We start from the raw sequence: 144,179 nt of genomic DNA, 5'->3' as shown, positions 1-144,179 counted from the left end.
AATCTAAAGATAATTTGCCGAATGAAGCTCATGGTAGTTGCTGAATCCACGCTTTTGATGGGCTTCGCTTTGACCCACTTGGTGAACTTATCCACCGCTACTAGCAGGTGGGTGAATATACTCGACCTAGTCCGTAAAGGGCCGACTATGTTGAGACTCCACAAGGCGAATGACCAGGTGAGCGGAATGGTCTTTAACATGGATGCAGGCTTGTGTGACTGATTTTTTGTAGAACTGGCATCCGACGCACAGCTCAACCAGGTCTCTTGCTGCTTCATTGGCTCGGGGCCAATAAAACCCCGCCCGGAAGGCGTTGGCCACCAGTGTCCGAGAGGACGTGTGATGACTGCAGGTTCTCGAGTGAATCTCGTGCAATATTTGTAGTCCTTCCTATGGGGAAATGCACTTCTGACTGACTCATGTAAGTATTTTCTTGTATAATTTGTCTCTGAAAACTTTGAAAGCATTGGACCGTCGAACGATTCGGCCGGATTCCTCTTCGTCTTCAGGGAGTTCTTGCCAGAGAAAGTAAGCCAGATAAGGCTTAGTCTATTCATGCGTGATGACAAGCATCTCGTGTATGCAGTCTTTTTCAAAATTCCTCTCTAGCTTGCTGACTGCATTGTACTAAACTGTCATGGCCGCGCTCTGAATGTCCCACTCCTTCATCACCTGATTAGCGACGAGATCTGAGTCGCCATAGACCATCAAAGTTTGAATATTGAGTGAGATGGCTATACAGAGCCCGTATAGGTGGGCCTCGTACTCGGCCTCATTGTTAGATGAGTCGAAGTGAATTTGGAGCACAAAGCTGAAACGGTCTCCCTGGGGGAAACGAGATCTACTCCACCCCCCGAGCCATGAAGCATCTTGGATCCATCAAAGAACATAGTCCAATTCTCAGGGACACTAGGAGCCGGCTGCTCTTGTTCTCTCCACTCAGCCAGGAAGTCCACGAGGGCCTCAGACTTGATTACTTTTTTGGCTTCAAACTTGATCTCTAGCGGAAGGAGCTCAGTCGCCCATTTAGCCACTTGGCTAGTTGCATCTGTGTTGTGCAGGATTTCTGACAAGGGGACATCACTGATAACTTTGACCGAGTGATCTTGGAAGTAATGGACCACCTTCTTCACGGTCAAATAGATACCATAAACCAGTTTTTGGTAACGCGGGTACCTTTGCTTGGAGGGTGTCAAAACTTCTGAGATGTAATAGATGGGCCTTTGTACCTTGCATGCTGTAGGGTCGAAAGTATGTCTAGAGGGGGGTGATTAGACTACTTGACAAGATATTTTTTTGCCTTATCCCAATTTAACTTGAGAGGCAGCTACAACAGTTATAACAAGTCAAGTACACCCAGCACATGCAGTTCTAATAGTATTGCAGCGGAAAGTACAACATGCAAGTGTAAAGTAGAGGAGTAAGGTTGGGAGATCAGAAGCATGAGGTTGACACGTCGATTTTTGGCATGGTTCTAATAGGTGGCGCTATCGTACGTCCATGTTAGTGGAGACATCAACCCACAAAGGGTAATGGCTGCGGGAGTCTACAGAGGGCTCCACCCATGGAGGGTGCACAAAGAAGCAGCCTTCTCTATCCCACCACGGCTTCCGTCCATGAAGGACTAGCGTTAGTGACGGTAGATCTTCGCGAAGTAGGTGATCTCCTTGCCCTTACAAACATCTTGGTTCAACTCCACAACACGAAGTAGGAGGCTCCCAAGCGACACCTAACCAATCTAGGAGGCACCACCCTCCAAAAGGTAATAGATGAGGTAGATCAATGAACTCGTTGCTCTTGTGATTCTAAAGATAATCTCCTCAACACAAATCTCTCTCTCTCACAGGATATGAATGGGTAGGAGAGGTTGATTTGGTGGAAAGCAGTTTGGGGAGGCTAGAGATAAAGTTTCAAATGATTGGATTGGAATTTTTTGGTCTCAACACATGATCAGGTGGTTCTCTCTCAGAAAATGGATCTGGAAATGAAGTGTGTGTTCTGAGTGCTTCTCTCACGAATGAGAGGTGGGTGTAGGGGTATATATAGGCACCAACCAAAATCCAACCGTTACACACAAAAGTGGAAACTCGGTGACACCGAAGTGGACAACTCGGTGGTACCGATTAGCTCAAATGTGTGAACTTTTGAATCTTGGTGAGACCGATATATAGAACTCGGTGGCACTGAAAAGGTGACTAACGGTCAGATGGCTGATAACCCACAAGTATAGGGGATCGCAATAGTTTTCGAGGGTGGAGTATTCAACCCAAATTTGTTGGTTCGCCAAAGGGGAAGCGAAAGAATATTCTCAAGTATTAGCAGCTGAGTTTGTCAGATTCAACCACACCTGAAATATTAGTGTGTGCAAGCAAAGTATCAGTAGCAAAGTAACAACAGTAGCAAGAGTAGCAGCAAAGTGGCCCAATCCCTTTTGTAGCAAGGGACAAGCCTAGGCAAAGTAACTTAGCAAGGACCAGTAGTAAAAGACTCGTAGGAAGTGCATCGGTGATGGATGAGTATGACGGATGTGATTCATCATGTAACAGCTATAACACAGAGAGATAAGTAACTAGCTCTCGTTCGTCAATCTAATGTAGGCATGTATTCCGTATGTAGTCATACGTGCTTAGGGAAAAGAACTTGCATGACATCTATTGTGCATCCCTCCCGTGGCAGAGGGGTCCTAATGGAAACTACGGGATATTAAGGTTCTCCTTTTAATAAAGAACCGGACCAAAACATTAACATGTGGTGAATACATGAACTCCTTATACTATGGACATCTCCGGGAGTGGTTCCGGCTATTGTCACTCCGGGGTTGCCGGGTCATAACACATAGTAGGTGACTACAACTTGCAAGATAGGATCTAAAACACACATATATTGGCGACAACATAATAGGTTCAGATCTGAAATCATGGCACTCGGGCCCTAGTGACAAGCATTAAGCATAGCCAAGTAGTAGCAACATCAATCTAGAACATAGTGGATACTAGGGATCAATCCCCGTCAAAACTAACTCGATTACATGATAGATCTCATCCAACTCATCACCGTCCAGCAAGCCTACGATGAGATTACTCACGAACGATGAAGAGCATCATGGAATTGGCGATGGAGGAAGGTTGATGATGAAGATGGCGACGATTTCCCCTCTCCGTAGCCCAGAACGGACTCTAGATCTTCCCTCCAGATGAAGAAAAGGAGGTGGCGGCGCCTCCGTATCATAAAACACGATGAAACCTTCTATCTGGGTTTTTTCGGGGCGAGACGGAATAAATAGAGCTGAGTTTGGGGGCGGTGGAGCCACGTGGGCCCCACAAGCCCTCACGGCGTGGCCTTGGGGGGTGGCCGCGGCCTTGTGGGCTTGTGGCCCACTGGTCCACCTCCTCCGATGGATCTTTGCGCAGGTATTTTTCTTTTATTCCAGAAAAAATCTCCGTAAATTTTCAGGACATTCCGAGAACTTTTATTTCTGCACAAAAAAACACCATGGCAATTCTGCTGAAAACAACGTCAGTTCGGGTTAGTTCCATTCAAATCATGCAAATTAGAGTCCAAAACAAGGGAAAAATAGTTCGGAAAAGTAGATACGACAAAGACGTATCAATGGCCAAACTTGGTGGCACCAATACTCAAACTCGGAAATTCTGATTTTGTGTATCTTGGCAACAGAATGTTGGTCACACTAAACTCGGTAGCACTCATGCGGTTTTGGTGGCACCGATTTGGTGGGAATGGCTAGGGTTATGTCTGAGGTTCAATCTCGGTGGGTCCAATGTGGCAATGTTGGTGACACCGAATTTGTGTATGTGGAACTTGCCAAAGTGGATATGTGCGAAAAATGACTAAGTGTTTTGGTGGCTAACTTTGAGTATTTGAGCAATCAGTTGACTTTACTACCTCACCCCCTTTTAATAGTATTGGCTTTCCTATGGACTCAAAAGTGATTTCTCACAAATATAAAATGAAGAGTCTTCTACCGATACTCAAACTCGGAAATTCTGATTTTGTGTATCTTGGCAACAGAATGTTGGTCACACTAAACTCGGCAGCACTCATGCGGTTTTGGTTGCACCGATTTGGAGGGAATGGCTAGGGTTATGTCTGAGGTTCAATCTCGATGGGTCCAATGTGGCAATGTTGGTGACACCGAATTTGTGTATGTGGAACTTGACAAAGTGGATATGTGCGAAAAATGACTAAGTGTTTTGGTGGCTAACTTTGAGTATTTGAGCAATCAGTTGACTTTACTACCTCACCCCCTTTTAATAGTATTGGCTTTCCTATGGACTCAAAAGTGATTTCTCACAAATATAAAATGAAGAGTCTTCTAGCTTGAAGCTTGAGCCAATATTATTTCTTTCTTGCATCCAGGGGCATCTCCACAAAAACCTTAAGCCATAGCATATTTTGAACTTTTAAGAAATATACTTGGAAAACACATTAGTCCAATGATGGGTATGTTGTGATCAATTATCAAAACAACCCTAGGGAGCAATTGTGCTTTCAATCTCCCCCTTTTTGGTAATTGATGACAACATATAGATCAAAGCTTCGACAAAAGATATAATCAATGATTAGCATTGATGCTTTGAGAAGTATGTGAAAAGCAAGAGCTCCCCCTAAATTTGTGCATTATAAAAAATTGCGTTTGAATGCAAATGCACAATCGATTAGAATCGTGGGTTACTCTTCCATGTCACATACATCTTGGTGGTGCGTAAAAAGAATAGCAATGCACACGACACCAAGAAGATAAGTGAATGATCATCACATGGATAGCTAAAAGATGATATCGTAGCATCACAAAGGATAAAGTGTATGATCACACACAGAGATAGGATAAAGTCATCTAACAAACAAAGTTTTTAAAACCAAACGAGAGCAAATAAGGTCAAGAGCTCTCTCTCTCACACAAAGTCTATGATCTATACATTTCTCCCCATTTGGAAACAAGTTACCAAAAATTTCGAAAGTATAGAACTACTCGTATCTGTGGGCAGCTGATGATGGAGTCAAGAAAACAACGTCGGTGAAGTCTTCTGCTGACGTCCTTGGAGTTGGAGGAGTTGATACTGAAGGAGCTTGAGCTGGAGCTGGTGCTGAAGGTGCTGAAGCTTGTGCTGAAGATGTGTGTCTTGTCTTCGGAGCAGGAACGTTAACTGACCGGGGCCTGGTGCTATACTGTGTAGTAGTGGGAGGAGGACACTCATCCTCGTCATCATCATCTTCATCTTCATGTTCTGAGCGTGGAATCTCCATAGAGTCAACTTCATGTTGAAGCTGTCTGACAATGGTGGTCAACTCAGTTACCTTCACATCTATGTTGTGGAATTTTCTCTCCACAACTCTCTCCAGGCTCTTCTGATTTTGTATAATCTCCTGAATGTTCTTCTCCATGCCTTGGACAATGCTCACTGGAAATGCCATTTGCTAAGCTTGAGTTCTGAGCTGTGGAACTGGAGGTGGCCAGTTTCTACCAGCTTCAGCCTCTGCTGCCTCTGCTTCCATTCTTCCTGCAGCTGACATGGGATCATTGTAATCCATCACAACCTCATTATTTTCAAATTCTAGCTGAAGAGGTAGGTGGGGACGATCAACTAGATATGCATGCTTGCCTATATTGGCATTGATGAGCATATGAATAAAGGAAGCATATCCACAGGATCTCTTCTAATCCGCAGCAGTCCTTCAGATAGTCTCAACTATCAAGGCCATCACTCTAAATCTGGTATGGGTATCAACTAGGTGCAGCAGATTGATTGGATATCCTCTAATCATCTTCTCATCTCCTGACTTAGGCATGAGAGTGTATTGCAGTATTGTGTTTGTCATGGGAATACCAGCTTGTAGAAAATATACTGAGCCAAGCTTGTGACTGGCCAAGTATTGATGTGGAATGGTCTTGTACATGTTGGCCATAGAGTTGTGATTCTGCTTTGCATCTGCATACACATCTACATCTTCTTCTTCCTGCTTGGGAACACTAATGGTAGCATCCCATTCAGCAATTGTAGTGTCATACCTGTGACCATCTGTCATCCAGACCAGGGAGTCTTCATAGAAGTGCACAGTTGCATAGAATTGCATGATCATCTCGTCATTCCATGGGGTCATCTCCTTCTCAACAAAATCTTCTATGTCAACTGCTCTGAAATTCTCTTGAACACGTGGAAAGAAATTCTCATTGTCCTTGATGTATGCCCAGTCGACATACCTCATATCACTGACAGCAGGACTCTTGTCATACAAGACAGTCTCATAAAAACTTGTTGTTCCTTGGTGTGAAACCTTAGATCAACAACAGTTCTTCTTCTGACAACATATGGATCAGTAGCTCTCTAATTTCTTAATCCGACATCCTTCCTCTTCTTCATGTCTTCTGCTACAGGGTGAGCATCATTGTGGAGTGGTACGTACGGTCTGAGCTTCCTAAGAACTGGAATGTTCTCATCTTCTTATTCCTCTGCAGCAGGGGCACTGGATGCAGGACCTTTGCTCTTAGCAGCTGAAAGTACATCTCTGGTGATCTTCCTGGAAGCTACAACCTTTTTGCTTTAGCAGCAGGCTTTGGAGAAGACTTCCTTGCATATCCCATCATCTTCTTCTCCTTGGGAGGAACTGGGATCTCCTTAGGAGCTTCTTCCTCACCTTCTTCTGGGTCTTCAAACATAGAAGTCTTTCTGCCAACAAGATGGATAGTTCTCTTCCTAGGCCTCTTTAGACCAGCCTTCTTTGCAGGTGCATCCTTGACAGTAGCTTTGCCCTTCCTGACATGCTCAGGTGCTCTCTAGTCAACAACACTAGCATATATCTTCCCGACAACTTTCCTTGGAGGAGCCTTAGGAGGGGCTGAAATTTCTTCTGGCATACAATCTGAATCTTCCTCATCAGAAATTATCTTCCTCCTTTGCCTGGTGGCTACCTTGGGCAAGCCATGGGAACTGGGACAACTAGGGTCTGAAGCAGTCCTTTCTTGAGTAGTGCTAGCTTCCAAGTCAACACTCTGTTCTCTGAAATCATTCTGACTGTCATCTGAACCTGACATACTGACACACAAGCACATCAACAAACAGTAGAGCATGTGAAGTGGATGTAGGAGAGACAGAATGGATGAACATCACAAAATTCAGATAGTTTTTGAAAATTTGAAGTCTGAAAATCAGGGTATGATCTTCTGTAGGATGTAAATCGGTGGCACCGAGTTGGCATTTTCGGAGTCACCCAGAAAACAGACCCACTTAATAGAAACTTGGAAGTAATTTTTGGTGGCACCGAAAATAGCTGCTCGGTCTCGCCGAGTTGCTTCTCAGGAACCCTATAATAGGAATCGGTGGAACCAATTTTACAAACTCGGTCTCACCGTGTTGCATTCTGCGGCAGATCAGATTTGAAATTTCCTACTTCTCCTAATCTACTGATTTTATCTGGTGGACAGGAGGTTTGCAAAAACTGGAAAGAAGAATAATATGTCCCAATGTTGAAGAATCAAACGGGGAACACAGAGGGGATCTAACCGTACCCTAGCTCGGTGGCGGTTCGGCTACTGCGACGACGACATGGCAGATTCCGTCGACGGCGGTGAATCCCAGTGGCGGCGGCGCTCGGGGATTCAAGGCGATGACATGGGGTCTATAGGGAAGTGATGGTTTGAAGAACGAACCGTTTTGAAGAAGTGAAATCAAAAGGTCTGGTCCGCATGTATATATACCCGTGCACTGTCGGTGTCACCGAGATGGCAAAATTGATGTCACCAAGTTCCTCAACTGTTAGTAGACAAGGAAACTCAGTGGAACCGAGTTGTCTATTCCGATGGTACCGATATGGGAAAAGCTGATCCACTTTGGAAAATCGGTGGCTCCGAGTTTGTGGAGTTGGTCACACCATGTTTTTCAAGGACGTTTTGGAAGGCAACCTTTGACGATACTGAACTCCGAGTGCACCTTCAAACAGAGGGATCGACAAGTGCTTGTTCAAGTTTTGTGATGAAGCATGAATAGAACTTGAGATGAGATAGCATAGATAGCTAGAGAAGGGTCCTATGCATTCTTGTCCATTCAATTAGCAAAAGACAAAAGAAAAGGCAAATAACAACAATTGGATGTTCTCGAATGATTAAATTCATGCATACCAACATGCTCACACACCAAGAATGATGATACAAACATGGTGAACATGCACAAATATCCTAGCAGCTATCAAGCACTTGGGCGATTACAAAGTCATCTCTATATGTGTATATTGACATAGGAGGCAAGCAAGAATACTTGATCATAGGTCATACTCATTGTTAAGAACAAGTGGGGTTACCACTTTTACATAGGCATTAATGTGTTCATATCCTTATAAGATGCTTATACTCAACTATAAGAGTAAAGCTCCCCCTTGATATGATATCCCCACGAAGAGGGATAAACTAACCTTGGGTTTTTTCGTAGAAGACTTCAAGTAGATGAAGTAGTGGTGGATGCTCAAAGTTGATGAAGATCATCTTGAGTTGGGAGCAATCCTTGTTGTTCTCATACTCTTCTGACCTACATGGATTAGTCCCAAAGAAAAAAAGGAACACATGCAAGTATATCTATGGACATGGAGTGAAGCACAAATGGGACGATCTCCAAAGATGAATTGATTACCTAGTTCCTTGCCAAAATGAATAAGGTTAAGGTTGAACTAATGCATGAGGTTGAGGTTGATTGCATATAGTTCTTACCAAAATGAATAAGAGTGAATTTCATTGACAGAGTCACCCCTCAAGAACCTCTAGTTCTTCCTCTTGGGAATCCACATCAAATTTATGGGAATCCTTGGAGTTGTTGTAGCACTTGTTGAGGTAGAGCTAGTAGTATCCTTGGGAACACACTTGACCTTGGCTTGGGGTTCTTTTTCAAATAGGTTAATGTCATCTTGAATCTTTCCCTTGCCTTTGTGGTCTTGTGGTAGAAGGCCATCTTGTGAGCTTGTTCCTCCGGAAGGAGTGGACTTCTCCTCTTGGGGAACAAAGTTGGGAGTTGGATATGAACCTTCTTCCCAAACATCTCCGTTGACGTTGAAATAGCCAACACCTTGTTTCTTCCGATGTTCTCCTTGCTTGCGCACAATTTCCTCGAATTGCTTACTTTCGGCAAGACTCTTGAAGACACCTCTCTCCATAATCCCTTTCAATAAATCATTTTCGTGCTCAAGTGTAACTTGGATAAGAGAATCGTTAGTGGAATCAATAGAGTTACTAGCAACAACATTATTCGACTTAGCTTTAGCATTGTTGTTACTAGATGAAGAAACCTTTTTGCCTTTGTTACTAGTGTTCTTAGGCTTAACTTGTGGAACAAAGATAGACGAGAGTAATCGTTTCGCTAGATAAGAAGAACTCTTCTTTCCAAGGTCATCATTGATTGCTTTTAAGAACTGATGCTCTTGCTCCAAGTTGAGCTTCTCGAAGCGTAGCTTCTCATGGGTTCTTGCAAGCTCTTTATGATCTTCTAGAGTTGTCTCATGAGCTAAGTTAAGCGTTTTTAATTCTTGAGTTAGTCACAATCTCTTACTTATCGTCATCATTCGATTTCTCTTCACTAGCATGATAAATAGAAATTTCATTTTCAGTGCAATCACTAGTTTTATCTAGAAGCAAGTCATCTTCTCCTAACAATTCATCCTCATCACTATTGAAATCAAGATACTCGGGGTGTGATACCTTGGGGCCTTTAGCCATGAAGTAGTTTCCGACTACCTCATTTGGTGAATCAAATAAGTCGTAGGAGTTGGAGGAAACAAGTGCAATGTCGGCAACACCTTCACCTTGACTATAGTCTGAGTGTGAGTGATAGCTTCTCTTGGAGTGGTGATCAGATTCAGAGCCAGAAACCCATTCACCAACATGAGATTCAAGTATTCTTATTGAACTAGTCTTGGTGTATTTGTCCTTCTTCTTCGATTCCTTGCCTCTCCGTGGGTGTCTTCATTCATAGTAATCTTCTCTACTCCTTCTCTCTCTATGAGATGACTCATCTCTTGAGATTCATCTTCGAGGTGACTCTTCTCTTCGTTTGTAGGGATCCAAGCACTCATTTGAGTAGTGTCCGGGAGTCCCACAATTGTAGCAGTTTCGGTCACGACAGGACGAACGCTTCTCATCATGTCTTGAACTTGAGCTTCTATCTTTTCCTCTACTCTTGTAGAACTGGTTGAATTTTCTGACCATGAGGCTTATCTCTTCATTAGTGACAAGATTGTCTTTTGAAGTAGCGGGAGCATCGCATGAAGCTTTATAAGCACCACTTGACTTGTTGTGCAACTCATCTTTGTCTTTGAGTGACATCTCATGAGCAACAATCCTACCAATGACTTTAGTTGGCTTGAGATCTTTGTAATTTGGCATCATTTGGATCAATGTGCACAATGTGTCATACTTGCCATCAAGGGCTCTAAGTATCTTCTTGATGATGAATTTGTCGGTCATCTCTTTGCTTCCTAAGCTGTCAATCTCATTGGTGATGAAAGCTAGCCTAGAGTACATTTCAGCTACTCCTTCACCATCCTTCATCTTAAACTTGTCAAGCTAACTTTGAAGAACATTCAACTTAGATTCTCTGACAGAATCAGTACCTTTGTGCATATGAACCAAAGTATCCCAAATCTCTTTTGGATTCTCAAGACGACTGATTTTTTTGAATTCTTCGGGGCAAAGGAAGTTGAAGATGATATCACAGGCTCGAGCATTAAGTTGCAAGATCTTTAGTTCATTATTTGTCGCATCACGATCTGGTTCATGCCCTTCTCCAAAGAAGTTACCTTGCACACCAACACGAATGATAGCCCAAACATGAGGATTAAATCCAAGTATATGCATTGTCATTTTATGCTTCCAACTAGAAAATTTAGTGCCATCAAAGTAAGCACCTCTACGATGATAATTTCCCTCACTAGATGTCATACTCTCCTAGGTTTCTAAACCAATGAAATGGAGACCAAAGCTCTGATACCACTTGTAGGATCGAAAGTATGTCTAGAGTGCCGGGGGGCTGATTAGACTACTTGACAAGATAATTTTTTTGCCTTTTCCCAATTTTACTTGAGAGCCAGCTACGACAGTTATAACAGGTCAAGTACACCCTACACATGCAATTCTAATAGTATTGCAGCGGAAAGTAAAACATGCAAGTGTAAAGTAGAGGAGTAAGGTTGGGAGATCAAACGCATGAGGTTGACACGACAATTTTTGGCATGGTTCTGATAGGTGGCATTATCGTACGTCCATGTTAGTGGAGACTTCAACCCACGGTGGGTAATGGCTGCGAGAGTCCAGGGTGGTCTGCAACCACGGAGGGTCGACAAAGAAGCGGCCTTGTCTATCCCACCACGGCTTCCGTCCACGGAGGACTAGCCTTACTCACGGTAGATCTTCATGAAGTAGGCGATATCCTTGCCCTTACAAACATGTTGGTTCAACTCCACAACACGAAGTAGGAGGCTCCCAACCGACACCTAACCAATCTAGGAGGCACCACCCTCCAAAAGGTAATAGATGATATAGATCAATGAACTCCTTGCTCTTGTGCTTCTAAAGATAGTCTCCTCAACACAAATCTCTCTCTCATGGGATATGAATGGGTAGGAGAGGTTGATTTGTGGAAAGCAGTTTGGGGAGGCTAGAGATCAAGTTTCAAATGATTGGATTGGATTATCTTGGTCTCAACACATGAGCAGGTGGTTCTCTCTCAAAAAATGGATCTGGAAATGAAGTGTGTGTTCTGAGTGCTTCTCTCACGAATGAGAGGTGGGTGAAGGGGTATAGATAGGGAGCAAAGAAAATCCAACCGTTACACAAAAAATTGCAAACTCGGTGGTACCGATTTGTTCAAAGGTGTGAACTTTTGAATCTCGGTGAGACAGATATATAGAACTCGGTGGCACCGAAAAGATGACTAACGGCCAGATGACCAAACTCGGTGGCACCGATACTCAAACTAGGAAATTCCGATTTTGTGTATCTTGCCAATAGAATGTTGGTCACACTAAACTCGGTAGCACCGATGAGGTTTCGGTTGCACCGATTTGGTGGGAATGGCTAGGGATATGTCTAAGGTTCAAACTTGGTGTGTCCGATGTGGCAATGTTGGTGACATTGAATTTGTGTATGTGAAACTTGACAGAGTCGATATTTCAGAAAAATGACTGAGTGTTTTGGTGGCCAACTTTGAGAATTTGAACAGTCAATTCACTTTACTACCTCACCGCCTTTTAATAGTATTGGCTTTCCTATGGACTGAAAAGTGATTTCTCACAAATATAAAATGAAGAATCTTCTAGCTTGAAGCTTGAGCCAATATTATTCCTTTATTTCATCCAGGGGCATCTCCACATAAACCTTTGAGCCATAGCATCTTTTGAACTTTTCTGAAATATACTTGGAAAACACATTAATCCAATGATGCATATGTTGTGATCAATTATCTAAACTTCCCGAGGGAGAAATTGTGCTTTCACATGCTTTGCCTGCTTCCTCACTCTCCACGGTGAGAATAGTGCTAACCACTTGGCTAGTGGCGATGGTGTACAGGAGCAAGGGCTCGTGGCTTCCCCGAGCAGCTAAGATCGGCTGGGTTGAAAGCAAAGCCTTGAGTTGGTCGAATGTCATTTGCAGTCCGCTCGTCCACTCGAATATGTCAGATTTTTCATCAATCAGCAAAGAGGCAATGCCTTTTCATCGAGTCTAAGATGAAGCGACTCAGACTCGCAAGGCAACCTGTAAGCCTCTTGACATCATGGATGCGCTCTAGTCGTCTCATTTGGACTATGGCGCCGATTTTATCGGGGTTGGCATCGATGCCTCGTTAGGAAACGAGTAAACCGAGTAGTTTGTCGGCTGGCACACTGAAGGTGCACTTGGCCGGGTTGAGTTTGATACTGTTGCGTCATAGGTTCACGAGGGTTTCGGCGAGGTTAGAACCTTTCCTGGACTTGACCATGATGTTATCCATGTAAGCCTCGACATTCTGACTGATTTGTTCCTCCAAACACTTCTGGATCCTACACTGGAAAGTAGCCCCATCATTTTTTAGAACGAATGGCATGGTGATGTAGGAAAAGCACTCAAACAGGGTGATGAAGGGCGTTTTTATTTCAACGGGTGAATACATTCGGATCTGGTGGTACCCAACGCATCCAGGAACAACATGCGTTCACATCTAGTAGTAGAGTCTACAATCTATTCTATGCGAGGTAAAGGGAAATGGTCATTCGAGCAGGCCCGATTGAGGTGCTTGAAGTCAATACACCTTCGGAGTGTGTTGTTCTTCTTGGGCACCACGACAATATTCGTGAGCCACTCGGATTGGTAAACCTCGCGGTTGAACTCGACAGCTAGGAGCCGAGCGATCTCCTCACCAATCGCCTTGCGTTTTTCCACAGAGGAGCGGCGCAAGTGTTCTTTGACGGGCTTGACCTTGGAGTCCACTCGGAGGTGGTGCTAAGCCAGCTCCCTGGGAACACCCAACATGTCAGATGGCTTCCATGCGAAGATGTCCGAGTTCTCACGGAAGAACTGGATGAGCTACGCTTCCTTTTTTTCGTCGAGTGAAGTAGAGATATTCCTCGCAGAGGCACTCAGATTGGTAGGGTGGATGTGAAACTTCTTGGTCTCACTGGCCGACTGAAAGGCAGATTCAGTAGCCGGCTGCTTCGATGTGAGCAAGTAGGTAGTGTCCACAGTCTTCCTGTATCCCTAGAGTTCGAGCGCAAGGACTTGTTCATTGGATATCGTGGAGCCCGGGTGGAGGCACTCCTCGGCGATCTTACGATTGCCGGTCACCGTGATTACGCCTTTCGGCCCTCGCATCTTAAGTTTAAGATACACGTAGCATGGACGAGCCTTGAAACATGCGTAGGCGGGCGTACCCAGGATGGCGTGTTAAGCGCTTCGGAAGTCAACCACCTGGAAGGTCAGTTGCTCCTTCCTGTAATTCTTTTCACCGTCGGATACAACGTTCAGGGTGATATCATCGAGTGACTCAGCCTTTTTCCTGGGGATGACCCCGTGGAAATGCATGTTGCTCTTGTTTAGCTGGGACAATGGAATGGCCATGGCCTTGAGTGTGTCAGTGTAGATGATGTTGAGGCCGCTGCCGCCATCTATGAGGATCCTCTGCAGTCGAACTCTATTGCAGCCGGATCAACAACCAACGCCTGCCTCCCACGGGTGGCAATGTGGGCTGGATGGTCCGACTGATCGAACGTGATGGGCGTCTTTTCCCAATCGAGATACTTCGTGACAGTCAGAACTGTCATGTTTACCTCCCGATTTATGACCTTCAATCGTCTCTTACTCTCAACTTCGGCGAAGATCATGAGGACCTTCTTGATATTCGGATACCCAGGGGTCGCATCCTGATGGTCCTCATCATCCCTATCCCCAGAGAGTTCTCCGCCCATCTCCCGCTGGAGCAGACGACAATCTCGAGCCGTGTGTTTGGTGAAGATGATATCCCCAACATCATACTTCTTGGTGTGGATCGGGCACAGTTGGTCCAAGAGGTTGCTCTTGGACTCGTTTTTCTTCTAACCCGCCCAATCTTTCTTCTTCTGTTGGTTGGACTTGTTCTGGCCTTGTGCTTGAACAACATCAACTTCGACCTTGCCATATGCATCGCCCTTTCGCTTTTGGTTCTTTCCAGTGTTACCTCCCGACTGAGGGGCATCACCAGCTCAGCCTTTTCCACTATGGAGGTGGTCTTATTCTTTGCCATTCACATACCGATTGGCGATTTCCATGGCGCGCCTGAGGGATAGGTACCCCGATCAAGCAAACTTGAGAATGAGCTCCCTGTACCGAGTGCCTGCCTTGAAGGCGCACATGGCTTGATGCTCGGTGACATTTTCCACGGTGTTATGCAACATGTTTCATTGCTGCATGTACTCTCGGAGAGTCTCGTTGCTCATTTTGACGTAGTGTTGCAACTCCGCCAGGCCACCTGGGCGCTTGTAGGTGCCTTTGAATGTTTTGACGAACACTCGGGCGAGGTTCCCCCAGCTGTCGATGCTATTGGAAGGAAGATGGTTACGCCATGCCCTCACCGACCCATCCAACATGAGGGGTAGGTGCTTCATCATGATGAATTCGTCGCTGCCGCCTATCTGGACGTCCACTCAGTTGTGTCGCCCTTGATTTGAGCGTACGCTAATCATACACGCAAATGCGTACGACCAAGCTCAAGGACTCACGGAAAGATATCACAAGACAACTATAGACAAAAATAAAACATACAAGCTTCATATTACAAGCCAGGGTCCTCGAGGGCTAGAATACAGAAGCTCGATAAACACATGAGTCAGCGGAAGCAACAAATATCTGAGTACACACATGAAACATGAGGTGCCTTAGAGAAGGCTAGCACAAAAGATATAACGATCGAACGAGGTGAGGCCTCCTCCCTGGGAACCTCCTAACTACTCCTGGTCTTCAGCGGCCTCCACATCGTAGTAGGTACCGTCAGGGTAGGAGTTGTCGTCGGTGGGATACGCCATCTCCTGGGCTCCATCATCTAGTCGCGGCAATGGATCAAAGGGAAAAAGGGGGATCAAAGCAACGGTAAGTACTCATCCAAAGTACTCGCAAGACTGACATTGGAACTTTACTAAGTATGCATCAGTATCAAAGGAAGGGGGTTATATGTGGACTGACTGCAGCAACGCGAGAAATATAGAGAGAGAAGTCCTAGTCCTATCGAAGACTAGCATCTTCAGGGTGTCTTGCAGCAATAGACTAGAGTGGAAGAGGTAACACAATTAATAGTCATACTGTTGCAGCAATATTAAATTAAGGTCATGCCCAGAGATTCTTCCTCGACTCTCTGCGAGGAAGCAATCCCGGAGCAAACATTCCAGTTAAGTAACTGTTGAAGTTGTACAAGATCAGGGTACAACTCCAAGTCGTCCTGTAACTCTGGACACGACTATTCAAATAGATAAGTTCTTCCCTGCACGGCTGCACCAAGTTTCCAGTCATGCTCGATAAACTCTGTCCGACCACACCTTCCTAGGTCATGCCCGACCTCGGAACATTGATACATCGCAGCCCCACCTAGACTCAACAGAGAGGCTAGCCTTTGGACTCCTGCATGATGCGAGGGTGTCCGATGTCAGTCCTCGCACCTCTTATACAAGAACGGTGATAATCCACACTACTCGGGCGCGCACAGTTCCATTGCTTATGTTTGAAGAGCTTCAGCGGATACCACGACGTCGAGTACCCATAACTTTTGCCACGTAGATGGTTAGTGGTAATAAGGTATCAGACCAACCCAGATCAAATACCCAAATCCATTAAAATTTTAATTAACTCATCGACACATCCACACGGGAATCCACCCGCCAAACATTTATTCATCAATGTTCCCAGTAACACGGTCAAGTTACTGTGTGGTTGTAACATCAGGGGGATCCGAGGTATCACCCTCGTTGGATTCCGAACTATGTATTCATCAAGGTGGCCAGGGAGGAATCACCCTTGATGGGCCACGCTGGATGGGTTGTACGACAGAGTCGTTATCGGAAGTGGTGAACGAGGAATCCCCCTCTAAGAACCACCGCGGGTCAACTACACTACAACGCTAACATTGGTGTAAATAATGAGGTGTCACCCTCGGTACTCGATAGTAGCTCGGCAGCGTCGTACAACTAAGGGGTGTGTGAATCCTATGTCGGGTCTTGGCTCGTCGATCAGGGATCAAGACAGCAGCATCAGTCTAAGGGTCTACAGTAAGAAGAGGGGGGAAGAAACAATAAATAACAACAACAGGTGCAACACGATGCATGTCATGGCAATATGCAGGGCTAGGCATGCACTAACGCAGTATCATCCGTCATAGACGGATCGGGAAAATATCCAATGATATTTCCGAGGTCTCACGCTACTACTAGATAGGCGAAACAGATGGAAAAATTCCAAGGTCGCTATGTTAGAGATGCGTGATAGACGAACATATAGCGTATCCGGGTTGATGTGAGCTATCATATGCAAATTATGATCAACTATCATATGCAAATTATTTTCATGTGAGCTACGGATTATTTTCTATTAAATTTTAAAGTTTTAATCATTTTCCAAAATTTACATAATTAAATTAATTTGATAAAAGCATTGATGACATCAACATGACATCATCACTACATCAACAGTCAATAGCCTGAGCTAACTAGTCAAACTGAGTGGTTGGGCTCTGCTGTCATAGACTCAGGGTTAAGCCAGTTTTAATTTAATCTAACCACATACTAATTAGCAACTGGGGTCCGTCTATCATAGACACATTAGTCTAACTAATTACATTTTAATTTAAATTTTTTGCTAAATAAGTAACTGAAAGGGGTGGCCCACTGTCATACTCACTCGGGGTATAGGACCCACCTGTCATTTCCTGGACTAGGTCCAGTTAGCACTTGACCTGGTCAACAGGTCAACTAGGACCGCGGGACCCAGCTTCTAGTGTCACTTGCAGTGGCCCCGGCCTGGCCACGTCAGCGACGGCGGCGCTAGGTCGCCAGAGATGCTCCGGCGAGCACGAGAGACCACAGCGGGGCTCAGGATTCGCGTGTGGTGATCCAAATCGAGCGCTGCTTGTTCCTACAGGTTCCTGGTGACGAGCCGTGTTGTTTCATGCAAGTAGCAGGACCGGAGGTCGCCGACATCGAGCGCAGCTTCAACAATGGCGGCGGTGGCATTCGGCCAGCACGACATCGAGCGAACCAGTGACTAAACCGAGCCATTTTGCGCGGGATGGACTCTACGCATGCACCGCATGCGAACGGACCTGGCTACGGCTCCAAATGACCACCGAATGGTCGCCGGCGTTGAGCATCCGCGGCGGCAGTATCGGGCTTGCGAGGTGCTACGGCTATAGTGGTGTTCAAGAGCGTAGAGAGGGAGAGAAGGACGCGGGGGGAGCTCACAGACGTTGACGAGAGGGCCTGATGCTGCTAGAGGCGATGGAGAGAAGAGATCGGCGACGCGAGGTCTCGGACCAGAGGAAGAAGACGATCGCAGGCGGCGACGTGAGAGCTTCTGGGCGTCGATCGAATGGTCCAGGTGGTCGAGGACGACGCGGCGGAGCTCCAGGACCCAACGGCGAGGCACGAGGTGGGGTGTGGCCACGAGCTTCAGCTGGGCAGGGCCATGGCTGCACTCGAGAGAGGAAAAAGGGGCGAGGAAGAGAGTGTGGGGACGAACCAACAGGTCCAGAGGGGGGGATGAGCCAGGGCTCGATCTAGGGCTGCGGTGGCAATCTTATCCCCTCCAGGGACACTGTAGCGACGCAGGAGGCGAGCTGGTTCGGCAGGGACGAGGCAATGGCTCGGTTGCCATTGACAGGTGGTGGAAGCAGGTCAGGGATGAGTGGGGGAGTGGGCTGGGCCGCACTGTAGTTGCAAGCCAAGTGCACAGGGAGGTTTCTCTCTTTTCTTTTATGTTTCATTTTCTTTGCTTCTGTTTCATTTCTTTTTGCATTATTTTCCCTTAGCAAAAATGTGTGACCTGGTCCAGTAAAGATCTTGCAATATTTTACATGGCCACACACACTTTGGGCATTTTTAGAATCTTTTTGAAATTTCCAATTGAATTTAAGAGCACTTCAAATACTTTAATGCTTTGTTGTTGATGGTGGGGTCCACTACAATATCGAGGTGATGTTGTTTTTCTTAACAACATTTGTTTTGTGATTTTTAGCAAGTGTGCAACAATTTTCTCTTGATGTTTGAGACTTCTTTTATCATCATAAAATTCAATGCTCTTTTTAATGGAATTTGAAATGAGATATGAGTTTTGAACTTGATCATGTCTTGTTTAGCAAAATGATTAGGCACTGATCATGGTCATCATTGTGCTTAATTAAAATGATCACTGTAGCCAAAATCCAATGTGTCACAATTCTCCCCTACTAAAAAGAATTTTTGTCCCGAGAATTAAGAAGTAGAAGGAAAGAGCCCGGGGTATTCTGCACAAAGATGATCTTCATGTTCCCAAGTGGCCTCATCTTCAGAATGATTTGCCCATGATACTTTGAAGAACTTAGTAACCTTCTAACGAATCCGACATTCAGTTTCATCAAGAATGCGGGCTGGTTGCTCTGTGTAATAAAGGTCTTGTTGTAGTTCAAGCATATCATGAACCACTACTCGGATAGGATCCTTGAAGCAACCACGAAGCTGTAACACATGGAACACATCGTGAACCTGAGAAAGGTTTGGCGGTACTTCCAGTTGATATGCCACTTTACCACGCCTTTCGAGAATAGTGAAAGTACCAATATAACGTGGAGGCAACTTGCCCTTGATCCTGAAACGGTGTGTACCTCTCATTGGCATGACTCGAAGATAAGCCTTTTTGCTAGGTTGATAGACCATATCTTGATGATGACGATCATACTGACTTCTCTGACGAGACTGAGCAGCCTTCAGATTCTAATTAGTAATGCAGACTTGATCTTCAACATGTTGGATAATATCTGTACGGAACAGTGATTGTTACATTGGACGGTGTCCCTGGAATCTCATACGAAGCCAAGTGTCGAGGATACTTTGGAGTCAAGGATGTCTAGGAGAGTCAAGTTTCGATCGTGTGGAACTTTGGGTTATGGGTCCACCATGTGGGCCAAGAGTGTGGAATTTTGGGTTATGGGTCCACCATGCGGGCCAAGAGTAGGCAGAGCGGTGACATCTTATACGGTCTTGGTAGCAAGACATGTCACAGGATAGCCTGTCAGTTATGTTGGCAACAATGTCGGTACGAAGGGCGGGGAACGGATAGAACCATTTTCCTGCTCATTGGAACGAGGCGGTCCAATAGGCAAGTTTCTCGCCCACCGGAGGCTACCGGAATGTTATCCACAATAGTAACAGGGTCTTATTGATAGAGTTGTATACCGAGGTGTTTACCTAATGAGGGGGTTACAACTGCTCAGATAGGTTATGCCACAAGAAAGGTCAAACAGACCAATGTAATGGAAAATTTGTTCACACACACAAGTATTTAGAGTATACCTTTCCCGAGGAAAAATAGAGTATGGTATACAGGATAGGTCGTCAAGTAAATAACCATTTTGATAAAAGGGCAAGGAGAATCATGATGCTTAGCCATCCCATACGGTTTGGATAATTGATCAAGAACAATTTAGCATTGCGCTTCCAATGTACCTGTTGAAATTTGAAGTACCACATCTGTGCTTCGAGGTAGCATCGACATGGTCATCGGATAAAGGTCGGACTTTCGTTACACAAGGGATTCATGAGTAACGACTTATCAAACTAAGCCATACAATTTCCTCAGGGGAGAATGGCGAAATCTTGTTGAACAAGATCTTATAAAAATAGGTCCTTCGGCTAGGTTTTCTAGACAAGACACCACCATACCGGGTTACATAAGACAAAAGTTATAATTATTGGGAAATTTTCCAACCATCATATCTGCCCGAGATTCAGATCTGATTGTTGTCAGAATAACTCAGACTTAGGAGGTCTGAGAAGAAAAAGGGGCAACAACAATTTACGAGATGATGATGCAAGATCCTTAGGATATGAATTACAGAAGCAAGTCTTGAATCATGAGCTGGATTGTAAGACATATGAACGCAATGTCAAGAAATTCGTGCCCACATGGGATTCTTACTACAAAATGCAACTGAGTTTTGAATTGGGAACCATCATTGAGGATAACAAAATCCTTGTGTAAGCCTGGATTAGCTCTTATGAAGGAACTTAATTTCCTTGATCAAAGCAGTCAGTGGCTTGGGGTGCTAAGAGAAGTTATATGAAGAGATGATAGCAAATCTTCAAAACATATAACAATTCACACATGCGTGAATGATTTGGGATGATCCTAGAGGAAGCAAGACATATCTTTCTCATATTCACGGCGACAAGAATGCACGTGGACTTTGAAAAAACCTTCTTATCAAGCATATCCTTCATGAGCTAGGCACAAAGACAATGCTTTCAAGAGCTTCATCGTGGAACATGGATAAGTTGTGGGTGTGGCCGATGGGCTCGGCAACAATCCCTCAAGATTTTGATAGGAATTAATTTCCAATATGAAAAAGAACAAGGGGATAGCATTTGTCAGATCAAATGATATAATGACGTATGCTCAAGGAAACATCAATAATTAAGCATTGATTGAAGGGTGCACTCGAAAATACAGAATGAGTAGCACGACCAATGCTAGAATGGTGAGTAAACAACCAACACACCAAGAATGAAAACAATCAGTTGTTAACCTCAAGGCAATAGGGTTGCATAAGTATTGGAATCACACATCAAAGTTCAATTGTACGTATTCCGGTTAGAAACAACACGGGGAAAAGGGAATGAATGGTGATGGCGACAAGTATCACTATATCAAGAATTCTTAAGAGGTGCAACAATTCTCACAACATTTTTGACATAAAAGATGGCAATACTCCAAGGTGGAACATAACATAAGCTGAATTAGAAGGGAACTCAAAGGACAACACAAAACATGATCACTTTGTGTTGGAGGGAAGGCGACAAGGATGTCGATCATAATACAATTCATCAAAGGGAAGGGATGGTATTTCTCAACATGCATTCGATTAATACTCTACAAGAGCTCGGAATGCTGATGATGATCATAACATATTTATCAAGAAGTTTCATGAAGATGTTTTAGTTCAAGGGCGACATCAAGCAAAGGAATGGTGAAGCGAAAGGTTGTCGGAATTATAGATAAGACCGCTAGTTGAGAATCGAAAATCATCTTTCAAAACAACCAACATGATGTGGAAAGATCGATCTGAGCTTAACGCACAATTGGAAATGTGTTCCAGAGATGGAGGACATAGATAGCATGGTCAAGCTTTAGCATGACGACGATGATGTAGCTTTACGGCTTGGAATGACATGATCGAGTACAAACTCATAGGAAAAGAAGATTATTAAGAGTTGTGGAATCACAAAGCATACTCGATTCAGTTATCGGTGACTTTGAGTGTCCAACAACTCAAGACACGGGGAAAACCGGAATCAATGAAACGTCATAGTTGAGGAGGAGCTCATAACAAGTTATATAGCTCCGTGATATTTTCGAGATACCAGGGACAATATTCGGAGGTAGATCAACATTAAGGCTTGGACCGATGTATTGAACTGAAAAAGATAAGTGCTTTAACTTGTCTACATATGGGATCAAAGAAGAACATCCCTGGTCGGAACCACGATTTCAAAGGACAAGTTCACACATACCAAATCAAATTATACCAAGGGAATTTTATTGTTACGAGAAGATTCTGTGATAGGATGAACACCGTCTCCATGGCCATGAACACAAAGTTCAAGGTCAACTCCCACTTCATCAATGCATCACCTGCCATTTACTTCTCACCTTTGATCAGGTTGTAGCTTGGAAAGATTATATGACAAAACACCAGAAGAGTAAGACTCGTGAAAACTCTTCGGGTCATATTGATTTAGGAAGGCATAGGTTCAACCCATCGGGGCATCTTAGGAACATATACCACAAACTTCAAGAGTAATTAACACATGCTTGAAGAGCATGGCTGACAAAGGCATATGATACAACTTATCACAGGGAGAAGACACGATTTACAAATGGCATCATGTATTAGGGGAGGAATATCACAAGAAGTTTTTGAATGTAAAGGATGCCGTCGGATAATAACCCAACAATGGGTCTGACGGTCCACAAAGGACCTCATGTGAGTATCGGTACTCAATCACTGGGAGATAGAATGCAAGGCATCAGATTATAGAACATATAAAAATATTGATACTTAAATACCAAAGGAATTTATGACTTCCAGGTTGTTGTATCAAATTTAGATGATGTGATCAAATACAAGTAAGATGAATGGACTTAGATGGACAATCAATCAAGGTTGATTTGTCGAGAACCAACTCCTGCGTGGAAGGATGTCTGACCCGGAGAGTTAATTTATGAGTATGAACACATGATTGCATGCATTCACACACACGTTGAAGCAATAAGATCAACGGAAAATCACAAAGGATTTTAACGAATGTTGCTAGACATATGGATTTAACCATAATGCAAGCAGGTGAGAAAGGTCAAGAACAATAGGCTACAGAGGATTTCGGAAGATCAAATAGTAATTCGAAGGACTTTGTGAAAGACATGAACAACTGAGGACGAACGAATCCCCGATAAGATAATTCGTCACATCTCGTGAAAACAAGAGCAATTAGAAAAGAGAGTATGAACGACATTTGTATGTAGTCATCCATAGGGGTTGACGGAGGAAGATAAACCGCAAAAGCGATGAACACAAGTTCTCGAGATAACATCGGAGGTATCTCCAGAGTCTTCTAGCGAATCAAGCTATCGTGTGGAATGCCGGGATCTCCGGGAGGAAATGTTTACGAGAACCAAAAGTTAGAGTTAGCAAAAACTTTTAACCCGTATTAGAAGAGAGATCAGAACCTAGAGTATAGAAGAGGAGTAAAAGATACTAATACCACTCGATTAGGATGTGGGCCCGTAAGCCAGAACATCAAAGTTGGTAAGTTTTTCAAGTACTAGACTCAACTTCGGCCAAAGAGTTTGAAAGGGGGATACCTACAGTCATTCGGCTCTGATACCAACTTGTGACGCCCTCGATTTGCTCGTATGCTAATCATACATGCAAATGCATACGACCAAGCTCAAGGACTCACTGGAAGATATCACAACACAACTCTAGACATAAATAAAACATACAAGCTTCATATGACAAGCCAGGGGCCTCGAGGGCTAGAATACAGAAGCTCGATAAACACACGAGTCAGCGGAAGCAACAAATATTTGAGTACAGACATGAAACACGAGGTGCCTTATAAGGCTAGCACAAAAGATAGAACGATCGTACGATGCGAGGCCTCCTAACTGGGAACCTCCTAACTACTCTTGGTCTTCGGCGGCCTCCACGTAGTAGTAGGCACTGTCGGGGTAGCAGTCGTCGTCGGCGGGATACGCCATCTCCTGGGGCTCCATCATCTGGTTGCGGCGACGAATCAAATGGAAAAAGGGGGAGCAAAGCAACAATGAGTACGCATCCAAAGTGTTCGCAAGACTGACATTCAAACTATATTAAGTATGCATAAGTATCAAAGGAAGGGGGTTATATGTGTATTGACTACGGCAATGCGAGAAAGAGAGAGAGAAGGCCTAGTCCTATCGAAGACTAGCATCTTCAGGGGGTCTTGCAACAATAGACGAGAGTAGAACAAGTAACACAATTAATAGTCATATTGTTGCAGCAATATTAAATTAAGGTCACGCCCAGAGATTCTTACTCCATTCCCTGCGAGGAAGCAATCCCGGAGCCAACATTCCAGCTAAGTAACAGTTGAAGTTGTATAAGATCGGGGCACAACTCCAAGTCATCCTGTAACCGTGGACACGACTATTCAAATAGATAAGTTCTTCCCTGCAGGGATGTACCAAGTTTCCCGTCACTCTCGAAAAACTCTGGTCGGACACACTTTCCTAGGTCATGCACGGCTTTGGAACATCGACACGTCGCAGCCCCACCTAGACTCAATAGAGAGGCCATCCCGCTGGTCTAAATCCTAAGCACGTAGGGGTCATGGGCCCATCACCCTTTGCACTCCTGCACGATGCAAGGGCGACCAATGTCAGTCCTCGCACCTCTTACACAAGAAAGGTGATAATCTAGACCACTCGGGCGCGCATCGCTCCATTGTTGACGTCTGAAGAGCTTCGACTGATACCACGACGTCGAGTACCCATAAGCTCTCCCACGTAGACAGTTAGTGCGAATAAGGTCTCTGACCAACCAAGATCAAATACCCAAATCCATTAACATTTTAATTAACTCATCGACACATCCACACGGGAATCCACCCGCCAAACATTTATTCATCAATGTTCCTAGTAACACAGTCAAGTAACTGTGTGGTTGTAACATCAGGGGGATCTAAGGTATCACCCTCGTTGGATACGGAACGATGTATCCATCAAGGTGGCCAGGGAGGAATCACCCTTGATGGGCCACCCTTGATGGGTTTTATGACAGAGTCGTTATTGGAAGTTGTGAACGAGGAATCACCCTTCGAGAACCACCGTTGGTCGACTACACTACAACGCAAACATCAGAGTACGTAACGAGGTGTCACCCTCGGTACTCGAAAGTAGCTCTACAACATCGTACCACTAAGGGGGTTGTGAGTGTTGTGTCGGGTCTTGGCTCGTCGATCAGGGATCGAGATTTGACGATAAAGTAGGGGCAATGTAGCGACCCGACTCAAGACGAGTCAAGCCTCTGTGTTTCTGTGCCATCCCTGGATGAGTATGCTGGCACACACAGTACATCATTCTATATATCAAAGTGCAATCACATGTAAAATAGCGTAAAAACTGATATATACCTTAAATATCTCAGCGGAAGCGGTCAAGGGAGTGGAGTCCCAATAAACACCAACGGCAAGTTGAGTGTAGACCGTAACCCAGAATCGTACTCTTACCCGTCGAAGAAAAATATCTGCAACATAAGACGTTGCAGCCGTGTAGGTCAGCATATTGAATATGCCGGCAAGTCATCAAAGAGAGGGGTAAAAATAATAATCAACTATCTCTACATGCATATTTGGCAGGTGGGGCTATAAGTTTTGCATAAAGCCAATTTTCTCCTATAACAAGAGGGCTGGAAGCAAAATATTACTATATTGTTTGTTGTTAACGAGATGGTTCCGCCAACCAATCCTCGTACCCACGTTGTCAATAATACCCTCATCAAATATATTTAATGGTGTTGAGAAATCCAGATAACTTCAGTTCCTTTGGCTCAAGTTGTCCATGACCGTGGACACGGCTAATCGATTAGGTTTGAGTACTCTGCAGAGTTATGCACACGTTCCCCACAAGATTTGATCGCCTCCGAGTATGTCCTCGAACTTCAGGGTGTTTGAAGACCGGATGATCAAAACATGGTCTTTCAACGGGTCCCTCTGAATCCCTGTCGGTGCTCATCCATTCCTACCGTTCTTCTACATATGCTAGCACCGCCTGTCCAGAGTCGCCGCGTTGTCCAACCAAGCCAGAGCCCATAATGACTTGTGGCTGTGCCGGTAAGCCTTGGGTCTTGAAAATATCCGTCCGTCTCTTTGAGCCTGGGTGAAGCTTTCCGCAGGATGTCATGGCCTCTCCAGCATCCCGGGTCATCCACTGGGTTCTCCAGGGAGCCGATCAACCGTCCTTCACCCAGAGTTGCATTGCGTCCGAGGTCTTGAAAATCTTGTCTTAGTCCGGTCTTGATTATTATATCAACCTCGCATCACTCGTGATATACACTCAACCGATAACCCGTCTACTCAAGCATAGCATTAAGAAATTGTCGTCCCGGGGCCAAGTATCGGGGTTGTTGTGTTCCTACCACATGATACTACTACTATACTAAAGTTTCCAAGTACCTAGGCAACATGCAATTGGGCATAGGATGGTAGAACTACAATGCATAAAACATGGGTGATAGTATGATCAAAGTGACTTGCCTGGTGATGTTGACGAAGAAGAATTTCTCGAGAAATAACTTGATAGACTACTCGTCACTCTCCGATGAAATCTATATAACAAACATATCATTCACATAAGCACTCATACTAGCAATCATTCTAGCAATCAAAACAAAAGAGAGAGTGAATAAGAATCCGAAAGAAACTTCAAATAAGACTAGGGAGTCTTCTACTATGTCAAACACAAAATAGTTTTTGTCTAACAGAAAATAATAACAAGGAACTAAGATATAAGTTTAACTAAGATAAAATAAATTATTTTTCACAAAACTTTTTGAAAGTATTCCCAAACGGGATTTGAAACAAAGGTCAAAACAATTGCAAGTTACTACGGGACTAGAATTGTTTTTCATGAAAACAAATAAAAATAAAATAAAAACTTGTTGCAAAACTACTGTTTAACTAACAGAAACAAAACATAATATTTCTGAAATAATAAATAAAATATTTTAAAACAAAAGTAGAAAACGAATTAGCCGAAATCCTAAAAGAGGTGAAACAGAAATTGTTTCACATGAAACAGTGAGCTAACATACTCAAACAAATCTGAAATTTTTACCAGTTATAAATAAGATCACTAGTGATGAGTACCAAAAGGAATGAAATTAAAAGCTATTTTTAAACTGCTGTAATAAGCAAAACAAGGTTTAATCTAAATCTGATCTAACTTATATTTGAAAATTTCAAACATAGACAAATTATATGTTTTTACAAACTACAGGAAATTTTTGAGCTACTGGAAAAAGAATCAATGTCATTGGACTTCAGGATCAAAAGTTGTGGCCAAAACAAGATTGAAACTTGCTGTTTTCGTAATTTTTGACAGAAAAACTGAAAACAACTAGCTAGCTATTAGGGTACACGTGGCAAGTTGCTATTGGCTGCGGAGGGTGTTTGTTGGAACGCTTTGGGCAAACGGCCGAAGCTAAGGAAAAGTGCTGGTTAAAAGGTAAGTGAAAACAAAACCGTTGGTTAACTGAACTAAACCGAAAGGTTATTTCCTAGATCTAATCTAAGCCCTATATCCAAGATCTAATGGCTAAAAAAGAGGAACATGAAATAACAGAGAGGAGGGGGCTGCCTTGCTGGCTGGCAGCAGCTCCGGCGGGAAGGGCGTCGCCGGCGAGGGGAGGGGAGCTCCGGGGCGGTGGGGATGGGGCGGCGACGGCGAGGCAGTCCTCCTCCTCGGGGGGAGGCGCTCGGGGGAGACGGAGAGGGGCTCGGGGGCGCTCCCAGGGCGAGGCCGAAGGTAGCAGCAGCTGCTACCGGCGAGCGGTGGCGGGGCTAGGGCGGCGGTGGCTCGTCGGGGTGGGGTTGGGAACGGGGTCGGCCGGGGGGGGGGGGGGTTCTCTTATATAGGCCAGGGGAGAGGTGGCTAAGGAAGGGAGAGGGAGGATAAGGGGAAGAAATCCCGAGGTCTCGGGCGGCTCGGTTTCGGGCAGAGCTATGGAAGGAAGAAGGAGGGTGGTGACCGACGGGAGCTTGGCTCGGGCTGGGGGGCCCGCAGGTAAGTGGCAGGGGGCGGGGAAAGGCAGGGGCGGGTGGCCGGTTTAAAAGGGATTCGGGATCCATGGACAGGGGGGATTCGGCCCAGGCTATCTAGCGGCCAGGGGCGGCTTTAAAGAAAAAAAAACTTTCCTAATATCTAACCTTTTCCAAAACAGAAAACAAAAGCTAAAAAAAAGGAAATAAATCAAAATATCTACATATGGTATTATATATCAAAAAAATCAGAAAAAGAATCTCTACCCGAATAACATTTTTCCAAAGCAAAAATAAAAACTTAAAAAAAATGTTTTTTCAGAAATTCCCAAATTTGCTTTATTTCTTTTTGCAATTATTTTTGCAAAAGAACTTTGGGTTTTCTTGGCTCAAATATTTCAGAAATTGCCCGCACTTTGGAGGGTCATTTTCCTCCGCTCTCTCTCTTGCGTGCAAGAGAGTTTTCTTCGGGCATTTCTTGCGCGAGAAAAAAAACAAAAGACGAAAGAATTTCCCGGCATTTCTTGCACGAAGAAAACGAATGGAAATGCAAAAGAATTCAAATGCAAATATCTCCGTTCAAATTCTTTGTGGTTGAAGAAGTCATGTCATCTTCTCTGTTGCTTTTAAAAGATTGAATTTGAATTCACCGGAGAAGGGGAAAGTCATTTTATTCCCTCTCATTCAAAAGTTTTGAAAAGTTTCAAATTTCACACAAGTTTCAGTCACTCAGCAAACAAACAAAGAATCAATCTAATAATTATATTAACATTCAAAATTTATAATTTTGGGATGTTACAGGCAACTGGACTAAGGGGGCAAAAAGGATGACTGCTATACCTATACTAAGCAGTTTAGATTGTGGTACAGTAAAGTAGTAGTTCATCGAAAACAGGCTATGCATCACAATACGATCTATCTACAACAGTAGCAAAATTCTAATGCAAGCACGAGGGAGAAAGAAATACGTGATATAGGGATGATCAAGGGGGTTTACTTGCCTTGTTGCTCTACGACAAAGGGTTGATCGTCAGGTGGGTAGTCGTACCCGGCAGCAGTGTCAGTCTTGGTGTCTACCGGTAAGAAGAGGGGGGAAGAAACAATAAATAATAGCAACATGTGCGACACGATGCATTACATGGCAATATGTCGGGCTAGGCATGCACTAACGCAGTATCATCCGTAATAGACGGATCGGGAAAATATCTCATGATATTCCCGGGTCTTTGGTTACTACCGAACAGGCAAAGCGGATGGAAAATTTCCACGTTCGCTATGTTAGAGACGCGTGACAGACGAACGGATAGCGTATCCGGATTCGTCTCGTTTTTCTGATCAACTATCATATACAAATTATTTTCATCTGAGCTACAAATTATTTTCTATTAAATTTTAAAATTTTAATCATTTTCTGAAATTCACAGAATTAAATTAATTCGAAAAAGCATTAATGACATCAGCATGACATCATCACTGCATCAGCAGTCAACAGTTTGAGCTGACTAGTCAAACTGGCTGGTGGGGCTCTGCTGTCGTAGACTCAGGGTTAACCCGGTTTGAATTTAATCTAACAAGAGACTAATTAGCAAGTGGGTGTCCATATGTCATAGACACATTAGTGTAACTTATTACATTTTAACTTAAACAATTTGCTAAATAAGTAAGTGAAAGGGGTGGCCCACTGTCATACTCACTAGGGGTATAGGACCCACCTGTCATTTCTTGGACCAGGTTCAGTAAGGAGCTGACCTGGTCAACAGGTCAACTTGGACCGTGGGACCAAGCTGCCAGTGCACTGGCAGTGGCCCCAGCCTAGCCATGTCGGCGGCGGCGGCGCTGGGTCGCCGGAGAAGCTCCGGGAAGCACAAGAGACCACAGCGGGGCTCGAGATTCGCGTGTGGTGATCCAAATGGAGCGTCGCTTGTTCCTACGGATTCCTGGTGACGACCCGCGTCATTTGGTGCAAGCAGCAGGACCGGAGGTGGCCTGCATCGAGCGCAGCTTCAACAATGGCGGCGGCGCTATTCGGCCAACATGGCATCGAGCGAACCAGCAACTAAACCGATCACATTTTGCGCGGGATGGACTCTACGCACGCACCGCATGCAAACAGACCTGGCTACGACTCCAAATGACCATCAAATGGTCTCCGACATTGAGAATGCACGGCTGCGGGATCGGTCTTGCGTGGTGCTACGGCTATGGTAGCGTTCGAGAGCACAGAGAGGGAGGGAAAGATGCGCGGGAGCTCACCGATGTTGATGAGAGTGCCCGGTGCTGCTAGAGGCGATGGGGAGAAGAGATCGGCGGCGGCGAGGTCTCAGACCCGAGGAAGAAGACGATCGCAGGAGGCGGCGTGAGAGCTTCCGGGCCTCGCTCCAATGCTCCACGTGGTGGAGGACGACGAGGCGGAGCTCCTAGACCCAACGAGGACGCACGAGGTGGGGTGTGGCCATGAGCTTCAGCTGGGCAGGGCCATGGCTGCGCTCGGGAGAGGAAGAAAGGGGTGATGAAGAGAGCGTGGGGAGAAACTAACAGGTCCAGATGGGGGGGGGGATGAGCCAGGGCTCGATCTAGGGCAGCGGTGGCGGTCTTATCCCCTCCAGGGACGTTGTAGCAACGAAGGAGGCGAGCTGGTTCGGCGGGGACGAGGCCATGGCTCGGTCGCCATTGACAGGTGGAGGAGGGAGGTAGGGGATGAGCGGGGGAGTGAGCTGGGCCACACTGTAGGTGCACGCCAAGTGCAGAGGTGGGTTTCTCCCTTTTCTTTCTTTTCTTTTTTGTTTCATTTTCTCTGCTTCTGTTTTATTTCTTTTTGCATTATTTTCCCTTAGCAAAAATGTGTGACTTTGTCCAATAAACATCTTGCAATATTTTGCATGGCCGCACACACTTTGGGAATTTTTAGAATCTTTTTGCAATTTCCAATTGAATTTAAGAGCACTTTAAATACTTTAAATCTTTGTTGTTGATGCTGGGGTCCACTTCAACATCCACGTGATGTTGTTTTCCTTAACAACATTTGTTTTGTGATTTTTAGCAAGTGTGCAACAATTTTCTTTTGATGTTTGAGACTTATTTTATCACCATAAAATTCAGTGTTTTTAATGGAATTCGAAATAAGATATGAATTTTGAACTTGATCATGTTGTGTTTAGCAAAATGATTAGGCACTGATCATAGTCGTCACTGTGCTTAATTACAATGATCACTGTAGCCAAAATCCAGGGATCACATGAGTAATATTTGAGCCAAGTTTCTGGCTTGGACTTACCTATCGCCGTAGCCAATCGGTAGTTGGAGGGAATCTCCGCTTTGGACATGTGTGTGCTGAAGCACTCAAGGCGAGATACCCCCGGCCTGCCCGCGATAGGTCAACCACGTTTTGCATGATTATAGCACTCATGTTGAATTGGGGAGCTCGGCCGCCGTTGTCCCCATAACCCCTCTGCTAATTGGGGTTGGCCTGCGGTCATGAGGTTGGTGTCCAAGTGAACCACTCCTCGGAGGAGGTGTCCTGCTATAAACTCGACAATCGTGCCTCTGATCCCCACACGGGCCTCTTAGAGAAGGAGCAGATCTTTGGCATCTTCCGAGTGCATGAGGGCTGTGTGCCGACTACATCGTGTCCGCTTGGACGGACCTGTTGTGGATGTGATACCGCGATTGTGATACCATGGAGTTCCATTGCAAGGCGGTCTTCAGCAGAGTCTGGATCTGCCGAATGCCTTCCTCGACCGCAGAATCACTCGGCTGAATGGAATCAGTGATTTGAGTGGACACGGTCAGGTTCTGCAAAGGTGTTCGCATCACCCTAATAATATGCTGGCGGTCATTCAGAAACAATTGCCAGTGGTTGCGACTGGAACTCGGCTGATCCCTTGCGTCTTGGGCGTCAAGTGAGCGCTGAAGTCGCTTAAGTCGCTCGCGCTCAACCAGAGTGGTCTGGCGCACGTTCTCCAGTGCTATTTCCTCCGGGGTGTTCCTGATGATGTGAGTATGAAGAGCCTGATCGCTCCTCTGCTGAAGTTCCTCCCTTTGCTGCTCATTGAGCAGATGGGGAACGTGATGGCTACCGTCACCATGACGATGCTCGTAGCCATCATGTACGTGAGAGTTCTCCGCAGAAAAAACCAGGGGCTCCTCCCCTGGCCGTATCGACTGATACGTCTCCAACGTATCTAGTTTTCCAAACTCTTTTGCCCTTGTTTTGGACTATAATTTGCATGATTTGAAAGGAATTAACCCGGACTGACGTTGTTTTCAGTATAATTGCCTTGGTGTTATTTTTGTGTAGAAATAGAAGTTCTCAGATTGACCTGAAAATTTACGGAGAACTTTTTTGGAATTGATAAAAATTATTGGCGGAAGAATCAACCGGAGAGGGGCCACCACCTGGCCCCAAGCGTGCAGGGCGCCCCCCTAGGGCGCGCACCCTGGCTTGTGGGGCCCCTGTGGCTCCGCCGACCTCGTTTCCACTTCTATATATTCCAATCTGGGGAGAAACAAATCAGAGAGAAGAGTTCATCGCGTTTTACGATACGGAGCCGCCGCCACCTCATGTTCTGCCTCGGGAGGGCAGATCTGGAGTCTGATTTGGGCTCCGGGGAGGGGAAATCGATGTCGTCATCATCACCAACCATCCTTCATCACCAATTTCATGATGCTCTCCAACGTTCGTGAGTAATTCCATCATAAGCTTGCTGGACAGTGATGGGTTGGATGATATCTATCATGTAATCGAGTTAGTTTTGTTAGGGTTTGATCCCTAGTATCCACTATGTTCTAAGATTGATGTTGCTATGACTTTGCTATGCTTAATGCTTGTCACTAGGGCCCGAGTGCCATGATTTCAGATCTGAACCTATTATGTTATCAAGAGTATATATGTGTTCTTGATCGTATCTTGCAAGTTATAGACACATAGTATGAGTTATGATCCGCATCCCCATGTGACAATAACTGGGTTTCTTTTCGGTGATTACAGTAGTTTGAGGAGTTCATGTATTCACTAAGTGCTAATGCTTTTGTCCGGTTCTCTATTAAAAGGAGGCCTTAATATCCCTTAGTTTCCATTATGACCCCGCTTCCACGGGAGGGTAGGACAAAAGATGTCATGCAAGTTCTTTTCCATAAGCATGTATGATTATATATGGAATACATGTCTACAATACATTGATGAATTGGAGCTAGTTCAGTATCACCCTATGTTATGACTGTTGCATGATGAATGCCATCTGATATAATTATCCATCACTCATCCATTGCCTACGAGCTTTTCACATATTGATCTTTGCTAAGTTACTTTTCCGTTGCTATTGTTACAATCACTACAAAACTGCTATTGTCACGTTTGCCACCGTTACTGTTACTTCCATACTACTTTGCTACCAAATACTTTGCTGTAGATATGTAACTTCCCAAATTTTGGTATGTTATAATATTTACTAGATTGATTGTTTGTTTGAGTGACTGAAACCTGAGTGAAATTTGAAACTTTTTAAACTCTTGAATGAGAGGGAATAAAATGACTGTCCTATTTTCTTTTAATTCAAATTCATCCACTTAAAATCAGTGAGAGGAGATAACATGACTTCTTCAACTATAAAGAATTTGAAAGGTGGATTTGAAAACTAAATATAAGATTTCCAATTTTGGTTTCATTTTCATATTTGATCCTATCGCTATTTCAAAGTTTAAATGAATTCATATGTAAAAAAACATGAGAGGAGGAACATGACCCTCCAAACCAGGGGCATTTTGAAAATTATTTGAACCCTAAAACTTAGGGGGTCATTTGGAAAATATTTGTAAAAGGAAATGAATCAATTAGGCAATTTTGTGAAAATATTTTTTTCTGAAGTTTTTATTTTGGCTGTGGAAAAATGTTCGTATTAATGGATTTTGTTTTCTCATAATTTTGATATATAATACTTCTATATTTCAAGTTATATTTATTTTATTTTCAAGTTTTACTTTCCTGTTATTATAAAAAGGAAACAAAACGTTTTTTTGGAAAGTTATCCTGGGCCCGATGGGAAACCAAATCAGGCTTGATTTCCCTTCTTCTTCTTCCTCTCGTTCCTTCCTTCTGTGTGTTGCACCTTCCAGAAAGCCATGGCGCTGGTCCCCTTTCCCCGATCTCGCGATTCCCTTCCCTCCCCTCGCCTCCCATCGCCCTATAAATAATCCCCACCCCCTCCTCTCTCCGTTTTCTCCAAGACCCGCCCCTCTCCTCGCCTCTAGCCGCCGCCAACACCTCGCCGGAATAGCGCCGGAGCCGAAGCTCCAGGAACTTCCTGCCGCGCGCCCCATCGCCCAGGAACCACCCCGTTGCCACCAGGAGACGTCGGTGACTCCCCACCGCTGGCCGCACCACCCCGCGCCCCCCTACAACCACCGAAACCACCCCCTTGCAGCCCTCACCTTTGGCCGGCCACCATGCTGGAGTTCTTTCCTCTGCCAGCCACGGTAAGAACTCCCCTTTTCTCCCCACCGTTAGATCTTTAATCTACGCTAGAGATTAGATGCGGATACCCCTTCGGTTTGTTTAAAAAAACCAATCTGTTTTCTGCTAGTTAGTTTTAACCGAATAGGTTTTCTCTAATTTGCGTCCATCCGCCAGTTTAGCTAACACGTGCACACCTCTCAGCCAATAGAAATCTGCCACGTCGCATATACCTTTTATTCTTTTGTTGTTTTTAATTCTGAAAACAAATTTGAACTTGATTTTAGAATCCTTATAACTTTTATTCTATAGCTCCAAATTAGGTGATTCTTTTTGAATTGGATCACAAATTTTATATAGTTTCTGTAGATATAAAATTTGACCATGTTTGAAAATTTAAATTTTGAATTTAAACAGATTTGGATTAAATCTTGTTTTGTTAATATCTGGAGTTTAAAAATAGTTTTTTAGTTGATTCTTTTTCCTACTATTCACTAGTGATGTTATTTATCATTAGGTACAATTTCAGAATTTTTGGAATATTTTAAATCTTTATTTTATGTAAAACAGATTCTATTTTAGTTCTTTCTCGGATAGTTGTTATTTCTTTGGCTATAACAGTTTTTAATTTATTTTATTTTATACTAGTGAAAGGTTATATTTTTGTTTTCTATTAGTTAACAGTAAGTTTTCAACAACAAAAAAAATTTATTTTATTTGATAGCATGAAATCAATTCTAGTTCGGTGATAACTTGCAAATTGATTTCGTTGCTAGTTTGATTTCCTATTTGAAAATACTTTCAAAATAATATTGCTTTATGAAAAATACTTTCTGTTATTATAGTTAATTTTATATTTTATTTTCTGTTATTTTACTATTTTAGTGTTTTATTTTCTGTTAAGTTTAATTAGAACAAAAAAACTATTTAGTGATTGTTGTAGTAGAAGACTCCATAGTTTTTCTTTGAAGTTTCCTTTGGATTCTTATTTGATCTTTCTTATTGATTTTATTGCATCAAGTTTTATTGTTGTTTGTTATATTGATTGCTAGGATATTGCTAGTATGATTGCTTATATGAATACTATGTTTGATTATATAGATTTCATCGGAGAGTGACGAATAGTTCTATCAAGTTATTTTCTGTGAGCGATATCTATGTTCATCAACCCTACCAGGCAAGTTCACATTGATCATATTTTTACCCATGGTTTTATTGCATTAGTTTGAACCTTCTTCACCCATTGCATACAAGTAGGTACTTGGAAACTTTTGTTATTGAGTAGTATGTTATGATAGGCACCCCTAAACCCTTGTTACTTTGGCCGGGACGTTATTTTGCTATGATCCTAGTAGATTGGATTTGGTTGAGTGTTTATCATGAGTGTTGTGAGAACTTAATAGTCAAGACCTGAAGACTCCAAGACTTGCAAGACCTCAGAATGCAATATACCTCTTGGTGAAGGACGGTTCAGATGGGCTCTCTGGGAAACCAGCGGAGGACCCAGATGCATGGGGAAGCGCCATGACATCTTGCGGAAAGCGTCACCCAGGCACAAAGATATGGATGGATAATTCAAGACCCAAGGCTTACCTACACATCCAAAAGTCATTATGGGCTTTGGCTTGGTTGGACAACATGGTGACTCTGGACGGGCGGTGCTACGAGATCACTACAAGAAATATGCTAACTAGAGACCTTCAATATTGGTCACCGAATGGTCGTTGATTTCCATTTACGACCTTTTTACGACCAAAAATAGACGGTCAAAAGTTGATGGTCTCTAATGAACTATAACGACCTTTTTTCTCGAATGGTCAGAGACATTTATGACCAAACGAAAGGTCGTTGGTTCTACGACCAATTATTTTGGTTGTTGGTTGTCAGCCCAAGCCACATCGGATCCAACGTGGCAAGCTGACGTGGCAACATTTTGACCAAATGAATTGGTCGTAGATTAGAATCAGCCCGGTCTAGTTCGGTGTTTTAGATGGGCCGAGCCCATTTAATATATATTTCCTGTCACTTTGCGTCCGCTACGTGGGCCAAGCCCAAGAATTCGACAATTTTATTATTTTCTAGGACGTGGCCTTCTAGAATCCAGTTCTCTTTTGGGCCTCAGCCTTTTTTAAGTCCATTTCTATTTTTGGCCTCAAGAACAAATATTCAGAAACCTATGATTATTCCATCAACAAAGTGAAACAAAGAGGGAATTCAAACAAGCCGCGACACGATAGTAGGTACATTTGATAGACTTAATTAACATAAAAATGAAGCAACATAGGGCAGCCCAAGCACGTGAACTACACCACATGGGACTAGAGCTACCATTTCTACCAGCAACAGCAACCGCCAAAAAGGCTTTCTACCATTTCTACCAACAACAACAACCATCCATCATTAATCAATTACACTAGAAATTCATGGCAGCAGTGAAGTTCCAAAGACTTCAGACCCCCTCCCCTGTTGTTGCTCTTCTAATCCATGTAGGCGTCGTGTACCCGACCTTAAGCTTCTCAACATTGGTAAAGTAGGAAGCCTTCTCCTGCAATTCATAATTCATTCAACCGTTAGTGTGGTGCAAGGATGAAACATTTGTGTGGTGCAAGGCAATGGATCTCAGGATAAGAATTAACAAACGAGGAATAGTTGAACAACTCATGCAAAATGGCAAGGCGGATATGGAAACTAACATTCGAGCAACAGTTTGAATCGATGAACATAGATTGTACAAACCCTAACAAGGCTACACACTAGAACCCTAAATACCACCACAAGCATGTGTGACACGCATGTAGTACCGTTCAGCTCCTGTACGACCCACCTCTATCTCTCCATGGTTCTGCTGCTAGCCTGACGTGCTGCTACTCTGGTACACGGTGGAAAGTGCAGAACCGAAACATTTTTTTTGTGGGTAGATCCAAGACAGTTGCTACACGAGAAGTCTTATCTCATTACAAGTTGATTAATTTAACATGGTGCTTCCGGATAGAGAAGTTCTTTGATTAAAATATTGAGCTATGGGGCTGGATACACACGGATACAATTGTTCAATAAGTGTTTTTAGTAGATTGTAGTCAATAGCTTTGACCACGCAAAGATCTTATGTGCATGTAACTTAGGGGGACTGACACACAGAGCTTATACAAATAAATTGCAAAGTTAACAAGTATTTTTTATTGACAACTCTATAAAAATATACGAAAAAGCTTAATATCTTACACATTTTTATAAGTATATTGTGAGGACATAGCGCCCGCAATAGCGTCCGCAATTTGAAAGCTGCTATACCGACCCAAACCCATAACGAGCCCGCTATCCGCTATTTAAAATTGTGCAATAGTGATGAAACACTCAACCGTCATAGTGGTTCAACACAGAGATAGGATAAACCATTACCTCTTATGTACTTCTCCCTCGATGGATGCTCGCTATGGTTGGTGGCCTTCACAATCACAACGTCCAGTTCCTGTTTGTTCCGAATAAATGGTAAGCCAGCAGTGAGTGAAGCATGATAAAAGTAGAGGTTCAAATATGAAAAGCTTCAAATACAATTCAACATTCAATGGAATCATAAAGTGGCCAGACCAACAGAAAAGTGTGTTATCAAGTTAGCCTACAAGTGACAAGTAACAAACACGCATCACAGAACTGAAAGTGCAATAGGAGCAGCAGTTGGTTTGTCCATTGGTTATGGAACGAACAAACAATAAGTGCATGGGGCTAACCGGGCTAGGGGCTGCCTATTTTCTGGCCTAGAAAACAAACATGAGATTTCTCAAAGTAGAAAGCAAACAATTTTCCGGCCAAGCAAACAAATATGAGATTTCTTAAATAAGAAAGCAAACAAACGTGCTACAGATTACTTAGTTTTTTTTGTGAGAGGAAGTTGTGCGCCATAACAAGTATTTACTTTATCTAGATCAAACATTTATGTATTCTAAAAGAAATGCAAACAAAAGTGAGAGAGGCGGGCACTTAGTTTTTCTTGTGAGAGGAACTTGTGCGCGCATAGACACGGTACCACACCATTCAAGATAATTAAGAGGAGTAAAGGAGTAAAGGACAATTCTTTATAGAATGATAAACAGATTTCAGCTAGTATCGTGCTTTTTTAGCTGAGCTAGTTAAAATGAGATAGTCATACAAGACAATAGAGACAATATGAATATGCAAGGCACAAGTGCGGGTCCTGGTTAAATAACATGTGATGAACGTGCTTTCACAGATAAATAAATTCTGCTACAATCAGACTACTGCTACAAGCTGAAATCATGTCCTGAAATTCACATTGACTGATGCATCTTTCTACAGTTATCGAACGTGTTGAGCACCCTGTATATTTGTTGTTTTGTCAATTTCTTTTGAAATTATTTAGTAATTAGTAACACATTGCTCAACTTCAAACGATAACCATGGTCGGTTGCACTAATTACCCCAAAAAAGATGCTATAATGTACTGAAAAATGCATATATTAGTGAAAATACAGTACAAACCCCCTACTGTTAGCACATACATCAATGGTAAGTACATAATAGTCTGGTTGCCATTGTAAAACTGTGCACTTACTACTCTGCCTTCTCTATTTACCCCACCCATGGTCAGCAAAAACTGTTCCTAGTAGCTCACCATGAAGAGATCGAGCTCCTCGCTGCCGGAGGGAGCACTGACGAGGGCAAAGGTGGCAGGGATCGCGCGGCGATCTGCGCGGTGATGTAGTGGAGCTAGTCGATGGGGGTGACGATGCGCAGGAAGGCGACGTGCAGAGAACATCTTATTCTTCAGGGCGGCCCCATACTGTCACCCTTCATCAAGAATACTCTTCAGTAAAAAAATTCTCACATATGGAAACACCGTGTGTGTGTATTGTACAACAATAGCATAACACATAATGATCTCTCGGTTGCAAGCTGGCAGCTGAACTAGCGGTGCAAAGATCTGATTATGAACATAGTTGTGGTAGATTTCATTGTTTATTTAACAAGACCCAGCCTTCGGCTCTGGAACAGTCAACGAACTAGCTCGGGAACAATTAACGAACTAAGTTTTACATGGTGATGCTCTTTCTGCAGATCGTGCACTCATCTGACTGATGGCTAAAAATCAAGAACTACATATCAACGTGGATATTACACGGTTAGTCTAGGGATTTCACAACTAATGTCCCAAATCGAAGAACCCAGTAACCGCAGCTCTGTAATGTTGGAAATATGCCCTAGAGGCAATAATAAATTAGTTATTATTATATTTCTTAGTTCATGATAATCGTTTATTATCCATGCTATAATTGTATTGATTGGAAACAAAATACTTGTGTGGATACATAGACAAAACACTGTCCCTAGTAAGCCTCTAGTTGACTAGCTCGTTGATCAAAGATGGTCAAGGTTTCCTGGCCATGGGCAAGTGTTTTCACTTGATAACGGGATCACATCATTAGGAGAATCATGTGATGGACTAGACCCAAACTAATAGACGTAGCATGTTGATCGTGTCATTTTGTTGCTACTGTTTTCTACGTGTCAAGTATTTATTCCTATGACCATGAGATCATATAACTCACTAACACTGGAGGAATGCTTTATGTGTATCAAACGTCGCAACATAATTGGGTGACTATAAAGATGCTCTACAGGTATCTCCGAAGGTGTTAGTTGAGTTAGTATGGATCGAGACTAGGATTTGTCACTCCGTGTGACGGAGAGGTATCTCGGGGCCCACTCGGTAATACAATATCACACACAAGCCTTGCAAGCAATGTGACTTAGTGAAAGTTGCGGGATCTTGTATTACGGAACGAGTAAAGAGACTTGCTAGTGAACGAGATTGAAATAGGTATGCGGATACTGACGATCGAATCTCGGGCAAGTAACATACCGAAGGACAAAGGGAATGACATACGGGATTATATGAATCCTTGGCACTGAGGTTCATACGATAAGATCTTCATAGAATATGTAGGATCCAATATGGGCATCCAGGTTCCGCTATTGGATATTGACCGAGGAGTCTCTCGGGTCATGTCTGCATAGTTCTCGAACCCGCAGGGTCTGCACACTTAAGGTTCGACGTTGTTTTATGCGTATTTGAGTTATATGGTTGGTTATCGAATGTTGTTCGGAGTCCCGGATGAGATCACGGACGTCACGAGGGTTTCCAGAATGGTCCGGAAACGAAGATTGATATATAGGATGACCTCATTTGATTATCGGAAGGTTTTCGGAGTTACCGGGAATGTACCGGGAATGACGAATGGGTTCCGGGAGTTCACCGGGGGGGGGGGGGGCAACCCACCCCGGGGAAGCCCATAGGCCTTGAGGGTGGCACACCAGCCCTTAGTGGGCTGGTGGGACAGCCCAAAAGGGCCCTATGCGCCTAGGAAAGAAAATCAAAGAGAAAGAAAAAAAAGAGGAGGTGGGAAGGGAAGGAAGGACTCCCACCCACCAAACCAAGTCCAACTCGGTTTGGGGGGGGGAGCCTTCCCCCTTGGACTCGGCCAACCCCCTTGGGGCTCCTTGAGCCCCAAGGCAAGGTCCCCTCCCTCCCACCTATATATACGGAGGTTTTAGTGCTGATTTGAGACGACTTTTCCACGGCAGCCCGACCACATACCTCCACGGTTTTTCCTCTAGATCGCGTTTCTGCGGAGCTCGGGCGGAGCCCTGCTGAGACAAGGTCATCACCAACCTCCGGAGCACCGTCACGCTGCCGGAGAACTCTTCTAACTCTCCTTCTCTCTTGCTAGATCAAGAAGGCCGAGATCATCGTCGAGCTGTACGTGTGTTGAACGCGGAGGTGCCGTCCGTTCGGTACTAGATCGTGGGACTGATCGCGGGATTGTTCGCGGGGCAGATCGAGGGACGTGAGGACATTCCACTACATCAACCGCGTTCACTAACGCTTCTGCTGTATGATCTACAAGGGTACGTAGATCAGTCATCCCCTCTCGTAGATGGACATCACCATGATAGGTCTTTGTGCGCGTAGGAAATTTTTTGTTTCCCATGCGACGTTCCCTAACAGTGGCATCATGAGCTAGGTTCATGCGTAGATGTCTTCTCGAGTAGAACAAAAAAGTTTTTGTGGGCGGTGATGTGTGTTTTGCTGCCCTCCTTAGTCTTTTCTTGATTCCGCGGTATTGTTGGATTGAAGCGGCTTGGACCGACATTACTCGTACGCTTACGAGAGACTGGTTTCATCGCTACGAGTAACCCCGTTGCTCAAAGATGACTGGCAAGTGTCGGTTTCTCCAACTTTAGTTGAATCGGAATTGACCGAGGAGGTCCTTGGATGAGGTTAAATAGAAATTCATATATCTCCGTTGTGGTGTTTGCGTAAGTAAGATGCGACCCTACTAAATACCCATGGTCACCACGTAAAACATGCAACAACAAAATTAGAGGACGTCTAACTTGTTTTTGCAGGGTATGCTTGTGATGTGATATGGCCAACGATGTGATGTGATATATTGGATGTATGAGATGATCATGTTGTAATAGTTAATATCGACTTGCACGTCGATGGTACGGCAACCGGCAGGAGCCATAGGGTTGTCTTTATAACTAACGTTTGTGCTTGCAGATGCGTTTACTATTTTGCAAGGATGTAGCTTTAGTAGTAATAGCATGAGTAGCACGACAACCCCGATGGCGACGCGTTGATGGAGATCATGATGATGGAGATCATGGTGTGACGCCGGTGACAAGCAGATCGTGCCGGTGCTTTGGTGATGGAGATCAAGAAGCACATGATGATGGCCATATCATGTCACTTATGAATTGCATGTGATGTTAATCATTTTATGCACCTTATTTTGCTTAGAACGATGGTAGCATTATGAGGTGATCTCTCACTAAAATTTCAAGACGAAATTGTGTTCTCCCCGACTGTGCACCGTTGCTACAGTTCGTCGTTTCGAGACACCATGTGATGATCGGGTGTGATAGACTCAACGTTCACATACAACGGGTGCAAAACAGTTGCGCACGCGGAACACTTGGGTTAAGCTTGACGAGCCTAGCATGTGCAGACATGGCCTCGGAACACATGAGACCGAAAGGTCGAGCATGAATCGTATAGTTGATATGATTAGCAAAGAGATGCTTACCACTGAAACTATTCTCGACTCACGTGATGATCGGACTTCAGATAGTGGATTTGGATCATGTACCACTCAAATGACTAGATAGATGTACTTTTTGAGTGGGAGTTCTTAAGTAATATGATTAATTAAACTAATTGTCATGAACATAGTCTAATGGTCTTTACGAATTACGATGTAGCTTGCGCTATAGCTCTACTGTTTTTATATGTTCCTAGAGAAAATTTAGTTGAAAATTGATAGTAGCAAAACTTTGCAGACTGAGTCTGTAAAACCGAGGATTGTCCTCGTTGCTGCGCAGAAGGATTATGTCCTTAATGCACCACTCGGTGTGCTGCACCTCGAGCATCGTCTGTGGATACTATGAACATCCGACATACACGTTTCTGATGACTACACGATAGTTCAGTGCAAAATACTCAATGGCTTAGAAGCAAGGCGCCGAAAACGTTGTAAAACGTCACGGAACATAAGTGATGTTCTAAAGAGATGAAATTGTGATTTCATGCTTGTGCCCTTGTTAAGAGGTACGAGACCTCCGACAAGATTCTTCGTCCACAAAGTAAAGGAGAAAGGCTCAATCGTTGAGCGTGTGCTCAGATTGTCTGAGTACGACAATCGCTTGAATCAAGTGGGAGTTAATCTTCCAAATGAGATAGTGATAGTTCTCCAAAGTCACTACCACCAAGCTGTGAGAGCTTCGTGATGAACTATAACATATCAAGGATACATACAATGATCCTTGAGCGATTCGCAATGTTTGACACTATGAAAGTAGAAATCAAGAAGGAGCATCAATAGTTGATGGTTTGTAAAACCACTAAGTTTCAAGAAAGGCAAGGGCTAGAAGGGATACTTCGTGAAACGGCAAAACAGTTGCTGCACTAATGAAGAGACCCAAGATTAAACCCAAACCCGAGACTAAGTGCTTCTGTAATGAGGGGAACAGTCACTGAGGCGGAGCAACTCTAGATACTTGGTAGATAAGAAGGCTGGCAGAAGTCAAGAGAAGTATATTAGATATACATGATGTTGATGTGTACTTTACTAGTACTCCTAGTAGCATGAGGGTATTGGATACCGGTTCGGTTGCTAAGTGATTAGTAACATGAAATGAAAGCTACGACATAAACGGAGACTAGCTAAAGGCGAGGTGACGATACGTGTTGGAAGTGTTTCCAAGGTTTATATGATCAAACGTCGCACGCTCCCTCTACCATCGGGATTGGTGTCAAACCTAAATAATTGTTATTTGGTGCTTGCGTTAAGCATGAACATGATTTGATCGTGTTTATTGCAATACGATTATTCATTTAAAGAGAATAATGGTTACTCTATTTTCTTGAATAATCACCTTCAATGGTTTATTGAATCTCGATCGTAGTGTTACACATGTTCATAATATTAGTGCCAAAAGATACGAGTTAATGATGATAGTACCACTTGTGGCACTGCCGCTTGAGTCATGTTAGTATAAATTGCATGAAGAGGCTCCATGCTGATGGATCTTTGTACTCACCTGATTTCGAATCACTAGTGACATGCAAATCATACCACATGAGCAAGGCCTTGTTTTCATTAAGATGAAATAAGATAGTAACTTGTTGGAAGTGATACATTTTGATGTATGCAGTCCAATGGGTGCTGAGGCACGCAGTGGATATCATTATGTTCTTACTTTACTAACGATTTGAGTAGATACAGGAGTATTTACATAATGAATCACAAGTCTGAAATGTTGAAAAGTTCAAATCCGTTTCAGAGTGAAGTTCGTCGTAACAAGAGGATAAACTGTCTACGATATGATCATAGAAATGAATATCTAAGTTACGAGTTTTGGTACGCAGTTAAGACGATGTGGAAATTGTTTCGCAGTTCATGCCACCTGGAACATCATAGTGTGATGATGTGTCTGAACGTCATAGCCACGCACTATTTGGTATGGTGCATACTATGATGTCTCTTATCGAATTACCACTATCGTTTATGGGTTATGCATTAGAGACAACCACACTCACTTTAAATAGGGCACCGCGTATTTCCGTTGAGATGACACAGTATAGACTGAGGTTTAGAGAAATCTAAACTGTCGTTTCTTGAAAGTTTGGGGCTTCGACACTTATGTGAAAAAGTTTCAGTCTGATAAGCTCGAACCCAAAGCGGATAAATGCTTCTTCATAGGGTATCCAAAAACAGTTGGGTACATCTCCTATCTCAGATCCGAAAGCAAAGTGTTTGTTTCTAGAAACGGATCCTTTCTCGAGGAAAGGTTTCTCTCGAAAGAATTGAGTGGGAGGGTAGTAGAACTTGATGAGGTTATTGAACCATCACTTCAACCAGTGTGTAGCAAGGCGCATGAAGTTGTTCCTGTGGCGCCTACACCAATTGAAGTGGAAGCTGATGATGGTGATCATTGAGCTTCGAATCAAGTTACTACAAAGCTCGTAGGTCGACAAGGTCGCGTACTGCTGCAGAGTAGTACGGTAACCCTGTCTTGGAGGTCATGTTGTTGAGAAACAGTGAACCTACGAGTTATGGAGAAAGCGATGGTGGGCCCAGATTCCGACAAATGGCTGGAAGCCATGAAATCTGAGAGAGGATCCATGTGTGAAAACAAAGTGTAGACTTTGGTACAACTACTTGATGGTCATAGGACTATTGAGTAAAATGGATCTTTAAAAGAAGACAGACGATGATGGTGATAAGTCACTATTAAGAAAAGCTCGACTTGTCGCAAAGATGTTTTCGAGAAGATCAAACAGTTGACTATGATGAGACTTTCTCACTCGTAGTGATGCTAAAGGTCTGTTAGAATTATGTTAGTTGTTGATGCATTATTTATGAAATATTGCATGTAGGATGTCAAAACATTGTTTCCTCGACGGTTTCCTTGAGCAAACATTGTATGTGATACAACCAGAAGGTTTTGTCGATCCTAAAGATACTAGCAAGTGTGCAAGCTCCAGTGATCCTTCAATGGACTGGTGCAAGCATCTCGGAGTTGGAATATACACTTTGATGAGATGATCAAAGATTTTTGGGTTTGTACAAGGTTTATGAGAAACTTGTATTTCCAAGGAAGTGAGTGGGAGCACTATAGAAATTCTGATAAGTATATGTGGTTGACATATTGTGGATCAGAAGTAATGTAGAATTTCTGTAAATCATACAAGGTTGTTTGAAAGGAGTATTCAAAGGAGTACCTGGATTGAGCTACTTGAACGTTGAGCATCAAAAATCTATCGAGATAGATCGAAAGCGCTTAATGGAAGTTTCAACAAGATGCATGCCTTGACAAGTTTTTGAAGGAGTTCAAAATAGATCAGCAAAGAAGGAGTTCTTGGTTGCGTTGTGAGGTGTGAATTTGAGTAAGACTCAAAACCCCACCCCGGCAGAATAAAGAGAATAGACGAAGGTCGTCTTCTATGCCTTAGCCGTAGAATCTAAAGTATGCCATGCTGTGTACCGCACCTGATGTGTGCCTTGACTCAAAGTCTGTTGAGAGGTACAGAAAGTGATCCATGATTGAATCACTGATTAGCGGTCAAAGTTATCCTTAGTAACTAAAATAGACTAAGGAATTTTTCTCGATTATGGAGGTGGTTAAAGAGTTCGTCGTAAAGGGTTACGTTGATGCAAGCTTTGACACTAATCCGAATAACTATGAGTAGTGAAACGGATTTGTATAGTAGAGTAGATATTTGGAGCATTTCCGAATAGCACGTAGTAGTAGCATCTATAAGATGACATAAAAATTTGTAAAGAACGCACGGATCTGAAAGTTTCAGAACCATTGACTAAAAACCTCTCTCACGAGCAAGACGTGATCAGACCCCATAACTATATGGGTGTTGGATTCGTTGGAATCACATGGTGATGTGAACTAGATTATTGCCTCTAGTGCAAGTGGGAGACTGTTGGAAATATGCCCTAGAGGCAATAATAAATTAGTTATTATTATATTTCTTAGTTCATGATAATCGTTTATTATCCATGCTATAATTGTATTGATTGGAAACACAATACTTGTGTGGATACATAGACAAAACACTGTCCCTAGTAAGCCTCTAGTTGACTAGCTCGTTGATCAAAGATGGTCAAGGTTTCCTCGCCATGGGCAAGTGTTGTCACTTGATAACGGGATCACATCATTAGGATAATCATGTGATGGACTAGACCCAAACTAATAGACGTAGCATGTTGATCGTGTCATTTTGTTCCTACTGTTTTCTGCGTGTCAAGTATTTATTCCTTTGACCATGAGATCATATAACTCACTGACACCGGAGGAATGCTTTGTGTGTATCAAACATCGCAACGTAACTGGGTGACTATAAAGATGCTCTACAGGTATCTCCGAAGGTGTTAGTTGAGTTAGTATGGATCGAGACTGGGATTTGTCACTCCGTGTGACGGAGAGGTATCTCGGGGCCCACTCGGTAATACAACATCACACACAAGCCTTGCAAGCAATGTGACTTAGTGAAAGTTGCGGGATCTTGTATTACGGAACGAGTAAAGAGACTTGCCGGTGAACGAGATTGAAATAGGTATGCGGATACTGATGATCGAATCTCGGGCAAGTAACATACCGAAGGACAAAGGGAATGACATACGGGATTATATGAATCCTTGGCACTGAGGTTCAAACGATAAGATCTTCGTAGAATATGTAGGATCCAATATGGGCATCCAGGTACCACTATTGGATATTGACCGAGTAGTCTCTCGGGCCATGTCTGCATAGTTCTCGAACCCGCACGGTCTGCACACTTAAAGTTCGACGTTGTTTTATGCGTATTTGAGTTATATGGTTGGTTACCGAATGTTGTTCGGAGTCCCGGATGAGATCACGGACGTCACGAGGGTTTCCTGAATGGTACGGAAATGAAGATTGATATATAGGATGACCTCATTTGATTACCGGAAGGTTTTCGGAGTTACCGGGAATGTACCGGGAATGACGAATGGGTTCCGGGAGTTCACCGGGGGGGGGGCAACCCACCCCGGGGAAGCCCATAGGCCTTGAGGGTGGCATACCAGCCCTTAGTGGGCTGGTGGGACAGCCCAAAAGGGCCCTATGCGCCTAGGAAAGAAAATCAAAGAGAAAGAAAAAAAGAGGAGGTGGGAAGGGAAGGAAGGACTCCCACCCACCAAACCAAGTCCAACTCGGTTTGGGGGGGGGAGCCTTCCCCCTTGGACTCGGCCGACCCCCTTGGGGCTCCTTGAGCCCCAAGGCAAGGTCCCCTCCCTCCCACCTATATATACGGAGGTTTTAGTGCTGATTTGAGACGACTTTTCCACGGCAGCCCGACCACATACCTCCACGGTTTTTCCTCTAGATCGCGTTTCTGCGGAGCTCGGGCGGAGCCCTGCTGAGACAAGGTCATCACCAACCTCCGGAGCGCCGTCACGCTGCCGGAGAACTCTTCTAACTCTCCGTCTCTCTTGCTGGATCAAGAAGGCCGAGATCATCGTCGAGCTGTACGTGTGTTGAACGCGGAGGTGCCGTCCGTTCGGTACTAGATCGTGGGACTGATCGCGGGATTGTTCGCAGGGCGGATCAAGGGACGTGAGGACGTTCCACTACATCAACCGCGTTCACTAACGCTTCTGCTGTACGATCTACAAGGGTACGTAGATCACTCATCCCCTCTCGTAGATGGACATCACCTATATAAGTCTTCGTGCGCGTAGGAAAATTTTTGTTTCCCATGCGACGTTCCCTAACATGTAATGACCGAGCCGGACAGCTCTAGGCCAAGAATGGTGGAGACCTTGTCCACAAGGGCTTTAGTTCGTCTGTGATGCATTTCATTCTGGTAGAGACGTCCACCCTAGAAAAATTTCAACTTTGGTACTCTAGGGCCATGCTTACTATCATCACAAACAGATAAATGGGAAGAGCCGAGGGAGCAGCGGAAGGGGAGGGTACTCACAAGGTGTTGGAGTGCTGGATGTCGGCCTCCGGCACTTTGACCGAGTCCCCGAACGACCTCTGGGTGGCCGCCGACATCATATCCTTGCCCTTCCTCTCTCTCCGCTAGGGTTTGGGGTACTGTGATGCTCCATGGGGCCGCTGCATGGTGGAGGAAAAGGGACTCCATATCCATGGTTGCGTCCCGTCCCACGGAGGTGTGCCCCTCCTGCCGTCGTTGTTGGCATGCCCATGACGACCTCCAGAGAAGGAAGAGAAGATGAGGTGAGCCGAGGAGGATATGGTGGGCGAAAGAGGGGAGAGGCTTACTGATACGTCTCAAATGTATCTATAAATTTTTATGGTTTCACGCTGTTATCTTGTCTTCTTTGTATGTTTTATGTACCTTTTTATATCTTTTTGGGACTAACTTATTAATTCAGTGCCAAGTTCCAGTTCCTGTTTTTTCCGTGTTTTTCACTCATTTCAGATCTGATTTTGGAGGGATAACTTTCTTTTGGCCTTGTTGTTTTGAAAGTTCATGATTACTTTGCTAGTTTGCTTGAATTATTATTGTTTCCACGTCAATAGCAAACTATTGTTTTGAATCTAATGGATCTGAACATTCACGTCACATAAGAGGAATTACAAAGGACACCTATGCTAGGTAGCATGAAAGTATCAAAAATTCATTCTTATCACTTCCCTACTCCAGGACGAGCAGGAGTTAAGCTTGGGGATGCTTGATAGTCTCAAACGTATCTATAATTTTTGATGGTTTCACGTTGTTATCTTGTCTTCTTTGTATGTTTTATGTACCTTTTTATATCTTTTTGGGACTAACTTATTAATTCAGTGCCAAGTGCCACTTCCTGTTTTTTCCGTGTTTTTGACTCTTTTCAGATCTGATTTTGGAACGGAGTCCAAACAGAATAAAAACCATAAAATGATTTTTTCCCGAACGAAAGAAGACCAGGGAGCCTTTGGGCCAAGCCAGGTGGGCCCAGGGAGCCCACAAGCTCTCACCACGCCACCAGGGGGAGGCGGCGGTGGGCAAGCTTGTGGCCACCCTAGCCGCCCCCTGACCTAGATCTTGCGCCTATATATTCCCAAATATTCCGCAAAAATCAGGGGAGCCTCGAAAATACTTTTCCGCGACGCAAGCTTCCGTTTCCGCGAGCTCTCATCTGGAGACCCTTCCCGGCACCCTACCGGAGGGGACTTTGGAGGTGGAGGGCTTCTTCATCATCATCATCACCCCTCCAATGACTCGTGAGTAGTTTCTTCAGACCTACGGGTCCGTAGTTAGTAGCTAGATGGCTTCTTCTCTCTCTTGGATCTTCAATACAAAGTTCTCCATGATCTTCATGGAGATCTATCCGATGTAATCTTCTTTGGCGGTGTGTTTGTCGAGATCCGGTGAATTGTGGACTTGTGATCAGATTATCTATGATATATATTCGAGTCTTTGCTGATTTCTTATATGCATGATTTTATATCCTTGTAAGTCTCTCCGAATCTTGGGTTTTGTTTGGCCAACTAGATCTATGATTCTTGCAATGGGAGAAGTGCTTGGTTTTGGGTTCTGCCATGTGGTGACCTTTCCAAGTGACAGTAGGGGCAGCAAGGCACACATCAAGCAGTTGCCATCAAGGGTAAAAAGATGGGGTTTTATCATTGGTTTGAGATTATCCCTCTACATCATGTCATCTTGCTTAAGGCGTTACTCTGTTCTTATGGACTTAATACACTAGATGCATGCTGGATAGCGGTCGACGTGTGGAGTAATAGGAGTAGATGCAGAAAGTATCGGTCTACTTGTTTCGGACGTGATGCCTATAGAAATAATCATTGCATAGATATCGTCACGACTGTGCACAGTTCTATCAATTGGTCGACAGTAATTTGTTCACCCACCGTCTACTTGCTTTCATGAGAGAAGCCACTAGTAAACACTACGGCCCCTGGGTCTATTCACATCCATCGTTTACATCTCCGCTTTTACTTTGCTTTGTTACTTTGTTGCTTTCAGTTCTCACTTGGCAAACAATCTATAAGGGATTGACAACCTCTTCATAGTGTTGGGTGCAAGCTTTTGTGTTTGTGCAGGATCTTGAGGTACTCTTCTGCCGGATTGATACCTTGGTTCTCAAACTGAGGGAAATACTTACCGTCGCTGTGCTACATCACACTTTCCGCTTCGAGGGAACACCACCACAGGGCTCCAAGGCCACGGGGGAAATCCTTTGCATACTTGCCTAGGAAGTCCCTTAAGGCGTAGCCGTAGCTGAAGGATTCCTGGTGCCGTCGACACAACTACTTCCTAGCGCCGTTGCAAGGGATAGACAGCAGAACAATCAGGAGTATTTCCGGCACCGTTGTCGGGGATCTTTTTGAGGTAGCAGAAGTATTTATGGCTCCGTTGCCAGGGAGGAGGATCGTCAAGAATATTCTCCCGACAACGTGCCTATTTCTGGCGCCGTTGCCGGGGAGGAGAAATCAAGATCTATCCAAGTAGGTCTCACCAACTCATCTCTTGCATTTACTTTTGTTGCCAGTTGCCTCTCATTTTCCTCTCCCCCACTTCACATTTTCCGTTTTCATTCGCCTTTCTCCTTCGCCGTTTTCTTTTGCCCTTGCCGTTTTCCTTTGACGGTTTCTTGCTTGCTTGTGTGCTTGTTTGTTTGTTGAAGACATCATCTCTGAAAACACCAAACTTTGCGACTTCTCGAGCACTAATAATAATGATTTTATTAGTACTCCGATTGCTCCCGCCACTAGTGCGGAATCGTATGAAATCAACGCAACTTTGCTGAATCTTGTTATGAAAGAGCAATTCTCTGGCCTTCCTAGTGAAGATGCCGCATCCCATCTCAATACCTTCATTGAGCTTTGTGATATGCAAAAGAAAAGAGATGTGGATAATGACGTGATTAAGTTGAAACTTTTTCCTTTCTCGTTGCGAGATCGCGCAAAAACTTGGTTTTCTTCTTTGCCTAAAAATAGTATCGATTCTTGGGATAGGTGCAAAGATGCTTACATATCCAAGTATTTTCTGCCGGCTAAGATCATCTCCTTACGTAACAATATCATGAATTTCAAGCAACTTGATCATGAACACATTGCACAATCTTGGGAGAGGATGAAGCTTATGATTAGAAATTGTCCCGCTCATGGCTTGAGTTTGTGGATGATTACACAAATATTTTACGCTCGCTTGAATTTCGCTTCTCGCAATATCTTGGACTCCGCCTCAGGTGGAACATTCATGGAAATCATGTTAGGAGACGCTACAAAACTCCTAGACAATATCATGACCAACTACTCTGAGTGCACACTGAACGGTCGCCTGCTAGCAAAAAGGTGCACGCTATAGAAGAGATTAACTCGCTTAGTGCTAAGATGGACGAGTTTATAAATTTGGTTGCTAGTAGAAACACTACCGTAGATCCTAATGACATGCCATTATCTTCTTTGATTGAGAGTAGCAACGCTAGTTTGGACGTGAATTTTGTTGGTAGGAACAATTTTGGCAACAACAATTCTTTTAGAGGAAACTATGTTCCTAGGCCTTTTCCTAGTAACTCCTCTAACAATTATGGAAATTCCTAGGGCAACACTTATGGAAATCACATCAAATTACCCTCTGATTTAGAGAGTAATATCAAAGAGTTCATCAACTCTCAAAAGATTTTCAATGCGTCCATAGAGGAAAAACTACTCAAAATAGACGAATTGGCTAAGAGCGTTGATAGGATGTCTTGTGATATTGATGCTTTGAAAGTTAGATGCGCTCCTCCCAAGATCAAATTGGATGAAACTTTGAAAGCTATGCGTATCTCCATGAATGACAGCAAAGAAAGAACCGCCCAAATTCGCGCTAGACATGAATGGTTTAAAAGGGGGCATTCTAGTGATGCAAATCACGAAGATCTTAAAGTGCTTGGTGTGTCTCCTCTTGAATCTTTGTTTTCACGTGCCAAACCTACTTATGGAGGGGCTGGATATGAATCCACTTTGGTTGAAAAACGCCCCAATGATTCGGAGTCCACCTATCATGATGATAAAGGTGTGGAGAGTGGAGTAGAAGAAGTCAACATTTTGGGTAGTAATGAAACTCCCACTTTGGATTTCAAGGAATTCAATTATGATAATTGCTCCTTGTTTGAATGCATTTCTTTGATGCAATCCATTGCAAATTCTCCACATTCTTATAGCCAAAGCAAAGCCTTTACCGCGCATATCGTAGATGCTATGATGAAATCTCTTGAAGAGAAGCTCGAACTAGAAGTCTCGATACCTAGAAAAATTCATGTTGAGTGGGAACCTACTATCAAAATCAAGATCAAAAACTATGAGTGCAATGCTTTGTGTGATTTGGGTGCTAGTGTTTCCACGATTCCAAAGTCTTTATGTGATATTCTTGGTTTTCATCAGATTGAAGAGTGTTCTCTTAATTTGCATCTTGCGAATTCTACCTTCAAGAAGCCCATGGGGAGGATCGATGATGTTCTTATTGTTGCAAATAAGAACTATGTACCCGTGGATTTCATTGTACTTGACATAGATTGCAATCCTTCATGTCCCATTATTCTTAGTAGACCTTTCCTAAGGACTATTGGTGCTATCATCGATATGAAGGAAGGGAATATTAGATTTAAATTTCCCTTAAAGAAGGGCATGGAGCACTTTCCTAGAAAGAAAATAAGATTTCCTTATGAATCTATGATGAGGGCTACTTATGGTTTGAGCACCAAAGATGACTATACGTGATTCCATCACTTTCGCCTAGCTAAGGGCGTTAAACAAAAGCGCTTGTTGGGAGGCAACCCAACGAATCTATCCTTTTTCTTTCTGTTTTATGTTTTTCACACTTTCATAATTCTGTTATGATTGTGTTTTTTGTGTTTCTTTTTGCGTTTGTGCCAAGCAAAACCGTTATGATTAGTCTTGAGGATGATCGTTTGGTCATGCTGGGAAAGACAGAAACTTTCTGCTCACGAAAAGAATTTTCAATTTTTTTCTGTAAGAGATTTTGAGTTGATTCTTCTTGCTGCTGATTTCTACGCAAATTCTTCAGCCTGTCGTAATTTTTCAGAATGTTTGAAGTACCAGAGGTATATGAAACATACAGATTTCTATATACTGGTCTGCTGTTGACAGATTCTGTTTTTGTTGTGTTGGTTGCTTATTTTGATGAAACTATGGATAGTATCGGGGGGTATTAGCCATGGAAGATTTAAAGTACAGTAACCTAACATCAGCACAAGTAGAATTTGAGTTTGCTACAGTACCTAAGGAAGTGGTGGTTTTCTTTCTTGTACTAATGTTATCACGAGTTTCTGTTTAAGTTTCGTGTTGTGAAGTTTTCAAGTTTTGGGTGAAGTTCTTATGGACAAAAAGATAAAGAGTGGAAAGAGCTCAAGCTTGGGGATGCCCAAGGCACCCCAAGAGATTCAAGGATGCCGTAAAAGCCTAAGCTTGGGGATGACCCGGGAAGGCATCGCCTCTCTCGTCTTCAATCCATCGGTAACGTTACTTGGGGCTATATTTTTATTCACCACATGTTATGTGTTTTTGCTTGGAGCATCTTGTATCGTAGGAGACTTTTATTTTTGTTGTGTCACAATCATCCTTGCTGCACACCTATAGAGAGAGACATGCACACACTGTGATTTTTTCGAGCTTCACTTAAATCTTTTGGTAGACAATTCAGCTCACATGTGCTTCAGTTATATCTTTTGAGCTAGATACTTTTGCTCTATGTGCTTCACTAATATATTTTAGAGCGTAGTGGTGCGTGGCTTGGTAGTTGATCTATGCTTTCAAAGTAGTCTCAAAAGGATTAGTTATCCAAAGGAATACGAAAACTTCCACCTTCATGTGCATTGAATAGTTAGAGAAGTTTGATTCATCTCAATTAGTTTTGAGTTGTGGTTATGGTAATATTGAAGTCATGCTAGTAAGGTGTTGTGGATCTAGAAATACTTGTGTTGAAGTTAGTAATTCCCGTAGCATGCACGTATGGTGAACTGCTATGTGATGAAATCTGAGCATGATTAGTATATTGATTATCATCCTTTGTCTGGCGGTCGGGATTGTGTGATGGTTTATACCTACCAACCCTTCCCCTAGGAGTATGCGTTGAATGCTTTGTTTCGATTACTAATAAAATTTTTGCAACAAGTATATGAGTTCTTCATGACTAATGTTGAGTCCATGGTTTAGATGCACTTTCACCTTCCACCATCACTATCTTCTGAGTGCCGTGCAACTCTCGCCGGTGCACAAAACCCACCATTAGCCTTCCTCAAAACATCCACCATACCTACCTACTATGGCTTTTTCAAAGTCATTCCGAGATATATTGCCATGCAACTACCTCCATGATATGTGCCACCACGTCTACATTGCCTTTACACGATCGTAAGATAGCTAACATGATGTTTCCATTGATGTCTATGCCATGCTAGATCATTGCCACGGTACATTACCGAAGGCATTCCATATAGAGTCATAATTGCTCTAAGTTTTGAGTTGAAAGTGTGATGATCATCATTATTGGAGCATTGTCCCATGTTAGGAAATAAAAGAGGCCAAAGAAGCCCATAAAAAAGAGGCCAAAGAGCCCACCCAAAAAAATAAGAGAAAAAGAGAGAAGGGACAATGCTACCACTTTTTCCACACTTGTCCATATTGAGCACCATGATCTTCATGATTGAGAGTCTCTCGTTTTCTCACCACCATATAGCTAGTGGGAAATTCTCATTATATAACTTGGCTTGTATATTCCAATGATAGGCTTCCTCAAAATTGCCTTAGGCCTTCGTGAGCAAGCAAGTTGGATGCACACCCACTAGTTTTCTTTAAGAGCTTTCACATACTTGTAGCTCAAGTGCATCATTTGTATGGCAATCCCAAGTCATTCACATTGATATCTATTAATGAGCATCTCCACAGCTCATTGATATGCCTAGTTAATGTGACTATCTTCTCCTTTTTGTCTTGCAACCTCCACCACATTCCACACCATCTATAGTGCTATAACCTTGGCTCACGCTCATCTATTGCGTGAGAGTTGAAAATGTTTGAGAAAGTAAAGGTGTGAAACAATTACTTGGCCAATACCGGGGTTGTACATGATTTAAATTCGTTGTGCAATGATGATAGAGCATAGCCAGACTATATGCTTTTGTAGGGATAACTTTCTTCTGGCCTTGTTATTTTGAAAGTTCATGATTACTTTGCTTGTTTGCTTGAATTATTATTGTTTCCACGTCAATAGAAAACTATTGTTTTGAATCTAATGGATCTGAACATTCATGTCACATAAGAGGAATTACGAAGGACACCTATGCTAGGTAGCATGAAAGCATCAAAACTTCATTCTTATCATTTCCCTACTCGAGGACGAGCAGGAGTTAAGCTTGGGGATGCTTGATACGTCTCAAACGTATCTATAATTTGTTTATGGTTTCACGCTGTTATCTAGTCTTCTTTGTATGTTTTATGTACCTTTTTATATCTTTTTGGGACTAACTTATTAATTTAGTGCCAAGTGCCAGTTCCTATTTTTTCCGTGTTTTTGACTCTTTTCAGATCTGATTTTGGAACGGAGTCCAAACGGAATAAAAACCACAAAATGATTTTTTCCCGAATGAAAGAAGACCAGGGAGCCTTTGGGCCAAGCCAGGTGGGCCCCAGGGAGCCCACAAGCTCTCACCACGCCACCAGGGGGGAGGCGGCAGTGGGCAAGCTTGTGGCCACCCTGGCTGCCCCCTGGCCTAGATCTTGCGCCTATATATTCCCAAATATTCCGCAAAAAATCAGGGGAGCCTCAAAAATACTTTTCCGCCGCCGCAAGCTTCCGTTGGAGGGCTTCTTCATCATCATCATCGCCCCTCCAATGACTCGTGAGTAGTTCACTTCAGACGTACGGGTCCGTAGTTAGTATCTAGATGGCTTCTTCTCTCTCTTGGATCTTCAATACAAAGTTCTCCATGATCTTCATGGAGATCTATCCGATGTAATCTTCTTTGGCGGTGTGTTTGTCGAGATCCGATGAATTGTCGACTTGTGATCAGATTACCTATGATATATATTTGAGTCTTTGCTGATTTCTTATATGCATGATTTTATTTCCTTGTAAGTCTCTCTGAATCTTGGGTTTTGTTTGGCCAACTAGATCTATGATTCTTGCAATGGGAGAAGTGCTTGGTTTTGGGTTCTGCCATGTGGTGACCTTTCCCAGTGACAGTAGGGGCAGCAAGGCACACATCAAGCAGTTGCCATCAAGCGTAAAAAGATGGGGTTTTTATCATTGGTTTGAGATTATCCCTCTACAACATGTCATCTTGCTTAAGGCGTTACTCTGTTCTTATGGACTTAATACACTAGATGCATGCTGGATAGCGGTCGACGTGTGGAGTAATAGTAGTAGATGCAGAAAGTATCGGTCTACTTGTTTCGGACGTGATGCCTATAGAAATAATCATTGCATAGATATCGTCACGACTCTGCACAGTTCTATCAATTGCTCGATAGTAATTTGTTCACCCACCGTCTACGTTCTTTCATGAGAGAAGCGACTAGTAAACACTACGACCCTCGGGTCTATTTACATCCATCGTTTCCATCTCTGCGTTTACTTTGCTTTGTTACTTTGTTGCTTTCAGTTCTCACTTGACAAACAATCTATAAGGGATTGATAACCCCTTCATTGCGTTGGGTGCAAGCTTTTGTGTTTGTGCAGGATCTTGAGACACTCTTCCACCGGATTGATACCTTGGTTCTCAAACTGAGGGAAATACTTACCGTCGCTGTGCTACATCACCCTTTCCGCTTTGAGGGAACACCAATGCATGGCTCCAAGGCCACGGGGGAAATCCTTTGCATACTTGCCTAGGAAGTCCCTTAAGGCGTAGCCGTAGCTGAAGGATTCCTGGTGCCGTCGACACAACTACTTCCTGGTGCCGTTGCAAGGGATACACAGCAGAACAATCAGAAGTATTTCCGGCACCGTTGTCGGGGATCTTTTTGAGGTAGCACTTACCGGTGCTGGATCCGGGCAACTCTAGCCTCACCACTGCCTGCCGTGGTGGTTCCCAATGAACAAAAGGGGTAGTCGTGGATCTGCAAGGAGGTAAGGGAGGCGCGGACGAAGGGGATCTCATGGGTGTGCTGCGTGTGGCTGGAGCTCACCGAAACCGGGTGGCGTGGGTGGTGGCGGTCTGGGCGACGGCGAGGGAGAGGAGTTCGTGCAGAGAGACGAGGCAATGAGGGTTGGGTGGGTTCGAGAGTGGTGGCGGCGGTAAGGGAGGAGCGAAGCTCTAGGGTTCCTGCGAGATACACAGAGATTGATGCAGTTCAAGTGAGAGAGAGAGATAGAGGGGTTTGGTGCGGGGTGGTGTGGTGGGTTGGATCGAGAAGTGGATGGACGGATGGATGGACTGATGTTTGCCATGTCACCGATCCAAGCCACAAGTGATCCCACCAATCAGAACTGAGTTGTTTTTTTTAGTTTTTTCTCTTATAAGGCATATAATCAATGTTATGACAAAATTCATGGCAAAGTTTGTACATATGATCTCACATTTTGCATAAGTGTGCATATTGGAATGGAAAACAATGTTGCTAAATGGAGTTTCCATTTTCTTCGTACGGACATTTCATTTTCCATTTTTCCAATGTCGAAAATGAGTGTTTTTGTGAAGGACGTACCATATATTTGATGCAAAATTTGACCGAATTAATTTTCTAAGGTACTAGTCCATATTTAATGTAAAATTGACCAAATGGTTGGGTGTCAAAAGCTTTGAGCCACCTCTCGTGAAAAAGACAAATTTCCGTCGATTCACGAGGAAGCGGGTCAATTTTGAACTGCAACTGTCACATAGTTTGCTCTTTATTTTGCCAAAAATCATTTTTAGTTACACAAGTTGTAAGTGCATCTAGTGCCCCTTAGTGATTTTGGTGGTTTGAAGACTTATAGGTTAAGTATCTAATGTGTTTGTGAGTGTACACAGGATCTATAAGTCATTGAGGAGTTTGAGATATTTGAAGAATATCGACCCCTAAAAATGTATATCTTCAGATGAAGAAATTGGTCTGAAGCTGAAGAAATGAATCGCGAGGAATCTGCGATGAAATTGATATTCCTCATGAAGATACTGATATTGAGAAGACCGGTGGTTCCTAAAGAAAATCATTCTAAAGAAATTGAAGCGTGAAGATTTACTCTTTCTGTTTTACTTTCTTCACATTTGAGTAATAGGAACACCGTACTGTTAAAGGGGGTCGAAGTTCCACTTCGGAATGAATTTCAACATGATGCTCAACCCAAGCCTAATCCTACCAAAAGCCTCAAGTGAGGAATATGAGTGACATGAGGACTCCAACAGTTGAGGGTTCCGACCGTTTCGATAACCACGCCAAGTCATTGGTCTTATCCACTCCAACGGTCATATTATTTAAGGGCATTAGTGTCAAATCATGTCGGGATGCTCCCAGGCTATAAATAGCCACCCCCACAACCACTAGCTGGTTGGCTGCTCCATTAGAAACTGACACTTGTCATAAGAGCAACCCAAATTCCTCAGAGCTTTCGAGAGTAATTCATCAGAGAGGAAATACACCACCCACCGAAACCACAAACCAAACCTAGTGATTGAGCATCACTGAAAAAGTTGTTCCTATGTGGGACTGAAGCCTTTTACCTTTGAGGACTGTGCATCCTCCAGACGGTTAGGCGTCATGGTCTAGAGCAATCCAGTAGTCAATTGTGGATCGCCCGGTGACCAAGTTTGTGAGGGTTTGGAAGTCTGCCCTGAAGACTTACCACGAGTGTTGGGCGAGGACTGTGTGTCCTTAGCTCAAGGAGAATACGGTAGGGACTGTGTGTCCCGGGACTGGGTGTCCTTTGGTTTCAATACCAAGCCGCTCCAAACCAGATGTACAACTGTCACAGCAGTTGGAACTGGGTCATCAACGACTGTCTTCCCTGAGAATCGGGTTCTAATTCCTCAACTCTTTACTTTCTCTGTATTATGTGTTGATGACTTTCACTGTGACTGTTTGAAGAATTTGCTGAAGACTTTCTCTGAATTTCCTCAACCCCAAATTCTTCACAATAGTTAATCATCATCTGTATTCTGCGTGCCTCCTTACTGTGCAATCTGTTTTCACATTCTTCACTCTGTAATACTGCTGTTGTGAACGTTTGCACGTCTGATCCTTTACTGTTTCCGCTGTAAGTTAGTCATCAGTGAGGAATTTCCTCAAAAGGAATTTCCTCAGTGATGAAATTCTAAAAATCTCCTATTCACCCCCCCTCTAGTCGATATAACGCACTTTCAATTGGTATCAGAGCAAGGTACTCCCTTGTTCTGTGTGATTCTGGTTTAACCACCTGGAGTTTTAGTTATGTCGACTGCAGGCATGTTTAAGGTGACTGCAGCATGTCCTACCTATGAGGGAAAGAACTTTCCCTTCTGGAAGAACAAAATGCAAATGCATTTACAAGCTATTGATAATGATCTCTGGTATATTGTGGAAAATGGAGTCCCCACCATCTCTGCCAGTGTCACTCCGGCTGATGTGAAGAAATTCAAGCAACTCGATTCTCAAGCGAAGAACATCATCTGTGGTCATCTGAGCCCTGGCCAGTTTGGAAGAGTAAGTGCCTTGGGCTCTGCAACACTGATCTAGGAGAGACTGTGCAAGGTAAATGAAGGAGTATCAACCCAACGTGACTCTCGTGTTGATATTCTTCGCAATCTCTTCAATCGCTTCAAGAGACATGACAATGAAAGCTGCCAAGACACCTTTGATCGCCTCACTGACATATCAAATGAACTGCAAGCACTAGGAGCTCGAGATATCACTGATCATGAAGTTGTGAAGAAACTGCTGAGATCTTTGGATTCTTCATTTGATACTTTAGTTCTGATGATTCTAGAAAGACCATATTACAAGATGCTTGATCCAGCTGATATACTAGAAAGGCTAAATACTCATGAATTCCAGCTAGAAGAAAAGAGAGATCTATATGGACCAAGCTATTCCAGACCACGTGCACTGAAGGCTAGAGCAATTTCCTCATCTGAAGACGAAGACACAGACGACAGCATTTGTGATCCTGAAGAATTTGGACAGGAGCTTGCAATGCTTGTGAGGAAATTCCAGAGATTTACACGACGAGGCCAATTCGGTAAATCTTCAAGAAGAGACATGAGGAAATCAGAATCTGCATCTCAGGACTACAAGAAACGAACCTGTCACAAGTGCAAGAAATCAGGTCATTACATTGCTGATTGTCCCCGTTGGGGGAAGGAATCAAAGAAGAAGAAATACAAGGGTGACAGTTCTGATGACTCGAAGAAGAAGAAGAAATCTTCAAAATCCTCATCTTCAAAGCCCTCATCGCACAAGAAGACCAGTTTCAGAAAGGCTCGGGCACTTATTGGCAAGGAAATGGACTCCGAGGCAGAATTAGAGGAATGTGATGAAGAAGAGGGTTCTGATGAAGACTCAGAATCAGGACAGGCTAGTCTTGCACTAGCAACCACTTTCGTCAGCAAGTCAATCTTCAATCTTGAAGGAAATGATTGCACCATCCATACTGATGACTGTGCTGATGACATCGCTCCAACCTATTGCTTCATGGCAAAAGGTTCAAAGGTATCAAATAATGCCTCCTCCTTTGATTCAAGTGACTGTGAACCTAATGATTATAAGAAACCCAGTTACAGTAAACTTGCTATCATCGCCACTAAACAACAAACTGCTTTAGAAAAGCTTCAGAAACTGCTAGACAAGAGTGATGATCTGTTGAATGATGAAATGAACCTTAACCAAATCCTCACTAATGACATGAAAAGTCTTCAGTATAGATTTGATAATCTTCAGGATCGTTATGATACACTCCTCACTGATCATGAGAAGCTTTCCTACGAATTTCTTCAAAGGAAGCTTGATCTTGAGAAGCTGAGGATGTCTCATGATGATCTTCGTATGGAAAATGATTCATTACTAGCTCAACAGATCAGCGCTAGTCAAGTTGAATTTATTCCTCCATGTCTTAAATGCATTGAACGCGAAACTGCTGATTCTTCACCAGAATCTTCAAATGCTACTATTGCTACAAATTCTTCAACTGCACCTATTGTGTCTATTTCCTCACTTGAGGAAAACACAAATGTCACTGATGAAAATGCAGGGTTGAAGGAATTGTACGTGACAGGCATGTACAAAAGCCTCAAAGGACATCAAATCCTTTGTGATGTGCTCAAAAAGCAGATCTTGAACAGGAACCCGAGGAAAGAAGGAATTGCCTTTGAGAGGAAATTAAATGCTGATGGATCTTATTGGAAACCTGAGCAGTATCCCAAAACCTCATGGGTTGCTGCTACTGGGCCTCCTTTTGATCCATCTAATCTAACTGGCTTCTCATGTGAATTATCTTATTCCTCGGATGAGTCATTTGATTCCAACTATAAACTGTTCAAAAATCAATCTGGTGAAGTATTTGCTCGATATGCTGGAACTAACTACATGAATGGCCCTCCTCTGAGGAAAATCTGGGTTCCCAAAAGTTGTCATGAAAATCTTTAGGTGAATGTCCTCATGACACCACCACTGAAGAATCTGAACCCCAGATCAAATTCCTCAGGAGAACCAAAGTCTTCAAGAGGATCAAAGTCCTCAATTGGTCAAAACTATGCTCGTACCTGTGCTTATGCGTCTAACATGCAGGGAAACTACAAGGAATATGAATATGAGCGTTACTCCTCAAATCATTATGTTCATAAATCCTCAAACCAGTTCTCTGCATATTCATATGAGTACTATAATCCCACTACTGTTAAGAGAAGTGCATTAGCTTCAATGCCACCTTTCTCATATGGTGCTCGCAGGATGATGAACGCTTTACCACCCCTTCAGATGTGGGTGGTGAAGAAATCGAACTAATCACTTCTGCAGGACAGGTCTCCAGATGAAAATCATCATCTTAAGAATTTGCTGGGGACCTGAGGAAATGCTTCATAGGACGCAAGCTAATGATCTGATGAAATTAGTATCATATTCTTCAAATCTGAAGCATATGAGATGGTAAGCTGTACTAATTCATCTGCAGGATCACACACCCAAAAATACTGAGTGGGTTCTCGATAGTGGGTGCACACATCACATGACTGGTGATAAAAGCTTACTGATGAATATGCCACTAACTCCATCACCTCTGAAGCAAATCGCATATGCTGATAAAGGTAAAAGCAAGATATTGTGACTTGGCAAAGTGGCTATTTCCAAGGATAGGCATATGGACAAAGTGATGCTTCTTGAATCCCTTGGTTCTAACCTGATGTCATTCTCAATGCTCTATGATCTTGATATGATTGTTATCTTTGGTAGATATAGATGTGTAGTCATCATGGCATCTGACAGATCCAAAGTCTTCGAAGGTGTAAGAAGAGGGGATTTGTACATTGTTGATTTCTCTATAGGTCCTCAACAAGCCACTTGCTTACTAGCAAAAACCTCAGAAGGATGGCTGTGGCACCGAAGACTAGGTCATGCAGGCATGAGGAATTTGCACACGCTCGCGAAGAAGAAGCATGTCATCGGCATCGAATCAGTCAAATTCCTCAAGGATCATCTCTGCGGTGCTTGTGAATCTGGGAAAATGACCAGATCCAAGCATCCCTCCAAAACCATCATGACCACTACACGTCCATTCGAATTGCTTCATATGGATTTATTTGGACCTACTCACTATGCCACACTAACCAATGCAGCATCTCTATATGGCTTTGTCATAGTTGATGATTATTCCAGATACACTTGGGTGCATATTATAGTGTATAAAACTGAAGTGCAGGAAATCTTCAAATGATTTTCTTCAAGGGCCTCGACAAACTTTGGTGTCAAGATCAAACATATCAGGAGTGATAATGGAACCGAGTTCAAAAACACTGGTCTTGATGATTATCTTCATGAACTTGGTATTACTCACGAATTGTCTGCTCCTTATACTCCTCAACAGAATGGTGTTGTCGAAAGGAAGAACATGACTCTGGTTGAAATGGTGAGAACCATGCTTGAACAATATCAGACTCCTCGTCGCTTTTGGCCTGAAGCAATCAACACTGCATGCCATATCATCAACAGGGTATATCTTCACAAATTCCTCAAGAAAACCTCATATGAACTCCTCACTGACAAGAAACCCAATGTAAGTTATTTCAAAGTCTTCGGTGCAAAATGTTGGATTAGAGATCCTCACCACAGCTCAAAATTTGCACCTAAGGCACATGAAGGTTTTATGCTCGGTTATGGAAAGGACTCGCACACTTACACAGTCTTCAACAACTATCACAACAAATTTGTTGAGACTGTAGATGTGCGGTTCGATGAAACTAATGGCTCGCAAAGAGAGCAATTGCCTTCTGATCCAGATAAGATGTCTCCTGAGGAAGTAATAAAGCTCAAGCGTACTGAAGACATTGTTCCATCTGAGGAAATTGATGAAGAAACGATCCCCATCGCTGATAAAAACCAAGAAGATGCTCCTAAGGAAATTGCAACAGCACCACTTCCTCAACCCAGACAAAATCCTCAACCAGCTCATCCGAGGATTGCAAACGAAGTAGAACTTGACAAAATCCTCAACGACATCAACGCGCCAGGTCCTCTCACTCGCTCAAAAGCTTCACACTTAGTTAACTTTTGTGGGCATTTTTCCTTTGTATCCATCACAGAACCCTCAAAAGTTGTTGAGGCTTTTCAGGAACCGGAGTGGATCCAAGCTATGCAAGACGGACTTCTTCAATTCAAGCTGAATGACGTATGGGAGCTCGTCAAACGACCAGATCGTCGCAAGCACAACATCATCGGCACCAAGTGGATTTTCCGAAACAAGCAAGATGAGGACGGTCAAGTGGTGAGGAACAAGGCACGACTTGTAGCCCAAGGCTACACCCAGGTTGAAGGAATAGATTTCGATGAAACTTTTGCACCTGTTGCTAGACTGGAAGCTATTTGAATACTACTTGCTTATGCTAATCATCATAACATCACCTTATATCAAATGGATGTGAAAAGTGCATTCCTCAATGGTAAGCTTGAGGAAGAAGTATATGTTGCTCAGCCCCCAGGTTTTGAGGATCCAAAGAATCCAGACAAAGTCTTCAGACTCAAAAAGGCTCTGTATGGTCTCAAGCAAGCCCCTCGGGCATGGTATGATACATTGAAGGAATTCCTCATGAAGAAAGGCTTCAAACCTGGTTCACTCGATCTAACTCTTTTCACAAAATCCTATGATAATGAGCTATTTGTGTGTCAAATATATGTCGATGATATTATATTTGGCTGTACTGACAAAAGTTATAGTGATGAATTTGCCTACATGATGAGTGAAGAATATCAGATGTCCATGATGGGGGAGCTGAAATTCTTCTTAGGTCTTCAAATTCGTCAACAAAGCAATGGAATCTTCATTTCACAGGAGAAATACCTCAAGGATGTTCTGAGGAAATTCGACATGCACGAATGCAAAGGTGCCAATGTCACATCCCTAACCCTGAAGCAAGATAGCATTGTGCTCATGTCTTCTTTGCATTTGCATCTAAGAAGTTTCAACAAAACAACAAAGTGGCAAAGGAAAAACTCAAAACCCTAGCCACCATTTCAATTAAAGGAAATTTCAACTAGTTCAAAATCAATGAACCCAAAATGGCCTCAAGAAATGTTCAAACTTTCTAATAAATCATGAAAGTAAATAAATGCAAAAGCCACTGGTTTCAAATTTAAAATTTGAAATCAGAAACTACAATTTTCCAAAAATGTTGAAAGTCTTGGAAATGAGTGGGGATATTATAACAAATATTTCAGGAGGTCTAAAATAGTTTTTACTTTTTGTTTTGGAGCTGAAATAATTAGCAAAGCAATAAATAGCAAAACAGAAAAACAAAAACAGAGGAAATGGAAAAAGACTTACCTGTCGCCCAAGCCAGGCCCGGCCCATCTCCCCGCTCGTCCCCTCCCTCGCGCCAGTAGGCAGCAGGAGGTGGCCGCCGCCTCCTCCGGCGCGGCCACACACCTGCGTGCCTGCCTGGCCGCCGGTTCGCGCTGGCGACGACGGGGATAAGCTCCCCAGAGCTTCCCCTATCCATTCGCCGCCTCGGTTCTTCCCCTCCTCACGGATCCCCTCCTTCTCCCTGCTGCCGCCATTAGAGCCGAGCTCGAGCTCGAGCTGGCCGTGCCCCTGGCCATAGGATCCCCTCCCAGAGCACGCCATTAGCTCCGCCTCGTCGCCCTGGTCGTCTCTGCAGAAGTCAAAGCCTCCTCGAGCCCTGCAACGCCCGCAACGCCGTCGTCTTCCACCTCCGGCCGCCGGACCTCTCCCGTCGATTCGTCGCCCCCAGGCCTTCCCCGAGCCATCTGAGCTCTGCTCTGCACTCCCTGTGAGCATGCGGTCGTTTCCCCTAAGTTTTCCCCGTCGATCCCCTACTCTAGCCCTAGTTTCATCGGAGCCCGACGAGGACCGCCGTGCCGCTCGTCGCCGGTAGCCCTCCGATGTCCAGCTCGTCCTTCCGAGGGCACCAACAGCTCCAGGACGTCGCGTAGATGCCGTAGCAGCTAATTACCGAGCGTAGATCCCCCTGTTGCAAAGACCCCGACGACGCCCGAGCTTCGGCCGCCGCTCCGGCTCGTCGCCGACGCCTCTTCCGGCGACCCTAGCCTCCCCAGATGGTCCTGCCAGATCGGCCACTTCGCGAGCATGTTGTAGCTGCAAACCGCGTGCGTTTTGGTGCTGTGCAGCGCCGTCTAGGTCGCCTCCGGCGAGCCCGTCGCCGCGGGTCTGGTCGCCGGCGACCACCATTAGGGCGTAATCGCCCTCCCCTCAGTCGCTGCCAGAGGGCCCCACGCCTGGTCAAACCCCAATTAGGGGCTGGTCAGCGCGGGATTAGTCCCAGAGAGGCTGACCAGTGGGGCCCCCTGTCAGGTTTGACCTGAACAGGTCGGCTGACCTGCTGACGTCAGCCTGATGCAATAAATGGAATTTCCAGTTTAAAACTAATTCAGGAAATTGCTAAAAATTGCAAAAGTTATAGAAATTAATCTGTAACTCCAATGAAAATAAATTATAAATGAAAAAGTATCAGAAAAATTCAAGGATTCTGATTATGCTATTTTCAACTATGTTTGAAAAAGTTCCAGGACCCTAAATTGTGAAATAAGGAATAATTCAATTCTTTAATCACTTTATAAATGGAATTTGCAGAAATATCCAAATTTCATTATATATGCAATGATCACACACTGCCCTAATTACAAATCAGTACCATAACATGACATTTCATGCATGTTAACATTAGGTTGATCTGAGCATCAGGTCGAATCAATTAAACCGGTATCCGAGAATACCCGTTTGAATTACTATTCGAATGTGATTCAAATCAACTATAAACCTAAAACATCTTGATTATAATAACTTATCACTTTGCATTCTCATGCCATGCTCATGCATCATTTTGATTGCATATGATTGTTATTGAATGTTGCCATTCATTTCGGTAGGCTCCGCACCCCCGGATTCCACCGAATATCCGTCTGACGGATATCGTTCCTCCTCTGAGCAACAAGGCAAGCAACCCTTTTGATCATCCCGATAACTCCTATGTTCTTGCTCCTGCACCTATTCATTGCATTAGGATCAAATGCTTCAACTGCTTTTGCCACGATAGTTGAACCCACTTCCTTTGCATGACCTAACCTTGTCACAGTAAATAGCCGAGCCTTGCAACCTAGCATACCTGGTAGTTGCTTGAGCTATGATGTGCCTTATCCTGCTATGCATGCTATGCTTAGAGTTGTGTATGGTCTGTCATCTGGGAGATGAACAGAAATGTGGAATGTGTTGGGTGAGCAAAGGTTGTGTGTTGAACCTGATTTGGTAAAGGTACCGGTGAAAGGCTGTGTAGGAGTACATGGCGGGTTGTTTCATTGGAACCGTCCTTAGGGACTGAGTTCCGTGTATGTAATCCAAGACTAGATACTACCACATGTTGGGCGCTGAAATATGACCCTGCTCGGCCTATTAATCGCGTAGTACTAGGTCCAGGAGTTGCAAGTAGTTTCTGGTGTTTATAGTAATGCTGGAGGCCGTGCATGGTGCTGACCTGAGAGGTGGACCGTGATGCGGTAGGTAGTGGCACGGTGTACCAAGTGGCACCCGGATGGTGGGATTGGGAACCCTGCGCACATCGTTTGAGGCCGTGGTGGAAACCTCGGCCAGACTTCCGTACGGGTTACTCTCAGATAGGCGATAAACCTGGACTAGGTACTAGTGTGGTTAACGGTCGTGGACGACTCCCTCGCTGGGCTTCCGCTTGAAGGTTGCCGAGGTGCATGACGTGCACATGGCGATAAGTGACGGGAGCGTGTGTGACAAAGTACACCCCTGCAGGGTTATGATCTATTTGAATAGCCGCGTCCGCGGATATGGACTACTTGGAGACATATGTGGTTCATAGATAACTTCAATGGCTACTCTTAAAATTGTCAAGATAAGCGTGAGTGTCGTGGACGGCATTTCCGTATGGAGACGGATTGATTCCACGATAGTGTATTGTTGTGGTGTTAGTGGACTCGTGTGCGAGAAATCAAGTTGTCAAAATTATTTAAAAATGCAAGTTGTCTAGCCACGAGTCAAATGTTGGCTTTCTGCCTGAAACCCCACCATACCTTTTGATACCTTGCATGAGTAGTTAGTTCTCCTAAAGTCTTGCTGAGTACCTTCGTACTCATGTTTTCTTAATAAATGTTGCAGAGGTTGCTAATGACCCTAATGGAGGGTTCTTCGTAGACATCGACGACGACGAGTAGCTGGTGTCCCAGCTACGATCCGGCCCTACGTCGGCTCTGTAGTATAGTCAGGCCATGTGCCTTCTAGTTGCCCTGTCTGTACCCCGACAGTTTATAACTCTTCCGCTGGCTTGTATTTGTATGACTGCTATTATGGGTCGTGAGACCCTTAATGTGTAATATTATGTGTGTGGCTCTTCCGAGCCTCTTAAATAAAGCTTGTATGGTTATGGTTATGTTGTGGTGCCATCGATGTATCTATACATATCGGTATGCCATGCGTACGTGTGTCTTACTTGATATGTATGGGGTTCGAATACCTAGTCGTGAACTTTAGTAGCACTCCTTACAAGGAAATGCCCCTTTGTGATCCAACGAGCCTTGGTAGTTCGCTACTGCTCCGGACACATGGGTTGACCGGCATGTGTCCTTCTTAGCTGCTGTGTCTGTCCCCTTTGGGGAAATGTCACGCGACGTAATGGAGTTCTTGTAGCTTGCTACGACTCGTCTACGTTCGTTGATGACCGACACCTGCTTTGTTGGGTCATGTATGCCTGTCCTTGTGCGGAACTGCCACTTTGGTTTATGACTAGACATGTCGATCCGGGTTCTTTGACATTGGATTGCTAGCGACACTATCGCATACGTGAGTCAAAAGACGCAAACGGTCCCGGCTAAGGTAAGGCTGCAGCCGTGGAGTTAACCGTGCGTGAGACCACAAAGGGATGCGATGTGTTACAGGCTGGATTCCTATGGCTTAGGATCGGGGTCCCGACAGCCAAGACTCCAATGCCTACCAACGGCCACCTCGGCACTGATGAAAATGGTAAAGATTTCGATAAGAAGGTATACCGTTCTATGATTGGCTCTTTATTGTATCTATGTGCATCTAGGCCAGATATAATGCTTAGTGTTTGCATGTGTGCATGTTTTCAAGCAAAATCGAAGGACTCACACCATAAGGTTGTGAAACATATTCTTCGATACTTAGCTCACACACCAACACTAGGATTATGGTATCCCAAGGGCTCCAATCTTCATCTGGTAGGGTATTCTGATTCTGACTATGCTGGTGACCGTGTAGATCGCAAGTCAACTTATGGCACATGCCATTTCCTCGGAAGATCACTAGTTTGCTGGTCCTCAAAGAAGCAGAACTGCGTATCACTTTCCACTTCTGAAGCTGAGTACATTGATGCTGGTTCTTGCTGTGCTCAATTGATGTGGATGAAGCAAACCCTCAAGGACTACGGCATCAACATGAAGAATGTGACTCTCTACTGTGACAATGAGAGTGCTCTCAAGATTGCATACAACCCAGTACAACACTCGAAGACCAAGCACATCCAGATTCGTCATCATTTTCTTCGGGACCATGTCCTCAAGGGCAATATCCTCATCGACCATGTGAAGACTGATGATCAACTGGCAGATATCTTCACTAAGCCCTTGGATGAGAAAAGGTTTTGCAAGTTGCGGTGTGAGATAAATATCTTAGAGTCTTCAAATGTTTTGTAAAAACATGCACACATCCTAACACTTATGCAAAGTTGATGAATTAGATGTGCAACACATGATGAAATGATTTTCTTCAACTGATGAAGAAAGTCACTCTGAATGTGAAGAAATTAACGAAGAAATTGATTCTCAGGGCCCTACGACAATTGTACGCGGCGTCTGTAATCAACATTCTTATATGGTGGGTAATGCTACCGCCCAATGTGAAATTCCTCAAGTTGATTTTCTTCAAATGATCAATTTCCTCACAATGCATTTTTCTTCAAAACAGTTGTTCTTCATTGTGATGATCTAGTACAAAATCTTCAAAAACACTTGATGACTTTCATTTGCCTAGGTAGACTGTGATTTCTAGTCCTCAACAGCATTCACTTATTGCTATTTCTTCAAGTTGATGTTTCTGCTAAGTGAATGTGATCGGACCCTACTTTCCCTCTATGCTATACTTATCCAGTCTATTCAATTCTTCATATGCGTTCTACTTGAAACTTAGTTCAAAATCCTCACTGCATCCTTGTCAGCTGATGATTTTGTAACGAATTCCTAAAATCTTCAAAAAATATTTTCTTTAAAGGCACAGTAACTGAACCCCCACTTCCCACGATCGGATAACCACGATCTCCACTATCTCCACCGCATCGTACGGGGGCTACACGTGTCCTGCGGAGACGTAGAGGCAGGGGCTATTTGGTCCAAAATTTTCGCGCCAAACAATAACTTTTGGGTTATAAATATGTCCTTATCCCCCTCGGTACCCTCTTCTTCGCCTCATCGCTCTCCTGCCATAGCACACTCCACCGAACCCTAGCGCCACCGCTGGTAGTCTTGTCGCCGGTGAGGAAGAGCTTCACTGCCTCGACCTTTTCGTCGCCAGAATCACGCCGGAGTCGGACCATCTTCGTCCGCCACCGCCGTAGACGTCCTCTGCCGCCAAGTTAGGGTGCATTGGACACTCGAACGAAGAGCCTCTCCAACACTACTTTCTGTGTTCTTCGTATGCACCTTCCAGGGTAAATATATCCCATTTTCATAGCAGATTAGATCTGAAATTTTACATCTTCTATGTGAAATCCGTTTTTCCCCAAGATACGATGCACACATGATTCTTCGAACACTACATATCACCACAATCATTGATGAACTATGCTAAGCATCTAGGACTATCATGAGATTCCTCAATTGTGCGAATTTTCGGATCTGTACAACTGTGGAACCCAAGAACAGTATGCTTAGGCAAATTCCTCAACCACTGGTTATATTCCTCAAACTGTCAAACCTTTTCATTTTCCTCAAATCTGAGAACGCATATGACCTCTCCAAATTCCTCGCAACCATACTCTGTTCACAGGTACACACATGTCAGCTGATGAATCTCTCGGTTCTCATCACATTAACTCATTTGCAACGTTTCTGGAAGAAACTCTTCAAGGCTCATCAGAATCCTCACGAGTTCAAAATCATCAGCAAAATCCTCAACTGAAGAAAATGGAGGAAGACAGAAAACAGAAGGGAGGAAAGAAGCTTGAGCAAAACACAACTATTGATATACCTGAGGACATATACTTGGACTATTGCACGCCTGATGAACATGAGACAATGGCCAAGAGAAAAATACGGGTGCAGAAGATTGAACGCCGATGGGCGAAGGAATGGAAGGAGTACAGGTTTGTGACTCCCAAATATGCAATGAAATTCGCTTTGAAGCCTCCTGGCAGAAGGGCCCCACTTGAAGATCATCAAGTAGCACATCCATCAAGCCTGAAGACCATTGATGACTATCCAGATGAAAAGGAAAAGCATCTGGCCAAGCTCAAGAGGCAGGCAGAAGCTGCAGTGAGGAAATTTAATGAATCCTCAGTTGCTGCCTCCGGTGCTGCTAATTCCTCAGCTGCAGAAGCCTCAGGCTCAGAAATTCCTCAAATGCAGTCTGCGCCATCAAAGCCAAAGGCTCCAAAGCCTCAAGAGAAGTCTGCTCAGGCTTCTGTCACAAAACCCTCAGCACCAAAACCCTCATTACCAAAACCTTCAACACCAAAACCATTAGTGCCAAAGCCCTCTGCACCAATCTCCTCAGTATCAAAATCCTCAGCTCCAACTCCAAATCCTCAAGAGAAACCAGTACCGAAGCATGTCGTGAAGCCTACGACCGCCAGCTCCAGCTCCTCACTCCCAGCTGCAACTAGCTCGGAGACAAAGTCTTCAACACCTCTTGTGAAGACTATGACAACTGCTGAACGTGCACCTCTGCCCAGCCCGAGCAAAATCATCGCAGTCCCATCTGCATCAGAGGGAAGTGATGAATATGATGATGAAACCCTGCAAGCCATCATCGAAAACAAGCAAGAAAGGGTAGCACAAGCATCAGGCAGTGATGTTCCTCTGGCCATGGACCCCAAGGTCCTCCTTGATTACATCAATATCTGGTATGAGGATCCAAGCACTCCTATTGATGATCTAAAGCTTCCTCCTGGCATCAGCCACATGGTGGCCACCTTCATAAATGAAGCCAAGTGGAAAGAACAGCAGGCCAGGCAGGCAAAGGTTGCAAAGGCCAAAAAGGAGAAATTCCTCAGGCAGAATCTCCTCAAATTGACTCCTGATGCATTGGTGTCAACCCAGGCAGAGCTACAAGTACTGACTCACAAGTACGCCAAGCTGTCAGATCGCAAAAGCATCAAGAGCAATTTCATCAAGCTAGCCACTAGTGCTGTTGATGACTATAACAAAAGAACCGCACCCCCAGCACCAACTCCTCAACCCTTGGTTGAGCAGCCAGAAGATGCATCTCCTCATGAGGAAGAAACTCCTCAAGCTGAGGAAGAACACAAAGAGCGCCGTGTTGATGAACCGGCCATTGAAGAAATCATCACGGAAACTGCAACTGATGAAATTGCTGCCACTGATGAGACTGCTCCTGATCCAGCTGCTTCATCAAAGCAGGCTAATGACTCTGTTCCAGCTGGTTCCTCACTACCAGCTGAAGAATCTGAAGAAAGAACACCTTCACCAAAAGCTTCAGAGGTGAAGAAGATAATTTCGTCTGCATCATACGTAAAGAAAACAAGGGCTGCTGAAAAGGAAGCCAAGAAGAGAGAAGCTTCCTCAGCAGTAGAAGAGACAGAGGCAAAGCGCCTCAAAGAAATTGAAGAAACTGCTCCTCTGGACCCAGTGCCTCTCTATGTCGCCCCTTCCTATGAGATGGCCGTCATTGATGACCTAGCTACAAGGGCAGATGAGGAAATGAAAGATGTCGCCTCTGAGGAACACACTGATGAGGAAATTCAGATTGACGACAGTCCTCAACCTCTTATTCCTCAGACAGAGACTGCTCAAGCATCAGCTGCACCAGCTGATGAAACTGCTTCTGCCACAAAGTCTGCTGAGGAAAAACAATCTAAACATCCTCAGACTGATGAAATTGTACATTCTGAGAGGACTCCTCAAGATGAGGAACAGGCTGACACAACTCCTCCAAATGAGAAAGAAGTGGAAATTCCTCAGCCTGAGGCTCAGCCAGAGCAAGCATCATCTCCTCAACTTGATGCACCAGCTGATGAAATTCCTCACCCTGAGGAAAATGCTGAAGAAAATGTACCCGCCCAAGACAATGCATTAGTTGTGCTCAACCCAGAGACTGCTATTGTTGTCTCCCCACCCATTCCTCAGCAAAAATCTTCAGCCAGTTCAGCATCAGCCCTTCTTCAAGCGTCCAAAGTTTCAGAAAGAAGATTTCTTTGAAGAACGCATGTATTTCATCGGCGAGAACCCTTATAACAAGCCTCAAATGAGGCATCTGAAGTTTTGGACAAGGACTATGCCTCTGTGATCTATGGACGAAACAAGATATTCCAGCACAGGCATATTCCTCATGTTGAGCTTGAAGCAATACCCTGCCTGGAACCAGTCCTCAATGTACTACACGATGCAGGTTTGCTCCCCATGTGTTCAGACATATCAGACTGGAATAGTGAGCTTATTCTTCAGGTCTATGCCACTCTGCACATATCTGGCAACGCTGATGACATCAACACTTGGGTGTTTGACTCGATGTCCCAAAATACTCACTACAAAGCTCCTGCTTCTGAACTCCTCAGAGAAGTGCCCGTACCAATTCCCTCAGATGGGGCAGTGAAGCTTTATGGTGAGCGTGAGCTACCAAATGGAATGATGGAAGTCCTCATGAAGCCTTTGGCTGCAGGAAAACCCTCAAGAACCACATTCCTCATACATGAGCTCAAGTACACACCCCGGTCTGTCTACAGAATCCTCTGTAGTGTGCTCGCGCCAATCAAAGGCCATGACGATGAAGAAGATGTTGTAGGCCTCATGAAGAATATCCTCTTCAACATCATTCACGGTATTCCTACCAAAGTCCTCATGATTTCTTCCTAAGGACTTTGGCCGACAATGCCATGTGCCCCTTTGATCACAAGATATATGCCCCGTGGATCATGAGATTCATCAGGACAAGGACAGGCATCAACTTCCACGCTGATTTCCAAAACCATGTTGGTTATATGCCTCCTATCCGGGTCAACAAGAAGACTTTCGAGCCCATCGAAGGAAAAGGAAAATCTGTGATTGAAGAAGGCAGCAGGCCCCTTGATGGCCAGTTCAAAGAGCCCGAAGCATATTCTTCATGGGACGATACTGAGACTCGTCCAGCAAGCCCTGTTCCTCCTCGCGTGCTGAACACTAGAGAGCTCCTCCTCAGTCTTCACCAGAAGGTGGATCACAACCACAAATGGGTCAAATGCTAGTTTGGTGCCAGGTTTGGGTCCTCACTGAAACTCAGAACTCTGTGAAGATTAATCATCACTATCTGCATGAGGTTTTCGATCGCACCTGGGCTACACTTGCACATCTGAAGACTCAGACTGAGCTTGAAGAAATGAACTTTGAGCAGGACTTTGATTGGTCGTGGCCTCCCAAGAGGAAGTTCAGGCCCATTCTAGTGCCAGACCTTGAAGACAGCTCCTTTTCTTCATTCTGCACTGCTGAATCTGAGGAGGAACAACTCGACACAGCAAACGGCCCAAGGAAGATGACTACTCCCAAGAAGCATCGCGCCTCTTCATCAACCGCCAAGAAATGAAGTCTTCTCGGGCGTTAGTCCTCAGTTTGTCCCTTTTTTGTCACTTGATGACAAAGGGGGAGAAACTCGAGAGTTAGTCTTCAGGCGGGATATTTTTGGGACTTATAAACTATATTAAGTTACAAACTCTTGGCTCTTCTGAAGTTTTTATGTAATGAGTTGTAACTTAAGCCCGATGGTACTCTGACGCTTTTGAACGTTTTTCTTCGCATGCTTATTCCTCAAAGTTTTAATGCACGCATGCTGGAATTCGTCAGATACCATTTGCCATCATGCATCTTCATTTTCTTCATATGATATGTTATATGTATGCATGATTTACAAGACTCAGGGGGAGATCTCCATGATATAAATCATCAATGTGCATTTGCTGTGAAAAGCAAAATCCTCAAGATATGCACATTTTCAAGGGGAGTCTCTCTGAATCTTGTTTTCAAATTCCTCAAATGAGTATTTACACTTCATATTTTTAATCCCTGTTGAAGACTTAACCTAATTGTCATCAACCACCAAAAAGGGGGAGATTGTAAGTGCATCTAGTGCCCCTTAGTGATTTTGGTGGTTTGAAGACTTATAGGTTAAGTATCTAATGTGTTTGTGAGTGTACACAGGATCTATAAGTCATTGAGGAGTTTGAGATATTTGAAGAATATCGACCCCTAAAAATGTATATCTTCAGTTGAAGAAATTGGTCTGAAGCTGAAGAAATGAATCGCGAGGAATCTGCGATGAAATTGATATTCCTCATGAAGATACTGATATTGAGAAGACCGGTGGTTCCTAAAGAAAATCATTCTAAAGAAATTGAAGCGTGAAGATTTACTCTTTCTGTTTTACTTTCTTCACATTTGAGTAATAGGAACACCGTACTGTTAAAGGGGGTCGAAGTTCCACTTCGGAATGAATTTCAACATGATGCTCAACCCAAGCCTAATCCTACCAAAAGCCTCAAGTGAGGAATATGAGTGACATGAGGACTCCAACAGTTGAGGGTTCCGACCGTTTCGATAACCACGCCAAGTCATTGGTCTTATCCACTCCAACGGTCATATTATTTAAGGGCATTAGTGTCAAATCATGTCGGGATGCTCCCAGGCTATAAATAGCCACCCCCACAACCACTAGCTGGTTGGCTGCTCCATTAGAAACTGACACTTGTCATAAGAGCAACCCAAATTCCTCAGAGCTTTCGAGAGTAATTCATCAGAGAGGAAATACACCAGCCACCGAAACCACAAACCAAACCTAGTGATTGAGCATCACTGAAAAAGTTGTTCCTGTGTGGGACTGAAGCCTTTTACCTTTGAGGACTGTGCATCCTCCAGACGGTTAGGCGCCATGGTCTAGAGCAATCCAGCAGTCAATTGTGGATCACCCGGTGACCAAGTTTGTGAGGGTTTGGAAGTCTGCCCTGAAGACTTACCACGAGTGTTGGGCGAGGACTGTGTGTCCTTAGCTCAAGGAGAATACGGTAGGGACTGTTTGTCCCGGGACTGGGTGTCCTTTGGTTTCAATACCAAGCCGCTCCAAACCAGATGTACAACTGTCACAGCAGTTGGAACTGGGTCATCAACGACTGTCTTCCCTGAGAATCGGGTTCTAATTCCTCAACTCTTTACTTTCTCTGTATTATGTGTTGATGACTTTCACTGTGACTGTTTGAAGAATTTGCTGAAGACTTTCTCTGAATTTCCTCAACCCCAAATTCTTCACAATAGTTAATCATCATCTGTATTCTGCGTGCCTCCTTACTGTGCAATCTGTTTTCACATTCTTCACTCTGTAATACTGCTGTTGTGAACGTTTGCACGTCTGATCCTTTACTGTTTCCGCTGTAAGTTAGTCATCAGTGAGGAATTTCCTCAAAAGGAATTTCCTCAGTGATGAAATTCTAAAAATCTCCTATTCACCCCCCCTCTAGTCGATATAACGCACTTTCAATTGGTATCAGAGCAAGATACTCCCTTGTTCTGTGTGATTCTGGTTTAACCACCTGGAGTTTTAGTTATGTCGACTGCAGGCATGTTTAAGGTGACTGCAGCATGTCCTACCTATGAGGGAAAGAACTTTCCCTTCTGGAAGAACAAAATGCAAATGCATTTACAAGCTATTGATAATGATCTCTGGTATATTGTGGAAAATGGAGTCCCCACCATCTCTGCCAGTGTCACTCCGGCTGATGTGAAGAAATTCAAGCAACTCGATTCTCAAGCGAAGAACATCATCTGTGGTCATCTGAGCCCTGGCCAGTTTGGAAGAGTAAGTGCCTTGGGCTCTGCAACACTGATCTAGGAGAGACTGTGCAAGGTAAATGAAGGAGTATCAACCCAACGTGACTCTCGTGTTGATATTCTTCGCAATCTCTTCAATCGCTTCAAGAGACATGACAATGAAAGCTGCCAAGACACCTTTGATCGCCTCACTGACATATCAAATGAACTGCAAGCACTAGGAGCTCGAGATATCACTGATCATGAAGTTGTGAAGAAACTGCTGAGATCTTTGGATTCTTCATTTGATACTTTAGTTCTGATGATTCTAGAAAGACCATATTACAAGATGCTTGATCCAGCTGATATACTAGAAAGGCTAAATACTCATGAATTCCAGCTAGAAGAAAAGAGAGATCTATATGGACCAAGCTATTCCAGACCACGTGCACTGAAGGCTAGAGCAATTTCCTCATCTGAAGACGAAGACACAGACGACAGCATTTGTGATCCTGAAGAATTTGGACAGGAGCTTGCAATGCTTGTGAGGAAATTCCAGAGATTTACACGACGAGGCCAATTCGGTAAATCTTCAAGAAGAGACATGAGGAAATCAGAATCTGCATCTCAGGACTACAAGAAACGAACCTGTCACAAGTGCAAGAAATCAGGTCATTACATTGCTGATTGTCCCCGTTGGGGAAAGGAATCAAAGAAGAAGAAATACAAGGGTGACAGTTCTGATGACTCGAAGAAGAAGAAGAAATCTTCAAAATCCTCATCTTCAAAGCCCTCATCGCACAAGAAGACCAGTTTCAGAAAGGCTCGGGCACTTATTGGCAAGGAAATGGACTCCGAGGCAGAATTAGAGGAATGTGATGAAGAAGAGGGTTCTGATGAAGACTCAGAATCAGGACAGGCTAGTCTTGCACTAGCAACCACTTTCGTCAGCAAGTCAATCTTCAATCTTGAAGAAAATGATTGCACCATCCATACTGATGACTGTGCTGATGACATTGCTCCAACCTATTGCTTCATGGCAAAAGGTTCAAAGGTATCAAATAATGCCTCCTCCTTTGATTCAAGTGACTGTGAACCTAATGATTATAAGAAACCCAGTTACAGTAAACTTGCTATCATCGCCACTAAACAACAAACTGCTTTAGAAAAGCTTCAGAAACTGCTAGACAAGAGTGATGATCTGTTGAATGATGAAATGAACCTTAACCAAATCCTCACTAATGACATGAAAAGTCTTCAGTATAGATTTGATAATCTTCAGGATCGTTATGATACACTCCTCACTGATCATGAGAAGCTTTCCTACGAATTTCTTCAAAGGAAGCTTGATCTTGAGAAGCTGAGGATGTCTCATGATGATCTTCGTATGGAAAATGATTCATTACTAGCTCAACAGATCAGCGCTAGTCAAGTTGAATTTATTCCTCCATGTCTTAAATGCATTGAACGCGAAACTGCTGATTCTTCACCAGAATCTTCAAATGCTACTATTGCTACAAATTCTTCAACTGCACCTATTGTGTCTATTTCCTCACTTGAGGAAAACACAAATGTCACTGATGAAAATGCAGGGTTGAAGGAATTGTACGTGACAGGCATGTACAAAAGCCTCAAAGGACATCAAATCCTTTGTGATGTGCTCAAAAAGCAGATCTTGAACAGGAACCCGAGGAAAGAAGGAATTGCCTTTGAGAGGAAATTAAATGCTGATGGATCTTATTGGAAACCTGAGCAGTATCCCAAAACCTCATGGGTTGCTGCTACTGGGCCTCCTTTTGATCCATCTAATCTAACTGGCTTCTCATGTGAATTATCTTATTCCTCGGATGAGTCATTTGATTCCAACTATAAACTGTTCAAAAATCAATCTGGTGAAGTATTTGCTCGATATGCTGGAACTAACTACATGAATGGCCCTCCTCTGAGGAAAATCTGGGTTCCCAAAAGTTGTCATGAAAATCTTTAGGTGAATGTCCTCATGACACCACCACTGAAGAATCTGAACCCCAGATCAAATTCCTCAGGAGAACCAAAGTCTTCAAGAGGATCAAAGTCCTCAATTGGTCAAAACTATGCTCGTACCTGTGCTTATGCGTCTAACATGGAGGGAAACTACAAGGAATATGAATATGAGCGTTACTCCTCAAATCATTATGTTCATAAATCCTCAAACCAGTTCTCTGCATATTCATATGAGTACTATAATCCCACTACTGTTAAGAGAAGTGCATTAGCTTCAATGCCACCTTTCTCATATGGTGCTCGCAGGATGATGAAGACTTTCTCTGAATTTCCTCAACCCCAAATTCTTCACAATAGTTAATCATCATCTGTATTCTGCGTGCGTGCATACTGTGCAATCTGTTTTCACATTCTTCACTCTGTAATACTGCTGTTGTGAACGTTTGCACGTCTGATCCTTTACTGTTTCCGCTGTAAGTTAGTCATTAGTGAGGAATTTCCTCAAAAGGAATTTCCTCAGTGATGAAATTCTAAAAATCTCCTATTCACCCCCCTCTAGTCGATATAACGCACTTTCACAAGTATATATTTAATAAAAGAAACACCAAAAGATTACCAAGATTCAACCACTAGGTAGGAACAGTCATGCCCGCTGTTTTGACCGCATTTTGAAATGGCCATGAAAAATTCAAAAAAAATCAAAAAAATGGAAAATATTTACATTGTGTCATTATATGTGACAAAGTTACGAGGAAAAATAATAAACTTGTAATGCGACAATTATTTTTAAAAAGTGTTCCTAGAAATGGGCTATCATGTGTGAAGATGCATGGCTTTCAAGACAAATGATGAATCTTATGGCTACATTCATGACATAGTTTGTTGAAATGATATAATATTATGCACAAGGGTGCATATTGGAATGGCAAACAATGTTGATTAAGGAAGTTTTCATTTTCCTTGTATGTAAAAAACATTTTCCATTTTTCAAGTGCCCAAAATGATTTTTTTTGTGAAGGACCTACCATATATTTGTTTCAAAATTGTGCCAAATCATTTTTCCAAAATACTAGGCCATATTTAATGTATAATTGACCAAATGGCTGGGTGTTAAAGGCTTTTATCGACCTCCCGTGAAAAAGACAAATTTTAGTTGAATCAGCTCGAAGCGGGTCAAATTTGAACTGCAGCTGCATTATAGTTTGCTCTTTATTTTTGCCAAAAATCATTTCTAGGTACACAAGTATCTATTTAATTAGAGAAACACCAAAAGGTTTCCAAGATTTAACCACTAGGTAGGAACGGTCATGGCCGCTGTTTTGACCGCATTTTGAAATGGCCATGAAAAAATCAAAAAAAATCAAAAAAGGAAAACCTTTGCATTGTGTCATTATATGTGACAAAGTTATCAGGAAAAATAATAAACTTGTAATACGATAATTATATTTAAAAAGTGTTATTAGAAATGAGCTATCATGTGTGAAGATTCATGGCTTTCAACCCAAATGATCAATTTTACGGCCACATTCATCACATAGTTTGTTGAAATGAAATAATATTACGCACAAGGGTGTACTCCCTCCGTTCCTAAATATAAGTCTTTTAAGCGATTTCACTAGAGGACTACATACGGAGTAAAATGAGTGAATCTACACTCTATAGTATGTCTATATACATCCGTATGTAGTCTTCTAATGAAATCTCTAAAAAGACTTATATTATGGAACGGAGGGAGTATATTGGAATGGTAAACAATGTTGATTAAGAAAGTTTTCATTTTCCTTGTACGTAAAAATTATTTTCCATTTTTCAAGTGCCCAAAATGAATTGTTTTGTGAAGGACCTACCATATATTTGTTACAAAATTGTAACAAATCATTTTTCTAAAATACTAGGTCATATTTAATGTACAATTGAACAAATGGTTGGGTGTTAAAGGCTTTTATCGACCTCCCGTGAAAAAGACAAATTTTAGTTGAATAAGTTGGAAGCGGGTCAAATTTGAACTACAACTACATTATAGTTTTCTCTTTATTTTGACCAAAAATCATTTCTAGGTACAACAGTATCTATTTAATCACAGAAACACCAAGAGGTTTCCAAGATTCATCCACTTGGTAGGAACGGTCATGCTAACTGTTTTGACCACATTTTGAAATGCCCATGAAAAATTCAAAAAAAATCAAAAAATGGAAAACATTTGCATTGTGTCATTATATGTGACAAAGTTAGCAGGAAAAATAATAAACTTGTAATACGACCATTATTTTTAAAAAGTGTTCTTAGAAATGGGCTATCATGTGTGAAGATTCATGGCTTTCATCAATGATCAATCTTATAAATGGCTTTCATCAATGTTCTAAAAAGTGTTCTTAGAAATGGCCAAATGATCAATCTTATGGCCACATTCATGACATAGTTTGTTTAAATGATATAATATTATGCACAAGGGTGCATATTGGAATGGCAAACAATGTTGATTAAGAAAGTTTTCATTTTCCTTGTATCTAAAAATCATTTTCAATTTTTCAAGTGCCCAAAATGATTTTTTTGAAGGACCTACCATATATTTGTTTCGAAATTGGACCGAATCATTTTTCTAAAAGACTAGGCCATATTTAATGTACAATTGACAAAATGGTTGGGTGTTAAAAGCTTTTATACAGCTCTCATGAAAAAGACAAATTTACGTCGAATCAGCTCGAAGCAGGTTAAATTTGAACTCCAGCTGCATTATAGTTTGCACTTTATTTTTCCCAATAAACATTTATACACTACTAGAATCCAGTTCTTTGCCGTCAGCCAGGTCTTTGCCGTCTGCTGGCTAATGGCAAAGAACCTCTTTGCCGTCAGTTGATACAAGGCGGACGTCAAAGGGCTGACTGATGGCAAAAAATACTATTTGCCATGTGTCGGTCCTTTGCCGTCTGCCAGCGGACGGCAAAGAGACCCAGGGCAGACGGCAAAGAGGACGGGTGGGTCCCATGCCTGCCGTGTCCGAGGGAAGGCTAACTTTTCCATGTGTCGGCCTTTGCCGTTTGCCGTGGGGCCCTTTGCCATCGGGGGGCGGACGACAAAGGGGCAGACCGTGTAACGGCCGTCTACTCCCCCTCGCGCTCACTGTCTCTTTCCCCCTCCCACACTGTCTCTCTCTCCCCCTCGCGCTCACTATCTCTCGCCCGCGCCGCTGTCCCGCCTCGCTCCCACGGGCGACCCCCTCCCCACGGCGAGCCCCTCCCCGCGGCCACCCCGGCCCCTCCCCACGGCCACCCCCTCCCCGCAGCCACCCCGGCGCCTCCCCGTGGCCACCCCCTCCCCGTGGCGACCCCCTCCCCGTGGCGAACCCCTCCTCGCGGCCACCCCCTCCCCGCGGCCACCCCTCCCCGCGGCCACCCCCTCCCCGCGGCCACCCCCTCCCGACGGCAACCCCTCCTCGCGGCCACCCCCTCCCCGCAGCGACCCCCTCCCCACGGCCCTCCTCCCCCACCACCACACCTCCTCCCTGGTGAGTTCATTTTCTTTCATTTTTCTATTTTCATTTCATTGCATCTGTTAGTTGAGGTTACTGTCAGTGTTAATTAGGTTAATGTTAGTTTAGGTTAATTAGGTTACTATTAGTTTAGTGTTAATTAGGTTATTGTTAGTTTAGGTTAATTAGGTTACTATTAGTTTAGTGTTAATTAGGTTACTATTAGAAGAGGAGGAGGAGGAGGAGGAGAAAGAAGAAGAAGAAGAAGAAGAAGAAGAAGAAAAAGAGGACAGAGGAGAAGAAGAAAGAAAAGGACCCTGACCCCCGACCCCCCGCCCATGACCCCCGACGCCCGACGCCACCAACCCCCAACGCGTGACGCCACCAACCCCCGACTCCCGACCCCCGACATCCGACACCACTGACCCCTGACCCCCGACACCCGACTCCCGACCCCCGACGCCCGACGCCACCAACCCCTTACGCCCGATGCCACCAACCCCCGATCCTCGACCCCCGACCGTCGACGCTACCGACACCCGACTCCCGATCCCCGACGCCCGACACCACTGACCCCCGACCCCCGACGCCCGACACCACTGACCCCCTACCCCCGACCCCCGACTCCCCACACCACTGACCCCCGACCCCCGATGCCACTGACCTTCGACCCCCGACCCCCGACGCCACTAACCCCCAACCCCGGGCCCCGACACCTCTTAGGCCTCTTGTTGATCGAAAAGAACCCAACCCCCAACGCTAGTGACCCTCGACCCCCGACGACACTGGCCCCCGACCATCGACGCATTAACCCGACTCCCGACCACCGACACCAGACACCACCAACCCTCGACTTCACTAAGCCCCAACCCCCGACACCTCTTCTACTTACTGTTGAACGAGAAGGTGCTTTTCGGCCTTCTAGAGGCCCACGGGGTCATATATTTTTAAATTATGAGTTAGGTCACATATTTTCCGATTATGTTAATTATAAAAACATCATATTTGTGTTGATCGTGTGAATTTCAATGTGCAGTTGTTCGACGACCTCCACGTGCGTTGGACGAGCTCCGCCCTTGCGTTGTTGGTGAGCACAAATGACTTCTCCTCCAACCCCCTTAATTTGCTCTGTCCCGGTCTTCGTGCCGATGAAACTTGCTAACTATAGGTTTCTTCAATCATGAGTATGTGTGACCAGTATGCGTCTCCCTTTCGAAAGGGCGACATCTATAAATATGCATTTCTTTGCATATTTATAACCGCCATCCTTTCGAATTGTCCAACATTATCCATGGACAGCCCGAGTATGTGTAGATTGGGTTCGTTTTCCCGTATGCTGTGCTCTGGATCCAATGCAGAATATCGTCAGTGCCTCCCTGTTCTTCTCCGGGTACACATCCTCTCTGCTTATTCCTGAGACGTGTATCAGGAGAACAATGGGGAGGTGCTGCCAAAATTCCGCGTCGCATCTCAAGCAGAGCATGGGAAAACGAACCCAATCTACACATACTCGGGTGGGATTAGGACCTATCTTTACCTATTAGCGTGTAGGTTGCATGGACATAATAAAACTGACAAACTTGATTAGCGTATGAATATAGATGATGAATTATATATTTATTTCTTGTGCCCCCATAGGTAGCTAGGCAACATGAGTGATCGTGCTTGGATGTACACTGGTCACCCTAGTCAGAAAGACATGACCCATGAATGGTTAACAAAAACCAGGGAGTTTGTGAGAGCCGCATTTGCAAATGGCCAGCAAAAAACATGGTGCCCCTGTCCCAACTGCGACAACTGGAAAAAGCAGACAGAGTTTGAAATGGGTAAACACCTGCAGAAGTGGGGTTTTACGCCTAATTATACGATGTGGACTTCTCATGGTGAGTATGACCAACGTGCCAGAGGTGAGGTGATTCGTCGTCGCACCGACAAGCATGGTACTGGGATTGAAAACATGGTGCAAGACTTTGATGATGCTCGGGATTCGGACGATGAGATGGAGGAATATGCAAAGGCCTTCTATGAAATGTTGGAGTCTTCAAAACGTCCTCTCCACGAGCAGACTGAGCTTTGTCAGCTGGATGCCATCTGATACGTCTCCATCGTATCTACTTTTCCAAACTCTTTTTCCCTTGTTTTGGACTCTAATTTGCATGATCTGAATAGAACTAACCAAGACTGACACTGTTTTTAGCAGAATTGCCTTGGTATTATTTTTGTGCAGAAATCAAAGTTCTCCAAACGTCCTGAAAATTTACAGGGAGCAGTTTTTGAAAATATGAAAAATATCTGCGCCAAGTTCCACCTTAGGGGATGGGCCAGTGGGACACAAGCCCTGGCTCCGCCACCACCCCCTGGTGGCGTTGGGCAGGCTTGTGGGGCCCACACGGCTCTGCCGCCCCCAACCTCAGGTCTATAAGTTCCCTTTCGTCCCAGAAAAAGTAAAAAAAGAAGTTTTCCTCGCGTTTACGATACAGAGCCGCCGCCACCACCTGTGCTTCATCTGGAGGGCAGGTCTGGACCCCGTCTTGGGCTCCGGAGAGGGGAAATCGTTGCCATCGTCATCATCAACCTTCTTCCCTCTCCAATTCCATGAAGCTCTTCATCGTTCGTGAGTGATCTATTCATAGGCTCGCTGGGAGGTGATGAGTAGGATGAGATCTATCATGTAATCGAGTTAGTTTTGATGGGGATTGACCCCTAGTATCCACTATGTTCTGAGATTGATGTTGCTACTACTTTGCCATGCTTAATGCTTGTCACTAGGGCCCGAGTGCCATGATTTCAGATCTGAAATTATTATGTTGTCACCAATATATGTGTGTTTTAGATCCGATCTTGCAAGTTGTAGTTACCTACTATGTGTTATGATCCGGCAACCCCAGAGTGACAATAACCAGAACCACTCCCGGTGATGACCATAGTTTGAGGAGTTCATGTGTTCACCAAGTGCTAATGCGTTGGTCCGGTTCTTTATTAAAAGGAGAACCTTAATATCCCGTAGTTTCCTTTTGGACCCCGCTGCCATGGGAGGGATGGACAATAGATGTCATGCAAGTTCTTTTCCTTAAGCACATATGACGACACACGGAATGCATGCCTACATCACATTGACGAACGGGAGCTAGCCACATATCTCTCCATGTTATAACTGTTGCATGATGAATATCATCCAAACAAATCACCGACCCATTACCTACGAGTTTGTCCCACTGCTGCTGTTACTACTGTTTCTACTGCTGTTACTTGTCTTGCTCTGCTGTTGTTACTACTGTTGCTACTGTTGTTACTTGTCTTGCTCTGCTGCTACTGTTGCTACTTGCTACTGCTGTCACTACTGTTGTTCCTTGCCACTGCTATTGCTCGTTACACTGCTGCTACCTGCTACAATTTTGGTTCGCTGGTCGCTGACGGGAACTGACGATTTCCGTCAACGAGGCAACTTGGCGCCATTGATACAATCGTTAGGAATAGTCTGTCGTCAACAGATCGTTTCTGACACCATTGTTATCATACTACTTTGTTGTTACTACTTTGCTTGCAGATACTAATCTTTCAGGTGCGGTTGAATTGACAAATTCAGCTGCTAATACTCGAGAGTATTCTCTCACCTCTTGTCTGGCTAACCAACAAGTTTGGGTCGAATACTCTACCCTCAAAAACTGCTACGATCCCACACGCTGTTGGGCCGTCAACAACACTCTTCTAGTTTCGATTGCCGGAGAGTGATAGCAGCTTTCTTCTGGTGCCGTTGCAGGGGAAGGTTTGTTGTCATCGGCATTCGTCTAGCTATTTCCAGAGAGTGCCAGCCAGCATTTTTCTGGCGCCGTTGCCGGGGAGGTATTGCTATATTCTCTGAGTCACTTGGGATTTATATCTGCTGATCACTATGAAGAATTTGGAGTATCCGAAGACCGAAGTCTTTCCCTCAACTACGAGGGAAGTAAGGAATTGACATCTAGCTCTTCACTTGATTCACCTCAGTTATGAGTAAGTTTGCAACATCACCTCCTGCTAGAAATCTTGATATGTCGCCTGTGCTTGATGATGCTTATGATGCTACTACTAGAGATGTTATGCTTGATACTATGCCTGATGATACTATGCTTGATACTATGCCTGATACTGCCAGAGATGCTATGCTTGATACTGCTTTGCCTGATGATGCTAGAGATGCTATTTTGCCTGATGATGCTATGCTTGATACTGCTAGAGATGCTACTTTGCCTGATGTTCCACTAGGGGTATTCCTTGATGCTCATATTGCTAGAGTTACTGCCAATGCTCGTGATGCTTCTGATACTATCGATACTATTGAGCTAGAACCTCCTTTTGCTCCTGTTAGATCTAGCTCTCCTAGATATGAATTGCCTGATATACCTGAGGGTTACGTTATGGAGGGAGAGATACCTTAGGATTTTCTTGCGTGTAAGGATGCCTATGACGCTGAGAAATTGCTTCTCAAGTGGAAGAAAAAAATCTCGGGAAGCTAAGATGAAATATGACCCGAAGTTTTCCACTTCACCTATCTTTATCACTTATAAGGATTATAAATTCTCTGTCGACCCTAAGATAATCTCTCTAGTCGAATCTGATCCTTTTCACGGTTATGAGTCTGAGACGGTCGTAGCCCATTGTCACATCCCTGACCCCTTAAGCAAGTTAGCTTTGTGCTCATGTTTTCTTTGCATTGCATCTAGGAAATTCTCAACAAGAACAAAGTAAGTGGTGAAGGAAAATTCAACAAACCCTAGCCACTTCTCAAATTAAAGGAAATTCAAACTAGTTAAAATCAATGAACCCAAAATGGCCTCAAGAAAATTTCAATCTTTCTGATAAATCATGAATGTAAATAAGCAATGAAGAAAACCTTTTTCTTGACACTTTAAGCATTTTAAATAAATGCAAAAAGCTACTGGTTTCAAGTTTTAAATTTGAAATCAGAAACTTTAAACTTTCAAAAATGTTGAAAACTTTGGGAATGGTTGGAAATATTCCAACAAATATTCTGGCGTGTTTAAAATAGTTTTTACAAACTATTTGGGAGCTGAAATAAATAGCAAGTAAATGAAATAGCAAAACAGAAACAAATCAGAAAGAAAATGAGAAAAAACCATACCTGACGCTCACATGGCCCGGCCCATCTGCTCCTGTCGTCTTCCTCCTCGCCAGTAGGAGCAGGAGGTGGCCGCCGCGTCGCCGCGCGCCTCCACGCATCTCCCTGGCTGCCTGGCCGCCGCTTCGCGCTGGTAAGCACGGGGATAACCGCCCCGAGCTCGTAGCTATCCGTTCCCTAGCTCATTCTCCCCTCTACCTCATTTCTTTCTGCCGCCATTGGAGGCCGAGCAGAGCTCGAGCTCGCCGTCGTTCTAGCCTACCCTTCTCCCTCCTAAGCCACGCAATAGGTCCGCCGCAACTCCCTGAATCTTTCTAGCCACGAGCCCGACGCCGAGACGCAGAGAAATGACGAGACGCAGTTGTCTTCTTCCTCGGGTCACCGAAGCTCGTCGCCGGCGTTCTTCCTCTCCAGGCCGTCCCCGAGCAAGCTAGCGCCACCACTTCACTCCTCGTGAGCTTGCGCATCTTGCCCCTAAGATCTCCCCGTCGATCCCCTCCTCTAGGCCTAGTTCCATCGGAGCCCGACGAGATCTGTCACGGGAGCTCGTCGCCGGTAGCCCTCCAGTGATCAGCTCGTCCTTCTGAGGCCACCAGCAGCTTCAGACCGTCGCGTAGATGTCGTAGGAGCTAAGTCCCGTGCGTAACTCCCTCTGTATCGAAGACCCCGATGACGCCCGAACCTTGGCCGCCGCCAAGCTCGTCGCGGGCGTCATCTCCGGCCAGATCAGCCCCATCCAAGTGCAAAAATGAACCCGCGGGAGAAGTGTCGTTCCTCTGGTGCTCTCCGCGCCGAGTATGGCCCCCTGTGCGCCGTTTCCGAGCCTCGCCGACGTATTGGTGCTCGCCAGAGGCTCCCCGCCGGCGAGGACGACCTCGCCGCCGGTGGATCTCAGCTGGCGTGAGCCACTGTCGTGTGGGGCCAGCCTCTGGGAGTTCAGAAATAATAAAAATAAAATCAAATAATTTGATAAGTCACTAACATGTGGGTCCAGTGAGATTAATTAGTTAATCAAGTTTAATTTTAATCTAAAACTGACCAGAGACACTGACCAGTGGGTCCCACTGGTCAGGTTTGACTTTCAATGGCCAGTTGGACCTGCCGATGTCATGCTGATGCAGTACAGGGGACTTTCCAGTATAAGAATAATTCCAGAAATGTTTAAAACTTCAAAAATTCATAGAAATTAATCTGTAACTCCAATGAAAATAATTTATATATGAAAAAGTATCAGAAAAAATTCAAGGAATCTGAATATGCCAATTTCAAACATGTTTGAAAATGATATAGAAACCAAACATGTAGATTAATTAATAAGTCAATTCTTATAAATACTTTATAAATGGAATATGGAAAATATTTAAATTTCACTGTGATTGACATGATCAAATACTATCCTAATTACAAACCAGCAACCTAACATGTCATTCTATGCATGTTAACATCAAGTTGATCTGAGCATCAGGTCGTATCAATTAAAATGGTATCCGAGAATACCTCGTTTGAAGTGATATTTGAATTTGATTGAAATCAACTGCAAACCTAATACATGTTAGTTATAATAGTATATCACCTTGCATTCTCATGCCATGCTCATGCATCATCTTGATTGCATATGCTTGATATTGATTCATGTCATCCTTTCGGTAGGCTCCGCTCCCCGGATTCCACCGAATATCCGTCTGACGGATATTGTCACTCCTCTCAGCAACAAGGCAAGCAACCATTTTGATCATCCCGATAAATCCCATGTTCTTGCTCCTGCACTTACTTATTGCATTAGGATCAAATGCTTCAAATGCTTTTGCCACGTTAGTTGAACCCACTTCCTTTGCATGACCTATCCTTGTCATAGTAAATAGCTGAACCTTGCAACCTAGCATACCTGGTAGTTGCTTGAGCCATGATGTGCCTTATCCTGCTCTGCATGCTATGCTTAGAGTTGTGTATGGTCTGTCATCTGGGAGATGAACCGAACTGTGTGAATGTGTTCGGTAAGCAAAGGTTGTGTGTTGAACCTGATTTGGTAAAGGTACCGGTGAAAGGCTGTGTAGGAGTACATGGCGGGTTGTTTCATTGGAACCGTCCTTAGGAACTGAGTTCCGTGTATGTAATCCAAGACGAGATACTACCACATGCTGGGCCCTGAAATACGACCCCGCTCGACTTATTAATCGCTTAGTACTCGGTCCAGGAGTTGCAAGTAGTTTCTGGTGTTTATAGTCATGCTGGAGGCCGTGCATAGTGTTGACCTGAGAGGTGGGCTATGATGCGGTAGGCAGTGGCACGGTGTACCAAGTGGCACCCGGATGGTGGGCTTGGGAACCCTGCGCACATCGTTTGAGGCCGTGGCGGAAACCTCGGCCGGACTTCCGTACGGGTTACTCTCAGATAGGCCATAAACCTGGACTAGGTACTAATGTGGTTAACGGTCGTGGCCGACTCCCTCGCTGGGCTTCCGCTTGAAGGTTGCCGAGGTGCATGACGTGCACATGGCGATAAGTGGAGAGAGCGTGTGTGACGAAGTACACCCCTGCGGGGTTATGATCTATTCGAATAGCCGCGTCCGCGGATATGGACTAGTTGGAGACATATGTTGTTCATAGATAACTTCAATGGTACTCATAAAATTGTCAAGATAAGTGTGAGTGTCGTGAACGGCATTTCCGCATGGAGACGGTATGATTCCACGATGGTGTATTGTTGTGGTGTTAGTGGACTCGTGTGCGAGAAAATCAAGTCGTAAAAATTATTTAAAAATGCAAGTTGTCGAGCCACAAGTCAAATGCTGGCTTTCCGCATGAAACCCCACAATACCTTATTGATACATTGCTTGAGTAGATAGTTATCCTAAAGTCTTGCTGAGTACCTCCGTACTCATGTTTTCTTAATAAATGTTGCAGAGGCTGCTAATGACCCTAACGGAGGGTTCTTCATAGACATCGACGACGACGAGTAGCTGGTGTCCCAGCTACGATCTGGCCCTAGATTGGGTATGTAGTATAGTCAGGCCATGTGCCTTCTAGTTGCACCTGTCTGTACTCAGACAGTTTTAAACACTTCCGCTGGCTTGTAACTGAATGACTGCTATGATGGGTCGTGAGACCCTTACTGTGTAATATTATATGTGTGGCTCTTCCGAGCCTCTTAAATAAAGCTTGTATGTTTATGGTTATGTTGTGATGCCATCGATGTATCTATACATATTGGTATGCCATGCGTACGTCAGTCGTACTTGATATGTATGGGGTTTGATTACCTAGCCGTGAACTTTAGTAGCACTCCTTACAGGGAAATGCCCCTTTGTGATCCAACGAGCCATGGTAGCTCGCTACTGCTCTGGACACATTGGTTGACCGACATGTGTCCTTCTTAGCTGCTGTGTCTGTCCCCTTTGGGGAAATGTCACGCGATGTAATGGAGTACTTGTAGCTTGCTACGACTCGTCTACACTCGCTGGTGACCGACACCTGCTTTGTTGGGTCATGTATGCCTGTCCTTGTGTGGTACTGCCACTTTGGTTTATGACTAGACTTGTCGATCCGGGTTCTTTGACATTGGAATGCTAGCGACACAATCGCATACTTGAGTCAAAAGGCGCAAACGGTCCCGGCTAAGGTAAGGTTGCAGCCATGGAGTTAACCGTGCGTGAGACCGCAAAGGGATGCAATGTGTTACAGGCTGGATTCTTATGACTTAGGATCGGGGTCCCGACAGCGTTGGTATCAGAGCCTGACTGACTGTAGGATTTCTAAGCCAAACTGGTCGAAGTTGAGTCTAGAATTGCTTTAGTTATATATAAGGGAATTTGTTTGTGGAAGGGAACGTAAGACTCTTGTTCTCTTCTCAAGTTATTCTATTCTGGTCATCCTCGTCTTTTTTGCGGGAATTAAGGACTAGGTTACTCATCTTCGTCTAGGCTCGTGTTTCTGATCGGTAGATTATAGGACTACGAGTCAGGAGATATTGGGTTTCTTCCATTCCTAGGAAAAAGGAAGTAAGTTGGATGATCAGAGAGTTGAACTTGATAGTTGAGTGGTTACGCTATCCCATTTTGGGTTGTCTCATAATTTGTTTTTGAGCATTTACAGCCGTTATGCTGCCCAATTTTGCATTCAGAGCTCTAATGCTTTTGCATTACTCTCTATTTACAGATGCCTGGCCGTCCTTCTCGTCAGGTGGTACGTCTGACTAGGTGTATTGATGTACCAGGTCATACAGCCATGCTGGTCAGGGTGATGTCGGTGTGCGGTTACCGCTGGTACCCCGAGTACATAGTGGAGGAACAGTACCGAGACTTCCACCAGAGCCAGTATATCTGCACTGTTAGGGTATTTCCAGACTACCCTGGAGCTGAGGAGCCAATCCATTGGTCCTATGGATTGGGAGTCACTGTTGACATGACAGTACAAGATGCTACCTATTCAATGCTGACCATTATGAGAGCGAGACATGCACTGCTGCAGAATTCAGAGTTCTGCTATGTTCCGACCTCTCAACCTGGTGAAGAGGGATACCTCAGTGGAGTCTATTATGATTCTTCTATGGAGGATCCACTACTGCAGTCCACTGTTGAGATGCTAGAGAATAGATACAGGGATGCTTGTGCTCTCTGCATGGAGCTTTATGCTACCCGTGCGCATCTGTGGACGGCTTTGACGCAGCTGGCACCGGTAGTCCAGACAGGGTACGGAGATATGGAGATGCTGAACCCTGTTAGGAACCATCTTCCGGCCCACGTTGACTGGACAACTATAGGAGGAGTCACCCCTCTTCGGGGACCCCTCTTACCACCAGTCAGGGGACCAAGGCCACATCCGTGTCCTTATGGATCCCAAGGATCTCAGGCTAGAGTGTTTCCTGATCCGCAGGTTGAGCTTCCAGGTCATGGAGGTAATCTCTATGAGATGTTCTATGCGGATGCCTGAGCTGTGAGTGGAAGGATAGTATGGTAGTAGCCGTACGTTCACAGTCCTGCGTGACTTGTGAAGTATTCGTGTGATGTGAAATGAATTCCGGAGGCCTAGAAAAATAATGTATAGGAAGCTTGTAAGCCTCTGATGAGTAGTTTCATAATTTCAGTAGTTTGCTCTTCGGTTAAGGTTGTACTGAGCTGTGTAAGTGTGTGTATGAACCATGGTGTATATATAGCAGTTGCTTGTTACCATGTTGTTCGGATATTCATTTCCGCATTCCGTGTGTTCAATACATTCTTAATCCATAGCTAGTATTGATATGATATTGGTCTAAGCTGTGAGTTTGTTTGTCAGGATGGTATTCACCAGGTTGAACCGTGCCCCTGGTCATGAGTAAGGCGAGGGTAGTCAAGCGTCGCAGGAAGACCTGCCTCACCCGCCCTCTCTGGCGGAAGTTATGCTTGAGGCAGAGAGAAACAAAAGGGAGACCAACCGACTGTTAGAGCGTATTGAGCAGAATACGGCTCGTCAGCCTAGGAATGCTGCGGTGTCCCTCAACGACTTTGTGAAGCTGAATCCTCCAAAGTTTCATCATTCCGTCGATCCCCTCGACGCTGATGACAGGCTATGCAGCATCGCACGCAAGATTTGCTCTGCGAATGTTTCTGAGGCCGACAAGGTGACCTTTGCGGTGTACTTCCTGGAAGGACCCACCAATCTGTGGTGGGAGAAATTTGAAGCTATGCGCCCTGCTGAACCAGCAGCCACATGGGCAGACTTCAGTGCAGCTTTTCGTCTGCACCATATTCCAGAGGGCCCGATGGACAGGAAGAGAGAGGAGTTTTGTGCCTTCACTCAGGGCAAGTTGACCGTGGATGCCTATAGCCACGAGTTCGGTAACCTCGCCCGCTATGCAACAGAGAAGGTGTCTACTGACGCCAAGAAGCAAGCAAGATTCCGTAAGGGTCTGAGCCCTGAGCTTCGTCGTGATCTGCGCCTCCACGAGTGTGCAAGCTTTCAAGCCCTGGTCAACAAGGCGATTAGTGCCGAGACTGGTCATACTGACTTTGAAGCCACAAGGAAGCACTCCCGTGACTTTGGCTCGTCTTCTGGTTCCGCGTTTCCCAAACGCAGGCTGTGGGTTCCGAACAGTTCTCTGCCGCCAAGATACACTCCGAGGCCATCCTACGTGGCGCCTCAGACGAATCAGACCAACCCTCCAGCAAAACCCTATGGTGGTCCAGCTAGCAATGCTGCACCACGTGCCAACCAAGTGATATGCTACAAGTGTGGAGAACCAGGGCACTATTCCCGTGAGTGTCCTCAAAATGTGGGTGCCAAGCAACCCGGAAAGTCCGTCGGGCAAGGCAAGTCGGGCAAAGCTTACTATGTCAAGCCAACTCCTGCACGTGGCCGTGTGAACTATGTCTCAGCAGAAGAAGCTGCAGAGGATCCCGACGTCATACTGGGTACGCTTCTTGTTAATCATCACCCAGCGTCTGTTCTCTTTGACACTGGGTCTTCTCATTCCTTCATTTGAGAAAGTTATGCATAGTTGCATAACATGTCTTTTTGTGATATGCCAATTCTGTTGGTTGTCCAAACTCCTGGTAGTAAATGGCAAACCTCTAGGATAACTTATGACAATGAAATTCTAGTAGACAGGCTAGTTTTTCTAGCCTCATTGATAGCCTTGAAATCTTCGGATATTAATATCATCTTGGGCATGGACTGGATGTTAGCTCACTATGCCAAGATTGATACCCATTCTTGAAATGTCCAGCTTACCCATCCCTCGGGTGAGATAGTAAATGTCTCTACTCGAGTTGCCAAATGCCACCTCTATTCCCTAAATGCAAACCCTCTTCCGGAACTTGAAGACATTCCGGTAGTCCGTGACTTCCCGGATGTCTTTCCAGAGGAACTGCCAGGAATTCCACCTGACAGAGATGTAGAGTTTGTGATAGATCTTGTTCCGGGAACTGTCCCAATAGCCAGAAGACCATATAAGATGCCACCCCTGGAGCTAGCCGAACTTAAGAAGCAACTAGATGAGGCCTTGAATAAAGGTTTCATTCGTCCTAGGTCTTCTCCTTGGGCTTGCCCCGTCCTATTCGTCAAGAAGAAAGAATGAACGGATCGGATGGTTGTAGATTACCGACCAGTTAATCTGGTCACCATAAAGAACAAGTATCCGCTCCCCAGGATCAACGATCTGTACGATCAGCTCGCTGGGTCCTCAATCTTCTCCAAAATGGATTTGAGGTTGGGATACCATCAAATCAAGATCAAGAACGGGGACATTCCAAAGACGGCTTTTGTTACTCGTTATGGCCAATACGAGTACACCGTCATGTCCTTCGGTTTAACCAATGCCCCAGCCACCTTCTCTCGTTTGATGAATTCAATCTTCATGGAGTATTTGGATAAATTCGTCGTGGTATACCTCGATGATATTCTCATCTACTCGAAGAACGAACAAGAACATGCCGAGCATCTAAGGCTGGTATTGATGAAACTTCGAGAGCATCGCCTTTATGCCAAGTTTTCAAAATGTGAATTTTGGTTACCAGAAGTGACCTATCTAGGTCACGTAATCTCTGGTAAGGGTATTGCTGTCAATCCCGAGAGAGTTCAAGCTCTCCTTGATTGGACTCAACCTGAATCGGTTAAGCAAGTTAGGAGTTTTCTTGGTCTAGCGAGCTATTGTCGCCGCTTTGTCGAGAATTTCTCCAAGGTTGCAAAGCCTCTAACTGAACTCCTCAAGAAGGATAAAAAGTTCGAGTGGACACCATAGTGTGAGCATAGTTTTCAGGAACTGAAAAGACGCCTGACTTCCGCACCTCTTTGCTACCACCAGATTTTTCTAAGGACTTTGTTATCTATTGCGACGCCTCGCGACAAGGATTAGGTTGCATTCTCATGCAAGATCGTCATGTGATCGCATATGCATCTCGACAGCTGCGTCCACATGAGGATAATTATCCCACACATGACCTTGAGCTTGCAGCTGTGGTCCATGCACTGAAAACCTCGCGACATTACCTTTTGGGTAATCGTTGTGAAATATTCACTGATCACCAAAGTCTGAAATATATCTTCACCCAGCCGGATTTGAATCTCAGGCAAAGACGGTGGGTTGAGTTGATCTCGGATTACGACTTAGGGATAACTTACACCCCAGGGAAGGCCAATGTTATGGCCGATGCACTAAGTCGTAAATCTTATTGTAACAATTTGATGCTACAACAAGGTCAACCACATCTCTATGAGGACTTTCGGAAGTTGAATCTTCATATTGTTCCTCAAGGATTCCTTTCTACCCTGGTGGCGAAGCCTACCCTTAAGGATCAAATTATAGCTGGCCAATAGCGTGACAAGGGTATATCACGGATCAAGGAGAATATTTTTAGCAGAAACGGTAAAGAATTTTCCATGAATGATCAAGGTGTTGTGTTCTTCCAGAATCGTCTAGTGGTTCCTAAGAACCCACATCTAAGGCAGTTAATCCTTAGGGAGGCTCATGATTCTCCTCTCACCATTCATCCCGGTAGTACTAAGATGTATCAGGACCTACGCCAGAGGTTCTGGTGGACTAGGATGAAGAGAGAAATTGCTGAGTTCGTTGCTAACTGCGACGTTTGTTGTCGAGTTAAGGCAGAACATCAAAGGCCTGCTGGCACCCTTCAACCTCTAGCTATTCCTGAATGGAAATGGGATAAAGTAAGTATGGATTTCATTACCGGATTTCCCAAGACCAAGAAAGGAAATAATGCTATCTCTGTGGTCATTGACCGTCTTTCCAAAGTGGCTCATTTTCTTCCCGTTCGTGAGAGTATAACAGCTAGCCAGCTAGCAGAGTTATATGTCTCTCGAATAGTGTCTCTTCATGGTGTTCCCTTGGAGATTAACTCGGACCGTGGGAGTATCTGTACTTCTCGCATCTGGGAAAGTTTTCAGAATGCCATGGGGACTCACTTATCTTTTAGCACTGCTTTCCATCCCCAATCAAGTGGTCAAGTAGAAAGAGTGAATCAAATCCTAGAAGATATGGTCCGAGCTTGTGTTATATCATTCGGTATGAATTGGGAGAAGTGCCTTCCATTCGCCGAATTCGCTTATAACAATAGTTATCAATCAAGGTTGGGCAGAGCTCCTTTTGAAGTTCTCTATGGACGAAGATGTCGAACACCTCTTATTTGGTCAGAAACCGGAGAGAGGCAACTCTTTGGCCCGGATAAGATCCAGGATGCAGAAGAACAGGTTCGCATTATTCGTGAAAAGTTGAAAACAGCCCAGTCTCGTCAAAAGAGCCAATATGATCGTCATCATAAGGCTGTGACCTTTGAAGTTGACGAGAAGGCTTACCTTCGGGTTACACCTTTGAAGGGTACCCATCGATTCGGTATCAAGGGCAAGTTGGCTCCTCGTTACATTGGTCCTTTTCGCATTCTTGCCAAACAAGGAGAAGTTGCCTACCAGTTGGAACTTCCTCCGCATCTTTCCAAGGTTCACGATGTCTTCCACGTCTCGCAACTCAGGTGTTGCTTTTCGGATCCTATCCGTGAAGTGGACCACGAAACGCTTGATCTCCAAGATAACCTTTCATACCGAGAATACCCCGTGTGTATTCTTGATCAAGCTGAGCGTACCACTCGACGTCGAAACCTCAAGTTTCTTAAAGTTCAATGGTCAAATCATTCTGAAAAGGAGGCAACTTGGGAAAGAGAGGATCGTCTCCGACTTGAGTATCCTGCGTTATTCCCGGCGACTTCTAAATCTCGGGACGAGATTCTTTTGTGTGGGGGTGAGTTGTCACATCCCTGACCCCTTAAGCAAGTTAGCTTTGTGCTCATGTTTTCTTTGCATTGCATCTAGGAAATTCACAACAAGAACAAAGTAAGTGGTGAAGGAAAATTCAATAAACCCTAGCCACTTCTCAAATTAAAGGAAATTCAAACTAGTTAAAAGCAATGATCCCAAAATGGCCTCAAGAAAAGTTCAATCTTTCTGATAAATCATGAAAGTAAATAAGAAATGAACAAAACCTTTTTCTTGACACTTTAAGCATTTTAAATAAATGCAAAAAGCTTCTGGTTTCAAGTTTTAAATTTGAAATCAGAAACTTTAAACTTTCAAAAATGTTGAAAACTTTGGGAATGGTTGGAAATATTCCAACAAATATTTTGGCGTGTTTAAAATAGTTTTTACAAACTATTTGGGAGCTGAAATAAATAGCAAGTAAATGAAATAGCAAAACAGAAACAAATCAGAAAGAAAATGAGAAAAAACCTTACTTGACGCTCACCTGGCCCGGCCCATCTGCTCCTGTCGTCTTCCTCCTCGCCAGTAGGAGCAGGAGGTGGCCGCCGCGTTGCCGCGTGCCTCCACGCAGCTCCCTGGCTGCCTGGCCGCCGCTTCGCGTTGGCAAGCACGGGGATAACCTCCCCGAGCTCGTAGCTATCCGGTCCCCAGCTCATTCTCCCCCTCTGCCTCGTTTCTTTCTGCCGCCATTGGAGCCCGAGCAGAGCTCGAGCTCGTCGTCGTTCTAGCCTACCCTTCTCCCTCCTGAGCCGCGCAATAGGTGCGCAGCAACTCCCTGAAGCTTTCTAGCCACGAGCCCGATGCCGAGACACAGTGAAACGACGAGACGCAGTCGTCTTCTTCCTCGGGTCACCGAAGCTCGTCGCCGGCGTTCTTCCTCTCCAGGCCGTCCCCGAGCAAGCTAGCGCCACCACTTCACTCTTCGTGAGCTTGCGCATCTTTCCCCTAAGATCTCCCCGTCGATCCCCTCCTCTAGGCCTAGTTCCATCGGAGCCCAACGAGATCTGCCGCGGGAGCTCGTCGCCGGTAGCCCTCTAGTGATCAGCTCGTCCTTCTGAGGCCACCAGCAGCTTCAGGCCGTCGCGTAGATGCCGTAGGACCTAAGTCCCGTGCGTAACTCCCTCTGTATCGAAGACCCCGATGACGCACGAACCTTGGCCGCTGCCAAGCTCGTCGCCGGCGTCATCTCCGGCCAGATCAGCCCCAGCCAAGTGCAAAAATGAACCCGCGGGAGAAGTGTCGTTCCTCTGGTGCTCTACGCGCCGAGTTTGGCCCCCTGTGTGCCGTTTCCGAGCCCCTCCGACGTACTGGTGCTCGCCGGAGGCTCCCCGCCGGCGAGGACGACCTCACCGCCGGTGGATCTCAGCTGGCCTGAGCCACTGACGTGTGGGGCCAGCCTCTGGGAGTTTAGAAATAATAAAAATAAAATCAAATAATTTGATAAGTCACTGACATGTGGGTCCAGTGAGATTAATTAGCTAATCAAGTTTAATTTTAATCTAAAACTGACCAGAGACACTGACCAGTGGGTCCCACTGGTCAGGTTTGACTTTTAACGGCCAGTTGGACTTGCTGATGTCATGCTGATGTAGTAAAGGGGACTTTCCAGTATAAGAATAATTCCAGAAATGTTTAAACTTCAAAAATTCATAGAAATTAATCTGTAACTCCAATGAAAATAATTTATATATGAAAAAGTATCAGAAAAATTCAAGGAATCTGAATATGCCAATTTCAAACATGTTTGAAAATGTTAGAGAACCCAAACATGTAGATTAATGAATAAGTCAATTCTTATAAATACTTTATAAATGGAATATGGAAAATATTTAAATTTCACTATGATTGACATGATCAAATACTGTCCTAATTACAAACCAGCAACCTAACATGTCATTCCATGCATGTTAACATCAAGTTGATCTGAGCATCAGGTCGAATCAAATAAAATGGTATCCGAGAATACCTCGTCTGAAGTGATATTTGAATTTGATTCAAATCAACTTCAAACCTAATACATGTTAGTAATAATAGTATATCACCTTGCATTCTCATGCCATGCTCATGCATCATCTTGATTTCATATGCTTGATATTGATTGATGTCATTCCTTTCGGTAGGCTCCGCTCCCCCGGATTCCACCGAATATCCGTCTGACGGATATTGTCACTCCTCTGAGCAACAAGGCAAGCAACCATTTTGATCATCCCGATAAATCCCATGTTCCTGGTCCTACACTTACTTATTGCATTAGGATCAAATGCTTCAAATGCTTTTTCCACGCTAGTTGAACCCACTTCCTTTGCATGACCTATCCTTGTCACAGTAAATAGCTGAACCTTGCAAGCTAGCATACCTGGTAGTTGCTTGAGCCATGATGTGCCTTATCCTGCTATGCATGTTATGCTTAGATTTGTGTATGGTCTGTCATCTGGGAGATGAACAGAATTGTGAGAATGTGTTCGGTAAGCAAAGGTTGTGTGTTGAACCTGATTTGGTAAAGGTACCGGTGAAAGGCTGTGTAGGAGTACATGGCGGGTTGTTTCATTGGAACCGTCCTTAGGAACGGAGTTCCGTGTATGTAATCCAAGACGAGATACTACCACATGCTGGGCCCTGACATATGACGCCGCTCGACTTATTAATCGCTTAGTACTCGGTCCAGGAGTTGCAAGTAGTTTCTGGTGTTTATAGTCATGCTGGAGGTCGTGCATAGTGCTGACCTGAGAGGTGGGCTATGATGCGGTAGGCAGTGTCACGGTGTACCAAGTGGCACCCAGATGGTGGGCTTGGGAACCCTGCGCACATCGTTTGAGGCCGTGGCGGAAACCTCGGCCGGACTTCCGTACGGGTTACTCTCAGGTAGGCGATAAACCAGGACTAGGTACTAATGTGGTTAACGATCGTGGCCGACTCCCTCGCTGGGCTTCCGCTTGAAGGTTGCTGAGGTGCATGACGTGCACATGGAGATAAGTGGTGAGAGCGTGTGTGACGAAGTACACCCCTGCAGGGTTATGATCTATTTGAATAGCCGCGTCCGCGGATATGGACTACTTGGAGACATATGTTGTTCATAGATAACTTCAATGGCTACTCATAAAATTGTCAAGATAAGCGTGAGTGTCGTGGACGGCATTTCCGCATGGAGACGGAATGATTCCACGATGGTGTATTGTTGTGGTGTTAGTGGACTCGTGTGCGAGAAAATCAAGTTGTCAAAATTATTTAAAAATGCAAGTTGTCTAGCCACAAGTCAAATGCTGGCTTTGCGCATGAAACCCCACAATACCTTATTGATACATTGCATGAGTAGATAATTATCCTAAAGTCTTGCTGAGTACCTCCGTACTCATGTTTGCTTAATAAATGTTGCAGAGGCTGCTAATAACCCTAATGGAGGGTTCTTCATAGACATCTACGACGACTAGTACCTGGTGTCCCAGCTACGATCTGGCCCTAGATTGGGTCTGTAGTATAGTCAGGCCATGTGCCTTCTAGTTGCACTTGTCTGTAGTCAGACAGTTTTAAACACTTCCGCTGGCTTGTAACCGAATGACAGCTACGATGGGTCGTCAGACCCTTATTGTGTAATATTATATGTGTGGCTCTTCCGAGCCTCTTAAATAAAGCTTGTGTGTTTATGGTTATGTTGTGATGCCATCGATGTATCTATACATATTGGTATGCCATGCATACCTGTGTCGTACTTGATATGTATGGGGTTCGATTACCTAGCCGTGAACTTTAGTAGCACTCCTTACAGGGAAATGCCCCTTTGTGATCGAACGAGCCATGGTAGCTCGCTACTGCTCTGGACACATTGGTTGACCGGCATGTGTCCTTCTTAGCTGCTGAGTCTGTCCCCTTTGGGGAAATGTCACGCGATGTAATGGGGTCCTTGTAGCTTGCTACGACTCATCTACACTCGCTGGTGACCGACACCTGCTTTGTTGGGTCATGTATGCATGTCCTTGTGCGGTACTGCCACTTTGGTTTATGACTAGACTTGTCGATCCGGGTTCTTTGACATTGGAATGCTAGCGACACAATTGCATACATGAGTCAAAAGGCGCAAACGGTACCGGCTAAGGTAAGGTTGCAGCCGTGGAGTTAACCGTGCGTGAGACCGCAAAGGGATGCGATGTGTTACAAGATGGATTCCTATGACTTAGGATCAGGGTCCCGACACCCATCTTGCCAAACTACACGATATAGCCACCCTTTTCACTAATGAGGAGAAGATCCATCACTACTATATCCTTAAGCTGTTTCCTTTATCTCTAAAGGATGATGCTAAAGCCTGGTTCACCTCTCTTGCTCCTGGATGTGTGAGTAGTCCCCAGGAGATGGTCTATTACTTCTATGAGAAATATTTCCCTGTCCATAAGAAGCAAGCTGCCTTGCAGGAAATATACAACTTTCCTCAACTCCAAGAAGAGAGTCTTTCACAAGCTTGGGGGAGGCTCGTCCAGCTACAGAATGCTTTGCCTGATCACCCTCTTAAGAAGAATGAGATACTTGATATCCTCTATAACGGACTTATCGATGCCTCTAGAGACCACCTAGATAGTTGTGCCGGTTGTGTTTTTAGGGAACGAACTATAGAACAAGCTGAGACTCTACTGAATAACATCTTGATCAACGATAATGCTTGAACTATTCCCGAACCAGTTCCTAAGCCAACTCCGGAGAAAAGAAGCCAAGAAATCTGTGCAAGAGAAAGGCATTAGATCTGAAGATGTCAAAAATCTACCACCTATCGAAGAGATCCATGGTCTCGATAACCCGATACAGGTAGTAGAAGTGAATTCTCTGCGTAGGTTTGATGAGAGTGATATTCCTTTTGACAAACCTGCTAGCCTATGCTTTGATGAATTTGACAACTTTGTTGCCAAACAACAGAGTTTCAATGATTATGTTAGCAGACATTTGGAACAAAGCACTCGTATGCTTAGCCATTTAAGTTCTTGCGTAGACAGAAATGTCAATGATCTGAAGCTCCTGAGTAAACATGCCTCTATGATTACTACTCAGGTAGAACAAGTACTTAAAGCTCAGAATGACTTGCTCAATATATTAAATGACAACTCTGTGAGAGTCATTACTAGAGGAGGCAAAATGACTTGGGAACCTTTGTATCCTCAAGGTCATCCTAAGAGAATTGATCAAGATTCTCAAGGAATCAATGCTGATACACCTAGTCATCCTAAGGAGAAGAAGAAGGATGATAGAAACCTACACGCCAGTTCACCAAATACTTTCACTCCTGAAGAACCTAATGATATTTCTGCGTCTGGTGCAGAAACACAATCTGGTGATGAACATGAACCTGGTGACAATATGGAAAGTGATGTTCATAATAATGCTCAACCTAGCAATGATGAGGATGTGGAGATTGAACCTTTGGTTAATCCTGATAACCCACAACCTATGAAATACGATAAGAATGACTTCACTTGTAGGAAGCATGGTAAAGAAAGAGAGCCATGGGTTCAGATACCTATGCCCTTTCCTCCTAAGCCATCCAAGAAAAAGGATGATGAGGATTTTGAGCGCTTCGTTGAGATGATAAGACCCATCTTTCTGCAGATGCGGTTAACTGATATGCTCAAGATGTCTCTGTATGCCAAGTACATGAAAGATATTGTGACTAATAAATGGAAGATACCAGATCTTGAGATCTCCACCATGCTTGCCAATTACACTTTCAAAGGTGGAACTCCTAAGAAACTTGGTGATCCCGGAGTGCCCACTATACCTTGCTCTATTAAAGGAAACTACGTAAGAACTGCCTTATGTGACCTTGGAGCCGGTGTTAGTGTTATGCCGCTCTCTCTTTATCGTAGACTTGAATTGGATAAGTTGACACCCACTGAAATTTCTATGCAAATGGCCGACAAATCAACCGCTTTCCCTATCGGCATTTGCGAGGATGTGCCTGTTGTGGTTGCTAACACCACTATCTTAACAGACTTTGTTATCTTGGATATTCCCGAGGACGATGCCATAGCTGTCATCCTCGAAAGACCCTTTTTAAACACGGCAGGGGCTGTTATGGATTGCAACAAAGGCACTGTCACTTTCCACGTCAACGGTAATGAGCACACAGTGTACTTTCCGAAGAAACGATATCAAGTACATTGCATCAATGCTATCGAAAAGACTTCATCGATTCTCATTGGGAGCTTTGAATGCCCTATTCCTCGTGTCAAGATGAAGTATGATTTGCTTGTTGGGGAGATACATATCCCCATTGAGATGACTTAGTGGCTATTCGAAAATTCTCCGTTCTCTCTTGCGATTCGAGAAGGTTTTGTCATAAGGACTTGATCAATCCCATTGATGGATTTCTTTCGATGACCATGAAACGGATGAATCAAAGAGTCACATACCTCTATTTTAAGCTTTCATTTTCTGTTGCTTAGAAGAAAAATGATAGAATTAGTTTAGCTTTTCCTGTTTTCTGTTTTAGCGTCTGGGAGAAAAATACCTCGAAAATAAAAGTTCTCCGATGGTCCTGAAAATTTAGTATGATTTTTTCTAGAATTTTTGAAAATTTCTAGGCCTGAGAGTTGGCCAGGGGGCCTGACCAGTGAGCCACAAGCCCTGCCACCGCCACCTACCCCCCTTGTGGCGGAGTGCAAGCTTGTGGGACCCACAGGGACCCCCTCCACGCATTCCAGCTCCCAGCCTCTTCTTCCACCTCAAGAAAAAATTGTTTCGCAGCTCAAACCCGTGTTCTTGCTCATTTGGCTATGATTTTCGATCTCCTTGATCAAAGCACCATTCTCCAAACCGTTTTGGGGAAATTACTCCTTGGTAAGTAACTCCTCCATTGGTCCAATTAGTTTTTGCTCTAGTGCTTTATCTTTCCCATATTCTTGCTACCTTGGTGACCCTGTTCTTGAGCTTGAAAGGTTGATTTTAGCTGGTCCCAAGTAGATTTAGCGCGTGATACGGTCTCTAGGCACTAGTAGGAGTAGTTGCTACAAGGTATGGATGGTCTTCATTCACTTTTCTCTTGAACTTCAAAAATTTCAGCAAAAGGAAATTATGTTCAGGAGGAAGTTTCATGGTGGTTCCTCAAGTAAGAAGGGTCCTCGTCTTTCTTTTCGGGAGCCCGAACCTTTTCAACTAAGGGAAGCACCGGTACAACCATGTGAATGTCCACCGATGAGTTCATGATCGAAGCAGGTTTTAAGGATGAATTTGATACACTTATCCGCAATGCCGGGTTAGAAGAATTCCTCTCAGATAAATGTGAACAGTATGCTATGCTCACTGCCTCTTTCGTGCGTAGATTTAAATTTTCAGTTGGCCGTGACTCATCTATACTGTTTGATCTGTACGATAAATCCTATACCGTGGATTTGGAGGATTTCAATAGGATTTGCAAGATACCCGATGGGGGTAGTATTAATGATCCTTCTAAGTCTTCGGTCGGAGACTTTGTCTCCAGTATAACCGTTGGAGAAACCATAGATATCACGCAAGCCACCATAGGAAGCATCCATTTCCCTGCCTTGCACTACCTTGCCCTCTTCATACACTACTGGAATCTGCTGGTTTGGCGACAGCCAGAGCTGACGGCAAAGGACAGTTTAACTGATGGCAAAGGCTTTGCCGTCAGTGTGCTGTCGGCAAAGGTACCGGCCAAGATTTTATCGGCAATCACCTTCTTTGCCGACAGCCGGAGCTCGACCGACGGCAAAGACTTTGCCATCAGCTTTGGGGCACGGGCTGACGGCAAAGAGCAGTGGCGGCAACGGCATAGGCCGAGCTCCGTTAGAAGGTTAACAGCAGGCTTTGCCCACAGCCGTAGCAAAGCTGACGGCGAAGCCGAAACCCCTAGGTCCCCTAGGTCCCCAGTTTGCCCACAGCCGTAGCAGAGCTGACGGCAAAGCCGAAACCCCTGGGTCCCCTTGGCCGCCTCTTTGCCGATAGCTGGAGCCCAGCTGAGGGCAAAGCCGAAAATTTGGTATTCCCAGAGTTGCCAGGATACACAGGTTGCCACCACGTGTCTTCTTTGCCGCCAGTCCACCAACGACAAAGCCTTTGCCGTCAGTAAGTTGTAGGCAAAGACCCTCTCTGCTTTTTTTCATATTTGCTTTCTGTTAATTCCCTGCATTTGCAAAACATAGATACAAACAACAACATATATATATTTGCCCAGCCCCTAAACAGCACCACAAGTGCATCACAAAGTGCAAACAGCACAACACAAGTGCAAACAGCACGAATATATGTAATTAAAGTGCAAACAAGATCACAAAGTATTACAAAGCATCATAAGTGCATCCACAAATACAATTGCATTACAAAGTTCATCTAAGACTACACAAGTGCATTACAAAGTCCCTCGAGCATCCATCCATATGCCATGCTGCTTTATCAAAATCTGCATAATGAGAAAGAAGTTAGAAGAAGAATACAATAAGAAAGAAGTTATCTAAATTAAGCTAAGCAATTAGAAGAAGAAGTGGAAGAAGAAGAAGAAGAAGAACAAGAAGAAGAAGTGGAAGAAGTGGAAGAAGAAGAAGAAGAAGATAGAGAAAAAGAAAGAAGAGAAGTTATCTTTTTCTCCTCTTTCTTCTTCTCTTATTTCTTCATCTCTTGTTTGTTCTTCTCTTCTGGTTTCTTTTAAAACTTTCTAAACTAATTATGTCATTTTTGAGCTCTAATATCAACTAGAATTTACTAAGCTAACTAAACCATGGCTAATATCAACTCGAATTTACTAAGCTAACTAAAGCCTGGCATAATCTAAGTTGATCTAAACAATAAGAAGAATAAGAAGGAGATGAATAACTTACCAAATGCCAAGAAACGGAGGAGAAGCTGCATCTCCGTTGGTCGCTGGGTTGCTAGGGCTCTCACCAGGAGAAGTAAAGGGATCCTGGGATTCAACTCTGGAATGATGTTGCAACAAGGCAAGAGTTAAAATATGTGGTTAGCACGGCGACAGACAATGGTATAAGAACGTGCAAGGTTGGTCATTGAAAGGGAACTCACCGTTCCCACCGGAGAAGGCATCGGCGGAGGGGGCGGCAAACCTTGCGTCTCACACATAGCCTGCAAATTAGTTTTCGAGGAGTCAAAGAAATAGCCTTGTTGCATCTCACACATAGCCTTGCTTCTCACACAACTGACTTACCGCAACGAAGTCGTGCATGGCCTTCGCATGGGCATTATTGCGTGCCCTCTCCTTGTCAAGCAACCTCTGCGTATTCCGGTCCCTCTCCTCCAACAAGAGTCTGGTGGCCTCCCTCTCCTTCATAAGTGCGGCTTGCAACCACTCCTCAAAAGGAATTTTCATCATCCATCCAGGGACAAAAGAACGAAAGAAATAATGAAGAAAACTAACCTCGATGGCAAGATCAACTAGCCTCGCGCGTTGCCGTATTGCAGGAGCGGAGCTCGTTTGCCTCGACTTGATCTGAGATAGAGTCTCAGTGATAGGGACGAAGCCATCACACATGGACAACGTGCCATGACTCTTACCGCCACCAGAGATCATTAACGTCTCTGGATCGATAGGATTCTGGCTCAGGTCAAAGTCAGGCCCGCGCAGCTGTTTGACCACCTCAGAATAAGACATCATCTTGTTGTAGGTGGACAAGCTTGTGTACGCCGACGGCATGTCCCCCTCAGAATATGCCTTCGCCGTCTTGTACAAGCCCTTATGGGCCATGCTAAACGTGGCGTATCCCTCAGGCTCGGGCTGGTTATTGTGTTTGGCCTACACGAAAAGACAAAGAATTAGTACAACAAAAATCATGAACGAACGAATTATTGATGAAACAAAACAAGGCACACATACCCATTTTTTGGCGTATTGCTTGATGTTGGCATTGCCTTGGTGGTGTGGCACACCAACCAATTGGGCACGACGGTCCTTGGCCATAGTGTGGGTGCTCAACCAAGCCTATGTGCACCACCTGTCCGCTATCATCTCCCAACAATCCATCTTATCAGCCAACGATCTCGGGGGCACCTATGAATGTAAGTTAATGAAGAATGAAACTAAGTATTATAACTAAATAGACCTAACTAGCCCTAAGAATTGATCTTTGGAATGTACATACCTCCATGTACTCGGTCTTATCAAGGAAAATCTTTCGACATTCAGTCTTTGGACCAATTTTTTCTTCCTTTCGGTTCTCGCATGTTTAGTGATGGCCTATCACACAGAGTCTACTGGTCAACTCTAGCCTTTGTATTATCTTTGCCCTTATCAGTGCCGAAAAATGTGCCAAGAAGGGCCTCGGCGATATTCTTTTCAGTGTGCATCATGTCAATGTTGTGTGGAAGTAAGAGGTCTTCGAAGTAGGGGAGATCCCAGATGCATGGCTTGTGGGTCCAGGCGTGTTCCTCATTATAACGCAAGAAATACCCTGGACGGTTTGGATCAGGCTCCATAGATTTTAACTGTTCATTAATTTGTGCCCCCGTCAACGCAGGTGGTGCTGAGTGTTTGACAACTTTACCTTTCATGAAATTCTTCTTGTCTTTTCTGAATGGATGGTCCATAGGCAAGAACTGTCTATGCAAGTCAAAGCAGGAATACTTCCCACCCGCCGGCAACCAATGAAACTTAAGAGCTGCCTTGCATTGTGGGCATGGGAACCTTCCATGCACACACCAGGCAACGAAAAGCGCAAATGCTGGCAGATCATGCAACGAGTATTGGTACCAAACATACATTTGAAAGTTCTCTTTCTTAGCTGCGTCGTATGTGTTGACCCCATTCACCCAAGCTTCTTTCAAGTCATCTATCAGCGGTTGCATGTACACACTCATATTCTTCCCCGGGTATTTTGGCCCTGGAACTATCAACGTCAGAAATATGTGCTTTCTTTGCATAATGGATGATGGTGGAAGATTGAGGGGAATGACAAATACAGGCCAGCAACTATATTGGGTAGCCGTCATACCAAAAGGATTGAACCCATCGAGGCTGATGGCGATTCGACAATTCCTTGGTTCCTTACCTTTTTCCTTATGTATACTATCAAATGCCTTCCATGCGTCACCATCTGAAGGGTGTACCAACATCGGAACTCCGTGTTCATCTAATTCTTTCCTAATTCCATGTTTGTGAAATGTCATCTGTTTTGCTGTTTCTTCGAGCAAGTAAAGTCGTTGAAGTCTTGGTAGGATCGGCAGATACCGTAGGACACTCACGGTGATTTTGCTCTACTTCTTCTCACCTTCACCGTTTTCTACCTCAACATATCTGGAGGACTTGCAAAATGGACAATATGCTTCGTCCGCATACTCTTTCCTAAATAAGGCACATCCCTTCTCACAAGCATGTATCTGCTGATACGGCATCTTGAGTGCACTAAGGATTTTGTCTGACTCATATAGGTTTAAAGGCATAATATGGCCTTCTGGTAGAAAGCGCCCAAATAGGGTCATCACTGAGTCAAACATGGCTCTTCCAATGTTGAACTGGGCTTTCAGAGCCATTACTTGTGCGATGGCATCTAGCTGAAATATCTTAGTGTGCTCGTGAAGAGGACGTTTTGAAGACTCCAACATGGCATAGAAGGCTTTCGCGGATTCCTCCATCTCTTCATCCTTGTTCTGAGCATCATCAAAGTCATTCACCATGTCTTCAATCCCTGTACCATAATCATCGGTGCGCCGACGCAACACCTCGTCTCTGTTACGTTGGGCCGACTCACCATGAAATGTCCGCAAGGTATAGCCGGGAGTAAAACCACACATCTACAGGTGTTTACCCATTACATCCTTTGTCTGTCGCGAATAATTCTTGCACTTAGTGCAGGGGCACCATGTTTTTGGCTGGCCTTTAGGAAATGTCGTTTCCACGAATTCATAGGTTTTGCTCAACCATTCATCGGTCATATCTCTCTGGCTATGGTGACCGGTGTACATCCATTCACGATCAGTCATTCTGGCAAGCTAGCTACATAGTATCCACATATAAAACAATATAAATTATCAATTCATCAAGTATGTTAAATTAATTATGGCCATTTTTAATCATGGTTAATACATTGGGATGCACGGCATGCACACCTACCAGCTACTATGTAAAGATGGGTCCTAATCCCACCCGAGTATGTGTAGATTGGGTCATTTCCCCATGCTCCGCTCCCGACGCAACGCTAAATTTCGGCAGCACCTCCCCGCTGTTCTCCTGATACACGTCTCGGCAACTAACCGAGAGGATGTGTACCCGGAGAACAACACGGAGGAGCTGTCGAAACTCTGCATGGGATCCGGACCAAAGCGTGGGAAACGACCCAATCTACACATACCCGAGGTGTCCATGGATAACGTTGGACAATTCGAAAGAATCACCGTTATAAATATGCAAATGCATGTATATTTATGACAGGAACCCTTTCGAACGGGAGATGCATATTGGTTATGCAACACCTTTGCATTTTAATACTAAAAATACCTAGCTAGATAGTGTCATCAACACGAAGGCCGGAACAGAGAAAAATAAAGGAGGTGGAGGAGGAGTTAACAAATGTGCTCACTTTCGAATGCATGGGAGGTCGTCGAAAACCAATCCCTTGCGGAGAAGCTACTGCACATTTAAATGCACTCAATCAACACAAATACGCACTCGCGGTAATTAAGCTAACTAATACTAACATCTATTATTAATAATTTATTATTCAAGTTTTGTTACTCTTCTCTTCTTCTATTTCTTTTCTTCTTATTATTTCCTTTCTATTGCTAACATCTAGCTAACTAATACTAACAGCTAGCTGACTAATACTAACAGCTAGCTAACTCATACTTACATGTACTAACATGTATTGCTAACTAAATCTAACTAAAAATCTACCACTAAGTAATTGCTAACTAAATTTAACTAAAAATCCACTACTAATAGATCTAACTAAGGCCTCCTTTGATTTGAAGGATTTTTCATAGGAAAAACGCAGGAATGCAAATTCCATAGGATCTAACTAAGGCCTCCATTTCAAACATTTCATTTGTTTCATATTCATGTACTTTTCCTCTGTTTTTCAATCCTCAGTTTTACACTCCTCCTCCACCCCCTTTATTTTATCCTAAGTTGCAACCCACAAAGTATTTTAGTATTACATCCTCAGTTTTAATAGAAGATGCAATTCTTAAATAGTTGCATGCTTAGGAAAATACTTTGTGGGTTTCAACCATTTAAGAATTGTTGGAAATAAGCCCTAGAGGCAATAATAAATTAGTTATTATTATATTTCTTTGTTCATGATAATCGTTTATTATCCATGCTATAATTGTATTGATTGGAAACACAATACTTGTGTGGATACATAGACAAAACATTGTCCCTAGTAAGCCTCTAGTTGACTGGCTCATTGATCAAAGATGGTCAAGGTTTCCTGGCCATAGGCAAGTGTTGTCACTTGATAACGGGATCACATCATTAGGAGAATCATGTGATGGACTAGACCCAAACTAATAGACGTAGCGTGTGGATCGTGTCATTTTGTTGCTACTGTTTTCTGCGTGTCAAGTATTTGTTCCTGTGACCATGAGATCATATAACTCACGGACACCGGAGGAATGCTTTGTTTGTATCAAACGTTGCAACGTAACTGGGTGACCATAAAGATGCTCTACAGGTATCTCCAAAGGTATTCGTTGAGTTAGTATGGATCGACACTGGGATTTGTCACTCCGTGTGACGGAGAGGTATCTCGGGGCCCACTCGGTAATACAACATCACACACAAGCCTTGCAAGCAATGTGACTTAGTGTAAGTCACGGGATCTTGTATTACAGAACGAGTAAAGAGACTTGCCGGTAAACGAGACTGAAATAGGTATGCGGATACCGACGATCGAATCTCGGGCAAGTAACATACCGAAGGACAAAGGGAATGACATACGGGATTATATGAATCCTTGGCACTGAGGTTCAAACGATAAGATCTTCGTAGAATATGTAGGATCCAATATGGGCATCCAGGTCCCTCTATTGGATATTGACCGAGGAGTCTCTCGGGTCATGTCTACATAGTTCTCGAACCCGCAGGGTCTGCACACTTAAGGTTCGACGTTGTTTTATGCGTATTTTAGTTATATGGTTGGTTACCGAATGTTGTTCGGAGTCCCGGATGAGATCACGGACGTCACGGGGGTTTCCGGAATGGTCCGCAAACGAAGATTGATATATAGGATGACCTCATTTGATTACCAGAAGGTTTTCGGAGTTAGCGGGAATGTACCGGGAATGACGAATGGGTTCCGGGAGTTCACCGGGGGGGGGGGGGGGGCAACCCACCCCAGGGAAGCCCATAGGCCTTGAGGGCGGCACACCAGCCCTTAGTGGGCTGGTGGGACAGCCCAAGAGGGCCCTATGCGCCTAGGAAACAAAATCAAAGAGAAAAAAAAGAGGAGGTGGGAAGGGAAGGAAGGACTCCCACCCACCAAACCAAGTCCAACTCGGTTTGGGGGGGGAGCCTTCCCCCTTGGACTCGGCCGACCCCCTTGGGGCTCCTTGAGCCCCAAGGCAAGGTCCTGTCCCTCCCACCTATATATACGGAGGTTTTAGGGCTGATTTGAGACGACTTTTCCACGGCAGCCCGACCACATACCTCCACGGTTTTTCCTCTAGATCGCGTTTCTGCGGAGCTCGGGCGGAGCCCTGCTGAGACAAGGTCATCACCAACCTCCGGAGCGCCATCACACTGCCGGAGAACTCTTCTACCTCTCCGTCTCTCTTGCTGGATCAAGAAGGCCGAGATCATCGTCGAGCTGTATGTGTGCTGAACGCGGAGGTGCCGTCCGTTCGGTACTAGATCGTGGGACTGATCGCGGGATTGTTCGCGGGGCGGATCGAGGGACGTGAGGACGTTCCACTACATCAACCGCGTTCACTAACGCTTCTGTTGTACGATCTACAAGGGTACGTAGATTACTCATCCCCTCTCGTAGATGGACATCAACATGATAGGTCTTCGTGCGCGTAGGAAAATTTTTGTTTCCCATGCGACGTTCCCCAACAGTGGCATCATGAGCTAGGTTCATGCGTAGATGTCTTCTCGAGTAGAAGACAAAAGGTTTTGTGGGCGGTGATGTGTGTTTTGCTGCCCTCCTTAGTCTTTTCTTGATTCCGCGGTATTGTTGGATTGAAGCGGCTTGGACCGACATTACTCGTACGCTTACGAGAGACTGGTTTCATCGCTACGAGTAACCCCGTTGCTCAAAGATGACTGGCAAGTTTCGGTTTCTCCAACTTTAGTTGAATCGGATTTGACCGAGGAGGTCCTTGGATGAGGTTAAATAGCAACTCATATATCTCCGTTGTGGTGTTTGCGTAAGTAAGATGCGATCCTACTAGATACCCATGGTCACCACGTAAAACATGCAACAACAAAATTAGAGGACGTCTAACTTGTTTTTGCAGGGTATGCTTGTGACGTGATATGGCCAACGATGTGATGTGATATATTGGATGTATGAGACGATCATGTTGTAATAGTTAATATCGACTTGCACGTCGATGGTACGGCAACCGACAGGAGCCATAGGGTTGTCTTTAAACTAACGTTTGCGCTTGCAGATGCGTTTACTATTTTGCTAGGATGTAGCTTTGGTAGTAATAGCATGAGTAGCACGACAACCCTAATGGCGACACGTTGATGGAGATCATGATGATCGAGATCATGGTGTGACGCCGGTGACAAGAAGATCGTGCCGGTGCTTTGGTGATGGAGATCAAGAAGCACGTGATGATGGCCATATCATGTCACTTATGAATTGCATGTGATGTTAATCCTTTTATGCACCTTATTTTGCTTAGAACGACGGTAGCATTATGAGGTGATCTCTCACTAAAATTTCAAGAAGAAATTGTGTTCTCCCCGACTGTGCACCGTTGCGATAGTTCGTCGTTTCGAGACACCACGTGATGATCGAGTGTGATAGACTCAACGTTCACATACAACGGGTGCAAAACAGTTGCGCACGCGGAACAGTCGGGTTAAGCTTGACGAGCCTAGCATGTGCAGACATGGCCTCGGAACACATGAGACCGAAAGGTCGAGCATGAATCGTATAGTTGATATGATTAGCATAGAGATGCTTACCACTGAAACTATTCTCGACTCACGTGATGATCGGACTTGAGATAGTGGATTTGGATCATGTACCACTCAAATGACTAGAGAGATGTACTTTTTGAGTGGGAGTTCTTAAGTAATATGATTGAACTAGTTGTCATGAACATAGTCTAATGGTCTTTGTGAATTACGATGTAGCTTGCGCTATAGCTCTACTGTTTTTATATGTTCCTAGAGAAAATTTAGTTGAAAATTGATAGTAGAAAACTTTGCAGACTGAGTCTGTAAAACCGAGGATTGTCCTCGTTGCTGTTTAGAAGGCTTATGTCCTTAATGCACCACTCGGTGTGCTGCACCTCGAGCGTCGTCTGTGGATGCTATGAACATCCGACATACACATTTCTGATGACTACACGATAGTTCAAGTGCAAAATACTTAATGGCTTAGAAGCAAGGCGCCGAAAACGTTGTAAAACGTCACGGAACATAAGTGATGTTCTAAAGAGGTGAAATTGTGATTTCATGCTTGTGCCCTTGTTAAGAGGTACGAGACCTCCAACAAGATTCTTTGTCCACAAAGTAAAGGAGAAAAGCTCAATCGTTGAGCGTGTGCTCAGATTGTCTGAGTACGACAATCACTTGAATCAAGTGGGAGTTAATCTTCCAGATGAGATAGTGATGGTTCTCCAAAGTCACTGCCACCAAGCTTTGAGAGCTTCGTGATGAACTATAACATATCAAGGATAGATACAATGATCCTTGAGCGATTCGTGATGTTTGACACTGCGAAAGTAGAAATCAAGAAGGAGCATCAATAGTTGATGGTTTGTAAAACCACTAAGTTTCAAGAAAGGCAAGGGCTAGAAGGGATACTTCGTGAAACGGCAAAACAATTGCTGCACTAATGAAAAGACCCAAGATTAAACCCAAACCCGAGACTAAGTGCTTCTGTAATGAGGGGAACAGTCACTGAGGCGGAGCAACTCTAGATACTTGGTAGATAAGAAGGCTGGCAAAAGTCGAAAGAAGTGTATTTGATATACATGATGTTGATGTGTACTTTACTAGTACTCCTAGTCGCATGAGGGTATTGGATACCGGTTCGGTTGCTAAGTGATTAGTAACACGAAATGAAAGCTACGGCGTAAACGGAGACTAGCTAAAGGCGAGGTGACGATACGTGTTGGAAGTGTTTCCAAGGTTGATATGATCAAACGCCGCACGCTCCCTCTACCATCGGGATTGGTGTTAAACCTAAATAATTGTTATTTGGTGCTTGCGTTAAGCATGAACATGATTGGATCGTGTTTATTGCAATACGATTATTCATTTAAAGAGAATAATGGTTACTCTATTTTCTTGAATATTCACCTTCAATGATTTATTGAATCTCGATCGTAGTGTTACACATGTTCATGATATTGGTGCCAAAAGATACGAGTTAATGATGATAGTACCACTTACTTGTGGCACTGCCGCTTGAGTCATGTTAGTATAAATTGCATGAAGAGGCTCCATGCTGATGGATCTTTGTACTCACCTGATTTTGAATCACTAGTGACATGCAAATCATACCACATGAGCAAGGCCTTGTTTTCATTGAGATGAAGTAAGATAGTAACTTGTTGGAAGTGATACATTTTGATGTATGCAGTCCAATGGGTGCTGAGGCACGCAGTGGATATCATTATGTTCTTACTTCACTGAGGATTTGAGTAGATATAGGAGTATTTACTTAATGAATCACAAGTCTGAAATGTTGAAAAGTTCAATTCCGTTTCAGAGTGAAGTTCGTCGTAACAAGAGGATAAACTGTCTATGATATGATCATGGAAATGAATATCTGAGTTACGAGTTTTGGTACGTAGTTAAGACAATGTGGAAATTGTATCGCAGTTCATGCCACCTGGAACATCATAGTGTGATGATGTGTCTGAACGTCATAGCCACACACTATTTGGTATGGTGCATACTATGATGTCTCTTATCGAATTACCACTATCGTTTATGGGTTATGCATTAGAGACAAGCGCACTCACTTTTAATAGGGCACCGCGTATTTTCGTTGAGATGACACATTATAGATTGAGGTTTAGAGAAATCTAAACTATCGTTTCTTGAAAGTTTGGGGCTTCGACACTTATGTGAAAAAATTTCAGTCTGTTAAGCTCGAACCCAAAGTGGATAAATGCATCTTCATAGGATATCCAAAACAGTTGGGTACATCTCCTATCTCAGATCCGAAAGCAAAGTGTTTGTTTCTAGAAACGGATCCTTCCTCGAGGAAAGGTTTCTCTCGAAAGAATTGAGTGGGAGAGTGGTAGAACTTGATGAGGTTATTGAACCATCACTTCAACCAGTGTGTAGCAGAGCGCAGGAAGTTGTTCCTGTGGCGCCTACACCAATTGAAGTGGAAGCTGATGATGGTGATCATCGAGCATCAGATCAAGTTACTACAAGCCTCGTAGGTTGACAAGGTCGCGTACTACTACAGAGTGGTACGGTAACCCTGTCTTGGAGGTCATGTTGTTGAGCAACAGTGAACCTACGAGTTATGGAGAAAGCGATGGTGGGCCCAGATTCCGACAAATGGCTAGAAGCCATGAAATCCGAGAGAGGATCCATGTATGAAAACAACGTGTAGACTTTGGAAGAACTACTTAATGGTCAGAGGACTATTGAGTAAAGATGGGTCTTTAAAAGGAAGACAAACGATGATGGTGATAGTCACTATTAAGAAAAGCTCGACTTGTCGCAAAAATGTTTTCGACAAGATCAAACAGTTGACTATGATGAGACTTTCTCACTCGTAGCGATGCTAAAGGTCTGTTAGAATTATGTTAGTTGTTGATGCATTATTTATGAAATATTGCATGTAGGATGTCAAAACATTGTTTCCTCGACGGTTTCCTTGAGCAAACATTGTATGTGATACAACCAGAAGGTTTTGTCGATCCTAAAGATACTAGGAAGTGTGCAAGCTCCAGTTATCCTTCAATGGACTGGTGCAAGCATCTCGGAGTTGGAATATACACTTTGATGAGATGATCAAAGATTTTTGGGTTTGTACAAAGTTTATGAGAAACTTGTATTTCCAAAGAAGTGAGTGGGAGCACTATAGAATTTCTGATAAGTATATGTGGTTCACATATTGTGGATCAGAAGTAATGTAGAATTTCTGTAAATCATACAAGGTTGTTTGAAAGGAGTTTTCAAAGGAGTACCTGGATTGAGCTACTTGAACGTTGAGCATCAAAGATCTATGGAGATAGATCGAAAGCGCTTAATGGAAGTTTCAACAAGATGCATGCCTTGACAAGTTTTTGAAGGAGTTCAAAATAGATCAGCGAAGAAGGAGTTCTTGGTTGCGTTGTGAGGTGTGAATTTGAGTAAGACTCAAAACCCGACCCCGGCAGAATAAAGAGAATAGACGAAGGTCGTCTTCTATGCCTTAGACGTAGAATCTAAAGTATGCCATGCTGTGTACCGCACCTGATGTGTCCCTTGACTCAAAGTCTGTTGAGAGGTACAGAAAGTGATCCATGATTGAATCACTGATCAGCGGTCAAAGTTATCCTTAGTAACTAAACAGACTAAGGAATTTTTCTCGATTATGGAGGTGGTTAAAGAGTTCGTCGTAAAGGGTTACGTTGATGCAATCTTTGACACTAATCCGAATAACTATGAGTAGTGAAACGGATTCATATAGTAGAGTAGATATTTGGAGCATTTCCGAATAGCACGTAGTAGCAGCATCTATAAGATGACATAAAGATTTGTAAAGAACGCACGGATCTGAAAGTTTCAGAACCGTTGACTAAAACCTCTCTCACGAGCAAGACGTGATCAGACCCCATAACTATATGGGTGTTGGATTCGTTGGAATCACATGGTGATGTGAACTAGATTATTGACTCTAGTGCAAGTGGGAGACTGTTGGAAATATGCCCTAGAGGCAATAATAAATTAGTTATTATTATATTTCTTTGTTCATGATAATCGTTTATTATCCATGTTATAATAGTATTGATTGGAAACACAATACTTGTGTGGATACATAGACAAAACACTGTCCCTAGTAAGCCTCTAGTTGACTGGCTCGTTGATCAAAGATGGTCAAGGTTTCCTGGCCATAGGCAAGTGTTGTCACTTGATAACGGGATCACATCATTAGGAGAATCATGTGATGGACTAGACCCAAACTAATAGACGTAGCATGTTGATCGTGTCATTTTGTTGCTACTGTTTTCTGCGTGTCAAGTATTTGTTCCTGTGACCATGAGATCATATAACTCACGGACACCGGAGGAATGCTTTGTGTGTATCAAACGTCACAACGTAACTGGGTGACTATAAAGATGCTCTACTGGTATCTCCAAAGGTGTTCGTTGAGTTAGTATGGATCGACACTGGGATTTGTCACTCCGTGTGATGGAGAGGTATCTCGGGGCCCACTCGGTAATACAACATCACACACAAGCCTTGCAAGCAACGTGACTTAGTGTAAGTCACGGGATATTTTATTATGGAACGAGTAAAGAGACTTGCCGGTAAACGAGATTGAAATAGGTATGCGGATACCGACGATCGAATCTCGGGCAAGTAACATACCGAAGGACAAAGGGAATGACATACCGGATTATATGAATCCTTGGCACTGAGGTTCAAACGATAAGATCTTCGTAGAATATGTAGGATCCAATATGGGCATCCAGGTCCCGCTATTGGATATTGACCGATGAGTCTCTCGGGTCATGTCTACATAGTTCTCGAACCCGCAGGGTCTGCACACTTAAGGTTCGACGTTGTTTTATGCGTATTTGAGTTATATGGTTTGTTACCGAATGTTGTTCGGAGTCCCGGATGAGATCATGGACGTCACGAGGGTTTCCAGAATGGTCCGGAAATGAAGATTGATATATAGGATGACCTCATTTGATTACCGGAAGGTTTTCGGAGTTACCGGGAATGTACCGGGAATGACGAATGGGTTCCAGGAGTTCACCGCGGGGGGGGGGGGGGTGGCAACCCACCCCGGGGAAACCCATAGGCCTTGAGGGTGGCACACCAGCCCTTAGTGGGCTGGTGGGACAGCCCAAGAGGGCCCTATGCGCCTAGGAAAGAAAATCAAAGAGAAAAGAAAAAAAAGAGGAGGTGGGAAGGGAAGGAAGGACTCCGACCCACCAAACCAAGTCCAACTCGGTTTGGGGGGGGAGCCTTCCCCCTTGGACTCGGCCGACCCCCTTGGGGCTCCTTGAGCCCCAAGGCAAGGTCCCCTCCCTCCCACATATATATACGGAGGTTTTAGGCCTGATTTGAGACGACTTTTCCACGGCAGCCCGACCACATACCTCCACGGTTTTTCCTCTAGATCGCGTTACTACGGAGCTCGGGCGGAGCCCTGCTGAGACAAGGTCATCACCAACCTCCGGAGCGCCGTCACGCTGCCGAAGAACTCTTCTACCTCTCCGTCTCTCTTGCTGGATCAAGAAGGCCGAGATCATCGTCGAGCTGGACGTGTGCTGAACGCGGAGGTGCCGTCCGTTCGGTACTAGATCGTGGGACTGATTGCGGGATTGTTCGCGGGGCGGATCGAGGGACGTGAGGATGTTCCACTACATCAACCGCGTTCACTAACGCTTCTGCTGTACGATCTACAAGGGTACATAGATTACTCATCCCCTCTCGTAGATGGACATCACCATGATAGGTCTTCATGCGCGTAGGAAAATTTTTGTTTCCCATGCGACGTTCCCCAACAAGAATTGCATCTTCTATTCTTAAATAGTTGCAACCCACAAAGTATTTTTCCTAAGCATGCAATGCTTCCACACCAACAAACCATGCATGTATGCCACATAATTAATCTACAATCGCACTAAATATATTTTCTATGCATGCAACCCTTTTCTATTCTTAAATAGTTGAAACCCACAAAGTATTTTCCTAAGCATGCAACGACTTCCACACAAAACAAAACATGTATTTTCCTATGCATGCAACGACTGCCAAATCACTAGTTCTGATAGTTTTCCTACATTTTTCCTATTCCCATGTTTTTGCGATCCTGTAAATCTAAGAGGCCCTAACATAGAAAAAATAAACTAAAAAAAAGGAGGAGGAGGAGCTCACCGGCGAGTCGGGGCGGGGCTGGCGCGGGGCGGCGGCGGGGCGGGGCTCGCACGGGGCAGAGGCGAGTAGGGGCGGCGCGGGGCAGAGGCAGGTAGGGGCGGGCGCGGGGGCAGAGGCGAGTAGGGGCGGCACGGGGCGGCGCCGGCGAGTACGGGCGGGCGTGGGGCGCCGCCGGCGAGTAGGGGCGGCGCAGGGCGGGGCGGCGCAGCGCGGCGCGGTGCGGCGCCGGGCGGGTCGGGCGCGGGGCGGAGCAGGGCGGGGCGGGCGCGGGGCGGCGCAGGGCGGGGCGGGCGCCGGCGAGCAGGGGCGGCGCGGGGAGGCGCAGGGCGGGGCGGCGCAGGGCGGGTCGGGAGAGCAGGGTGGGAGAGGTACGTGAGAGAGAGAAGAGGGGTTAGGTCGTGGCACGGGGGTGATAAGGAACGTGGCTTTGCCCTCAGCTAGCTGTCGGCAAAGACAGGCGTTAGTCTTTGCCCTCAGCCAGCTGTCGGCAAAGACAGCCGTTAGTCTTTGCCCTCAGCTGGCTGTCGGCAAAGACGGCCCCCGTTAAGCACTGGTCGAACGTGCGACCGGGTTAGCCCCCTATGCCGTCAGCCTCCCTATGCCGACAGTGTTTTTGTCCTTTGCCGTCAGCAGGCTAACGGCTTAGATAAAGCTGACGGCATAGATTTTCTATGCCGTCAGCATTTATTTAGGCTGAGGGCAAAGTCTCTTTGCCGTCAGCCCCGTGAAATTGCTGACGGCAAAGCTTAAAGCTGTCGGCAAATTATGTTCTTCCAGTAGTGATAGGTAGGTGCATTAACGGCAAGGGTGCACATTGTCACCTATGCACTTCCGACCATAGTATCCTTAAGAGCGCATTAACGGGTGACAGGAGCTTCAATATGGGAGCTATAATAGCAAGGAGGCTTAATAAAAATGCTAGTGAGGGGGATTTCTTTGGTGGAGTTTATGCTACATGATGCGTCCATTTTGCATCATGCTTTCATGTTGATATTTATTGCTTCTTGGGCTGTTATATTACTTGTGGTACCATATTTATGCCTTTTCTCTCTTATTTTGCAAGGTTTATTTGAAGAGGGAGAATTCAGGCACTTGGAATTTTCGACTGGAAAAGGAGCAAATCCTAATCCACTATTCTCCACATCTACAAATGCCCTAAAAATTTACGTGGATTTTTTCTGGAATATATTAAAAATACTGGGCGAAAGAACTACCGGAGGGGTGCCACCAGGGACCCAAATAACTTGCCCACCGCCACCAACCCCCGGCGGCGCAGGGCAGGCTTGTGGGCTGCCTGAAGGCCCACTAGCCCCCCTCTTTTGCTATATGAAGCGTCCTGGTTTGGAAAAACTCAATCGGGGGCTTTTTCGTGGTTTCGCCGCCGCCACGAGGCGGAACATGAGCATATCCAATCTAGAGCTCCGGCAGGACGATCGTGCCGTGCAAATTTCCCTCCCGGAGCGGGAAATCATCGCCATCGTCATCACCAACACTCCTCTCGCCGGAGGGGAGGCATCTTCATCAACATCTTCATCAGCACCATCTCCTCTCCAATCCCAAGTTCATGTCTTGTGACCAATCTTCGTCTCGCAACTCCGATTGTTACTTGTAAGGTTGCTAGTAGTGTTGATTACTCTTTGTAGTTGATGCTAGTTGGATTATTTGGTGGAAGAGTTTATGTTCAGATCCTTGATGCTATTCATTACACCTCTGGTCATGATTATGATTATGTCTTGGGAGTAGTTACTTTTGTTCCTAAGGACATGGGATAAGTCATGCTGATAATAGTCATGTGAATTTGATATTCGTTCGGTATTTTGATATGCTGTATGATGTTTTTCCTCTAGTGGTGTTATGTGAACGTCGACTACATAACACTTCACCATATTTGGTCCTAGATGAAGGCATTGGGGAGTAGTAAGTAGATGATGGGTTGCAGGAGTGACAGAAGCTTAAACCCCAGTCTATGTGTTGCTTCGTGAGGGGCTGATTTGGATCCACTAGTTTAATGCTATGGTTAGACTTTGTCTTAATTCTTCTTTTGTAGTTGCGGATGCTTGTGAGAGAGGTTAATCATAAGTGGGATGCTTGTCCAAGTAAGGGCAGTACCCAAGTGCCGGTCCACCCACATAGCAAACTATCAAAGTAACGAACGCAAATCATATGAACATGATGAAACTAGCATGACAGAAATTCCCGTTTGTCCTCGGGAGCATTTTTCCTCCTATAAGACTTTGTTCAGGCTTGTCCCTTGCTACAAAAGGGATTGGGCCACTTGCTGCACCGTTGCTACTACTTGTTACTTGTTACTCTTTGCTTGCTTGTTACTTGTTACTTGTTACTCTTTACTTGTTACCGCTACTTTCAGTGCTTGCAGTTATTACCTTGCTGAAATCCATTTATCAGAGCCTTCTGCTCCTCGTTGGGTTCGACACTCTTACTTATCGAAAGGACTACGATTGATCCCCTATACTTGTGGGTCATCACTACACGCTTAGCAAATTTTCTTGGAGTATCCATCCCTCCAGAAGACCCTCCTCTCCGTACAGCCTACCTTGATCGTGTTGCTCTAACACGCTACCAGTTCCTTGAGAGGGATCATGGATCCCTCCTATACTGCTTGATATTTAACCGGCAGTGTGTTTTCCATATTACCCTTCCTACTCCTGCTTTCTTTGACTTTCAGGTAAAACAAAGATACTACATAACCATAGGAGAGGCAGAGGAGTATGAGAGGGAGGCGACTGCTGCTCGACTTCGCGAGGCAGCTATTCAGGTAGTGGCTGCAGCACTCCCGTATAACACCCATTATGACTTTGGTTTTCGCCAGGACCATCCATGGGAGTAGACCAAGCTAGGCCAAAATCCTAAGCTTGGGGGAGTACGTGTTCTCACCGAATTTACATTCATGCTTATGCTTTCACTTTGTTAGCCGGTGTTTACACTTTGCCACTGTATTATCCATGATAGTTTATTTTCGTTTTATTGTTTTCTTGTTTTGTGTCCTTTTGAGAAAATCCAAAAAGATTTTTCTTTCTTCTTTTGCTTGTTCGGAGCTGTCTCGTGTAAATAGTTTTCTTCTTCTTTGGGTCATGGTAGAAGATATTGGTTACAATGTTTATTGGTTCTTGCATGCTTACCTGTTTAGATTTCAAAGAGACATATTACTTTGTCTTCTCCTTTGTGTTTGCCTGCAGATTCAACTTAGTCCAATGCATGAGCACTCTTATTATTGTTCACATCGTTCGATCGTGCAAATGGAAGGCAATAATGATGATATATGATGAAGTGACTGAGACTGAAAAGCTGGTATGAACTCTATCTATTTTGTGTTTGTAAATATGACTAGCTTGTCGACCCAGATTTAGCTTTGTTGTGAGAGAACCATGTTTCCAATGACAACTTAGAGATCATAGTTTCTGATGCCATGCTTATTTAGCTGAGAGCTTATAATGGTTTGTCTTGATTGCCAACTTAGATTTTGAGATGACTAAGATGTAGTACGATAGGGTGGTATTCTACTTTGAATGTTTCAAGTGGCTTGACTTGGCGCATGTTCATGCATGTAGTTGAAACAAAATCAACATAGCCTCTATGATGTTCGTGTTCATGGTGATTTATATCATGTTCATGCTTGCATTCAATCTTAGTCAAACTCACTGCATCTTGATGACTGTTGTCGCTCTCGACTTGGTCGCTTCCCAGTCTTTTGCTAGCCTTCACTTTTACTAAGCGGAATATTTCTTGTGCATCCACTTCCATAAACCCAAAAGTTTTTCCATGAGAGTCCACCGTACCTACCTATTTGCGTTATCTACCTGCCGTTCCAAGTAAATTTGCATGTGCCACTCTCTAAACCTTCAAGAAATAATCTGTTTTGCCTGCCCGAACCGCTCATGTGGTGACAGGGGGCTATTGGTATCTTTCATGCTAGGAGTGTTATCCTCGACATGTGTTTATTCACTGTCATTCACGAGAAAGGGGCCGGTAATTGGAATGCCCAGTTCCACACTTAAATCGAAAACATAACTATAAAACAAGACTCCCCCGGATTGATGTTAGTATGGACAGTACCCGAGGATTCGGCTAGCCGTGGAGTGTGATTGATTGGTGGTGGGGGAGTTAAAACTTTACTGTTTTGTTTGGGAACCGCCTATAGAATGAGTAGCATGGAAGATATTGAGAACTCTTGGTCATTGCATTGACAATGAAAGCATGCCACCCAAAATTATTATCTCTGTTTTCAAAGCTTGAGCTCTGGCACCCGTGCAAATCAATGCTTCCCTGTGCGAATGGCCTATCTATTTATTTTCCTGTCGAGTCATCCTCCTCTTATATAAGCACCAATTAGAGAGCACCTCTGTCATTTTTATGCTTTGCTTTTGATTGATATTGAGTATGACTATGACTGGATCTTCGTTGCTATGAATTACAATGTTTAGTTAGCCCTTGATCTTTGAAAGTGCTCTGCATTTATGTTTTGCGGTCTCAGAAAGAGCTAGCGAGATACCACCTATTCATATTGCTTCATGCTTGTTTTGATAGAAGCGTTGGTATTTGAAACTCATTATTATTTGCTCGTTAGCTGATTATGCCATTGATATTAGCTTACCGTGAGACCTTTGTGTCATTTGTTTATGTGGTTAACTTGTGATCTTGCTGAAATTCTGGTTATGAGTTAGACATAGTTGCAACAACAAGATGAAACACAGTTTGTCAAAGTTTTTCTTTCTCTCTTAGTTTGTCAACTGAGTTGCTTGAGGACAAGCAAGGTTTTAAGCTTGGGGGAGTTGATACGTCTCCATCGTATCTACTTTTCCAAACTCTTTTGCCCTTGTTTTGGACTCTAATTTGCATGATTTGAATGGACCTAACCTGGACTGACGATGTATTTAGCAGAATTGCCTTGGTGTTATTTTTGTGCAGAAATCAAAGTTCTCCAAACGTCCTGAAAATTTACGGGGACCAGTTTTGGAAAATATGAAAAATATCTGCGCCAAGTTCCACCTGAGGGGGTGGGCCAGTGGGCCACAAGCCCTGGCTCTGCCACCACCCCCATGGTGGCGGTGGGCAGGCTTGTGGGGCCCACACGGCTCTGCCGCCCCCAACCTCAGGTCTATAAGTTCCCTTTCGTCCCAGAAAAAATAAAAAGAGAAGTTTTCGTCACGTTTACGATACGGAGCCGCCGCCACCACCTGTTCTTCATCTGGAGGGAAGATCTAGAGTCCGTCTTGGGCTCCGGAGTGGGGAAATCGTCGCCATCGTCATCATCAAACTTCTTCCCTCTCCAATTCCATGAAGCTCTTCGTCGTTCGTGAGTAATCTATTCGTAGGCTCGCTGGGCGTTGATGAGTAGGATGAGATCTATCATGTAATAGAGTTAGTTTTGATGGGGATTGATCCCTAGTATCCACTATGTTCTGAGATTGATGTTGCTACTACTTTGCCATGCTTAATGCGTGTCACTAGGGCCCGAGTGCCATGATTTCAGATCTGAAATTATTATGTTGTCACCAATATATGTGTGTTTTAGATCCGATCTTGCAAGTTGTAGTTACCTACTATGTGTTATGATCCGACAACCCTGGAGTGACAATAACGGGAACCACTCCCGATGATGACCATAGTTTGAGGAGTTCATGTGTTCACCAAGTGTTAATGCGTTGGTCCGGTTCTTTATTAAAAGGAGAACCTTAATATCCTGTAGTTTCCTTTTGGACCCCGCTGCCACGGGAGGGATGGACAATGGATGTCATGCAAGTTCTTTTCCTTAAGCACGTATGACGACACATGAAATGCATGCCTACATCACATTGACGAACGGGAGCTAGCCACATATCTCTCCATGTTATAACGGTTGCATGATGAATATCATCCAAATAAATCACCGACCAATTGCCTACGAGTTTGTCCCACTGCTGCTGTTACTACTATTTCTACTGCTGTTACTTGTCTTGCTCTGCTGTTGTTACTACTGTTGCTACTGTTGTTACTTGTCTTGCTCTGCTGCTACTGTTGCTACTTGCTACTGCTGTCACTACTGTTGTTCCTTGCCACTGCTATTTCTCGTTACACTGCTGCTACCTGCTACAATTTTGGTTCGCTGGTCGCTGACAGGAACTGACGATTTCCGTCAACGAGGCAACTTGGCGCCATTGATACAATCGTTAGGAATAGTCTGTCGTCAACAGATCGTTTCTGACACCGTTGTTATCATACTACTTTGCTGTTACTACTTTGCTTGCAGATACTAATCTTTCAGGTGCGGTTGAATCTGACAAATTCAGCTGCTAATACTCGAGAGTATTCTCTCACCTCCTGTCTGGCTAACCAACAAGTTTGGGTCGAATGTTCTACCCTCGAAAACTGCTACGATCCCACGCGCTGGTGGGCCGTCAACAACATTCTTCTAGTTTCGATTACCGGAGAGTGCTAGCAACATTCTTCTGGTGCCGTTGCAGGGGAAGCTTTGTTGTCATCAGCATTTGTCTAGCTATTGCCAGAGAGTGCCAGTCACCATCGCGCAATTAATGGCTCTGAAGCTCAATTCAACCTAGGAAGTGAATGCTACGATGCGATGATGACGATATTCGGATACTTTCTACCCAAAGGCCATGTACTGCCTGCAAACCTGTACTAGTCAGAGAAAATCCTCCATGTACTTAAGATGCCCTATGAGAAGATACATGCTTGTGAGAATGGATGTGCCTTATGTAAGCTTGAGTATGCGGCCTTGAACTATTGCCCCATTTGCAATTCTTCCAGGTATATTGTGGTAGACAACGGTATGGGTGAGAAGAATCAGACCAAAATCCCCAGTAGCGTTCTTCGGTATCTGCCAATCGTACCAAGACTTCAACGTCTTTTCATGGTCGAAGAGACGGCCACACAGATGACATGGCACAAATTGGGCAAAAGAACCGAACTAGATGCGGATGGGAACAAGATGCTGGTACACACTTCAGATGGTTTTGTGTGGAGGCACTTCGATGCATTACATAAGGATAAATCGGAAGATCCAAGGCAACCTAGAGTTGCCATCTACATGGATGGGTTCAATGTGTATGGTATGACGGCAGCACAATACAGTTGTTGGCCTGTATTTGTCATTCCACTAAATTTGCCACCCGAAGAGATTATGAAAAGAAAGAACATTTTCCTGACGTTGATAATTCCAGGGCCCAACTATCCGGGGAACAATATGAATGTGTACATGCAGGTTCTTAAGGATGAGTTGCAAGAAGCCTGGGATAATGGGATCAAGACCTACGACGCGGCTACCAAAACAAATTTCAAAATGCATGTGTGGTGCATGTACTCGACGCATGATTATCCAGCGTTTGTGCTATTCGCTGGCTGGTGTGTGCATGGAAGGTTCCCGTGCACCACATGCAAGGAAGCTCTTTAGTTCCGTTGGCTGCAGGCTGGTCGCAAGTATTCTTGCTTCGACATGCATAGACAATTCCTGGATCCTGACATAAGTTCAGAAAAGAAAAGAAGAATTTCATCAAAGGTAGACTTGTCAAAAACACTCCACCAGCTGCGTTGACAGGCCAACAGACCCTTGATCAGTTAAACGCTCTCGAGCCTGATCCTTTGCGTCCAGGATACTTCAAAGGGTATAATACAGAACACGCCTGGACTCACAAGTCATGCTTATGGGATCTGCCTTACTTCAAATACTTCCTTTGCCCACACAACATCGACGTGATGCACACTGAAAAGAATCTTGCGGAGGCCATTTTTTGTACATTGTTCGGCATAGAGGGGAAGTCAAAAGATAATCGTAAGGCTAGAATCAACCTGGAGGCTCTATGTGATAGACCGTTGCAAAACTTACGACAACGGAAAGGAAAGCAAAGCATAGCGAACCAAAGGCATGGTTCAATCTTGAAAGGGCGGCTATGAGGGAAATGCTATTGTGGGTGAAAATGCGGTTGATGTTCCCCGATAGGTATGCTGCGAATCTAAAGAGGGGAGCGAGTCTTGAGAAATTGAAAATATTTGGTCTCAAGAGTCATGATTGGCACATATGGATTGAGCGGGTAATGCCGGTGATGTTGCGTGGCTTTATCCCTGAGGATGAATGTCTAGTACTGGCAGAGCTGAGCTATTTCTTCCGTTCTCTTTGTGCGAAAGAACTATCTCCTTGCGTGCTAGATGAAATGGAAGAGTTGGCGCCGGAGTTGATCTGCAAATTAGAAAAGATCTTTCCACCGGGCTTTTTTAATCCAATGCAACATTTGATTTTGCATCTCCCGACGGAGGCAAGAATGGGGGGGCGTTCAAAATTGATGGTGCTACTCAACTGAGAGGATGCAGAAGATGCTTCGAGCTAAGTGTAAAAATAAACGTAGAATTGAAGCATCGATGGCCGAGGCATTCATTACTAAGGAGGCGGCAAACATCGTGACAGCACACTACGAAGCCAAAAATCATCATTTGCATAACCCAAAGCCTCGGTACAATGACGGCGATCCAAAAAAAGTTCAATCCAACCTCAACCTATTCAAAGGTAAGCTCGCACCATCTGGCCCTTCGAAAGGGAAATCATTGGATGTCAAAGAATGGCGGACCATTTCATTGTATATATTCACCAACCTAACAGAAGTGCGGCCGTACATCGAGTTAGTTCTCGGTAAATTATTGTTCCGCAACTTCTAATTGCTTTGAACTACTATTATTCCCGGATATTTGATATAGTCGATACGTCACCGAATTCTCGGATGGAGCGGTCATCGAAAAGGATTCTATCGAAGAGTATGAGCTTCTCTCAAAGCATGGAGGCGACTATCCCGGTTTCATCTCTTGGTTCAAACAAAGGTTAATTAATTACCATTAAGGGCTCATTTGATTTCTTGGTCTAATTTGCGGCTAATGCATCCATTCTTTCGTATTAAACTTGTAGGCTGATGCAGAGTCTATGGACGCCGAGTTGAGACAGGTCGCTAATGGTTTTGACTATAAGGTCCGTTCATTTGACAAATACAACATCAACGGGTATCACTTTCGTACCTTTGGCAAAGAGCTATCTATGCCCGACCTAAAGACTACAAATTGTTCTGTCTCTACTATTGGCGAAGGAGACACCGAGTATTATGCAAGAGTTGAAGCAATTTCTGAACTTCTATTCTATGGTGAAAACCCACCGACCGTCGTAGTCTTCAAATGTTATTGGTTTGAGCCGAGGTAGACTAGAAGGACTCATGAACATATAGGACTAGTCGAAATCAACCAAAACACCCACTTAGATGTTCCTGATGTCTATATTGCGGCTCAACACGCGACACAAGTTTTCTATCTACCGTGGGCCTACCAAACTGATCCAAATCTCAATGGTTGGGATGTTGTTTATGAAGTGCCACCACATTTTAGACCACCTACCCTCAATGAAGAGGATTACGAACCTCACATTAACCCAGACACATATGAAGGAGAATTCTTCCAAGAAACACGTATGTCCAAGAAACGTTTCAAGAACCGCTCTACTTCACCCGAGAACATTGAAGTAGACAGCGACAGTGAATCTGTCTGAACCCGTGAGCCCGAACAGGAAGAGCTGGAAGAAGAAGAGGTTACTGCTGCAGATGACCTGTCACTTCTTGACCGATTACATAATGGTGGCCTTCCACATGTTCTTCTTGATAGTGATGATGATGATGCATTTATTGATGATAGTGATGATCATGATGCATTTATTGACCCCGAAGCATATATAGACGAGCACGATTGTTATTAGTTCATGTCAGGTATTCAACTATTATACTATATATAAATTTTGAGTTCATGTTAGGTATTCAATTTTTATTAGTCATGTTGGTATTTATGACGATGATACACTTAAATTATATACATTTTATTACTCATGTTGGTATTTATGTTGTACTAATTTCATTTACTCTTTGTCATAATAGGTGTTGAAAGATGGTGGGAAAGGGTCGAAAGCACTCCGCGGCTCCTTCTTCGTCGGCGGGTGATGGGATGGGTACTTCCATTCCTGCTTCGCCTCTTCGGAGAGTGTTGCTCTCTACTATGCAAGGAGCGCCCCCCGCTAGAGGAGGTCGATCCCCCGCGAAGCCGAGAGGTACTAAAGGTTCACGTTGTATTCATGTTGGTATTTATGTTGTACTCATGTTGTATGCATATTGGTATTTATATACATTTTATTACTCATGTTGGTATTTATGTTGTACTAAAGGTACACGTGGTCGTGGGATAGGTAGGGCGGTGGCTGCCACGCCTTCTGAGGTGGAGGCTACATGGTCTCCGCCACCATCCCAAGCTGATTCACCTGAGCACAAGACTTCTAGGGTGGATTCGTCTGAGGTGGAGGCTACACGGTCTCCGGTTCATGAGCCTCGGGTCGACGAGCCTTCGACCCATGAGACGTGTCCCAGAGGCTTCGTTCCAGGCGACTTTGGAGCAAAGCAAGGATGAGGGTACGTCCCCAGAGACCTAGTGGGATACCTGGGCTGAGCCAAGTGGCCATGCTGGTAGCGACGAGGAGCTGGGTGAGGGGGCTACCGTCTACCAGCGTGGTAGTTCGGGGCTCCCGCGCGTGACGACGACCCCCGAGCAGAGGTGGTCGATTAGGCCAAATGGGGACAAGTAAGTTAATTTACTCTTATTTAACCTTTTGCCTTCACGTTTCCTCAAATATCTAATGTTTTGGCTTTAATTTGTCATACCGTAGGGGTTGGATTGTTGCCAAGGGTGTCCACAAGCCCAACAGTGTCCTTGGTGTGCTTTGCCGTAAAAACTTCCCAGGGTTTGTTACGTTGCCCGGTCGGGAGCGAGAGGTAGGAATGACGTGGGAGCACTACTTGGGTGCCCCGGCCCCGCCGGAGGTGGAGATCGACGGTGTTTTGTGCCACACGAGGGCAGACATGGTGATCCGACATTTCTGGGTAATTTCACCTTCACACAATTACAAATCAACCATAGCTAGTTATTGTACTGATCGGTGTTGTCTTGTTTGCAGACCTACTACAGGTGGAGGAGGTATACGAGGAGGGCACGACAAAGGTTATTGAAACCGAATGTCGCCGCCTACTTCAAAACTTTCGGCACGAGGCTCGGGTGTAGGCTGTTCGAGACTACTATGCCACGCGGCGTATTAGGATTGACAAGGCAAAGTGTCGTGATGCTAAGATGGAGAAGGAGCATTACATGAAGGGAATTACATATTATTAAGGCTTTGTAGTTAGTTTCCTTGATTTGGTTCTTACAGACTCAAATTTCTCTTTATTAACTTAGGTGGCCCCAAGATGGTGTGTGGATAAGATGGATTGTTGGGATGCCTTGGTGGATCGGTGGTGCTCCGAAACGTGGGAGGCCATCCACAACAACGCCAAGGAGAGGCGTGGCAAAATGGTAGGTGTGCCACACCATCAAGGGAGCGTCAACTTAATCCAATTTGGCGAGAACTGGGTATGTGGTTTGCTTCATGCCTCATGCAATTCATTCTTAATGCTATCTTGAGCCCTTTACTAATACAATTTTCCTCTCTCTCTCTTTTAGGCGCGTCACAATAAGACGGAGGTGCCACAGATGTATGACCTGTATGCGATGGCCCATACTGCCCCGTACAAGAAGGTCAAGGCATTCTCTGAATCTGACCTCGAGCATCCAGAAAACTTCACCAACATCTCCTCCCACCACAAGCTCGTGAAGTACACAGATCACGGGAAGGCGAGGAAAGGGGAGGACTTTAACCCGAGCGAGGGGCCTATTGATCCAGAGCTGGTGATGATAGCTCGCAACGGGAGGCCCCATGGCTCGATCGCCATTGGAGACGGCCTTATACGTTGTCCTAGCACTCTCCGACAGATAAAGGCACAAGAAACGAGCTCCTGTCCGGAGATAACACGTCGTCCACCGCAAGTCGAGCTCGCCATCGAGGTTAGTTTAATGGACTCAACTATCTTTCTGCATTATGTTGTGCGTTGGAACGAATATGATTACATTGCTGCTAACAATGAGTTGTGTTGCAGGCTGCTATTCAGAAAGAGAGAGAGGCAATGTAGGCGGCTATGGCGGAGAAGGATAAGGAGATGAGGGCGCTGGAGGAGAGGACGACTGCATTGGCGGAGGCGGAGAGGGCACGGAATGATGCGTCTAACAGGGCCATATACAAGCTCTTCGTGGTAAGTTTCTTCTTCATGTTATTTCAAATCTTGCATTTTAATGTCCGTTTCATTAATAAATAAAAAGTTTGACTTGTCGAAACCAAATGTACAGTCTATGTGCGAGAAGAGCGGCCAAGTCCCTCCGCCGATGCCAGTCATTAACATGGCGGGGACGGTGAGTTCATTTCAGTGCAGTGATCTTAAGAGCGTCCTCATGCTAACAACACATTGCAGACAATGTTTGGTGCAGAATATCTCCCGAAAGGCATCACATGACCCTTCTACAGTGGAGCCTTCTCTAGGGCAGCCTTCTCCAGGTGAAACAAGCCAGAGCCACCATGCTTCACCGCCGTGATGACGATAATGGTATGTTATTTCTAGTGTTTTAATAAAAATTAGCTAGGCTTCCATCTAAATGACATAATTAGCTTAGTTAGCTCCAAAATGGTCTATTTAATAAAACATGACCTATACTTAGCTAATTATCCTCGAAATGACATAATTAGCTCCAAAAAGGCATTCTCATCTAATTTAGCCCAAAGAAGGGGACAAGAGGAGAAGAAAGAGGAAAAATGAAAGGAAGGAAGGAAGAAGAAGAAGAGAAGAAGAAGAACAGAAGAAGAAGGATAGAAGAAGAAGAAGAACAGAAAAAGAAGAAGAAGAACAGAAAAAGAAGAAGAAGAACAGAAAAAGAAGAAGAAGAACAGAAGAAGAAGGGGACAAGAGCTCCTCCTTCTCCTTCTCCTTCTTCTTTTCTTCTTCTTCTCCTATTCCTTCTCCTTCTCCTCCTCCTCCTCCTCCTCCTCCTTCTTCTTTTACTTCCTCCTTCTCCTTCTCCTTCTTCTTTTCTTCTTCTTCTCCTCTTCCTTCTCCTTCTCCTCCTCCTCCTCCTCCTCCTCCTCCTCCTCCTCCTTCTTTTACTTCCTTTTCTCTTCTTGCTTCTTCTCTTTCTCTTCTTCTACGTAGCTTAGACTCATCCAAGAAAGACTAAATTGGCTAATTATCTTAAAAAATGACATTATTAGCTTAGTTAGCTCCTAAATGACCTATTTAATAAAAAATGACCTATAGTTAGCTAAGTTTTCTCCTAAATGACATAATAAGGCTTACGTAGCTGCAAGATGACCTATTGCCCCTAACTTAGGTATTAAATGGCCTATAATTAGCCTAGCTAGATCCAAAATGGCTTAATAAGCATAGTTTGCTCCGGAATGACCTATTTTACCCAAGTTAGCTCCGAAACAACCTATAGTTAGCTAGGCTTCCACCTAAATGACATAATTAGCTTAGTTAGCTCCAAAATGGTCTATTAAATATAACTTGACCAATAGTTAGCTAATTCTCCTCGAAATGACATAATTAGCTCCAAAAAGGCATTCTTAGCTAATTTAGCCCTAAGAAGAGGACAAGAGGAGAAGAAAGAGGAAAAATGAAAGGAAGGAAGAAGAAGAAGAAGAGAAGAAGAAGGAGAAGGAGGAAGAAGAAGGAGAAGGAGAAGGAGGAGAGAAGCTCCTTCTCCTTCTTCTCCTCCTTCTCCTTCTTCTTGTCCTTCTTCTTTTCTTCTTCTTCTCCTTCTCCTCCTCCTTCTCCTCCTCCTTCTCCTCCTCCTCCTTCATCTTCTTACTTTTCTTCTCCTTCTTCTTCTCTTCTTGCTTCTTCTCTTCTTGCTTCTTCTCTTTCTTCTTCTACGTAGGTTATTTTCCCCAACAAAGACATACTTAGCTAATTATCCTCCAAAATGACATAATTAGCATAGTTAGGTAAAAATATCATAAGAACCTTGGTTAGCTCATTAAAATGACTTATTTAGCTCCAAAATGACATAAGAAGGTCAAAATGGATTAATAATCATAGTTGGCTACAAAATGACATATTTTATCCAAGTTAGCTCTAGAATGACCTATACTTAGCTATGTTCTCTCCTAAATGACATAATAAGGTTATCTAGCTCCAAGATGACCTATTCCACCTAAATTATCTATTAAATGGCTATACTTAGCTAATTTCTCTCCAAAATAACCTATATACTTCTTCATCTAGTATTATTCTTCTAACATTCTTATTTGTCATTTTGCAGATTACATTCACTTCACGGGAAGCTTGGATTATATTGATGGAATGCTTGAAGATGATTTCTTATACCATGGCTTCACGGAAGCTTATATTGAAACTATTGTAGTATATGGATATATACGAAACTTTGTATGCATGTGGATGAAACTGGTGTAATATATGGTTTGGTATGGATGGAACTTGCATAATATGTATGTACTATGGATGAAAGTTATTTTAATATGGTTATGACTACGGAAAGAAATTTATTTATGTCATATATATATATACATATATATATATATATATTCTGATTATTGTGAAAAATGTTGGATATAATAAGAAATAAAATAAAAAGGGGCTGGTTCCCCCCTTTGCCATCTGCCCCCACATGGCAAAGGGGAGATGGCAGAAGACAAAGAGGGGAGAGAGAGGGGGCTGGTTCCCCCCTTTGCCGTCTGCCCGCACATGGCAAAGGGGGGATGGCAGACGGCAAAGAGGGGAGAGAGAGGGGGCTGGTTCCCCCCTTTGCCGTCTGCCCCCACATGGCAAAGGGGGAATGGCGGACGACAAAGAGAGGAGGCCTGCCGTTAACACTTAACAGGGCCGTTGGTGTATGTGTCGTCCCATTTAATTTTCCGTCTGCCCCCTCATGGCAAAGATTCTTTGACGTTCGCTTTAAAAAAGCAGATGGCAAAGAAACTCTTCACCGGAATTTTTTTTCCATCTACTTTGCCGTCTGCTGACCGACGGCAAAGAAACTCTTCACCGGATTTTTTTTGCCATGTACTTTGCCGTCTGCTGACCGACGACAAAGCCTTTGCCGTCAGTCGTTCCCCCCTTTGCCATCCGCCATGGCAGACGGCAAATGTCTGAATTTCGCTAGTGATAGGTACATAAGTATCTATTGAAAATCAGAAATACATGGTGTGGTGGCTTGACGTCGAGGTTTAGATGGTGGTCGAGGGCCCCAACTCAAGAGCGTGTGAACTTGCATGACAGCCGCATGGTCACCGCCTGACCGTTGTGTTGCCACGCGTTCTGGGTGGAATAGGCATGTCTGGTGGGTTGGAGAATCCCTTGGTAGGTGTTAGGAAGAAGAAATCAATAGAAGAATCTCACGAGGAGACCGAACTAAGCTCGGACATGAATTAGCAGCCAAGTGTTTGATTAGCGGTGCGTGTAATGCACATAGACAATGGGCCTAAATTTTGGCTGAGGATGATGATATAGTAAGAAGACTCTCTTGGTAATTTTTTAGCTCAAATGGATGAACCTAGATGGCACTTGCTTTGCAAAGTATCATAGTGTGCAGAAATATGGATGTTGAAGCTTGGATCAAATTAATGAATGGATTGAGCTGAAATTTGGTATATGATGTTAATTTGGGCATATGAAGGCACTGTAAAAAATAAACCATTTGGACATGCCAAAGTGACACTTCCTTCACAATGTGCCAATCTGAACAGAAAATGGTAATTGAAACCAGGCTCACAGAGATGACTGGATTGAGCTGAAATTTGGAGGAGGATAATAATTTGGGCACATTAAGGCACTGTAAAAATTTCATACAATTTGGATAAAGAAAAATTGTACTTCCTTCACAATACTCTCTACTGAACAGAATATTCGGAAAAATATTGAGGGAAACTGGCTGAATTAAATGAGCTAAAATTTAGTGCAGTGAGGTTGTATGGTCAGTTTTATTACGTGGTAAATTTTCATCAACTATAAAGCAATATAAAATATAGTTGCTTCACAAACTGAAAATATTACCAGAGACAAAGATTGGATGATGAGCTCACATGGATTGTTAGATGGGGCTAAAAATTTGTGGAGATCTATGTTTTGGGCACATAGAAGATGTGCAAAAATTTCAACTCATCAGGATATTCCTATCTAGTACTTCCTTCACAAATCTGTTAGCTGAACACAAACTTTGGAAATTTGCTGAGAAAGATTTACTAGGCAAATGGTTACGAAAGTTTTCATGAGGCAATGATTTGGATACGAAAGAGTGCCCAAAAAATTTGAATGTAATCAAAGAAATAGAAATAACAGTTCCTTCACAAAGTGCTATTCTGAACAGAATAGGAAAATGAATATTGCTGAATTATTTTCAAACTATGGAAGGAAGGGTTTTCATGTATTTGAGGAACATATGATCCAAAGTATTTATGAGAATTTTTGGAATGAAAGAATAGTAGGTTGCTTCACAAACTAGGCAAAAATTAACACATGGACATGACACGTAGGCAAAACTGATGATGTGGCAACTAGTCGTCGCTATGACCATCTATATTGGTCGTAATTAGCTACAAATTAGGCAGCAGAATAGGGCTATCCGCTTTACAACCATTTCCAGTAAGGAAGTTATGACCATTCTGATGAAAATGGTCGTTAGTTTTTGGGGTTAGGACCCCTCCGAACATCTTACGACCAATTGGTCTCAAAGGGTCGTAGATTTACGACCAATTCTGCGAGTGTCACTGAAAGAAGGTCGTTAGTTGACATATTTCTTGTAGTGGATGTAGAAGAACGGTAGGATTGGATGGGCACCGATAGTGGCTCAGAGGAACCCGTTGAAATACCATGTTTTGATGATCTGGTTCTCAAACACCCTGAAGTGCGACGTGTGCAAAACTCTACGGAGTACTCAAACCTAATCGATTAGCCGTGTCCACGGTTATGAACAACTTGAGCCAAAGGAACTGAAGCTATCTGGAATTCTCAATACCATTCAATATATTTGATGTGGGTAATATTTATAACTTGGGTATGAGAAATTTTTGGTGGAACCTTCTCATTAACAACCAACAATGTAGTAAATTTTGCTTTTACCCTCTCTCTTGTTGAAGGAAAATTTACTTTACGCAACACTTAAACTACAGCCCCACCTGCCAAATATGCATATAGTATAGATGATATTTTCACCCTTCTCTTTTGTGACTTGCCGGTATATTCAATATGCTGACCTACACGGCTGCAACGTCTTATGTTGCAGATACTTTCTTCGACGAGTATGAGTATGATTCAGGGTTACGGTCTGCACTCAACCTGCCATTGGTGTTTATTGGGACTCCACTCCCTTGACTGCTTCCGCTGAGATTTTGAGGTATATATCAATTTTACGTTATTTACATGTGATTGCACTTTGATATATACATTGATGTACTGTGTGTGCCAGCATACTGATCCAGGGATGGCACGGATACACAAAGGCTTGACTCTTTTTGAGTCGGGTCGTTACAAATATGGTATCAGAGCACATGTTGACTGTAGCACGTAACCCTAGGAAATGGCTTAGAAATATGAAGACCTTGACAGGAACAACTTTTGTTTTCACTACTCTTGTACCTCTTGTATTCTTTTACTGAACATTCCCTATTTCAAAACTATAGATGGAGAGCTACACTCTGAATGAGAGAGAGAACTACAAAGATGTTCTTGGAGGACCGTTTCTCATGGAGCTGGTGCATATGATGAAGTTGCCGATACCGGAGATCAGGGTGACTAAGATGAAGTCTGGATTTTGGGGTGTCAGAACTAATGTTTTTGGACATAAAGAAGACCCCAAGACCGAAGACATCAACTATGGCACATTGACCCATGACTCTGATATGGGCATGAACACTTCTGTTCATGATGCTATCGCACGTTTGAGCTATCGCCATCGTGTTGATTTGGGTACTCACTACTTTGGAAGGCTTGGATGGCAGAAGCCTGATGGAGCACACATCATCTTGACAAACACTACTGGAATTTATAATTTTGCCATATGCCATGGCTGACGGCAAAGGGGGGAACGACTTTGCCGTCCGTCAGTAGACGACAAATTAGACGGCAAAAAAAATCCGGTGAAGAGGTTCTTTGCCATCTACTTTTGTAAAGCGGACGGCAAAGAATCTTTGCCATGAGGGGGAAGACGGCAAATTAAATGGGACGTCAGATCCATCAACGGTCCCGTTAAGTGTTAGCGGCAGGCCTCCTCTCTTTGACGTCTTCCCTCCCCCCTTTGCCATGACAGGGGCGGACGGCAAAGGGGGGAACCATCCCCTCTCTCCCCCCTCTTTGTCGTCTGCCCTCCCCCCTTTGCCATGAGGGGGCTGACGGCAAAGGGGGGAACCAACCCCTCTCTCTCCCCTCTTTGTCGTCTGCCCTCCCCCCTTTTCCATGAGGGGGCTGACAGCAAAGGGGGAAAGAAGCCCCTCTCTCTCCCCTCTTTGTCGTCTGCCCTCCCCCCTTTGCCATGAGGGAGGAGACGGCAAAGGGGGGATCCAGCCCCTCTCTCCCCACTTTGCCGTCTGCCCTCCCCCCTTTGCCATGTGGGGGCAGACGGCAAAGGGGGGAACCAGCCCCTTTTAATTTTATTTCTTAATATATCCAGAAATTTTCACAATAATCAGGATATATATATATATATTTGACAAAAATAAATTTGTTTCCGTACTCATAAGCATATTAAAATAACTTTCATCCATAGTACATACATATTATGCATGTTGCATCCGTACCAAACCATATATTACACCAGTTTCATCCACATGCATACAAAGTTTCATATATATCCATATACTACAATAGTTTCAATACAAGATTCTGTGAAGCCATGATACATGAAATCATCTCCAAGCATTCCATCAATATAATCCAAGCTTCCCGTGAAGTGAATGTAACCTGCAAAATGACAAATAAGGAAGTTAGAACAATAATACTAGATGAAGAAGTATATATAGGTTATTTCGGAGAGAACTTAGCTAAGTATAGGCCATGTAATAGCTAAGATAGGTGGAATAGGTCATCTTGGAGCTACATAGCCTTATTATGTCATTTAGGAGAGAACTTAGCTAAGTATAGGTCATTCTAGAGCTAACTTGGATAAAATATGTCATTTTGTAGCCAACTACGATTATTAATCCATTTTGACCTTATTATGTCATTTTCGAGCTAAATTAGTCATTTTAATGAGCTAACCAAGGTTCTTATGATGTTTTTACCTAACTATGCTAATTATGTCATTTTGGAGGATAATTAGCTAAGTATGTCTTTGTTGGAGAAAATAACCTACGTAGAAGAAGAAAGAGAAGAAGCAAGAAGAGAGGAAGCAAGAAGACAAGAAGAAGGAGAAGAAAAATAATAATAAGGAGGAGGAGGAGGAGAAGGAGGAGGAGAAGGAGAAGGAAGAGGAGAAGAAGAAGAAAAGAAGAAGGACAAGACAAAGGAGAAGAAGGAGAAGGAGCTTCTCTCCTCCTTCTCCTTCTCCTTCTTCTTCCTCCTTCTCCTTCTTCTTCTCTTCTTCTTCTCTTCTTCTTCTTCTTCCTTCTTCTCATTTTTCCTCGTTCTTCTCCTCTTGTCCCCTTCTTCAGGCTAAATTTGGTAATTATGCCTTTTTGGAGCTAATTATGTCATTTTGAGGATAATTAGGTAAGTATAGGTCATGTTTTATTAAATAGACCATTTTGGAGCTAAGTAAGCTAATTATGTCATTTAGGTGGAAGCCTAGCTAACTATAGGTCATTTCGGAGCTACTTGGGTAAAATATGTCATTCTGGAGCAAACTATGCTTAGCCATTTTGGATCTAGCTAAGCTAATTATAGGCCATTTAATACCTAAGTTAGGGGAATAGGTCATCTTGGAGCTACGTAAGCCTTATTATGTCATTTAGGAGAGAACTTAGCCAACTATAGGTCATTTTTTTAAATAGGTCATTTTGGAGCTAACTAAGCTAATTATGTCATTTAGGTGGAAGCCTAGCTAACTATAGGTCGTTTCGGAGCTCAATTGGGTTAGATAAGTCATTTAGGAGCTAACTATGCTTATTAAGGCATATTGGTGCTAAATTGGCTAATTATATCGTTTAGGTGTAAGCCAAGCTAAGTATATAATTTCATGACCTAACCAGGGTTCATATGCCATTTTGAGCTTATTATTTCATTTTTAGCTAAATTGGTCATTTCAATGAGCTAACCAAGGTTCTTATGATGTTTTCACCTAACTAAGCTAATTATGTCATTTTGTAGGATAATTAGCCAATTTAGTGTTTGTTGGATGAGTCTAAGCTACGTAGAAGAAGAGAAAGAGAAGAAGCAAGAAGAAAATAAGAAGTAAAAGAAGAAGGAGAAGGAGGAGGAGGAGGAGGAGAAGAAGGAGAAGGAAGAGGAGAAGAAGAAGAAAAGAAGAAGGACAACAAGAAGGAGAAGAAGGAGAAGGAGCTTCTCTCCTCCTCCTTCTTCTCCTTCTTCTTCCTCCTTCTCCTTCTCCTAATCCTTCTTCTTCTCTTCTTCTTCTTCTCTTCTTCTTCTTCTTCTTCTTCTTCTTCCTTCTTTTCATTTTTCCTCTTTCTTCTCCTGTTCTCCCCTTCTTAGGGCTAAATTAGCCAATAATGCCTTTTCGGAGCTAATTATGTCATTTCAAGGATAATTAGCTAAGTCTAGGTCATGTTTTATTAAATAGACCATTTTGGAGCTAAGTAAGCTAATTATGTCATTTAAGTGGAAGTCTAGCTAACTATAGGTCATTTCGGAGCTAACTTGGGTAAAATAGGTCATTCTGGAGCAAACTATGCTTATTAAGCCATTTTGGATCTAGCTAAGCTAATTATAGGCCATTTAATAGGTAATTTAGGGGGAATAGGTCATCTTGGAGCTACGTAAGCCTTATTATGTCATTTAGGAGAGAACATAGCTAACTATAGGTAATTTTTTTTATATAGGTCATTTTGGAGCTAACTAAGCTAATTATGTCATTTAGGTGGAAGCCTAGCAAACTATAGGTCGTTTCAGAGCTCACTTGGGTTAAATATTTCATTTAGGAGCTAACTATGCTTGTTAAGCCATATTGGAGCTAAATTGGCTAATTATATCATTTAGGTGGAAGCCAAGCTAAGTATATAATATTCATGAGCTAACCAAGGTTCTTATGCCATTTTGTGCTTATTATTTCATTTTTAGCTAAATTGGTCATTTTAATGAGCTAACCAAGTTTTTTATGATGTTTTCACCTAACTAAGCTAATTATGTCATTTTGTAGGATAATTGGCCAATTTAGTCTTTGTTGGATGAGTCTAAGCTACGTAGAAGAAGAGAAAGAGAAGAAGCAAGAAGAGAAGAAGAAGTAAAAGAAGAAGGAGGAGGAGGAGGAGGAGGAGAAGGAAGAGGAGAAGAAGAAGAAAGGAAGAAGGAGAAGGAGAAGGAGGAAGAAGAAGGAGAAGAAGGAGAAGGAGGAGCTCCTTCTCCTCCTTCTTCTCCTTCATCTTGTCCTTCTTCTTCTCTTCTTCTCCTTCGCTTCTTCTCCTTCTTCTTCCTTCATTTCATTTTTCCTCTTTCTTCTCCTCTTGTCCCCTTCTTCGGGGTAAATTAGCTAAGAATGCCTTTTTGGAGCTAATTATGTCATTTCTAGGATAATTAGGTAAGTATAGGTCATGTTTTATTAAATAGACCATTTTGGAGCTAAGTAAGCTAATTATGTCATTTAGGTGGAAGCCTAGCTAACTATAGGTCATTTCGGAGCTACTTGGGTAAAATATGTCATTCCGGAGCAAACTATGCTTAGCCATTTTGGATCTAGCTAAGCTAATTATAGGCCATTTAATACCTAAGTTAGGGGAATAGGTCATCTTGGAGCTACGTAAGCCTTATTATGTCATTTAGAAGAGAACTTAGCTAACTACAGGTCATTTTTTTAAATAGGTCATTTTGGAGCTAACTAAGTAATTATGTCATTTAGGTGGAATCCTAGCTAACTATAGGTCGTTTCGGAGCTCAATTGGGTTAAATATGTCATTTAGGAGCTAACTATGCTTATTAAGCCATATTGGTGCTAAATTGGCTAATTGTATCGCTTAGGTGGAAGCCAAGCTAAGTATATAATATTCATGACCTAACCAGGGTTCATATGCCATTTTGAGCTTATTATTTCATTTTTAGCTAAATTGGTCATTTCAATGAGCTAACCAAGGTTCTTGTGATGTTTTCACCTAACTAAGCTAATTATGTCATTTTGTAGGATAATTAGCCAATTTAGTCTTTGTTGGATGAGTCTAAGCTACGTAGAAGAAGAGAAAGATAAGAAGCAAGAAGAAAATAAGAACTAAAAGAAAAAGGAGGAGGAGGAGGAGAAGAAGGAGAAGGAAGAGGAGAAGAAGAAGAAAAGAAGAAGGACAACAAGAAGGAGAAGAAGGAGGAGAAGAAGGAGAAGGAGCTTCTCTCCTCCTCCTTCTTCTCCTTCTTCTTCCTCCTTCTCCTTCTCCTAATCCTTCTTCTTCTCTTCTTCTTCTCCTCTTCTTCTTCTTCTTTCGATCTTTTCATTTTTCCTCTTTCTTCTCCTCTTGTCCCCTTCTTAGGGCTAAATTAGCTAAGAATGCCTTTTTGGAGCTAATTAAGTCATTTCAAGGATAATTAGCTAAGTATATGTCATGTTTTATTAAATAGACCATTTTGGAGATAAGTAAACTAATTATTTCATTTAAGTGGAAGTCTAGCTAACTATAGGTCATTTCGGAGCTAACTTGGGTAAAATAGGTCATTCCGGAGCAAACTATGCTTATTAAGCCATTTTGGATCTAGCTAAGCTAATTGTAGGCCATTTAATACGTAAGTTAGGGGGGATAGGTCATCTTGGAGCTACGTAAGCCTTATTATGTCATTTAGGAGAGAACTTAGCTAACTATAGGTAATTTTTTTATATAGGTCATTTTGGAGCTAACTAAGCTAATTATGTCATTTAGGTGGAAGCCTAGAAAACTATAGGTCATTTCAGAGCTCACTTGGGTTAAATATTTCGTTTAGGAGCTAACTATGCTTATTAAGCCATAATGGAGCTAAATTGGCTAATTATATCATTCAGGTGGAAGCCAAGCTAAGTATATAATATTCATGAGCTAACCAAGGTTCTTATGCCATTTTGAGTTTATTATTTCATTTTTATCTAAATTGGTCATTTTAATGAGCTAACCAAGGTTTTTATGATGTTTTCACCTAACTAAGCTAATTATGTCATTTTGTAGGATAATTAGCCAATTTAGTCTTTGTTGGATGAGTCTAAGCTACGTAGAAGAAGAGAAAGAGAAGAAGCAAGAAGAGAAGAAGAAGTAAAAGAAGAAGGAGGAGGAGAAGGAGAAGGAAGAGGAGAAGAAGAAGAAAGGAAGAAGGAGAAGGAGAAGGAGGAAGAAGAAGGAGAAGAAGGAGAAGGAGGAGAAGGAGCTCCTCCTTCTTCTCCTTCATCTTGTCCTTCTTCTTCTCTTCTTCTTCTTCTCATCTTCTTCTTCTCTTCTTCTTCTTCCTTCTTTTCATTTTTCCTCTTTCTTCTCCTCTTGTCCCCTTCTTCGGGCTAAATTAGGTACGAATGCCTTTTTGGAGCTAATTATGTCATTTCTAGGATAATTAGCTAAGTATAGGTCATGTTTTATTAAATAGACCATTTTGGAGCTAATTATGTCATTTAGGTGTAAGCCTAGCTAACTATAGGTCATTTCGGAGCTAACTTGGGTAAAATGTGTCATTTCGGAGCAAACTATGCTTATTAAGCCATTTTGGATCTAGCTAAGCTAATTATAGGCCATTTAATACCTACGTCAGGGGGAATAGGTCATCTTGGAGCTAAGTTAGCCTTATTATGTCATTTAGGAGAGAACTTAGCTAACTATAGGTCATTTTTTATATTAAATAGGTCATTTGGAGCTAACTAACCTAATTATGTCATTTAGGTGGAAGCCTAGCTAACTATATGAAGTTTCAGAGCTAACTTGGGTTAAATATGTCATTTTGGAGGATAATTAGCTAAGAATGCCTTTTTGGAGCTAATTATATCATTCCGAGGATAATTAGCTAAGTATAGGTCATGTTTTATTAAATAGACCATTTTGGAGCTAACTAAGCTAATTATGTCATTTAGGTGGAAGCCTAGATAACTATAGGTCATTTCGGAGCTAACTTGGGTAAAATAGGTCATTCCGGAGCAAACTATGCTTATTAAGCCATTTTGGATCTAGCTAAGCTAATTATAGGCCATTTAATACCTAAGTTAGGGGGAATAGGTCATCTTGGAGCTACCTAAGCCTTATTCTGTCATTTAGGAGAGAACTTAGCTAAGCATATGCAACTTTTATTAAAACACTAGAAATAAGGTACCATTATCGTCATCACGGCGGTGAAGCACGGTGGCTCTGGCTCGTTTCACCTGGAGAAGGCTGCCCTGGAGAAGGCTCCACTGTAGAAGGGTCGTGCGATGCGTTTCGGGAGATATTCTGCACCAAACATCGTTTGCAATGTGTCGTTAGCATGAGGACACTCTTAAGATCACTACACTGAAAT

The sequence above is a fragment of the Hordeum vulgare genome, chromosome 4H, assembly GCF_904849725.1.
Source record: "Hordeum vulgare subsp. vulgare chromosome 4H, MorexV3_pseudomolecules_assembly, whole genome shotgun sequence".
In the NCBI taxonomy this organism is placed as follows: domain Eukaryota; kingdom Viridiplantae; phylum Streptophyta; class Magnoliopsida; order Poales; family Poaceae; genus Hordeum; species Hordeum vulgare.
Note: the sequence above shows the minus strand (reverse complement) of the source record.